This window comes from Oncorhynchus nerka, linkage group LG5 (genome assembly GCF_034236695.1).
Source record: "Oncorhynchus nerka isolate Pitt River linkage group LG5, Oner_Uvic_2.0, whole genome shotgun sequence".
Classification (NCBI taxonomy): Eukaryota; Metazoa; Chordata; class Actinopteri; order Salmoniformes; family Salmonidae; genus Oncorhynchus; species Oncorhynchus nerka.
This window is the reverse complement of record NC_088400.1, coordinates 31,344,166-31,460,367: the sequence shown is the minus strand read 5'-3', so window position 1 is coordinate 31,460,367 and position 116,202 is coordinate 31,344,166. Positions and strand designations below refer to the sequence as shown.

Genomic DNA, 116,202 nt, shown 5'->3' with positions numbered 1-116,202 from the left:
CCATCTCAGTAATACAGTAATAAGCTACCATCTCAGTAATACAGTAATGAACTACCATCTCAGTAATACAGTAATAGTAATGCAGTAATGAGTTACCATCTCAGTAATACAGTAATGAGCTACCATCTCAGTAATAAGCTACCATCTCAGTAATACAGTAATAAGCTACCATCTCAGTAATACAGTAATAAGCTACCATCTCAGTAATACAGTAATGAGCTACCATCTCAGTAATACAGTAATAAGCTACCATCTCAGTAATACAGTAATAGTAATGCAGTAATGAGTTACCATCTCAAACACACACATTACTGGCAGTCACTAGTGCAACGTATGATTGTTGTTGTTGATCGCTGTCGAACACTGAAACCTGAACTAAAGACTGACAGTGTTTTATATACTTTTATTTTATTTTGAATCCAGCAAGCTCTGTTGGGCTTAATTGCTGTGAGAACTGCTATCTGTCCCGGGATCCTGCCAGATTCCGCATAGGGGGAGAGACGTGAAAGCCCAGCTAGCCTAGCTGGCTCGGTGGTCTGAAATGGATGCTGCTATTGAACTTTTCCAGCGTTACAGGTGCTGTATTTGCTTTGCTTTGTTCCGGGACAATATGGACCACACTGACTTTCAATGTAGCATCTGCTTGTTTGCATATGACTACAGGAGTGAAGTAGCTACTCTTAGCAAGCAAGTAGCAAACCTAAATAAGCTACTGGGGAACCCAAACCCACCTACTTTTTATTTTTCTTCCACCCCAGCAGCCGGATGCTGCTCTGGTCTGGTGGAAGTTTCGCCTCGGTGTCGGCTCTCCACAGCCGACTGGCCGGTGCAAGCCGACTGGCCCCTTACCTGGAGAATGGAGCTGTTCTTGACCCAACCAACCAGCCATAGAGGAAGTTGAAGAAGGCATCCTCTGGCAACGGGGGTCTCCAATGGAGATGTTGAGCCTGGAACTGACACAGACCAGAAACAGCTTTGCCGCCCTGTATCCAGATGTTCCGGTGACTTCGTCCTTGGTGGCTTCCCAATCAAGATTGGATCCAGAGGTACCTGCACCTGCACCTTTATCCTTAGTTCTGTCTCCCTCTCCGGTGTCTTCTACCTCAGGTTCAGATCCTCTGAGCTCCCAGTAACCAGGCTGTGAGGCTGCCTGAGAGACCGGCCCATTCAACATCACCAGCTGTCATGATAGGCAGCACTATGGTGAGAAATATCTTGGTTCCCAAGGCAAAAACCATGTGCTACCCAGGAGCACGATTACAGGACATAACAAGGCTGTTTCCGACTGTTCTATCATAGATGCCGGGAGCTGACACTATCGTAGTCCATGTGGGGTCAAACGACATCAGGAGGGCTAGCTAGGAACATTTTAAAATGTATTTTAAAGAATTGATTTTAGCATTAAAAGACAAAAAAAACGCCAATAATTTCAGGTCCAGTACCATCGTTGGGCTGCGGGTGTGAAAGATTCAGCAGACTGCTGGTATTACACGTCTAGCTAAAAGACTACTGTAGCTCTGCTGGAGTCACATTTATTGATAACTTTGACACCTTCTGGAAACAGAAGATACTCTACAGGAATGACGGAGTCCATTCATATCTTGGCTCCTGGACTCTGTCCACGCATTTCAAGGCTGCGTTGAAACAATGACTGGTAAATTATCCAAGACCAGCTCAGATAATCTCTACCATTGTGACAATGAGTTGTCATAATGCTGCATTAAATGTACATGATCTTAGGGGCATTGGCAAACACAACGTAAGTAATTTCATTTATGTACCCCTAATTGCACTGAATACATCTGAGCAGTAATCATGAGCCTATAAACCAGAGTTACATTGTTAGCACTGAGGCGGTGTGCAATAGCAGGAAGACCACTTTATGCAGCTCACCCTGCACGATCACCTCCAATGTAAATAACATGAGTAAGTCTACCTCCGATAAGCTTCCTAGTAAAGCATTAAAAACAATCAAGCAACCCAGAAAAGTGCTAAAAATAGCCCATATTAACATATGTAGCCTAAGAAACAAGGTCCATGAAGTCAACAACTTACTTGTAACAGATGACATTCATATTCTGACTATCTCTGGAACTCACTTAGATGATACCTTTGATGATACAGTGGTAGCAATACATGGTTATAACATCTACCGAAAAGACAGAAATGCCAACGGAGGCGGTGTTGCGTTCCACATTCAGAACCACATTCCTGCAAAATTGAGAGATTATCTAATGTTAAATACTGTTGAAGTAATATGGCTACAGGTTCACCTAAAGCCCATTCTTGTGGGACGCTGTTATAGACCACCAAGTGCTAACAGTCAGAATCTGGATAATATGTGTGAAATGCTTGATAATGTATGTGATATCAACAGAGAAGTATAATTTCTGGGTGATGTAGATATTGACTGGTTATCATCAAGGATAAAACTTCAAACTGTAACCAGTGCCTGCAACAGGTTGTCAGTCAACCTACCAGAGTAGTTACAAACAGCACAGGAATTAAATCATCAACATGTATTGATCACATCTTTACTAAAGCTGCAGATATTTGCTTTAAAGCAGTGTCCAAATCTATAGGATGTAGTGATCACAATAAAATAGCCATATCTAGGAAAACCAAAGTTCCAAAGGATGGGCCTAATATAGTGTATAAAAGGTCATAGAATAAGTTTTGTAGTGATTCATATGTTATAAAGAATATTTACTGGTCTATGGTGTGTAATGAGGAGCAACCAGACTCTGCACATGACACATTTATGAAACTTCTTATTCCAGTAACTAATAAGCACGCACCCATTAAGAAAATGACTGTAAAAACTGTTAAATCCCCTTGGATTGATGAGGAATTTAAAAATTGTATGGTTGAGATGGATGAGGCAAAAGGTATGGCAATTAAGTCTGGCAGCCCAACTGATTGGTTAACGTACTGCATATTAAGAAAGGATGTGAATAAACAAAATACAAATAAACTACACTATGAACAAAATATAAATTATATAAAGAATGATAGTAAAAAGCTTTGGGGCACCTTAAATGAAGTTTTGGGACAAAATGCCAACTCGGCTACTTCATTCATTGAATCAGATGGCTCATTCATCACAAAGCCCACTGATATTGCAAACTACTTGAATTACTTTTTCATTGGCAAGATAAGCAAACTAAGGGATGACATGCCAGCAAACAAACACTGACACTACACATTTAAGTATATTGGGTCAAATTGTGAAAGACAAGAATTGTACTCAGTGTGGAAGAGGAGAAAAAATTATTGTTGTCTATCAACAGTGACAATCCACTGGGGTCTGACAATCTGGATGGAAAATTACTGAGGATAATAGCAGATGATATTGCCACTCCTATTTGCTACATCTTCATTTTAAGCCTACTAGAGAGCGTGTGCCCTCAGGCCTGGAGGGAAGCTAAAATCATTCCGCTACCCAAGAATAGTAAAGCCCCCTTTACTGGCTCAAAAAGCCGACCAATCAGCCTGTTACCAACCCTTAGTAACCTTCTGGAAAAAATAGTGTTTGACCAGATACAATGCTATTTCACAGTAAACAAATTGACAACAGAATTGCAGTATGCTTATAGGGAAAGGACACTGAACAAGCACAGCATTTACCCAAATTACTGATGATTGGCTGAGAGATATCGATGATAAAATGTTTGGGGGGCTGTCTTGTTAGACTTCAGTGCAGCTTTTGACATTATCGATCATAGTCTGCTGCTGGAAAAACTTGTGTTATGGTTTTACACCCCCTGCTATTACGTGGATAAAGAGTGACTTGTCCAACAGAACACAGAGGGTGTTCTTTAATGGAAGCCTCTCAAATATAATACAGATAGAATTAGGAATTCCCCAGGGTAGCTGTTTGGGCCCCTTGCTTTTTCATTTTTTTTTACTAACGACTATGAGTAAAGTCAGAGTGTCTATTTAACACTATACCTGTCAGCTACTAAAGTGACTGAAATGACTGCAACACTCAACAAAGAGCTGCAGTTAGTTTCAGAGTGGGTGGCAAGGAATAACGTATCCCTTAATATTTCTAAAACTTAAAGCATTGTATTTGGAACAAACACTCATTAAACCCTAAACCTCAACTTGTAATAAATAATGTACAAGTTGAGCAAGTTGAGATTACTTAACTCCTTGGAGTAACCCAAGATTGTAAACTGTCATGGTCAAAACATATTGATGCAGTAGCTAAGATGGGGAGAAGTCTGTCTAAAATAAAGAAGTGCTCTGCCTTAACACTATCAACAAGGCAGGTCCTACAGGCCCTAGTTTTGTTGCACCTTGACTACTGTTCAGTTGTGTGATCAGGTGCCACAAAAAAGGACTTAAAAAATTGCAATTGGCTCAGAACAGGGCAGCACGACTGGCCCTTGGATGTACACAGTGAGCTAATATTAATAATATGCATGTCAATCTCTCCTGGCTGAAAGTGGAAGAGAGATTGACTTCATCACTACTTCTGTTTATGAGAGGTATTGACATGTCTGTCTAAACTACTGGCACACAGCTCAGACACCAATGCATACCCCACAAGACATGCCACAAGAGGTCTCTTCACAGTCCCCATGTCCAGAACAGACTATGGGAGGCACACAGTACTACATAGAGCCATGACTACATGGAACTCTATTCCACATCAAGTAACTGACACAAGCAGTAAAATTTGATTTAAATAAACAGATTAAAAAAACACCTTATGGAACAGCAGGGACTGTGAAGCAACACAAACATTGGCACAGACACACACACACACACACACACACACACACACACACACACACACACACACACACACACACACACACACACACACACACACACACACACACACACACACACACACACAAAGGGACACCTGTATTTGGTGAGGTTCTCCCATTCTTCTCTGCAGATCCTCTCAAGCCCTGTCAGGTTGGATGGGGAGCATTGCTGCACAGCTATTTTCAGATCTCTCCAGAGATGTTCGATCAGTTTCAAGTCCGGGCTCTGGCTGGGCCACTCAAGGACATTCAGAGACTTGTCCCGAAGCCACTCCTTCATTGTCTTGGCAGTGTGCTTAGGGTTGTTATCCTGTTGAAAGGTGAACATTCGCCCCCGGTCTAAGGTCCTGAGAGCTCTGAAGCAGGTTTTCATCAAGAATCTCTCTCTACTTTGCTCTGTTCATCTTTGATCCATCCTGACTTGTCTCCCAGTTCCTGCCCCTGAATAACATCCCCACAGCATGATGCTGCCACCACCATGCTTCACCGTAAGAATTGTGCCAGGTTTCATCCAGACGTGAGGCTTAGCATTCCGGCCAAAGAGATCAGTCTTGGTTTAATCAGAACAGAGAATCTTGTTTCTCATGGTCTGAGAGTCTTTATGTGCCCTTTGGCAAACTCCAAGCGGGCTGTCATGTGAATTTTATTGAGGAGTAGCTTCCGTATGGTCACTCTACCATAACGGCCTGATTGGTAGAACGCTGCAGAGATGGTTGTCCTTCTGGAAGGTTCTCCAATCTCCACAAAGGAACTCTAGAGCTCAGTCAGTGACCATCCGGTCTTGGTCACCTCCCTGACCAAGGCACTTCTCCCCCGATTGCGCAGTTTCACCAGGGGGCCATCTCTGAGTTATTGGGGACCTTCAATGCTGCAGAAATGTTTTGGTACCCTTCAACACAATCCTGTCTCGGAGCTCAACAGACAATTCCCTTGAACTCTTTGCTTTTTCTCTGACATGCACTGTCAACTGTGGAACCTTACATAGACAGGTGTGTGCCTTTCCAAATCATGTCCAATCAATTGAATTTACCACAGGTGGTCTCCAATCAAGTTGTAGAAACATCTCAAGGATGATCAATGGAAACAGGATGCCCCTGAGCTCAATTTCAATTCTCATAGCAAAGGGTTTGAATTAGAGGTCGACCGATTAATCGGAATGGCCGATTAATTAGGGTCGATTTCAAGTTTTCATAACAATCAGAAAATCTGTATTTTTGGACACGGATTTGTTTTTCTTACACCTTTATTTAACTAGGAAAGTCAGTTACGAACACATTCTTACTTTCAATGAATGCCTAGGAACGGTGGGTTAACTGCCTTGTTCAGGGGCAGAACGACAGATTTTTACCTTGTCAGCTCGGGGATTCAATCTTGCAACCTTACGGTTAACTAGTCCAACGCTCTAATCACCTGATTACATTGCACTCCACGAGGAGCCTGTCTGTTACTCGAATGCAGTAAGAAGCCAAGGTAAGTTGCTAGCTAGCATTAAACTTATCTTATAAAAAACAATCAATCAATCAATCAATCATAATCACTAGTTAACTACACATGGGGCAACGTGTGTCCTGCGTTGCATATAATCGATGTGGTGGCATTCGCGAAAAAGCACTGTCGTTGCTCTTGCAACAGAGTCAACAGAGTCAGGGTATATGCAGCAGTTTGGGCCGCCTGGCTCATTGCTACCTGTGTGAAGACTATTTCTTCCTAACAAAGACAGCCAACTTCGCCAAACGGGGTAATTTAACAAAAGCTCATTTGCGAAAAAAGCACAATCGTTGCACGACTGTACCTGTTAGAGACGATTTGGACATATTTGTATAAAAGACAGAACACACAGAGCTCCATGTACATTTGTGTAAATATATTAGTGTATATGATGAAATATTAGGTACGTACCTTTATGATTTATATTTACCTGGTTGAGATATATTAATTTGTTGTTAGTGTAACTTCGTTTTTGCCCTCCCCTCTTGCCCATTCATTGTACTGTGGTAATTGTGTTAGGATAAAGGCAGGAAGTTGGGCCTTCGGGGGTAGGAGTCCTTGCTAGACACAGGAGCGGTCTAGTTTTTTGACCATACAGACATACAGACAGGCATACAAACAGGTCATATTATGTATTTTCCATATCAAGTAATCTATGCTTTAAGTTGATTGGAGAATTTTTTTTTGTTAGATATAAGAAGAATAAACATTTTTGTTGCACCACGTTTGGAAACGTTGAGTGTGGACTGTATGCGTACGAAACAAACCCGCTTCAGGCTTGGGCAGTGGCTATGGTAAAGAGGAAAGGAAGCCACTACGGTACCTAACCATAAACATCAATGCCTTTCTTAAAATCAATACACAGAAGTATATATTTTTAAATCTGCATATTTAGCTAAAAGAAATCCAGGTTAGCAGAATTTCTCTTGTCACTTCTCTTGCGTTCATTGCACGCAGAGTCAGGATATATGCAACAGTTTGGGCCGCCTGCCTCTTTGCAAACTAATTTGCCAGAATTTTGCATAATTATGACATAACATTGAAGGTTGTGCAATGTAACAGGAATATTTAGACTTATGGATGCCACCCGTTAGATAAAATATGGAACGGTTCCGTATTTCACTGAAAGAAAAGTTTTGTTTTCGAAAGGATAGTTTCCGGATTCTACCATATTAATGACCAAAGGCTCGGATTTCTGTGTGTTATTATGTTATAATTAAGTCTATGATTTGATATTTGATAGAGCAGTCTGACTGATCAGTGGTAGGCAGCAGCAGGCTCCTACGCATTCATTCAAACAGCACTTTACTGCGTTTTTCCAGCAGCACCTCGCAATGCTTCAAGCATTGAGCTGTTTATGACTTCAAGCCTATCAACTCCTGAGAAGAAGTTGGTGTAACCGATGTGAAATGGCTAGCTAGTTAGCGGGGTGCCCGCTAATAGCGTTTCAAACTTCACTCGCTCTGAGACTTGGAGTAGTTGTTCCCCTTGCTCTGCAAGGGCTGCTGCATTTGTGGAGCGATGGGTAACGCTGCTTTGAGGGTGGCTGTTGTCGATGTGTTTCTGTTTCAAGCCCAGGTAGGTGCGAGGAGAGGGATGGAAGCTAGACTGTTACACTGGCAATGCCAAAGTGCCTATAAGAACATCCAATAGTCAAAGGTATATGAAATATAAATCGTAAAGAGAGAAATAGTCCTATAATAACTACAACCTAAAACTTCTTACCTGGGAATATTGAAGACTCATGTTAAACGGAACCAGGAGCTTTCATATGTTATCATGTTCTGAGCAAGGAACGTTAGCTTTTTTACATGGCACATATTGCACTTTTACTATCTTCTCCATCACTTTGTTTTTGCATTATTTAAACATGTTTCATTATTTATTTGAGACTAAATTGATTTGATTGATGTATTATATTAAGTTAAAATAAAAGTGATCATTCAGTATTGTTGTAATTGTCATTATTACAAATAAATAAATCAATTTTTTTTTTTTAATTGGCCGATTAATCGGTATCTGCTTTTTTGGTCCTCCAATAATGGGTATCGGCATTGAAAAAATCATTTAAAAAATCATAAAAAATCAAAATCATTAAAACCTGTTTTCGATTGTGATTATGGGGTATTGTGTGTAGATTGCTGAGAATTTAGGCATGTTGATCTGGTCAGTAGCCATAGATTTCACGACCAAGCACCTTCCAGATGGCAGAGGAAAAACATTACGGCTACTCGGGCTCAGTAATATATAATTTCTATGCTGCACTAATGTGAAGTGGGGATAGCTGCAGGAACCGGACAACTCCTGCTTCATTCATTATTCAAGTCGTCACAACGCTAGCAGCATACTATTTTCAGGCTACTCTACATAAAGTACCCAATAGAAAACATCACGTAACCTACTTGCCTGGCTTCTATAAATGTAACTGCGGAGTATCATGTGTTGGCTACACGCAGCCTCTGGACACTTATGTTAGGCCCCATTATACACTGCTCAAAAAAATAACGGGAACACTAAAATAACATCCTAGATCTGAATTAATGAAACATTCTTATTAACACTTTTTTCTTTAGTTTAGTTGAATGTGCTGACAAAAAAAAATCACACAAAAATTATCAATGGAAATCAAATTTATCTACCCATGGAGGTCTGGATTTGGAGTCACACTCAAAATTAAAATGCAAAACCACACTACAGGCTGATCCAACTTTGATGTAATGTCCTTAAAACAAGTCAAAATGAGGCCCAGTAGTGTGTGTGGCCTCCACGTGCCTGTATGACCTCCCTACAATGCCTGGGCATGCTCCTGATGAGGTGGCGGATGGTCTCCTGAGGGATCTCCTCCCAGACCTGGACTAAAGCATCCGCCAACTCCTGGACAGTCTGTGGTGCAACGTGGCGTTGGTGGATGGAGCGAGACATGATGTCCCAGATGTGCTCAATTGGATTCAGGTCTGGGGAACCAGTCCATAGCATCAATGCCTTTCTCTTGCAGGAACTGCTGACACACTCCACCCACATGAGGTCTAGCATTGTCTTGCATTAGGAGGAACCCAGGGCCAACCGCACCAGTATATGGTCTCACAAGGGGTCTGAGGATCTCTTTTCGGTACCTAATGGCAGTCAGGCTACCTCTGGCAAGCACATGGAGGGCTGTGTGGCCCCCCAAAGAAATGCCACCCCACACCATGACTGATCCACCGCCAAACCGGTCATGCTGGAGGATGTTGCAGGCAGCAGAACGTTCTCCACGGCGTCTCCAGGCTGTCACGTCTGTCACATGTGCTCAGTGTGAACCTGCTTTCATCTGTGAAGAGCACAGGGCGCCAGTGGCGAATTTGCAAATCTTGGTGTTATCTGGCAAATGCCAAACGTCCTGCACGTGTTGGGCTGTAAGCACAACCCCCACCTGTGGACGTCGGGCCCTCATACCACCCTCATGGAGTCTGTTTCTGACGGTTTGAGCAGACACATGCACATTTGTGGCCTGCTGGAGGTCATTTTGCAGGGCTCTGGCAGTGCTCCTCCTGGTCCTCCTTGCACAAAGGCGGAGGTAGCGGTCCTGCTGCTGGGTTGTTGCCCTCCTACGGGTCTCCTGATGTACTGGCCTGTCTCCTGTCAGCGCCTCCATGCTCTGGACACTACGCTGACAGACACAGCAAACCTTGCCACAGCTCGCATTGATGTGCCATCCTGGATGAGCTGCACTACCTGAGCCGCTTGTGTGGGTTGTAGACTCCGTCTCATGCTACCACTAGAGTGAAAGCACCGCCAGCATTCAGAAGTGACCAAAACATCAGCCAGGAAGCATAGGAACTGAGAAGTGGTCTGTGGTCACCACCTGCAGAACCACTCCTTTATTGGGGGTGTCTTGCTAATTGCCTATAATTTCCACCTGTTGTCTATTCCATTTGCACAACAGCATGTGAAATTTGTCAATCAGTGTTGCTTCCTAAGTTGACAGTTTGATTTCACAGAAGTGTGATTGACTTGGAGTTACATTGTGTTGTTTAAGTGTTCCTTTATTTTTTTGAGCAGCGTATAAATACAAACACACACAAATGTTTATTAATAAATATCATGAATTTGGCATATTGTTTATTGGGACAAATCTCCAAACTTGCTGTGTGGCACTGCCAGAGGATCAACATATCTGTGGCTCTTCCATGTTAACAACACTGACTTTGAGATAAAATTGTGTTGATTAAATTGCAAATACAACAATAAAATTGTTAGCTACATATTTATCCATTTACAGTGTAATCATGTCAAATTTTTGCCATTTTCTCATGTAGGACATTTGGTGGAATTTGCAGAAAATGAAACACTACTATGTTGTAGTTCTCTGTAGGTTCTGAGCATTCTGCTGCCTCCTGTTCTTTGTCTTCGCTATAGAGAAAAAGAGAGCGAGAGAGAGAGTTTACATCACATGCAAAGTTACACATTTACTGTTTTATTTGTGGTTTCTCTTGTTGGGATCACTCACCAAATTCCATCTTCAGCATGATCTTCATGCCTATACCCATGGCCAGGATCAGCACCACAGCAGACACACCACAGATCACTATGACCAACATCGTCACGTCTGACACACATGGAGACAGCACAGAGGGTCAGACATGGGGACAGCACAGAGGGACAGACGTCCCCAGGAATTGGCTAATTTGCAGAGTAGTAAGACAAAGCAATATCTTGACAGATCCAAATCCAATCATAAATGTAAACATTGTAAATATTCAAGTCTCAAATATGATTGGCGAATATGTCTACCTTCAACTTCAATCTCCTTTGGTTCTGAGGTGAAGTTGCCACAGGGACTCTGGATGGTGCAGGCATATTTCTCCTTGCCAGAGGTATCTATACCAACCTTCTTCACGGTGAGCAGGCTACTGTTCTCGCCCTTCAGGTGGACGCCATTCATCAGCCAGACAAACACCAGTGGGCTTTTTGGTTCCACCGGCAGGTTATGGGAACACTCAATGTCCAGGTTATCACCCTCCTGCACTTTGAACCCAGAACTGGTGTTCAGTAACACTTTAAAATCTGTTGGGTTAAAGACAGGTTAAGAAATGGTTAAAAAGTCTTGTCATAATTAGGGTCAAGAGTTGTGATTCTTTTAGGTTGTCACACACACACACACACACACACACACACACATTACCTTTTGAGCAGTACTGTGGAACTGAAAGAGGCAAATAAGGAAAAAGATAATATTAGAGTCCCTGCCTCTGGTGTACAATATATCATCTTCATCTCCTCCTCAATGTTATCTCAGAGACATAATGTCAGAGAGCGCCATGTATACACTGCGTGTACAAAACATTTACATGACAGACTGACAAGGTGAAAGCAATGATGCCTTATTGATGTCACATTTTAAATCCACTTCAATCAGTGTAGATCAGGCGTGGGCAGCCCCAGCTAACACACCTGACTCCCATAATCACCTAATCAAACTGATCTTCAGTTTAGAATGCAATTTAATTCATCAGCTGTGTTTGCTACTGATGGAGAAAAAATGTGACACCAATCAAGCCCTCGTGGACAGGAGTTGCCCACCCCTGGTGTAGATGAAGGGGAGGAGACAGGTTAAAGAAGGATTTTTAAGCCTTGAGACAGATTGGGTGTGAGTGCCATTCAGAGGGTGAATGGACAAGACAAAAGATTTAAGTACCTTTCAACAGGGTATAGTAGTTGTCGATGCCAGGTAAAAATATTCTCAGTGTGAAATAGTTCCCAATCTTTCTGATTGTGACGTCATGTTGTATAATTCTTACAGCACGTGCTTGCATTTGTGTGGATGGCTGAGCTCGTGTAGATGTCTCTCTCACACACTCTCCCTCAACCTCAAGCTCTTCTTTGGGCATGTGCATTTCTACATCTGCAAATCCGGACTCGCGCGTCAAATTGCTGAGAGTTGGTTTGAGGAGATTGTTGCGATCGCAAAGACATGGCTCTGCTTTTTCTATTGACAGTGCATACAGTATAGTTGTTCAAGACGGCTCTCTCAAAACAGGACCTGGGAACATCTGCTGATCTATCTACTAGGTTAGTGCTTATGTTCTATCTTTCAAAGTTATCGATCACAAGCACAAAAATGCCTTCTCGAACATGAACTTTCATGCACCTTAATAATGTGTATGCCATCTGTAAATACAAATAAAATTGTTTAAATTACAAGCCTTGTAAAAAGCAGAGACACGGCGCTACAAAATGGTAGATCATACGCTGTATTTGACGAACAGTGGGAAAGTTATTCTGCTTTGAAAGTTGATAAACTTGTAACCTCACTTGAGAAAGTGGCCTTTTAATGTTTTAGTACCTAGTGGAGGGTTCTTCTTTGTCTACACCCGTACAGCATCGTTCACACCCGCTTTAGCCCCACCTATCTCTTTAAGGGATGATCCGAGCGTTCTGTACTAACAGCAGTAGTCAATCACCCAAGCTAACTGGTTAACTTGCTAGCTACTTCCAGACACAAAAGAGTGAACAGCTCACTGACCATTACTCACCCTAGCAAAGCTGGTTAGGCTGTTTTTATGTTATCCAGAGCATTGGTGACTGCAACTGTGCTGTCAGATTGTCCATTCATAAATTCAGAGCGTTTTGCTCTCAGAGTGTACACTGCACTGGACTCTCTGGCAGATGAGTGGGTTGATCCGAGTGTTCTGACCTCACAGCGGCAGCCGAGCACTCAAGCTAACATTGGCTATCTACTTCCAGACACAAATGAGAGAACACCCCACTCTGACCATTTTACTCGTCCTAGCAGAGCTGGTTATCCAGAGCGTTGGTGACTGTGCTGCTGGCAACAATTTAATTATGCTTTTTTGCTGACAGTTACTGACACAGGCCATATTTAACGTGCGTTGAGCGTTCATAAATTCATTAGTTATTCTGCGCTAAGGCACACACAGACAAGAGTTCTCTGAAATCGGAGAAGATGGCCAGATTGAATTTACGAACACACCCAAAATGGTTACTTGCATAGTTGAGTCTTTAAGACATCTAGCTAGCTAAACAACGAACCATAATCCCAACTCATGACGTTACTACCCTGCATGAATCTGCAGGTAGCTAACCAACCACCACCAACTAGCAAAGCAAATGGCTCTGTGATACGAATAATAAGATCATACACGTAACGTTAGCTAGCAAGCCAGCCAGCTAACGTTAGCTAGCTAGCTTACAGTACACTTTAACTTCAAATGAAAACGATTGTCAAAATTAGAAATGTAACATTTGAAAATGTAGCTAGCCAGACTACTTTACCAGTGCTCTGAAATCGGAGTAGATGGCCAGAGCAAGTTTACCAGCTGACAACAGCTGTTGCAGTGGCAAACATATGGAAGAAGGTACTCTGGTCATATGAGACTAAAATTGAGCTTTTTGGCCATCAAGGAAAGCGCTATGTCTGGCGCAAACCCAACACCTCATCACGCTGAGAACACCATCCCCACAATGAAGCATGGTGGTGGCAGCATCATGCTATGGGTATGTTTTTCAGTGGCAGGGACTGGGAAATTGGTCAGAATTGAAGAAATTATGGATGGTGCTAAATACAGGGAAATGCTTGAGGGAAACCTGTTTCAGTCTTCGAGATTTGAGACTGGGGGGGAGGTTCACCTTCCAGCAGGACAATGCCCCTAAGCATGCTGCTAAAGCAACACTTGAGTGGTTTAAGGGGAAACATTTAAATGTCATAGAATGGCCTAGTCAAAGCCCAGACATCAATCCAATTGAGAATCTGTGGTATGACTTAAAGATTGCTGTACAGCAGGGGAGCCCATCCAACTTGAAGGAGCTGGAGCAATTTAGCCTTGAAGAATGGGCAAAAATCCCAGTGGTTAGATGTGCCAAGCTTATAGAGACATACCCCAAGAGACTTGAAGCTGTAATTGCTGCAAAAGGTGGCTCTACAAAGTATTGTCTTTGGGACTTTGGTAAGTATTGTCTTTTATTTCTTGTTTTATTTTAATTCCAGGTTGTAAGGCAACAAAATAGGAAAAATGCCAAGGGTGGTGAATACTTTTGCAAGCCACTACGTGTGTATGATATGTGTAGTTGATGCCATGACACAATCACTCATATTCCACTAACATTTCAAACAACCGCCATATAAAAATTGATAACTCAACTATCCATTGACAGTAGGGCATATATGAAATGAATACTGACCAGTAGCATTGAAGCATTGGGTAGTGTCTGAGCACATGGTGTCACAGATGGCTGAGGGAGTTGGATGGAGAGGAAGAAAGCTTTGAATATAGATTTTGTCTGAGTTTCAAGAAAGATCAAGTTAACACAGAAATACAACAAGCTAGAATACTGTAATGGTCTAATGTAAAAGTCTGAAGGTCAGGGGAAGGAGTAGGTTTGCAAGCTACCGGTAATTTAACAGTTACCGGAACATTCAGTAATTTAGGTCATTAACATGTAATCTATGGCAATCTATTCAAATGTATGTAATTTATACTTGAATACGTTTAAAAAAAGTTTATTTATATATATATATATATATATATATATATATGATTTATTTTTATATCTGTGTCCATATTGTCCATGAGTTTCTAGTGGATAGAGCATATGGTTCAAGACAAAAGCCTAATTAAATGAAAATAATGCATTGTTGATAAGATGCTTTTTTCATTAACTCTTCGACCTATTGACTTTTCACAACTACCACCAATTTAGCACATACACATTTACTCCAAAGACATATTGACATAGAAAAATACATTAAAAAATGATATTCATGCTGAAACCCTTTTTCAAACACCAATGGTATTCACTAAGTTGATGGTTTATATTTAGGATACGGTTTTACAGTTTCGTCATTCTATTTCTTATTTTAAAAGTATCTTATTTGATTATCTTATATCACATGGAAAATCAGGCCACACAGAGGGTCAGAAATAATGACAGAAACGTGTGATAATCTGAAGTACCCCAAAAGGCCCTCCTCCAAGAAAAGTCTGTACAATTCTGTCAGTTTAATGGTAAACTTAAAGTTACCAGTAATATGCCCTCCCTTTGCAACCCTAGGATGGAGTAATAAAGTGGAATGGTTACCATTGTCTGGTAATCCCGCAGCAGATATTCCAGGTGAGTGTGTTAAGTTGCACTTTAGACACATCAAGGGAACACAGGTAGAACAGACACTACCTACGGAGAAATATATTGAGAAGGTTGAGGCGGAGAGAGGGAAAGGGAGGGAAGAATGACAGCAGGGATAAAGGGAAAGAGAGAGGTATGTGTGTGCGTATATAGAGGATTTGGGTCACAGGAGACAGAGAAGGGGGAAAAGTGAAGGCTTCAACAGTAACTAACATAAATCCAGAATATTCACGAGGTAATATCAAACTGGATTTTCTTTAAAAGGGAAATGGGATTGTTCCTTACTGATCATGAGAAGGCAAGCAAGTGAATACAAGCCTGTCCCTGTCCTCGCCTTCATTGGTACCATCTGACAAAGATGAGATGTCATTCAGTTTCTATTCATTCAAATAGTTAATCAAAATAGAAATGGGTTCAAATGTAAATTAAACCCACTAACAATATTTAATTCAGGACATTCTCAATGTCAAAAACCTAGAAATGTTCTAAAAACTTTAAAACCTGTTGATAGGATCATTAAATACATTAGCCTACATCATTACATTGAATAAAATATTTTACCTCTTGTGCTGGATCTCTGGTCATGCACGGAGTTCCCTGGACGAGGAGTGAGTGAGCATCTCTACAGAAAGTTATTGTACACTGTGGCTGATATAAACACTGATATGAATGCAAATCACCTCACCAGCCACAGCCCACGGCTACCAGACAGTAACACAAGCAATATACAGATAATACCGGAACATGTTTGTGCCCTGCTTGGCACCTGGAATTTGATGTTCATGAAAAGGAGTGATAAGACTGTCGGTGGTGCTATTGGACTGTTTTACATGATTCAGAACACATTTAGTAAGTCTCCTTGCCCGAGGAGCAGATCTTTAGTTTCTGTAGCATGAGGCAGTTTGATGGACCCGCTAGACAGGACTCTAGTCTATCGCATGGCCTTACCTTCAATCTAGCTCCTTGATGTGGAGTGCCAAGCAGAGACACATCGGGTTCCATTTTTACACCCTTTGGTATGATTCAGCAGGGGATTGAACTCCCAACCTTGTGGTTAGAGTGTCCACCCTAAGGCCACTGAGTTGGTTAGAACAAAATGCCAGCGGTCAAACCTGGACATGGCTATAATATTTCATATTTTGGCATCATGTCTGCCTCCCAACACATATTTGCACATGCACACACTATAACTCATGAAGACTGATGTCAATGCACCTCTTATCAGAATTAATTGCTGACTTTATAGTTGAACCATGCAAATTGTGTGTTGACTTCCAAAGGATCAGGAGCCCTTTTCACAGACAGCACATTTCAAACAAATTATGAGCAGTACAGTACAAAGGTACACTGCATCATGGGATATGAAGTTCAACTCTCCTCACTACCTGTCAGTCTGGCTCTGAAGCCATAAAGGTCTGTTCTCTGGACTTCAGATTCACTTCCTCTGTGGCCACCAGAGAGTGCTGTTGATCAAACAAATACAGTTACCCATCACATTTCTCCCCCTTTCGGTCTCTTTTACCATTTAAAACTTGCAGTGATTTGCCGTCATTTATTCAGGCCTGCCTAACTGAGGATAAACACATTTTTCTCCTCCCAGAGAGCTCAAATAAATCAATTCCTATTAGTCTGGACAGGAGAAGGAAAGATCCCCTGACCTATATATTCCTGTGACAGCCTCTCTGCTCTGCTCTCCTCTGCTGATGGAATGACATTCTATTGGCCTGAGACATTACAGCACTGTCCCCTAAAGCAGCAATGTGGATGTGCCATGTCCTACCTCATAAAAAAGAGAATCTGTTCTGTAAACGTTGGTTTGTTACACGAAAAGCCACACTACTACGAAAAGGTGAAGAATAAGAGAGATGAGCGGCTATTTCTTCATTTTGATCACGCGCCGGACATGCATTTAAGGTCCACTTGATTGGCTCCACTTGATTGGCTCCACTTGAATGGCTACATTTGATTGGCTCCACTTCATTGGCTCCACTTGATTGGCTCTACTTCATTGGCTTTTAGATTTGATCCATAGGTGTTTCTAGCACCATGCCCTGAACTTTGACTTGGAGAGAGGCAAGGTGAACTAAATTGGTGATCCAAACAGTTTTTGTAGGTAGGCTATGGGTCTATGTCTGAATTATAACATGTATTCTTATGTTTCTAAATAGTATATCTTCTTCAAATGCATCTTTCCTTTTCAATATTTGCAGACTCTTCAAGCGGTAGTTTATATTTTTAACTGCTTTCTTATCAAACACCTCTCTCACATAGTGCTATGCAAATACATTTTAATTCAGTCCCAAAAGCTTTTTCCCCGGAAGATGGTGGCCTTCAGTAGGCTCTGCCGAAGTCTCTCTCGGCTGGCGAAGAGAACTGCTCAGTACAAGTTTGGGAAACTGAACACCTACAACGATACCTGTCCACCAACTCAAATAAAGGTATGCCTAGTTGTAGAAAGACTCAAACAACTCGTTGGCATTTTTGGAAATAAATTAGACAATTTTCTTCCGGAAATATTTACTTTGAGTAGCCTATTGAATGTTTTAATCTTTGACTGGATGTGCCTTTATCCACTGGCAATTATAGGGCTGGCTGGTGACAACGCTATCTCTAATGGGGTGGGCAGCGCAGTCACAGCTCTTGTGGTTGGATCCACAACCTGTTCTCATAATGCACTGTTGGTGCTATATCAGGTAGCCATATTTGCTCTGGCGAGTTTTCACCTGAGTTAAGTCTCACAGGCTACACTGTCTAGTCTGAAATACAGTAGGACAGGAACACAAGCACACCACCCACATCAGAGAGTTTCTCAAGAGCCAAGATGAAAGCCGTTTGATCACTGTAACCCTGCTTCCCCTTTTGCGGCCCATTGCCACAGCAACCCTTCCTTTCAGACAGGAAATGACAGGGAGTCCTGAATGAGGAGGACCTAAGTGTGTCAGTGCAGGGTGGATCACTTTGCTGTGACACCCTCAATGGGTGCACATAATTTGGGATTCCCACCGGTACTTCAGCCATGTCTAAGAACATAAAGACTCTGGGTGTTCCTGGTGTTGGTCACATGGTAAGTTGTCCGTTTCTCTGTAGACTTGGGTTGAATTCAGTGAGGTGTAATGTTACATACTGTTCAGATAGACATATATCATGTGAACAGACATGCATCTCTGCCATGTAGAGTAGGAGTCAACTCAACAAAATTCTATCTGCGTTGTTCAAAACGTTGAGTCCTTCTGGATTGCTCTCCACTGCCCTATCTAGAGCTGGCCTCAAGTCAAGATTCCTTCTGGGTCACCTAAGGATCTATTGGCAATGCGCATGCCCCACCCACCTCAGGATCAGTTTTTTTTTCAGCCATCTATTTCCTGTGTTTGAGGGGTGCAAAATTCATTTGACACAAATCTCATAGGATTGATTCCTTATATTTTACTCCTGCAACTCTTCCATACTCTTTGCCATTTTTTTTTCTAAGGTTTTATTCCCTTTTAATTTTTGCTTAAAATGATATACCCAAATCTAACTGCCTGTAGCTCAGGCCCTGAAGCAAGGATATGCATATTATTGGTATCATTTGAAAGGAAACATTTTGAAGTTTATGGAAATGTGAATGGAATGTAGTAGAATATAACACAATAGATCTGGTGAAAGACAATACAAAGAAAAAAACAACTGTTCTTTTGTACAATCTTTGAAATGCAAGGGCGAGGCCATAATGTATTATTCCAGCCCAGGTGCGGTTAGATTTTTGCCACTAGATGGCAGCAGTGTATGTATAACGTTTTAGCCTGATCCAATGAACCACTGCATTTCTGTTCAAAATTTGGAATCGAGACTGCCTAATTTGTTTTAATTACTTCATGTTCAAAATTGTGCACTCCTCAAACAATAGCATGGTATGTCACTGTAATAGCTACTGTAAATTGGACATCGCAGTTAGATTTTCAAGAATTTAAGCTTTCTGCCAATATCAGATATGTCTATGTTCTTGTTACTTACAACCTCATGCTAATCGCGTTAGCTCAACAGTCCCGTGGAAGGGACACCGATCCCGACGTTACAACTGTGGAAGTGTTTGTAATGACCTGTCTGTGCGTAATGCCTGAAATGGGATACATTGTCTTTCCTTTGAATCTCTAAGAACGCTAAAGCTTTTGACAGGGATTTAATGCATCGTCTAGACACTTGCATCACAAAGAGCTCCTTTGATGGATGTTCATTTTTTTATGCAATTGAAGTAATTTTATACAGTTGCAATGTTTACGAATGCGTTGAAGTGAAAGCAACTTCTGAAAATGAACACTCAGATTAGTGATTTATGTCTGATCTCACAAATAATGTGAAGTATGTAATCTCGAGCTAAGTTTATTTATAAAAAATGTAATAGGGTATCCTGATATTAACACACTTGGTAAATTCTACAACAGAACGTGACAACTGTAATTAATGAGGAAGTATATACAGTGCAGGTAGGCCTAGGTGATGGGTGGTTGCAGCTCTGTTTCTCTTATGTTAATTTATATAGGTAAATACACCCAGTGTAGTTATGCAAATGACGCAACATATTAACAAAATACCTGATACAATGTATGAGTGCGTTCGCAAAAAAAAGACTGACATTTGACAAATTGAAACCTTAATTCCCCCCAAAATTACTGAACTCCATCGGTCTGTGCCAGAAATGTTTTATGTGCTATAATTCAGTCAACATCTGGATTATAAACATTCTAAAAGTTTGGAGTATCTTCATCCATTCTCCAACTGTTGACTTTTTATTAGAATTAGTTTTTAAAATGTTTTAATAATTGCTATTTCCATAAGAGGAGATTAGCACAAGCCTGTTGGTGATCAGGCTTTATCCTGTTTTAAAGGGTTTCCTGACATTTGTGCTCCGCTATCAATGGAGAAAAGGGCTATGCTTTAAACCGCTGTTTCTGTTTGAGCAATGCCTTTCAGGCGAAGACCATGTGATTTTTATTAATAACTATGAAGCTGCTGCCAAGTAGACTGGGGTGTGACACCAAAGCTGCTACAAGACAATGTTGGCTGTTAGTGAAACCGACTAGGCATCTAAGCCACTGTCAAAGTATACAGACATTGTTTACAGATTGCCCTCAGCGACATCACATCCAACCTCTATGGCATGTGGTGGTGTCCCCACCCATCCCGCTGCATCTGTGGCGCAATCACTGATGACTGAGTCACATAACACTGGGTGGTGATGTCAGGGAAATGACTCATATCCTCAGGAGGCTGTTGAGACATCTTAAGTGAGTCCGGGTGGATACGAGGAGTGGTGTGATTGGAGTGCCCACGCTCCAAGAAATGCATGCTTATGGTGGTCTCGTGGAAGGACTCCTCTTGTCGTCATTTGCAGCGTCACTATTGTACACAACACAGTGAGTTTTAAAGGATCTTGTCTTTCATCAGGGACCGTATTCATAAAGCGTCTCAGAGTACGAATGCTTATCTAGGACTAGTTAACTTCGGATCTTAAGACATGGACAGAGGGGACCTGATCCTAGATCAGCACTCCTACTCTAAGATGCTTTATGAACACCTCCCCAGAACCAGAACACTCCTAGTGGACTCATAAAGTTATGTTTCCTCATCTTAGCAGTTAGCATGCACCTTATGCATGAGGCTGTAGGGTTTGCTTAGGTCCATCTAGTGTGCTCTGAAATGTAGAATGTCTGCTTGTCTTTTGTTTGCATTCAGTACAGCATGCACTTTCCTGTCCCGAATTCACCTTTCCTTGGGAAAGAACATGACGTCTAAGCTTCACTGGAGCTGAAAAAAAAAACATTCTCTGTCCTGAAAGCTGAATGAGAGCAGTACAGTGACACCCACTCTTCCTGTGTGAGCTGGGGCCTTGCCTGCTTGAGTGCTCTAACGTAGAGGAGAGCTGTCAGATCAAAGACATGCAGCTGTTTGTCTTCACTATCACTTCCTGATGCTGCATTGGTGTGTTTTTGTCCTTAATTCACTGCCTGAGATTTCTCATTGTCAATACCTGGTTGAGTGATTGTTCCTGTTTTGAATGGTATTCTGGTCTATAACGTTGGTCTGTATTTCTATTCCACGAAGTTGGTCTCCACTTTTACATTACTGACTCTAGATTTTAATGTCTGTGGAACTGTTTTGTATTGATGGATCATGTGATATTGTATTTGACTGAGACTGACACACTTTCCCCTTGTCTCTGCAGAGCCAGGCAGTGTCAGATGGCGGTAAGCCTGTGTGTGTTTGTGCCTGTCTGTCTCAGAGCTGTTGCTCAAATATGAGCATGCCTGTGCGCGTAGTAGTGTCAGTCTGCTTCCCCGAGGCTTCAGGGTGTGGATGGTTTTATTAGTGTGTGTGATTTTTCTCAGAGCTGAACATGTCTGGTCGTGGCTGTGGGGGCAGTTGTACCAGTCTGCCAGAGGCCCAAGGGGGAGATGCCCAGGCCAGCAGTGTCGTCAGCTGGGCTGTGTCCTTCGAGACGCTATTGGAAGACCCCATGGGAGTATGCTACTTCAAGGTGAGCCGCACGCACTCAGCTTCAGAAATCACTGCTTTTAATTGAGAACAATGATTGCTTTGTCGCCACTCAGCAAATGCAAAACATGTTTTTCTCAGAGTAAAGCAACGGGAGGAGTCATACAGCAGGGATTTAATAAAAAATGACAACATTTATTAGCGCTAGAATCAGTCTTTGTTGATTGAGCTTATGTGAATTCTATCTTATTTTGAAGAGCATGTTGTGCCCTAAACCTAATGACCATTAAAATACGTTGTTTATTATAACATGTTAGACCGTTGCGTCACTCAAGAGGCCTAAGGCACTGAAGTGTTTAAGGGGTAACTGCAGACCCGATTTCGTTCCCAGGCTGTCACAACCGACCGGGAGTCCCATAGGGTGGCAGACAATTGGCCCAGTGTCGTTCGGGTTAAAGGAGAGTTTGGCTGAGGGGGCTTTACATGGCTCATCGCGCTCTAGCGACTCGTTGTGGTGGGCCGGGCACCTGCAGGCTGACTTCGATCATCAGTTAAATGGTGTTTCCTCCTACACATTGGTGCAGCTGGCTTCCGGGTAAAGCGGGCGGGTGTTACGAAGTGTGGTTTAGCGGGTCATTGTTTTGGGGAACGCATGACTCAACTTTCACCTCCTGAGCCCATTGGGGGAGTTGCAGCGATGAAACAAGTTCATAATTGGGGAGAGAAAGGGGTAAAAAAGTTAAAATACCTGCTAGCTGAGATCTACTGCTCAGATAAATAAAAAAACGCAAGCCTATTTAACAATAACTTATTTAAAACAGTTGTGTACTGAGGTTTGTGCAGTAGGCTATAGGCCCAATGCATTATCCCTGCGTCTTGGCAGGGCAATTCAAGCATAGCCAATGTTATTCTCAGACAAGTAACCATTTCTAAACTTGAGGTTTATGATCACACTGGTAACAGATCACTTATATTATTTGCGCCACAGCTGAGTAAGCATACATTGAAATAATTGTTATTTTACCGAACTGATGCCTGTATCTGATTGGCTAGCCGTGACCTATAGGTGCATTTGATTTACTCTGGGCCTGCGGGATATGGCAGCGGTACAGCGACATCTGATCATAACTCACAAATACTATTCCAGGTTGTACAGCTAAATATTTTGGAGCATATGGTCATCTTTTACATTTTATTTAGTGAATAGGTCATCTGTTGATCAGATCTGATGGGAGCTGTATGGTAGGTCATCTGTTCATTAGGTCTATGTTGTCACGCAGGCCTTCCTGAGGTCAGAGGTGAGTGCGGAGAATATCCTGTTCTATCAGGCCTGCGAGAAGTTCCGGGAGATTCCACCCACCCGGGTGAAAGAGGTATGGGCTTATTCCTCTGTCTTCTCTTAACCTCTAGTGATTCCCCATCCCGCATGCGGGAGTGTAATCATCGCCTGACACTAATTAGCATAACGCAACGGACATAAATATTCATGAAAATCACAAATGAAATATATTGAGACACAGCTTAGCCTTTTGTTAATCACCCTGTCATCTCAGATTTTCAATATGTGCTTTACAGCCAAAGCTAGACAAGCATTTGTGTAAGTTTATCGATAGCCTAGCATAGCATTTTGTCCAGCTAGCAGCAGGCAACTTGGTCACGGAAATCAGAAAAGCAATCGAATTAAATTGTTTACCTTTGAGCTTCGGATGTTTTCACTCACGAGACTCCCAGTTAGATAGCAAATGTTCCTTTTTTTTCCAAAAATATTGTTTTTGTAGGCGACGGAAATTGCAATCATGAAAATGGCGAAACATATTCCAAATTAGCTCCATAATATCGACGGGAACATGGCAAACGCTGTTTATAATCAACCCTCAAGGTGTTTTTCAAATATCTATTCGATAATATATCCCAGGGGACAATTCGTTTTTCAGTAGGACTGATTGGAGTTATGGCTACCTCTGTATTTTATGCGAGAATCTCTCTGGGAGCATCAGGTGACCACTAGCGCAATGTAGCTGCTTACGGCTATTCTTCAACATAAATGCTTAAAACTACGTCACAATGCTGTAGACACCTTCGGGAATACGGAGAAAGGGTAATCTGGTTGATAGCCCATTCACTGCTCAATAGGGACACATTGGAACGCAGCGCTTTCAAAACATGAGGCACTTCCGGATTGGATTTTCCCAGGCTTTTGCCTGCAACATCAGTTCTGTCATACTCACAGACAATATTTTTACAGTTTTGGAAACTTTAGAGTTTTCTATCCTTAGCTGTCAATTATATGCATATTCTAGCATCTTGTCCTGACAAAATATCCTGTTTACTACGGGAATGTTTTTTCCCAAAAATGAAAATACTGCCCCCTAGTCACAACAGGTAACTGAATGTCAACAGTTGAATAGATGTGTTACAGTAGGGACTGAGGAAGGAGAGTTGTGTGTGTCTGTTTGAACCAGATTGTGGAGCTGGACTGATGTATCACTGGTAATGGCCCTTTCCCTATATGGTGCACTACTTCTGACCAGGGCCCTAAATGGGGTATAGGGTGTCACTTGGGACTTGTCTTATTCCCATAGTTAAGTGAGGAGGCTCATGCCATCTTCCAGACATACCTGTCTGACCACGCTCCCTACGCTGTGAACATCGACGACACGGCTCGCGTGGAGGAGAAGGACCTCCTGAAGCCTACAGCTGAAATGTTTGACAAGGCCCAGAAACAGGTCAGCTCTGCTGCCATCTGCCTGCCGCATACACAGCTCACACAGACCAGCTAGCTAGCGCATGTTATACGCTTGGAATTCAGTTTTGTTTGAAGGCGATCGATGTAGAACACCTCAAACTCATGGCCAACTCTAGTGTAATAGTGAGGAAAGTCCAGTGCCATTCCAGTAACTGGTGTCTGTTTGTCCCTCCCTCCCTGGATCAGATTTTAAAGTTGATGAAGATGGACAGCTACAGGCGCTTTGTCCGCTCCCCTCTTTACCAGAAGTGTACCCTGGCCAGTGTGGAGGGCAGGCCACTACCCAACATCCCCGCTGAACCTACCAGCACAGGATCATGGGAGAACATGGCCACCTTTAGCCGCTCCCTCAATGACAACAAGAAGGTGGGATGGATGGACTTCAACAATGACTATGAAAGCAACGGTTTGACTGTTAATGAGGACCATTTCAATGATTTAATTTGGATGTGTGGTTGTGTAATAGCTTGTAACCTGTGTTCAGCAGAGGGATAAGCAGCGGGAGAAGAGGGGATCGTGGGGAGGTAGGCTTCCCCTCAGCCATAAACCTACAAATCTCTTGTCCAACTCTCTGTGATATTCTCTAGTTTGTTTACCCTCTGTCTGTTTCTCTCTCCTCCCCCGTCACACTCTCCCCTCTCAGTAGACTTGTCATACACTAAGGTGAATGTGTCTCGTAAGGATTATCGGATGTCCAACAGCAGTGTAGAGGTAAATTCATCATACTTGGTCATCTGGGATGTGGGAGGAGATTAGTTTAAAAAAATATATATATATATATATATATGTGTGTGTGTAAGATTAAGCATAACCATTCATTCTCAACCCTCCCTTCTCTCCTTTTACTCCCCTCTCCCTCACTCCTCACCCACTCTCCTCCTACTACACCCCTCCACCCTTATCTCTTCCTGTTCCCCTCTCTCCATCACTACCTCTACTGCTCCCCTTTCTCCCGCTCTACCTGCTCCCCTTTCCCCCTCACTTCCTTTCCTATCCATCTTCCCCCTCTTTTTTCCTGACTTCTCTTGTCTAGAATGGTCGCTCTGGTCCCTCAGACCAGGGGCAGGGTGATGGTTGCGGTAGTGTGGAGGGAGGTTACTGCTGTGTCTACCTGCCTGATGGCAGTGCATCCCTGGCCCCCATACGGCCCGGCCTCCCCCTCAGAGAAATGCTGTCTGGCCTCTGTGAGAAGAGAGGCTTCCCCCTCAAAGACATCATTATCTACCTCCATGGAAAGGACAGGGTGAGCCAAAATGGGAATTGTCTTCCAGCCAGAGGTTTAAATGGTGTCAACAATGCTCACTTCACCTCTCAACATCCTAAATGACAGTTACCCATATGTCCTCCTATAGAAGCCCTTATCTCTGGAGCAGGACTGTTCAATACTGAGGCACCAGCAAGTCTCCCTGGAGCTGAGGGTGACGTTTGCGTGAGTCATCTGTCAATTCCTCTTTCTGTCTTACTGACCCTCAGTGCTTGTGTGCTGTGTTGATGTGTGTTGATGTGTGTGTTTCAGGTTGGAGGTGGTGTTCACTGGTAAGACAGTGGGCATCATGGTGAAGTCCAGTAAGACTCTGCAGGATGCCCTGTCTGCGGTACTACAGAAACACCAACTTGCATCACACCAGGCCCGGGTCACCATGGTGGGTGTGTATGGACTTGTTTACCTGTACTTGAAGGGGCGAGAAGTCCCCATGAATAGTAAACAAACACATTTGACCAACATGGTACATTTTGTTCATCCCCTTAAGGTCCAATGCTATTTCTAGGGGGTTTAGTGTTAAGGTATGGGTTAGGGAAAATAAGATTTTGAGTGAGAGGTTTGTGTAAACATATCCTGTTTTGCAGAGTGGGAGTGATGTGCCACTGAGCACTAGTGTGTTCAAACTGGCCAATAAGAAGCTGCAGCTGGACAAAGGTGAATACATACAGATTAGCACACATGTTAACTAGTGCTTTGTCCCGCTGGTGGCCAGGACCGGGCATTGTTCTGGTGTTGTGTATCCTAACTGGTGTTCCAGACCTTTTAAAACTCCGTAACCACAACTGCCTTCACTTTGGATAAGTGGTCACTCCCTGAGGACTACTCATTACTGGGAGATACTTGGTTGTGTGTCTTCATGTTTTATTCTTCTATGTGACACTTGGGATTTTCCCAGGTATCAAACCCCATAATTTGTACAGTAGCCTATCTAGAACTTACTACTGTCTTGTCATTCCAGTTGGCAGTCCCAGGATCAGTGGCCAAACTCCAGTCGCACAGGTGAGTCTGACAGGTGCACTGTTGACAACCAGTTTGTTTGGGAGTCCAAAGCTTAAAGTAAAATGTGTGTGGTGTTCTAAACACTTTTCAGGAGAGCGGTAGATCTCCAGCAGGCCCAGAGGTCCATGTGTCTCCTCAGGCAGACGGACCCGGAGCCAAGCCCAGGGTCAGGAAAAACCATGAGATGGAGGGTACGAGTCAGAACCATGGGGTCATGGCTTATTTACTGCACCTGTCACTGGACTAAACCCTATAGAATACCTAGTAGCTGTAATGGGACTAAACCCTATAGACTACCTTGTAGCTGTAATGGGACTAAACCCTATAGACTACCTTGTAGCTGTAATGGGACTAAACCCTATAGACTACCTTGTAGCTGTAATGGGACTAAACCCTATAGATGACCTAGTAGCTGTAATGGGACTAAACCCTATAGACTACCTAGTAGCTGTTAGCCCTAGTCTGAGAAACTTCATGTATTTCTCTTTCTCCATGCCTCCTCCCTCCTGTCTCTCAGTGATGATGGAGCTGTTGTCCAGGGCCCAGGCCTGTAGGGTGGATGACCAGAGAGGCCTGCTGACCAAGGAACACCTGGAGCTGCCCCAGTTCCTCCTGAAACCACCTGTCCACGCCAAGGAGACTCAACAGGGGGAGGCTGGAGAGGTGACAGGGGGATGGAGCACCCACAGACACTGAGGAGTCAGAGAACCATCCCAACTCTACTCCCACCCCTGTTGGAGTCTGTCACTCATCAGGTTCCAAACGCACAGGCTCACAGGAAACGTGTGTGTGTGTGGGTTAACATTTTAATAAACTGTATACATGAAGACCCCAACTATTAAGAGGGCAATAGTCTAGCACTGTTGCCTATGATTGTCTAAGCTCTGAGGCATGTCTTATCATACTTTTGTACAAAATGTAATGAAATGCAGAGTCTGTTATAGGTTCCAATTCATGAGGGTCTTGCATCTCTAAGTTGAACTTTATATTTAACTAAGCACTTTGAGTACATGTGATTTGAGATTTAACTGGTTTTATTTGAGCACTTTTCTCTTGTGAGTTTATTTAATTGACTATCTGGCATTTAATACTTTTGAGCACATTGTTTGCTGTGTTTGCACTTTGAATGCCAGGTCCTCTGTGATGGTCAATCCTTTGAATGCCAGGTCCTCTGAGATGGTCAATCCTTTGAATGCCAGGTCCTCTGAGATGGTCAATCCTTTGAATGCCAGGTCCTCTGTGATGGTCAATCCTTTGAATGCCAGGTCCTCTGTGATGGTCAATCCTTTGAATGCCAGGTCCTCTGTGATGGTCAATCCTTTGAATGCCAGGTCCTCTGAGATGGTCAATCCTTTGAATGCCAGGTCCTCTGAGATGGTCAATCCTTTGAATGCCAGGTCCTCTGTGATGGTCAATCCTTTGAATGCCAGGTCCTCTGAGATGGGCAATCCTTTGAATGCCAGGTCCTCTGAGATGGTCAATCCTTCTGTCTGTTATCAGAGTGCCATTCAGGGTCTAACTTCAGTATTAACTTACCTTTCCATTCATTGCACATGATTAAATCAGGTATCATTGATCTATGTACCTCTAGCTGACTGGTTACACTCATGTCCGTCAGTGTAATGTCTCAAGGACAGACTACGCGCATCCAACGTAATTACACACTATTTTAGTTCTCTGATCTGAGTGACGTCATCTGAATTCAACATGCCACTTGAACTGCACTGTGATTGGTTCGTCACCTGTCTAGGAGCCAATCGCAGCTTGGCTTCATCTCCATAAACTTGTTGCTTGACGGTGCCCCTCTGAAGCCACTTCCCTTTTATGGGGTGTGTGTCTCTGGATGGGAATAGTGTGAAATAGTTTTGAAAGCATTACTTATTACACTTTTTGTTCAGTCAAAGAAAGACAATCCTTCAGAGAAATGTAAAAGTTGATGTAGTAGTGACTTCACCTTTTTATATTAAACACCGGACTGATCAGAGGATGCACATCTAGTGGTTTGCAAGCTGTCATTTTCCTCTGGCGATTTCTGGATGTGTTCAGTCATCGGTGCTCTACGTGTACTCTCATCCTGTCTGTTTTATCTCGCTCTCGGATGATGCTTAGCTGTAATTGATGCTGTCAGCTATCTAGACCAAATTGCCTTATCTCATGCAGACCCACATGTAATATCCAGGTAGTGCCGTAAGACCAGGCAGGGGACAAGGTAAGCGTGGTGGGTGTGAGCACTTTGTCATTTGGAAATGGTACTCACTGTAGTTAAAATGTGTTCCATATTTGCGGTAATGTACATTATCCCGGTCTATGTATGTGTAGAATATAAATCTGGTTGTGGCATATTTGTCCTACCTCTTCTTAACTCGATCCTTTTAATTTAACGGGTGCTGAGACACTCCGGCAGGCATTAGGCTATGCATTGGAATGCATGGCTTGTGTAAAACTAGACCCATCCATTAGACTGTAAGTGCTTGTAGAAACAGTTGGTGAGTTAATGGCTATAGGCTCAACACAGCGGCAGGCTGTGTGCTTGGCCAGTGGGGGGTGGAGACTGTTCTATGGCAACACTGAAATGGTGGCAACTGTAAGGAACTGATATCAGGATCGGGTGAGCAGTTTATGGCTGAGCTGTGACTAAATGCCCAGGAGCGTGAGGCAGCATTGATAACTCTTTCAGGATCTGTAGAAAGGCTGGATATAACGGTGTAGTAAAGCTGCTGGCCAGTGATCATGTACTGTGTAGGACACGTCCTTGGAATCAGTGGGGTGGTTATGTGATTCTCATGACTTCGTATGTGTTCGTAGGCTGTAATAGTGAATTTCCAATTCCCACATCTCTGATAGAATTGTCACCAGCACCGATGCTAGCTAGGTGGTGACACTCGGCCCTCCACGCTTTTATTAGGTATGAATTGACTATGACATTGGGGAACTGCCTAATAGGTGTTTGGAACCACCTGAGTGACAGACCGAACTATGGGGTTTTCTACCCACTAATACTCTGCTGCTGTAGCTAAATGACACCCAATAGGTTGTCTCAAGTGATAATGTGCCTCTGACAGTTACTACTTTGTGGAGGAGGGGTGTTAAATGTCCTTTTTTGGGCGGGGGGTTCGAATGAGTTTGAAAAGACCATGTGGTTGTGGGAATAAGTTCACTCAATACTGAGGTAAATATCAGGTCATATCTGTGTAAGAGTGGATGGCAGGCTGTCTTCACTCAGAACTGCAGATTAATGATGTCTTCACTCAGAACTGCAGATTAATGATGTCTTCACTCAGAACTGCAGATTAATGATGTCTTTACTCAGAACAGCAGGTGGTAAATGCGTACTGTAGATTTGACCATGCAGCGTCTAACTGTTAAATGTACCTACTCTGGCCTTGGCACACAGACTTGAGCCAACAGATGCTGTGCGGGTAGGCGCTGCATGGTCAATCCAAAATCTGCAGTTACGGTGATACAGCCTCAGGGCAACTTGCAGAAGTCAGGGCAACTTGTGCTTCGCTGAGCAGCACCGAGCTTTTGAGCAGAGCTGTTGTCAAGGAAGTTTGTTTATACAGGACCCCACCTACCGTTAACCAATCATTGTCAATACGAAGCCCTCAGCATTGTTACAACATTTCGGAGGCACACGACGGTGCTCAATTTGACCTCTGCATTCCTCCAGAGGCTCTACAATTGTCACACCGTCCATACGAAGGCCCAGGCCACATTTTTGGATCAAACACAAATTGTCTTTTTGTTGTCACCACTATCGGTAGAGTGAAATATAATGGAAACACATTGAACTTTTGATTTTTATTCGGTACGTGAACACCTACGTGGCAGAAGTAAATGTTGTGTGCACTACATCACGTACTGGTAGAAACACACCATCGGTCAGCCTGGTCTCAGACTAAACTTAACGTGGTAAATGTAAATCCAAGATGCTCAAATTAGTATGTGATATATTTGGTGTGGTTACAAAAAACAGACGGTTACTTGAGGTAAAAACATAATTAGGATCGGGCTTATAACGCGTGTTCAAATTTCATGGAGATCTTTAGGATTTTAGTTAGTTAGCTAACCCTGACCTTAACCCCCTAACATCTAGCATAGCTAATGTTATCCCTGGGAAAATGCAGCAGAATTTAGAATATTTGCATGAAAATCTGTCGCCAATTGGATGGAAACCTAGCTACCCTTTCCTGTCTCTCATGGTGGGGGGAAGAAACTTGAGTTGCGGCCAGGGTGAATTATTATTTTATTTTTTTGCCAACCTAGCTGAAGTCTGTAAGGGGACATTCCTCATGTTGTGTTTGTGTTCCTATGATGCTGTGTGTGGATAGTACACACACCTAAGTGTCCAATTTGGATCTGTCACCTTTGCTGTTACGGAGTCAGTCATGTGGACTAATTGATAGGCAGTGTTTTCTGAGTTGGTGTTCCACTGGGGCAACTTTATTCTACAGGTCCTCATTTTAAATAGCACTTCTATAACACAAGGGATTCTGGGATGAGGAGGATAGAGTCCAGTCAGGCCTGAAATCAACATCTAGATCAATTGCCTCAGACTGACAGACTACCGCAGAACACTCCATCCACCTTTGAGGGAGATATGCTCATGCCAGGAACTCTTTGTTGCAATACAACGTTACAGTATGATGCATTATACATTTCAATACAATGTTACAGTATGATGCATTATACATTTCAATACAACGTTACAGTATGATGCATTATACATTTCAATACAACGTTACAGTATGATGCATTATACATTTCAATACAATGTTACAGTATGATGTACTATACATTGCCCCTTTTAAGAGTAATGAGGCATCAACTGTAGTGTGGCTCAGTGTATTGTGGCCCATGTATTTGTAAGGGTATACTAACTGTTCAAGCTGACGCAGGTGTTGGGGTGCAGCTCTTTGAAAAAAAGTGTTAATCTATTGCTGGGCCAGGGATATGTTTTTTTTTAAACATTTTTTGTTTTTTGACCAGATTAATGGTTAGATGCTGCATGGAAATGGAACGGTACATGTGGTGATTGTGGCTAATGTTTGACGTCATGGTAATAAGTAGTCAATTTATACCACCTCTCATCCATAGTTAATGAGATGGGGCTGAATCCTGCAGGAAGTTGGGGATTATAAACCCTCATCCACGGGGTGCCTTCACCTACACAGGCCTCAATCGCTTGTCACTCTACCACAGCATGATTTGAAAAACACTATTCACAGGATTAGACTCTGGTCTCCTATAGGGAAGAGGTCAGAGACCTGGCTGTGTGGATCCAGGATAACAACCTCTCCCTCAACGTGATCGAAACAAAGATGATTGTGGACTACAGGAAAAGGAGGACCGAGCACGCCCCCATTCTCATCGACAGGGCTGTAGTGGAGCAGGTTGTGGACACCAAGGAACTTGAATATCTCATCACCAATAAACAATCATGGCCCAAACACACCAAGACAGCTGTGAAGACGGCATGACAAAGGCTATGCCCCCTCAGGAGACTGAAAAGATTTGGAATGGGTCCTCCAGATCCTCAAAGCTGTACCATCGAGAGCATCCTGACCGGTTGCATCACTGCCTGGCAGCTGCTCGGAGTCCAACCGCAAGGCACTACAGCGGGTAGTGCATACTACCTGTACATCACCGGGGTCATGCTTCCTGGCATCCAGGACCTATATACCTGTCAGAGGAAGGCCCTAAAACTGGTCAAAGACTCCAGCCGTAGTCTCTGTTCTCTCTGCTACCACATGGCAAGCACTACCGTTGCGCCAAGTCTAGGACCAAGAGGCTTCTAAACAGCTTAAAGCCACACGTGAACATCTAATCAAATGGCTACCCAGACTATTTCCATTGCCCCCCCCCTTCTCTGCTGCTGCTACTCCCTGTTTATTGTCTATGCATTGTCAGGGTAACTCTACCTACATGTACATACTACCTTGACTAACCTGTGCCCCAGCACATTGACTATGTACTGGTACCCCTTGTACATAGACTTGCTACTGTTATTTTACTGCTGCTCTTCTTTTTCTTCCCATGAAGTGAGTGCCAGCTTTTATTTGTATATCTTAATTGCCTTGTTGATTTAAGGTTTGTGAGTAGGCATTTCACTGTAAGTTCTATTCGGTGCCTGTGACCAAATAAAATATGATTTGAATACTCTCCCTTGGTGAGTGTCGCCACTTGGTGGACTTAGTTCATTGACATATATGCACTAATGAGCTAATCCTCTTATCCTCCAATTGGCCACAGGAGTTAAATAATTTGTGTACAGCCAACCCTAGATTTGATATAATAGTGGACCTAACGGAGGATTGCGCAGCCATGGAGCACAAGATCAAAGATTGTTCCAGCCGTCTCATCGTAACTCCTGGCTGGCATTTGAGCAGGCCACATAAATCCGTTTTCATTCAGCACTTGGCTGTGTTGCTGCCTCCAGGCATTATTCACTGGTGTGATTCTGATTGAGCCACTCTCCCTGTATTTTATGTTCTGTCTATCCAGTGTGTGTGTCTCCGCCCCCCAGAAACAGTTGAAGAACAGGTCCAAATCCAGCCTACTGGGGGGGGGCAGCCTCCCCTTGCCTCATCCCTCTCCTTCTCTGTGACACATCTCTAACCTATTATCTATTTTGCCTCACAGGAATCCCTTCCAGGTGGGCTGGACCTGGACAAAGTCTAGGTGTGTGGTTTGGAATCCTTATTTACTAACAGCATTACCCGAATCAATAGTCACTAATGCAAGATTTAATTGTTATTTTATACCGTGACGTCCCAAACTGTGTGCGCCTTTTTAGGAGGGCTCAGAAGGTTCTGAGACGCACTTGTCCTCCACAGAGGAGCTGAAGTGACGACGGCTTGGCTCTGCAGGAATATCGGGCCATGAGCCTTCCATCTGCTCATTATTTATGCATACAGTCAATTGCCTTTCCACATTTACTTTAAAGCAAACACTGAGTTGGTGAGTAATTAGAGAAACACACAGGGTGATGGTTCTGTACTTACCAAACTGAATGTGTATTCTTCACAATAAAGCTATTCTGTTGAGTGGACCAGTCTCTTCCCTTAGAACTGATCAAAATACTGAAGATAAAACATTATTGTTGGTGTGGTTATCAGTAAGAATTATGACATTTTCTAAGTTAACCAATAAAGTTTGTCAACATGGTTCACAGGAGAGGGACAAAGTTGGTCTGGGGAGAAGTGTGATTTTTATTAGTCTCAGCGCTGTGTGTACGTACAGTGGGGTCTAAAATTGACGCCCTTGATAAAGATAAGCAATAATGACTACATTTGCCCTCAGAACAGCCGAGGTATGGACTCTTCAAGGTCTCGAAAGAATTCCACACGGATGCTGGCCATGTTGACTCCAATGCTTCCCACAGTTGTGATGTGTTGGCAAATTCAGTGTGGCGAAACCCAGCAGCGTTGCAATTCCTAATGCGCCTGACACCTACTACCACACCACCAACACCTACTAGTTCAAAGACACAGACATGTTTTGTCTTGCCCATTCACTCTTTGAATGGAACACACACACAAACCATGTTGCAATTGTCTCAACGCTAAAAAATAAATAAATCTTTAACCGGTTTCCTCGCCTTCATCTAAATGAATTTGAAGTGGATTTAACAAGTGACTTCAGTAAGGGATCATAGCTTTCACCTGGATTCAAATCCAAAATTAGTTGTTACATGCGTCCAATGCAACAGGTACAGTGAAACGCTTACTTTCAAGCCCTTAACCAACAATTGCAGATTTATTTTTAAAGAAAATATTTAAACTGCAGTAAGTAAAGTAACAAAAAATGAGTAGCCCCTGTACATAGCCTCATTTTGTTGTTACTTTTCTTACTGCAGTTATTTAAAAATATGTTCTTTATAAAAAATAAAACATTGGTTAATGTAAGTAAGCATTTCACTGTAAGGTCTGCACCTGTGGTATTCGACGCATGTGACGAAATTGGATTTGAATCCAGGTGAAAGCTATGATTCCTTATGTACAGGGGCTACTGGTATGTATGTACAGGTTAGTCAAGGTAATCTGTAGGTAGGGGTAAAGTGACTGCATAGATCATTAACAGCAAGTAGCAGCAGTGTTAAGGGGGCCAATGGAAATAGTCTGGTCAGCCATTTGATGAACTGTTTAGCAGTCAAATGGCTTGGGGGTAGAAGCTGTTAAGGAGCCTTTTGGACATAGGGTTGGCGATCCGGTACCGCTGGCCGTGCAGTAGAAGAGAACGTCTTTGACTAAGGTGGCTGGAGTCTTTGACAATTTTTAGGGCATTCCTCTGACATCGCCTGGTATAGAAGTCCTGGATGGCAGGAAGTTTGGCCCCAGTAATGTACTGGGCTGTAAGCACTACCCACTGTCACGCCTTGCGGTCAGATGCCGAGCAGTTGCCATACCAAGCGGTGATGCAATCAATGGTGCATCAGCGTGGCAGATGTGTTGTTGCCCACCCTCACCACCTGTGGTTGGCCCATCAGGAAGTCCAGGATCCAGTTGCAGAGGGAGATGTTTAGTCCCAGGGTCCTTAGCTTAGTGCTGCACCTTGAGGGCACTATGGTGTTGAAAGCTGCACTGTAGTCAACATCATTCTCACAATAGGTGTTCTTCTTGTCCAAGTGGGAAAGGGCAGTGTGAGTGTAATGCAGATTGGGTCATCTGTGGATCTGTTTGGGAGGTATAGAAATTGTAGTGGGTCTAGGGTTTCTGGGAGGATGGTGTTGATGTGAGCCATGACCAGCCTTTTCAAAGCACTTCATGGCTACATACGTGAGTGCTGCGGGGGTGGTAGTCATTTAGGCAGGTTACTTTGGAGATCTTGGGCACAGGGACTGTGGTGGTCTGCTTGAGACATGTAGGTATTATAGACTTGGTCAGGAAGCGGTTGAAAATGTCAGTCAAGACACTCGCCAGTTGGTCAGCACATGCTCTGAGTACACTTCTTGGTAATCTATCTGACCCTCTGGCCTTGTGAATGTTGACCTGTTTAAAGGTCTTATGCACATCTGACATAGAGAGCATGATCACACAGTTGTCCAGAACAGCTAGTGCTCTCATGCATGGTTCAGTGTTGCTTGCCTCGAAGCAAGCATAGAAGGCATTTACCTCTTCTGGTAGGCTTGCATAGGGTCACTGGGGAGCTCGCGTCTGGGTTTCCCTTTTAATGCTGCTTCTGGGTGAGCATTCTCTTGTTTGCTTATGGCCTTTACAGCTTGTTGAGTGTGGTCTTAGTACCTGAATTGGTTTGTGGTGGTAAATGGAGAGCTACAGAAAATATAGTAAAACTCTCTTGGTAAATAGTATGGTCTGCAGCTTATCATTAGGTATTCTACCTCAGGTGAGCAAAACCTTGAGACTTCCTTAATATTAGAGTTCACACACCAGCTGTTGTTGACAAATAGACATAGACCACCATCGCTTGTCTTACCGGATGTAGCTGTTCTGTGTTGCCGACGCACAGAAGACCCAGCCAACTGTGTATATTATCCATGTCCTCGTTCAGCCACAACTCAGTGAAACACAAGATATTACAGTTTTTAATGTCCCATTGGTAGGATAGTCACGAACGGAGCTCATGCAGTTTATTCTCCAGTGGTCACCAGTATGACAGATTATCCACTTTCAGATTAATTTCACCAGGTCAGTCTGTCATGGAAAGAGCTTGTTCTGTACCAATACAATTACTCAGAGAAAAGGATTTTATCAAAGGTAGGTGTCAAAATTGAAACCCCTAAACATTCTTATAAAAAAGTAGTCCAACGTTTAGTATTTGTTCCCATATTCCTTGCATGCAATGACAACATCAAGTTTGTGACTTGACAAACTTGTTGGATGCATTTGCAGTTTATTTCAGATTTTTTCCCCACATATAAATGAATGGTAAATAATGTCATTTTGGAGTACCTTTTACTGTAAATGCTCTCACCACTACCAATAACAGGGGAGGTTAGCATGTCTTGGGTATGATCTTTGACCCTCTAACTTGCTTACACATTATTATTCATGGTTAATTCAGGATGATCCATAATCATGGTAGCATGCACATTAATGTAGAAGTGTTTAGAAACATTCTTATTTACAATAAAAAGGGACTCCAAAATGACACATTATTTACCATTCATTTATATCAAGCACAAGATTTGAAACGCAATGAAAACGAACTGCAAATGCATCCAACAAGTTTGTAGAGTCACAAGCTTGATGTAGTCATTGCGTGCAAGGAGTACGGGACCAAACACTGAACTTTTGACTAATTGTAAGAATCTTTAGAGGTGTTAATCATTTTGACCCCCCTTATTCTTTGGGAAAAAAGTGTTCTTAAACAAAACCTCTTTCTCTCTGCAACTGTATTAGTAAAACATTTACAAATACAGTACAGCTCAGTATGTTAATTATTTTATACAGTTATTATTGATCTTTATTTAAGGGTGTCAATCATTGCGGACTCCAATGTACTTCCACACTAGGTGTACAGTTGTCATGTTTTCATTTACCTTAAATTGTTGCTATGTCAATTGGCATGTTTCACTGTTCTCTTGGTACTGTTTTCAGTGTTACACTGGCATGTTTGAAGGTAGCAGTAGTTTGGCTGGCATGTGTTATGGCTGGCATGTGTTATGGCTGGCCCACTAGTGCTCTGTGTTGTTTCTCCCCGTGCCACGCTGGGCAGCAGAGACAATGCCCTGGCACTGGCACAGTTTGCCTGAATTAGCAACATTACTCAGGATTTACCTGGTGATCCTGGACCTGCCTCTATCACAGGTTTGTGTATGTGATGGTAAACTCCAGGATTTCTCTCCCACCTGCTAACCTCCATGTTAATCTCTTTTCAATACCAGCTGAAGACCTACAAATATCATGATCCTGTATCTTCCATGGGGGACCTTCCCATCTCCCCTGAGGAGGAATGGAGACACTGTGTCAGTTTCTCTCTTGTTTGTCAGGGGTTATTACTGGCCTGGGTTCAGAAGATGTGGGTGAAAATACTGCTGATATGAAAGTTCTGTGAACAGAGTAATAATTAACATCCGACAACTCCCACTCTCTGGAGGCCTTTACCCTGGGGAACTTACGGGAGGCCCTGAATGTTCTCTGTTTCTCTCTCGCTCGCTTGCTGTGTGTTCAGAAGGTCTTCAGTAAGCCATCTTATTCCATTAAAGCATTCATTCTACAGAGTCTTCTCAGGTCACCAGTGCTGTTTGATGAGAAATACATAATAAGCACTCTAGATTCATAATGTGGAGAGAACCTCACCTTGAATTACCAGACAGATTACAGATTACCAGTCTGTAATGGAGAATTTTTAGAATATTCCACTCTCACCAGTAGGTGTCAGATTTACCCTGCTTTTAGAAGCACATCATTTGAGTTATTAATTAAATATAAAAAATCCTCCTCCCATGCAGTTTCTAATCTACACTCAGAGGGTCTATATTAAATGATGCCCTATTGAACAACCACCTCAGCTCAACCATGACATAAACTAGCATGGTACAACATAACAGCCACTATCCTGAATACCTCGGTTTATGTGATATTAATGTTCTCAATTGTTGTTATTGATTAATGGTGTGAGGCCCAATGATGTGACCAGTTAATCAGTAAGACAAGTGGTGTCCCTTTTTAAACGTTAAACTCAGTCAGCTGGTATATAATACGACTGGTTTTTCATTTTCCTCATGAAGAGTCTTTTCTTTGAGAGTGACTTTAGGTGATACACTTCATCAAAGGAACATTACGCTAAGGGACAAACCAAGGTGAGATCTACTGTAAGATCTATGTAGTGATGCGAGATCTACTTTATAAGATCTATGTAGTGATGCGAGATCTACTTTATAAGATCTATGTAGTGTTGTGAGATCTACTGTAAGATCTATGTAGTGATGCGAGATCTACTTTATAAGATCTATGTAGTGATGTGAGATCTACTTTATAAGATCTATGTAGTGTTGTGAGATCTACTGTAAGATCTATGTAGTGATGCGAGATCTACTTTATAAGATCTATGTAGTGTTGTGAGATCTACTTTATAAGATCTATGTAGTGATGCGAGATCTACTTTATAAGATCTATGTAGTGATGCGAGATCTACTTTATACGGTCTATGTAGTGATGTGAGATCTACTTTATACGGTCTATGTAGTGATGCGAGATCTACTTTATACGGTCTATGTAGTGATGTGAGATCTACTTTATACGGTCTATGTAGTGATGTGAGATCTACTTTATACGGTCTATGTAGTGATGTGAGATCTACCTTATAAGGTCTATGTAGTGATGTGATAGTATGATTTTATGATAAGCCCAAAGGTAAGTCTACAAACTAAGGATAATGATCATCACATTACTTTACCATGGATGCAACCCCTGTGTTTCGAAGCTGTTCAACCTTTATACATAAGACATTACATGAGTTGCATAAACGATTCCATGAGTTGCATAAACGATTCCATTTTGAATGACTAAAATGTAAATGCATAACTCCATTCCAATGAATACATATTGCTTTGTCTTTGGAGAGCTCCCATCCATCAGGATGCTTGCTTAATTATATCCTATTAATAATTGATTCAAGGGATTTGCTGTGCTTCAAGAAACCCTCACAATATTACTCATCTTGAAGAGGTACACCATGTAGATAGGATTAGAAGGCAATCGCACATACTCACACGCACTTACACACGTGCACACACGCGCACGCATACACACACCCAAATTCCTAGCTTGTGACTTTGCAAAAATGTTGGATGCATTTGCAGTTCATTTTGGTTGTGTTTCGGAAGATTCTTTGCCCAATAGAAATGGATGATAAATAATGTATTGTCCTTTTGGAGTAACTTTTAACGTAAAAAATAATATAATATGTTTTGAAACACCTCTACAATAATGTGCATGCCAAGACATGCCAATCTCTCACCTTTACCAATAACAGGAGAGGTTAGCATGTCTTGGGGCTATTATCTTTGACCGTCTGTAACTTTCTCACTCATCATTATTTACAATGAATACAAACCACAAAATAATTCTCATCTTGGAGAGGTACATCATGTAGGTAGAATTAGAAGACACACACACACACACGGACACACACACACCCGCAGTCGCGCAAACACTCGCACACGATCACACACACACACACACACACACACACACACACACACACACACACACACACACACACACACACACACACTCACATAAAGGAATTCAGAGTTGCACTCACTTCTTTCTGTAGATTTATATATTAGCCTGCTGTAACTCTGTTGGTGCCTAGATTCCTCACACACTCAGAAAACAGCTCAACCAGCAAGATGGCACAGAAGTGCTACCGTCACTCTAAAATAAGTACTCAACTCACAGTCACAGAAAAGGTTCTAGGCTTTTAAGAACACATTACCTGTAACAACTCCGCAGGTGTCCCCAATCTGAAAACCTCTAAGCGACAGCTTAGACGTGAAAAAAGCTTTCCCCTACAGAGAGAACAAGACAACTTTGAAGGAAGGGAGTCTGATTTCTGTAGAAAGTGTCGGCCGGCAGTCTGACGACCATAAGCACCGGAAATTTAGAGGGGAAAATTGGGAAAGAGATGTTTCTGAGGACAGTGATGTTACATTTATGTTTCTGAGGAGTGATGTTTCTGAGAACAGAGATGTTTCTGAGAACAGAGATGTTTCTGAGGACAGTGATTTTTCTGAGGACATTTATGTTACATTTATGTTTCTGAGGACAATGATGTTTCTGAGGACAGAGGTGTTCTCTTCATCTGACAAGGCCTTTACTGGTAGGGATGATGTCTACAAGACAAGTTTATCTGAGTACTGCCAGAGAGCAGAGGACTGTTGACCCCTTACATCAAGGACTGCTGTCAGTTAATACAATGTAGTCTTCCTTTGTTCACATTTAATTGGCTGCTATCGCACCTTCTCTTTAGCTAGCTGGTGAAAGGATGAGCACAGTGAAAGCAGAGAGGGTTACGAAAGGTAAGGGCAGTGTTTGTCCCTGTTCCATGTCTCTCTGATATGTAGGTATTGCAGTCTGTCTCAACCTTGGAATTAAAGCTAGTGTTGACTTTTTTCCTCTTATAGCCAGTGACTAAAATTGGCATATTTGCAATAAATGAAGGACTCATCTGGAATTACAGAGGGTTGGCCTTATGGTTTCATTATTTAACTGCTCCCATCTTGAGTTCGAATTGAATGTATGGCAAATAGCGACCATGTCAATAATTTTTTCCCTGCTACCCTTGTCCACAAAAGAGGACCACAATGGCTATAGACAGTTGTTGGTATACAGTACCAGTCAAAAGTTTAGACACACCTACTCATTCCAGGGATTTTCTTAATTTTTTACTATTTTCTACATTGTAGAATAATAGTGAAGACATCAAAACTATGAAATATCACGTATGGAATCATTTAATAACCAAAAAAGTGTTAAATAAATAAAAATGTATTTTAAATGTTAGATTCTCCAAAGTAGCCACCCTTTGCCTTGATGACAGCTTTGCACACTCTTAGCATTCTCTCAACCAGCTTCATGAGGTAGTCACCTGGAATGCAAGTGTGCCTTGTTAAAAGTTCATTTGTGGAATTTCTTTCCTTCTTAATGTGTTTGAGCCAATTAGTTGTGTTGTGACAAGGTAGGGGTGGTATACAGAAGAAAGCCCGATTTGGCAAAAGCCAAGTCCATATTATGGCAAGAAGAGCACAAATAAGCAAAGAGAAACGACAATCCATCATTACTTTAAGACTTGAAAGGACTTGAAAAGACCACCCAGAGTTACCTCTGCTGCAGAGTATATGTTCATGAGAATTACACGCCTCCAGAAATTGCAACACAAATAAATGCTTCACAGAGTTTAAGTAACAGACACATCTCAACCTCAACTGTTCAGAGGAGACTGTGTGAATCAGGCCTTCATGGTCGAATTGCTGCAAAGAAACCACTACTAAAGGACCCAAATAATAAAAAGAGACTTGCTTGGGCCAAGAAACACGAGCAATGGACATTAGACTGGTGGAAATACGTCTTTGGTCTGATGAGTCCAAATTTGAGGTTTTTGGTTCCAACCAAAGTGTCTTTATGATATTCAGAGTAGATGAACGGATGATCTCTGCATGTGTGGTTCCCAACGTGAAGCATGGAGGAAGAGGTGTGATGGTGTGGGGGTGCTTTTCTGGTGACACTGCCAGTGATTTATTTAGAATTCAAGGCACACTTAACCAGCATGGCTACCACAGCATTCTGCAGCGATATGCCATCCCATCTGGTTTGCGCTGAGTGGGACTATCATTTATTTTTCAACAGGACAATGACCCAATACACCTCCAGGCTGTGTAAGGGCTATTTGACCAAGAAGGAGAGTGATGGAGTGCTCCATCAGATGTCCTGGCCTTCACAATCCCCCGTTTACACCCAATTGAGATGATTTGAGATGAGTTTGACCACAGAGTGAAGGAAAAGCAGCCAACATGTGCTCAGCATATGTGGAAACTCCTTCAATACTGTTGGTAAAGCCTTCCAGGTGAAGCTGGTTGAGAGAATGCCAAGAGTGTGCAAAGCTGTCATCAATGCAATGCAAAGGGTTGCTACTTTGAAGAATCTCAAATATAAAATATATTTTGATTTGTTTAACACTTTTTTTGGTTACTACATGATTCCATATGTGTTTTTTCATATGTCTTCACTATTGTTCAACAAAACAGTAAAAATAAAGAAAAACCCTTGAATGAGTAGGTGTCTCCAAACTTTTCACTGGTACTGTGTATATTTGCTGCTGGGTGTAGCATTTTTTTTTTTTTTTTTTTTTAAATGGCCAAATAAAATAAGATACTCTTTCTCTACAGCCCTATACAGTGAAGTCATCATGTCCTCTCGTCTAATCACAATACTTTCATCCAGCGTGGAACCTATGATCAACTACAACGGTAAATTCCAAGAGTGATATTTTATCATATCAAAAAGTGTGCCCAGAGAATTCAAGGCACTTTGTCAATAAATACTTTGTCTTCAACCTCAAATTCAGAATTAATTGTTTGAATCCAGTAAAATGTAAACTGTGGTTTTAGGGGGACGGACCCATGGCGCTCCCGCTTCCCTGCGTCCCAAACATCTCCTGGAGGAGGACAGGGAGTCAGGCCTTGGGTCCACTCTGGACCTCATCAGCAGCTTGGAGGGGTACAGCCAGGAGGATGAACCAACCTCCCCCACCTCCTCCCCCAAACCAAGGGAAGGGAACAGTCCCCCCAAAGAGCAAGGTACAGCACTCTGAAGTTCCAGACACATTTTCCCCCTGCATGCAATTATACTACATTTACATGTGGAAGAGAGTCATTGTGATAACCTATTAGTCAGTCATTTTATTTTATTTTATTAGGCTCCCAATGGGCCCACACCAAAGCTGACAGCTAGTTTTCCTGGGATCTGACACAGTGAATAATACATTACAGACAAAAATACTTTACAATTTACATGCATTAAACATGAAAGGAAAATGTTCCTTTTTTTACAAACACATTTATGTAAATAGTATATTATAGAAGGGTCAAGACACCTTTTTTGTGATTTCATGTTTTTGAGAAACTTATCCAAAACAGCAAATCACTTCCTCATCCTCCTTGTGTACTATGGGCCCCCCGAAAATACATGAATAAAGGCTCCAAAAACACCATCATTCGTCTTTTTAGAAACGGCCAAGCTCTCAGTGAAGTGATCATCCAAATTTTATCCGCAATATTTTATTCCATTTTCTACGACTCAAGCCGTTTCCCCTTTCCAGCTGTTCCATTCTCTGTGTAGCCTGCTGCTACAGGTAACTGCCACAATTGTAATGAATACTCAGGGAGAAAAAGGTGTAGATTCACTCACAGAGCGTGGCAGGTGTTTACTTCGCCTTCACAGAAGGCAGGAATCGTGGTCACAGGCAGGCAATGGTCATACACAGGTGGGCAAACAGGCAGGTGAATCAAAACTAGGACTGAAGACTATAACTGGTTCTCACAAACGAGCTAGGAAAAGGCTTAGTAGAGTCAAAACAAACAATACCTCACAAAGGCACAAACAGAATGAACTGAACTAAATAAGGAGCTGAAGAGACCAGGTGAGTAACTCACACAGGTGAAATCAATGAACAAAAATGAAAGACAGTGCTATGTTCAAGATCACAACAAAACAGAACACAAGATTGACTAAGACAATAAATACAGAACCTTACAAAAATAAAATAAACACCAACATAAAGTGTCTTAATAGGGCGTTGGCCACCATGACTTGCCAGAACGGCTTCAGTGAGTTTTTTCTCTCCTCAATTGTCTAGTGTTGGTGATCGCGTGCCCACTGGAGCCGCTTTCTTCTTGTTTCCAGTTGATACGAGTGGAACCTGGTGTTGTTGTCTGCTGCAATAGCCCATCCGTGACAACGAGTTGTGCGTTCCTAGATGCCATTCTGCACACTACTGTTGTACTGCGCTGTTATTTGTCTGTTTGTGGCCTGCCTGTTAGCTTGCACAATTCCTGCCATTCTCCTTCAACTTCTGAAAAGCCCAGCAGGGCAGCTGTTTCTGAGATACTGGATCCGGCGTGTCTGGCACCAACGATTATACCAAGTCGTTTAGGTCACTCGTTTGGCCATTCTAACGTTCAATCGAACAGTAACTGAATGCCCCGAAGCCGGTCTGCCTGCTTTATATAGCAAGCCCCGGCCATGTGACTCACTTTTGGTACAAGCAATCCATTTTTGTGATAAACTGGCCACTGAGTGTATATACTGTGTATATATGTAAAACTACAACTAAAGTCACAAATGTACACAATTAATTATAAAGAAACGATACAACTAAAGATTACTAATGAGTGTGTGTTAAGAGTGTGTGCGCATCTATCTCTTATATGTACAGTACATGTCAGTACATACACACAAAAATTAGGTCACAATGGGAGAGGCTTTGCTTATTTTGTCATTACGTTGTTGCCTTGTCTTGTCAAAGCGATACTGTTTCTTAACTAGGACAAATGTTGGTTTGATCTTCAGGAAGAAACATTGTAATAATGCATTTGTTCTTTCTATCTTTTTCTTTCTTGTTCTTTCGTTCTCTGGTTGTTTCTCTTGTTTTGATCAGCAGCCACCGCAGAACCTGACATGGAGCTCAGTCCCAACAGAGTCAGAGAACTCTTCATCAACTGCTCCAAGATCCCTCTCCTCCTCCTCCTCCTCTTCTTCTTTGTCTGTTCATTAGACACACTGAGTTCAGCGTTCCAGCTGGCTGGGGGTGAGTAGATTACACTCAACTGTCCCTCCGAGATGAATTAGGTAATGAGGGATTTTATGTCTCACTGTAATTAGGATGTTTTGCACTCTGTCCTGTCCTCTCTGGGTGTGCTTTGTGAGATTAACTGACTCGTGCATTTTGATGACTATGATGAGAAAACCTGTGGAAACCTGTTGAGTCGATGACAATTACTATTGTATAACTAAACATAACTAATAGGATACTATTGGTACAAACTGATTCATGATATGGTACTGTAAACTGTGTGTTTACTCTAACTCTGAACTAGGTGGAAACCCTGTCTATTGTCATGGTGTAGGGGATGTGTTAAGAGCTGTACATCCTGTATGTGTGTGACTGAAGGTAAGGTAGCAGGGGACATCTTCAAAGACAATGCGGTGCTGTCTAACCCAGTAGCAGGGCTGGTGGTGGGGATACTGGTCACTGTATTGGTCCAGAGCTCCTCCACATCCACCTCCATCATCGTCAGCCTCGTCTCCTCAGGATGTGAGTACTTGGAGAGAGAGATTCTGTGTCTGCGTGTGTGTTCGTGCAGGCGTGTGTGTGTGTGTGTGTGTGTGTGTGTGTGTGTGTGTGTGTGTGTGTGTGTGTGTGTGTGTGCCTGCAGTCTTGTGGGTGTGTGCATACATGTTTTTGGGCTTGTGTTGGTCTGCATGAGGGTGAAAACATGGCTTGTAAATCTGAACTGAGTGAATAGGATTAAAGGGACCAGTGAAACAAGATTCTTATGAATTTGAAACAAAGTGGTGGAGCTCTGTCATCATTGTCAGTGCTTAGTTATGTATAACAGTCTCTTGGGGTGGGCTGTCTGCTGCCAATAGGGGTTATCCACAGAGACCTCTCATTCACTGTGTGTATGTGACCAGTGGCTATGGTACATCAGTATGCCAGGACTGTCTCTGTCTCAGCAGCCAATCTCAGACAGGACACCAGGGGAATTATGGGCAATTACAACCGCCCAGCTTCTCTGTGCCTCCTGTCTGTCTGTGAGCTGTATGTATGTGTGAATGCGCAAAGGGTCATCATCTGCATAATAGGCCCCAGCAAAAATAAAACCAGTTCTTCAGTTAAAAACTGAGATGCCTCCACTCACCTGCAAATTACCTTCAGTTTTCCCTCCATTAAAAGCATTTTGAAATAGGAAGGGTCAGGTTTGATAATATTTAAGCCCAAGCATTACCATAATCATGGCACTTTATGCAGTCTTTGAGAAGAAGCCAAAGTCGTTACATAAATAAGGGAGGTTGTGTAACTATGTGTGTCTGTCTGTGTGTCTGTCTGTCTGTTTGTTTGTTTGTTTGTTTCCTTCCTTCCTTCCTTCCTTCCTTCCTTCCTTCCTTCCTTCCTTCCTTCCTTCCTTCCTTCCTTCCTTCCTTCCTTCCTTCCTTCCTTCCTTCCTTCCTTCCTTCCTTCCTTCCTTCCTTCCTTCCTTCCTTCCGACAGTGCTGGAGGTCCGGTCTGCCGTTCCTATCATCATGGGGACCAACATTGGGACATCGGTTACCAACACCATCGTAGCCATGATGCAGGCAGGGGAGAGAAATGACTTCAAACGGTACAAGGGGATGGGAGGAGAGGAGATGGAAGAGGAGAGGAGAGGAGAGAAGCAGTGCAGTGAACTCTATAACTGTACTTCTCTCCAGTACATGTGCTGTAATGTTAACAGTATAACATAATCTAACCATATATAAGCCTATCAACAGCAGCAATGACATGTCTCAAGCCTGTTGACCCCATATCACTAACCTTATTAACCTCTCTGGGATATGTGGGATGCTATCGTCCCACCTAGCCAAACTCCAGGGAAAATGCAGAGCTCCAAATTCAAATAAATTACTATAAAAATCTAACTTTCATGAAATCACACATGCAAGATACCAAATTAAAGCTACATTTGTTTTGAATCCAGCCAACATGTCAGATTTCAAAAAGGCTTTTCGGCGAAAGCAAACAATGTTATTATCTGAGGATAGCACCATAGTAAATAAAGAGAGAAGCATATTTCAACCCTGCAGGCGCGACACAAAAATCAGAAATAAAAATATAATTCATGCATTACCTTTGACGAGCTTCTTTTGTTGGCACTCCAATATGTCCCATAAACATCACAAATGGTCCTTTTGTTCGATTAATTCCGTCGATATATATCCAAAATGTCAATTTATTTGTCGCGTTTGATCCAGAAAAACACCGGTTCCAACTTGCGCAACGTGACTACAAAATATCTCAAAAGTTACCTGTAAACTTTGCCAAAACATTTCAAAGTACTTTTGTAATACAACTTTATGTATTTTTTAACGTAAATAATCGATAAAATTGAAGCCGGGATGATCTGTGTTCAATACAGGAGGAAAACAAACTGTAGCTAGCTTTCTGGTCACACGCTTCTATCTAACAGTACACTTCAAGTTACCCTCGTTCAAGATGGCCGTACTTCTTCATTACACAAAGGAAAAACCCCAACCAATTTCTAAAGACTGTTGACATCCAGTGAAAGCGATAGGAAAGGCAAGAAGGTCCCTTAGAAATCTGGATTTCCAATGAAAAACCATTTAAAAGAGTGACCTCAAAAAAATAAATCTGAATGGTTCGTCCTCTGGGTTTTGCCTGCTAAATAAGTTCAGTTATACTCATAGACATGATTCAAACAGCTTTAGAAACGTCAGAGTGTTTTCTATCCAAATCTACTAATAATATGCATATCTTATCTTCTGGGGATGAGTATCACAATGACCTTTCTGCTCCGAGTTTAAAACACTTTATTGTCCATTTAAAGTGAAATGGACACTTTCACTAAACTAACTTAAATAACTCAGCCACATAACTCAGTCACATAAGTACATGATGAAACAAGTAATGCGTAAGGGCATATTATTAAAAATCATCAGTACAATTACCCATAACACCGCTAAGGTAAATTATTGGAGGAGATCAAACACACAATTAACCAACCCACAACTGGGTTCTGTCTCTGTGTTCAGTGCGTTTGCTGGGGCTACCATCCATGACTGTTTCAACTGGCTGTCTGTGCTGGTGCTGCTGCCGATGGAGGTGGCTACAGGGCTGATGACCCACCTGGCCCACATCGTAGTCACCAGCTTCAACATCCAGACTGGAGAGGACGCCCCTGAGCTACTGAAGGTCATCACTGAACCAGTCACTAAACTCATCATACAGGTATTAACCAGTCATTAAACGTATCATACAGGTGTTAACCAGTCATTAAACTCATCACACAGGTATTAACCAGTCATTAAACTCATCATATAGGTGTTAACCAGTCATTAAACGTATCATACAGGTGTTAACCAGTCATTAAACTCATCACACAGGTATTAACCAGTCATTAAACTCATCATATAGGTGTTAACCAGTCATTAAACGTATCATACAGGTGTTAACCAGTCATTAAACTCATCATACAGGTGCTAACCAGTCATTATAACCAGTCATTAAACTCATCATACAGGTGTTAACCAGTCATTAAACTCATCATACAGGTGTTAACCAGTCATTAAACTCATCATACAGGTATTAACCGGTCATTAAATGTATCATACAGGTGCTAACCAGTCATTAAACTCATCATACAGGTGCTAACCAGTCACTAAACTCATCATACAGGTGTTAACCAGTCATTAAACATATCATACAGGTGTTAACCAGTCATTAAACTCATCATACAGGTGCTAACCAGTCATTAAACTCATCATACAGGTGTTAACCAGTCATTAAACGTATCATACAGGTGTTAACCAGTCATTAAACATGTCATACGTCATACAGGTGCTGACCAGTCATTTAACTCATCATACAGGTGTTAACCAGTCATTAAACTCATCATACAGGTGTTAACCAGTCATTAAACTCATCATACAGGTGTTAACCAGTCATTAAACTCATCATACAGGTATTAACCGGTCATTAAATGTATCATACAGGTGCTAACCAGTCATTAAACTCATCATACAGGTGCTAACCAGTCACTAAACTCATCATACAGGTGTTAACCAGTCATTAAACTCGTCATACAGGTGCTCACCAGTCATTAAACTCATCATACAGGTGTTAACAAGTCATTAAACGTATCATACAGGTGTTAACCAGTCATTAAACTCACCATACAGGTGTTAACCAGTCATTAAACTCATCATACAGGTGTTAACCAGTCATTAAACTCATCATACAGGTATTAACCGGTCATTAAATGTATCATACAGGTGCTAACCAGTCATTAAACTCATCATACAGGTGCTAACCAGTCACTAAACTCATCATACAGGTATTAACCGGTCATTAAATGTATCATACAGGTGCTAACCAGTCATTAAACTCATCATACAGGTGCTGACCAGTCATTAAACTCATCATACAGGTGTTAACCAGTCATTAAACGTATCATACAGGTGTTAACCAGTCATTAAACTCATCATACAGGTGCTAACCAGTCATTAAACTCATCATACATGTGTTAACCAGTCATTAAACGTATCATACAGGTGTTAACCAGTCATTAAACATGTCATACGTTATACAGGTGCTGACCAGTCATTAAACTCATCATACAGGTGTTAACAAGTCATTAAACGTATCATACAGGTGTTAACCAGTCATTAAACTCATCATACAGGTGTTAACCAGTCATTAAACTCATCATACAGGTGTTAACCAGTCATTAAACTCATCATACAGGTATTAACCGGTCATTAAATGTATCATACAGGTGCTAACCAGTCATTAAACTCATCATACAGGTGCTAACCAGTCACTAAACTCATCATACAGGTGTTAACCAGTCATTAAACATATCATACAGGTGTTAACCAGTCATTAAACTCATCATACAGGTGCTAACCAGTCATTAAACTCATCATACAGGTGTTAACCAGTCATTAAACGTATCATACAGGTGTTAACCAGTCATTAAACATGTCATACGTCATACAGGTGCTGACCAGTCATTTAACTCATCATACAGGTGTTAACCAGTCATTAAACTCATCATACAGGTGTTAACCAGTCATTAAACTCATCATACAGGTGTTAACCAGTCATTAAACTCATCATACAGGTATTAACCGGTCATTAAATGTATCATACAGGTGCTAACCAGTCATTAAACTCATCATACAGGTGCTAACCAGTCACTAAACTCATCATACAGGTGTTAACCAGTCATTAAACATATCATACAGGTGCTCACCAGTCATTAAACTCATCATACAGGTGCTAACCAGTCATTAAACTCATCATACAGGTGTTAACCAGTCACTAAACTCATCATACAGGTGTTAACCAGTCATTAAACATATCATACAGGTGTTAACCAGTCATTAAACATATCATACAGGTGTTAACCAGTCATTAAACTCATCATACAGGTGCTCACCAGTCATTAAACTCATCATACAGGTGCTAACCAGTCATTCATTAAACATGTCATACAGGTGCTGACCAGTCATTAAACTCATCATACAGGTGTTAACCAGTCATTCATTAAACATGTCATACAGGTGCTGACCAGTCAATAAACATATCATACAGGTGTTAACCAGTCATTAAACTCATCATACAGGTGTTAACCAGTCATTCATTAAACATGTCATACAGGTGTTAACCAGTCATTAAACTCATCATACAGGTGTTAACCAGTCATTAAACTCATCATACAGGTGTTAACCAGTCATTAAACGTATCATACAGGTGTTAACCAGTCATTAAACTCATCATACAGGTGGTAACCAGTCATTAAACTCATCATACAGGTGTTAACCAGTCATTAAACTCATCTTACAGGTATTAACCAGTCATTAAACTCATCATACAGGTGCTAACCAGTCATTAAACTCATCATACATGTGTTAACCAGTCATTAAACGTATCATACAGGTGTTAACCAGTCATTAAACGTATCATACAGGTGCTAACCAGTCATTAAACGTATCATATAGGTATTAACCAGTCATTAAACTCATCATACAGGTGTTAACCAGTCATTAAACGTATCATACAGGTGTTAACCAGTCATTAAACTCATCACACAGGTATTAACCAGTCATTAAACTCATCATATAGGTGTTAACCAGTCATTAAACGTATCATACAGGTGTTAACCAGTCATTAAACTCATCACACAGGTATTAACCAGTCATTAAACTCATCATATAGGTGTTAACCAGTCATTAAACGTATCATACAGGTGTTAACCAGTCATTAAACTCATCATACAGGTGTTAACCAGTCATTAAACGTATCATACAGGTGTTAACCAGTCATTAAACATGTCATACAGGTGCTGACCAGTCATTAAACTCATCATACAGGTGTTAACCAGTCATTAAACTCATCATACAGGTGTTAACCAGTCATTAAACTCATCATACAGGTGTTAACCAGTCAATAAATGTATCATACAGGTGTTAACCAGTCATTAAACTCATCATACAGGTGTTAACCAGTCATTCATTAAACATGTCATACAGGTGCTGACCAGTCATTAAACTCATCATACAGGTGTTAACCAGTCATTAAACTCATCATACAGGTGTTAACCAGTCATTAAACTCATCATACAGGTGTTAACCAGTCATTAAACGTATCATACAGGTGTTAACCAGTCATTAAACTCATCATACAGGTGGTAACCAGTCATTAAACTCATCATACAGGTGCTAACCAGTCACTAAACTCATCATACAGGTGTTAACCAGTCATTAAACTCGTCATACAGGTGCTCACCAGTCATTAAACCCATCATACAGGTGTTAACAAGTCATTAAACGTATCATACAGGTGTTAACCAGTCATTAAACTCACCATACAGGTGTTAACCAGTCATTAAACTCATCATACAGGTGTTAACCAGTCATTAAACTCATCATACAGGTATTAACCGGTCATTAAATGTATCATACAGGTGCTAACCAGTCATTAAACTCATCATACAGGTGCTGACCAGTCATTAAACTCATCATACAGGTGTTAACCAGTCATTAAACGTATCATACAGGTGTTAACCAGTCATTAAACTCATCATACAGGTGCTGACCAGTCATTAAACTCATCATACAGGTGTTAACCAGTCATTAAACGTATCATACAGGTGTTAACCAGTCATTAAACTCATCATACAGGTGGTAACCAGTCATTAAACTCATCATACAGGTGCTAACCAGTCATTAAACTCATCATACATGTGTTAACCAGTCATTAAACGTATCATACAGGTGTTAACCAGTCATTAAACATGTCATACGTTATACAGGTGCTGACCAGTCATTAAACTCATCATACAGGTGTTAACAAGTCATTAAACGTATCATACAGGTGTTAACCAGTCATTAAACTCATCATACAGGTGTTAACCAGTCATTAAACTCATCATACAGGTGTTAACCAGTCATTAAACTCATCATACAGGTATTAACCGGTCATTAAATGTATCATACAGGTGCTAACCAGTCATTAAACTCATCATACAGGTGCTAACCAGTCACTAAACTCATCATACAGGTGTTAACCAGTCATTAAACATATCATACAGGTGTTAACCAGTCATTAAACTCATCATACAGGTGCTAACCAGTCATTAAACTCATCATACAGGTGTTAACCAGTCATTAAACGTATCATACAGGTGTTAACCAGTCATTAAACATGTCATACGTCATACAGGTGCTGACCAGTCATTTAACTCATCATACAGGTGTTAACCAGTCATTAAACTCATCATACAGGTGTTAACCAGTCATTAAACTCATCATACAGGTGTTAACCAGTCATTAAACTCATCATACAGGTATTAACCGGTCATTAAATGTATCATACAGGTGCTAACCAGTCATTAAACTCATCATACAGGTGCTAACCAGTCACTAAACTCATCATACAGGTGTTAACCAGTCATTAAACTCGTCATACAGGTGCTCACCAGTCATTAAACTCATCATACAGGTGTTAACAAGTCATTAAACGTATCATACAGGTGTTAACCAGTCATTAAACTCACCATACAGGTGTTAACCAGTCATTAAACTCATCATACAGGTGTTAACCAGTCATTAAACTCATCATACAGGTGCTAACCAGTCACTAAACTCATCATACAGGTATTAACCGGTCATTAAATGTATCATACAGGTGCTAACCAGTCATTAAACTCATCATACAGGTGGTAACCAGTCATTAAACTCATCATACAGGTGTTAACCAGTCATTAAACTCATCTTACAGGTATTAACCAGTCATTAAACTCATCATACAGGTGCTAACCAGTCATTAAACTCATCATACATGTGTTAACCAGTCATTAAACGTATCATACAGGTGTTAACCAGTCATTAAACGTATCATACAGGTGCTAACCAGTCATTAAACGTATCATATAGGTATTAACCAGTCATTAAACTCATCATACAGGTGTTAACCAGTCATTAAACGTATCATACAGGTGTTAACCAGTCATTAAACTCATCACACAGGTATTAACCAGTCATTAAACTCATCATACAGGTGTTAACCAGTCATTAAACGTATCAGGTGTTAAAGTCATTAAACTCATCACACAGGTATTAACCAGTCATTAAACTCATCATATAGGTGTTAACCAGTCATTAAACGTATCATACAGGTGTTAACCAGTCATTAAACTCATCATACAGGTGTTAACCAGTCATTAAACGTATCATACAGGTGTTAACCAGTCATTAAACATGTCATACAGGTGCTGACCAGTCATTAAACTCATCATACAGGTGTTAACCAGTCATTAAACTCATCATACAGGTGTTAACCAGTCATTAAACTCATCATACAGGTGTTAACCAGTCAATAAATGTATCATACAGGTGTTAACCAGTCATTAAACTCATCATACAGGTGTTAACCAGTCATTCATTAAACATGTCATACAGGTGCTGACCAGTCATTAAACTCATCATACAGGTGTTAACCAGTCATTAAACTCATCATACAGGTGTTAACCAGTCATTAAACTCATCATACAGGTATTAACCGGTCATTAAATGTATCATACAGGTGCTAACCAGTCATTAAACTCATCATACAAGTGCTGACCAGTCATTAAACTCATCATACAGGTGTTAACCAGTCATTAAACGTATCATACAGGTGTTAACCAGTCATTAAACTCATCATACAGGTGCTGACAAGTCATTAAACTCATCATACAGGTGTTAACCAGTCATTAAACGTATCATACAGGTGTTAACCAGTCATTAAACTCATCATACAGGTGGTAACCAGTCATTAAACTCATCATACAGGTGCTAACCAGTCATTAAACTCATCATACATGTGTTAACCAGTCATTAAACGTATCATACAGGTGTTAACCAGTCATTAAACATGTCATACGTTATACAGGTGCTGACCAGTCATTAAACTCATCATACAGGTGTTAACAAGTCATTAAACGTATCATACAGGTGTTAACCAGTCATTAAACTCATCATACAGGTGTTAACCAGTCATTAAACTCATCATACAGGTGTTAACCAGTCATTAAACTCATCATACAGGTATTAACCGGTCATTAAATGTATCATACAGGTGCTAACCAGTCATTAAACTCATCATACAGGTGCTAACCAGTCACTAAACTCATCATACAGGTGTTAACCAGTCATTAAACATATCATACAGGTGTTAACCAGTCATTAAACTCATCATACAGGTGCTAACCAGTCATTAAACTCATCATACAGGTGTTAACCAGTCATTAAACGTATCATACAGGTGTTAACCAGTCATTAAACATGTCATACGTCATACAGGTGCTGACCAGTCATTTAACTCATCATACAGGTGTTAACCAGTCATTAAACTCATCATACAGGTGTTAACCAGTCATTAAACTCATCATACAGGTGTTAACCAGTCATTAAACTCATCATACAGGTATTAACCGGTCATTAAATGTATCATACAGGTGCTAACCAGTCATTAAACTCATCATACAGGTGCTAACCAGTCACTAAACTCATCATACAGGTGTTAACCAGTCATTAAACTCGTCATACAGGTGCTCACCAGTCATTAAACTCATCATACAGGTGTTAACAAGTCATTAAACGTATCATACAGGTGTTAACCAGTCATTAAACTCACCATACAGGTGTTAACCAGTCATTAAACTCATCATACAGGTGTTAACCAGTCATTAAACTCATCATACAGGTGCTAACCAGTCACTAAACTCATCATACAGGTATTAACCGGTCATTAAATGTATCATACAGGTGCTAACCAGTCATTAAACTCATCATACAGGTGCTAACCAGTCACTAAACTCATCATACAGGTATTAACCGGTCATTAAATGTATCATACAGGTGCTAACCAGTCATTAAACTCATCATACAGGTGCTGACCAGTCATTAAACTCATCATACAGGTGTTAACCAGTCATTAAACGTATCATACAGGTGTTAACCAGTCATTAAACTCATCATACAGGTGTTAACCAGTCATTAAACGTATCATACAGGTGTTAACCAGTCATTAAACTCATCATACAGGTGTTAACCAGTCATTAAACTCATCATACAGGTATTAACCGGTCATTAAATGTATCATACAGGTGCTAACCAGTCATTAAACTCATCATACAGGTGCTGACCAGTCATTTAACTCATCATACAGGTGTTAACCAGTCATTAAACATGTCATACGTCATACAGGTGCTGACCAGTCATTTAACTCATCATACAGGTGTTAACCAGTCATTAAACTCATCATACAGGTGTTAACCAGTCATTAAACTCATCATACAGGTGTTAACCAGTCATTAAACTCATCATACAGGTATTAACCGGTCATTAAATGTATCATACAGGTGCTAACCAGTCATTAAACTCATCATACAGGTGCTGACCAGTCATTTAACTCATCATACAGGTGTTAACCAGTCATTAAACTCATCATACAGGTGTTAACCAGTCATTAAACTCATCATACAGGGGTTAACCAGTCATTAAACTCATCATACAGGTATTAACCGGTCATTAAATGGATCATACAGGTGCTAACCAGTCATTAAACTCATCATACAGGTGCTGACCAGTCATTAAACTGATCATACAGGTGTTAACCAGTCATTAAACGTATCATACAGGTGTTAACCAGTCATTAAACTCATCATACAGGTGGTAACCAGTCACTAAACTCATCATACAGGTGCTAACCAGTCATTAAACTCATCATACATGTGTTAACCAGTCATTAAACGTATCATACAGGTGTTAACCAGTCATTAAACATGTCATACGTCATACAGGTGCTGACCAGTCATTAAACTCATCATACAGGTGTTAACAAGTCATTAAACGTATCATACAGGTGTTAACCAGTCATTAAACTCATCATACAAGTGTTAACCAGTCATTAAACGTATCATACAGGTGCTAACCAGTCATTAAACGTATCATATAGGTATTAACCAGTCATTAAACTCATCATACAGGTGTTAACCAGTCATTAAACGTATCATATTGGTATTAACCAGTCATTAAACTCATCATACAGGTGCTAACCAGTCATTAAACGTATCATATAGGTATTAACCAGTCATTAAACTCATCATACAGGTGTTAACCAGTCATTAAACTCATCATACAGGTATTAACCGGTCATTAAATGTATCATACAGGTGCTAACCAGTCATTAAACTCATCATACAGGTGCTAACCAGTCACTAAACTCATCATACAGGTATTAACCGGTCATTAAATGTATCATACAGGTGCTAACCAGTCATTAAACTCATCATACAGGTGCTGACCAGTCATTAAACTCATCATACAGGTGTTAACCAGTCATTAAACGTATCATACAGGTGTTAACCAGTCATTAAACTCATCATACAGGTGTTAACCAGTCATTAAACGTATCATACAGGTGTTAACCAGTCATTAAACATGTCATACGTCATACAGGTGCTGACCAGTCATTAAACGTATCATACAGGTGTTAACCAGTCATTAAACTCATCATACAGGTGTTAACCAGTCATTAAACTCATCATACAGGTATTAACCGGTCATTAACTGTATCATACAGGTGCTAACCAGTCATTAAACTCATCATACAGGTGCTAACCAGTCACTAAACTCATCATACTGGTGTTAACCAGTCATTAATCTCATCATACAGGTGTTAACCAGTCATTAAACTCATCATACATGTGTTAACCAGTCATTAAACTCATCATACAGGTGCTGACCAGTCATTTAACTCATCATACAGGTGTTAACCAGTCATTAAACTCATCATACAGGTGTTAACCAGTCATTAAACTCATCATACAGGTGTTAACCAGTCATTAAACTCATCATACAGGTATTAACCGGTCATTAAATGGATCATACAGGTGCTAACCAGTCATTAAACTCATCATACAGGTGCTGACCAGTCATTAAACTCATCATACAGGTGTTAACCAGTCATTAAACTCATCATACAGGTGTTAACCAGTCATTAAACGTATCATACAGGTGTTAACCAGTCATTAAACTCATCATACAGGTATTAACCAGTCATTAAACGTATCATACAGGTGCTAACCAGTCATTAAACATGTCAAACGTCATACAGGTGCTGACCAGTCATTTAACGTATCATACAGGTGTTAACCAGTCATTAAACTCATCATACAGGTGTTAACCAGTCATTAAACTCATCATACATGTGTTAACCAGTCATTAAACTCATCATACAGGTGCTAACCAGTCATTAAACTCATCATACAGGTGTTAACCAGTCATTAAACTCATCATACAGGTATTAACCGGTCATTAAATGGATCATACAGGTGCTAACCAGTCATTAAACTCATCATACAGGTGCTGACCAGTCATTAAACTCATCATACAGGTGTTAACCAGTCATTAAACTCATCATACAGGTGTTAACCAGTCATTAAACGTATCATACAGGTGTTAACCAGTCATTAAACTCATCATACAGGTATTAACCAGTCATTAAACGTATCATACAGGTGCTAACCAGTCATTAACCTCATCATACAGGTGCTAACCAGTCACTAAACTCATCATACAGTTGTTAACCAGTCATTAAACTCATCATACAGGTGTTAACTTCTCTGGGATATATTCTTCTAAATCCAGCCACAGTGTCCGATTTAAAAAATGCTTTACGGCGAAAGCACACCACACGATTATGTTAGGTCAGCACCTAGTCACAGAAAAATATACAGCCATTTTCCAGCCAAGGAGAGGGCTCTCAAAAATCAGAAATAGCGATTACATTTATTAATAACCTTTGATGATCTTCATCAGATGGCACTCACAGGACTTCATGTTACACAATAAATGTGTGTTCTGTTCAACAAAGTTAATCTTTATGTCCAAAAACCTCATTTTAAATTGGTGTGTTATATTTTTATTTATTTTTATTTCACCTTTATTTAACCAGATAGGCTAGTTGAGAACAAGTTCTCATTTGCAACTGCGACCTGGCCAAGATAAAGCGTAGCAATTCGACACATACAACAACACAGAGTTACACATGGAATAAACAAAACATACAGTCAATAATACAGTAGAACAAAATAAAACAAAAAGACTATATACAAATATAGGCCATGGTGAGGAATATAGGCTATAGGCCATGGTGAGGAAATAATGACAATATATTAATTACAATTACAATATATTACAATATAATTACAATATAGCAATTAAACACTGGAATGGTAGATCGGCAGAAGATGAATGTGCAGGTAGAGATACTGGGGTGCAAAGGAGCAAAATAAATAAATAAATACCAGTATGGGGATGAGGTAGGTAGATAGATGGGGGGTTTACAGATAGGCTAAGTACAGGTGCAGTGATCTGTAAACTGCTCTGACAGCTGGTGCTTAAAGCTAATGAGGGAGATGTGAGTCTCCAGCTTCAGAGATTTTTGCAATTCGTTCCATTCATAGGCAGCAGAGAACTGAAAGGAAAGACGACCAAAGGAGGAATTGGCTTTGGGGGTGACCAGTGAGTTATACCTGCTGGAGCCCGTGCTACGAGTGGGTGCTGCTATGGTGACCAGTGAGCTGAGATAAGGTGGGGCTTTACCTAGCAGAGACTTGTAGATAACCTGTAGCCAGTGGGTTTGGCGACGAGTATGAAGCGAGGGCCAACCAACGAGAGCGTACAGGTTGCAATGGTGGGTAGTGTATGGGGCTTTAGTGACAAAACGGATGGCACTGTGATAGACTGCATCCAGTTTGTTGAGTAGAGTGTTGGAGGCTATTTTATAGATGACATCACCGAAGTCGAGGATTGGTAGGATGGTCAGTTTTACGAGGGTATGTTTGGCAGCATGAGTGAAGGATGCTTTGTTACGATATAGGAAGCCGATTCTAGATTTAATTTTCGATTGGAGATGCTTAATGTGCGTCTGGAAGGAGAGTTTACAGTCTAACCAGACACCCAGGTATTTGTAGTTGTCCACGTATTCTAAGTCAGAGACGTCCAGAGTAGTGATGCTGGACGGGCGAGCAGGTGCGGGCAGCGATCAATTGAAAAGCATGCATTTAGTTTTACTTGCGTTTAAGAGCAGTTGGAGGCCACGGAAGGAGAGTTGTATGGCATTGACGCCTGTCTGGAGGTTAGTTAACACAGTGTCCAAGGAGGGGCCAGAAGTATACAGAATGGTGTCGTCTGCGTAGAGGTGGATCAGAGAATCACCAGCAGAAAGAGCAACATCATTGATGTATACAGAAAAGAGAGTCGGCCCGAGAATTGAACCCTGTGCAGAGTGCAGTGAGCCACATTAAAATACAGAAATACTCATAATAAACCTTGATAAAAGATACAAGTGTTATGAATGGAAATATAGATAAACTTCTCCTTCATGCAACCGCTGTGTCAGATTTCAAAATAGCTTTAAGGCGAAAGCACACCTTGCGATTATGTTAGGTCAGCGTTAGTCACAGAAAAACATCCAGCCATTTTCCAAAGAAGGAGAGGTGTCAGAAAAGTCAGAAATAGCGTTATAAATATTCACTTACCTTTGATGATCTTGATCGGAATGCACTCCCAAGAATCCCAGTTCCACAATAAATGATTGTTTTGTTCGATAAATCCATCATTTATGTCCAAATACCTCCTTTTTGTTCACGCATTTAGCCCAGTAATCCAAATGCATAATGCATGATCACTTGTTCAGACGAAATGTCAAAAAAGTTATATTACAGTACGCAGAAACATATCAAACGATTTATAGAATCAATCTTTAGGATGTTTTTAACATAAATCTTCAATAATGTTCCAACCAGAGAATTCCTTTGTCTTTAGAAATGCAATGGAATGCAGCTACCTCTCACGGGCGCACGCGTGATCAGCTCATGGCACTCTGCCAGACCTCTGGCTCAAACAGCTCTCATTCTCTCCTCCTTCACAGTAGAAGCCTCAAACAAGGTTCTAAAGACTGTTGACATCCAGTGGAAGCCTTAGAAAGTGCAATGTAACACCATAGACACTGTATATTCAATAGGCAATGACTTGAAAAACTACAAACCTCAGATTTCCCACTTCCTGGTTAGATTTTTTCTAAGGTGCCTGCCATATGAGTTCTGTTATACACAGACATCATTCAAACAGTTTTAGAAACTTAAGAGTGTTTTCTATCCAAATATACGAATTATGTGCATATTCTAGCTTTTGGGCCTGAGTAGCAGGCAGTTTACTCTGGGCACCTTTTTATCCAAGCTACTCAATACTGCCCCCCAGCCCCAAAGAAGTTAACTTATCATACATGTATTAACCAGTCATTAAACTCATAATACAATATAAAAAACTGTCAATATAACACCTAATGAATACCTGTCATGAACATGTTGGCTGGGCTCCCCCTGTTGGCTGGGCTCCCCCTGTTGGCTGGGCTCCCCCTGTTGGCTGGGCTCCCCCTGTTGGCTGGGCTCCCCCTGTTGGCTGTGCTCCCTGCTTATGCCATCAAACTCCTGCAACTTATCCCGAATGTTGCTTCCGGCCTGGTGTTCAACCTTCCCAAGTTCTCCCATGTCACCCCGCTCCTCCGCACACTCCAATGGCTTTCACTCGAAGCTCGCATCCACTACAAAAATATATTTACTATGACTGTGATATATGGTTGTCCCACCTAGCTATCTTAAGATGGATGCACTAACTGTAAGTCTATCTGGATAAGAACATCTGCTAAATGACTCAAATCAAATAAAAGTAAACAACCAATCTGTCTTGTCTCCATCAGTTGGATAAGCAGGTGATCACCGGCATCGCCATGGGAGATGAGAGGATGAGGAACAGGAGCCTAGTGAAGAAGTGGTGCCACACCGGGCTAGTTACGGTACAGACCCTCAACACCATCAATGTCTCAACACTGTCATCATTGTCATCACTGTCACTCCCAGACCCTCTGCCTCACCACATCACGGTCTCAACACTGTCACGGCCAACACCGTCATTATCATGACTGTCACCACCGTCACTCTTGAGCCTGTCACCCCCACCAGCTGTTAAGGCTTTGGTGCGATAAGCACTGTCGCTGATGAGACTTTCTCTGTCACTATCACAGTGATTTATGAATATACTGTCTGTGAATGACAAGACATAAGGCATACTGTTTACTATGTTTATCTTCTCTCTACCTCGCACTCTCTCTCCTATCTATCTTATATGCTTCTAAACTCTCTCCCATTCTCTTTTCTATCAGTCCTCTATGAATATCAGCATCCCTGGTTCTGACAACTGTAGCTCCGCCCACCTCTGCTTGCAGGAAGGTGACATCACCTGGACCACTCAGAATCTCCCCTCCGAGGTTAACATCCAGAAATGTAAATCTAACATAAATTACTTACATTAAACTGACATACGTATAGTTTTATATACTATTTTTGACATCACACTTATTTTACTTATTATTTCTTTAGAGGTTATTAGATTATTTTTAGATTTGGGTTATTTATAGTTAATTTTCCTTGTTTTAGCAGAGTAAGAACTTTATACATATGTAGAATCTCAATTTCAGCTAGTTTACTACAGCAGGACAAGAATCCTGCAGCAACAAGAAATGTGAATTATTATGTGAATTATATTTAATGGATATTTTTTTGTAGCGCATTTTTTTGTTGGGGCAAATCAAATCTGACATTTTTTAAACGGAAATGACAAACTTTAGAAGAATTGTAAAACCTTGAATACACTACACGTTTGCATTTCCTGCTGAGCAGGAACATTTTCAGCAAAAAAGAGTGCTCAAGTTAAGATCCTACATCTTAAAGAAAATAATGCCATTTAGCAGACACTTATCCCCAAAGAGACTCACAGTCATGCGTGCATACATTTTTTACATATGGGTGGTCCCGGGAGTCGAACCCACTATCCTAGTGTTGCAAATGCCATGCTCTACCAATCGAACTACAGACAAGAACATTTTTGTGTTATTTGTCGGGTGCTCCTGGTTTTCTCCAGGTAGGCATCTGTTTGCTGATGCCCATCTGTCAGACCTGACGGTGGGGCTGATCCTCCTGGCCGGCTCCCTGGCCCTGCTCTGCACCTGCCTGGTGCTCCTGGTCAAGCTGCTCAACTCGCTTCTCCAAGGTCAAGTGGCAAAGGTCATCCAAAAGGTCATCAACACAGGTGGGCTTCGGTCGGAGATAGATTGCAAGATTTTTTACATACAATATATGAGAATGCCAAGTCTGAACATACTAAATATAACCTCCACTAGCAATACATTTTAGATGGACAAGACAGACAGACAGACGGACGGACGGACGGACGGACGGACGGACGGACGGACGGACCTAATCAGGGTCGTCACTAGTTACCACAGCAACAAAGTCTTAATTATGTCTAAATCCAGCCTACTTCTGAAATCCACTAGCAAGATTTACAGACAGACAAGAAAGACAGACAGGTAGACCTAATCAGGATCTTGCTCTAACCATTTCAATGTAGACTTGCCGTATCCGTTTGGCTGGCTGGCGGGCTACCTGGCCATGTTTGTGGGAGCAGGGATGACCTTTGTAGTGCAGAGCAGCTCTGTGTTCACCTCTGCCCTGACACCACTTATAGGTGAGTGACCTCTGGCTAGGGGAACATCTACCGACCCCATTCTTGCATGAATAATTAAAACAACATTTGTAGGTTTTCTATAATGATTGATTGTGATTGTTATAGATAGAATAATCATAGATAAAGGACATTTATCAATTTGGTTTATTCAAATCAGTTGTTCAGGGGGAGAAGAGAAGGTCAATAGTTTGGACAAGACAAACATATTCACATGGGTTATGAAATCTATTCTTAGAAAAAGCATTGATGTATACCTGAAATACCTAGCCTACAAACACAATCTATGAACTCACACAGAGACATACATTCTAGTTTTATCTCATTGCTGACATGCTGGTCCAGACTAAAACCCCTGTGGTTTGTGAGATAGCATGTTAATATACCTTAGAAAGACAGCAGGCAGGTAAACAAGTACAATCAGATAAACATTGACCCACTTCACATCACATAGTTCATATATTGGCATATATTCTATATGAACATACAAAGAGACAGGGTTTCATCCAGATAAACCACAGTTCATGGACCCATACAAGCAGGGTGATGAGGTAAAGTAGATCAGAAACAGTCAGCATCTGGCTCAAACTGGCTATATCTTGGTTTTAGCGAAGGACAACCAATCACTAGGATATTCTTGGGAATGCTGATTAGGCAGCAGAGAGACATGGCCGCGCTAGGCTGTCATATAAAGTACTGTTCTCATCTGACAGGAGGTACAGTACTCTGAAGAGCTGTTTTTCTGTCCAGTGAATTTGCTATCCAAATATAGTCTTAGTGAGTTGGTAGTTATGGAAAGGCCCTGGTTAGATGTTGTGTGTCAGTGGGACTTTGCATGGGCCCTCTGAATATCCTGAACTTCTTATGTGAAACCACAGATGACGATGTGTTTATTTTAATTTACCTGGAGAATGTTGGATAACCAAACCACCAATGAACTATCAGAGTTGTTTCTGCTCTAACACATGGAAAGTAAAATCAACCCCTCATATCGATTTCATATCTGATCTCTGGAGAATTTTAGGAAATGGAAATGTTCTTTCATTTATAATGTAAACAATGTATGTTATCCCAATATCACAGAAGGTTGGTGGCACCTTAATTGTGGAGGGTGGGCTCGTGGTAATGGCTGGAGCGGAATTGGTGGAACGGTATCAAATACTTCAAACACACGCTTTCTATCTATTCAATGCCATTCCATTTGCTCCGTTCCAGCTATTATTATGAGCCGTCCTCCCCTCAGCAGCCTCCACTGCCCAATATTTCATACTTATATTTGCATCTAAGACTCAGTCTAAGACACATTATTCCTCATTTTGACAGTGTGCAGATCTCTCTATTCTTATATTTCAGTTACCTTCAAATACATTCTTAAATAAGTATTTAGCCAAAGTTTGTTTGAAAATAGTTGAATATTGGAATGTATTTGCTAATACGTTTGGAAAGTATTGGCATGTATTTAAACCTACTTCTAATTTAAGTAGTTGTAGTGGGCTGTGTTTTTGAAAATACTCAAATACACAGCAAATAAGTATATCAAATACAAATACTTAAGTAATCGTACATTCATATATTACACTGTTGAAATAACCAATGAGTGTCTGGAAATTCTACAAGATTGTGGCTTTCGGATGACTGGTCAGTGGTGGAAAAAGTATACAACTGTCATACTTGAGTAAAAGTAGAGATACCTTAGTAGAAAATGTCACACAGTAAAATACTACTTCAGTAAAAATCTAAAAGTATTTGGTTTTAAATATACTTAAGTATCAAAAGTAAATGTAATTGTCACGACTTGTTCGGGCGGCGTTCGGCAGTTGACGTCACCGGCCTTCTAGCCATCGCCGATCCACTTTTCATTTTCCATTTGTTTTGTCTTTGTCTTACACACCTGATTTCAATCCCGCACTTGTTCATTATTTACCCTCTGTTCCCCCATGTTTGTTTGTGAGTAATTGTTCGTTGTAAATTGGTCAGTTTTTGTGGGCTCGCTATATTGCTTTGTATTTATGTATTTTTGAGTAAAAGACGTTGATTACTCATATCTGCTGTCCTGCGCCTGACTCTCACAGGACTCACTACACACAGGACCTTTACAGTAATTGCTAAAATGTGACTGACCGGATCGATTCGGTCTTACGTAGCAAATCAAATCAAATTGTATTAGTCACATGCGCCGAATACAACAGGTATTTCACCTTACAGTGAAATGCTTACTTACGAGCCCCTAACCAACAGTGCAGTTTTAAAAAATACGGATAAGAATAAGAGATAAAAGTAACAAGTAATTAAAGAGCAGCAGTAAAAAATAACAATATATACAGGGGGGTGCCGGTACAAAGTCAATGTGCTGGGGGCACCGGTTAGTTGAGGTAGTATGTACATGTAGGTAGAGTTACCCTGACAATGCATATATAATAAACAGGGAGTAGCAGCAGCAGAGAAGGGGGGGGGGCAATGCAAATAGTCTGGGTAGCCATTTGATTAGATGTTCACGTGTGGCTTTAAGCTGTTTAGAAGCCTCTTGGTCCTAGACTTGGCGCAACGGTAGTTAAAGTGATTATGCATAGATGACAACAGAGAGTGGCAGTGGTGAGGAGCAATGCAAATAGTCTGGGTAGCCATTTGACTAGCAACATTTGAAATGGTGTTTTTTACATTGGATATACAGTAAGTAGAGACTCAGAGCCAGAAAATTGTATATCATACACTATAGTTGAGGAACAATGGGAAAGTCATTCTGCTTTGAAAGTTGATAAACTCAGTCTCCGGCTCAAACTGGAACGATTGTTGTTTTAACGAAGGTTGAACATCACTGCGATGTTCCCTGGAACTCCGATCAGGAAGTAGAGAGACAGGACCACGCTAGAGGCTAGATGTCCACAGTTCCAGGAGAAGGCTGAAGGACTGAGGAAGGAAGTAGAGAGACAGGACCACGCTAGAGGCTAGATGTCCACAGTTCCAGGAGAAGGCTGAAGGACTGAGGAAGGAAGTAGAGAGACAGGACCACGCTAGAGGCTAGATGTCCACAGTTCCAGGAGAAGGCTGAAGGACTGAGGAAGGAAGTAGAGCGACAGGACCACGCTAGAGGCTAGATGTCCACAGTTCCAGGAGAAGGCTGAAGGACTGAGGAAGGAAGTAGAGAGACAGGACCACGCTAGAGGCTAGATGTCCACAGTTCCAGGAGAAGGCTGAAGGACTGAGGAAGGAAGTGTTGGAGGTGGAATAGTTTAAGGTGGACAAGTTGCTCCATTTCTAACAGAGAGATAAACGGACTGGTTGACTGGGACGAAGTCAGCTCCATGTTTAGACCTCTGCTCTACCAGAGGTGGTACTGAGTTAATGACATCAGACAGTTTTTAGAACAGCTGGTTTTCTGTCATGTGAATATTTCCTATTCAAATACAGTCTCAGTGAAGTGGTGGTTTGGGAAAAGCTCTGGTTGGATGTTGTTTGTCAATATGTATTTTCATGGGACATCTGAATATACTGAACCCATGACACCACCGATTATCTTGTTTGTCAGTTCATCTTGAATTTTCTAGTTAGAATCTTGGACAACCTTTGGACAGGAATGTGGGTTCCCATTCTAACTTGAAACATATTGGGTGGATGAGTGTTGTTATACTTGTTCAGATGATGGGCTACACGTTGGTGGTGTAAGCCAGTGGTTCTCAAACTGTACCAGTATCACCAATATGTACCTTTTTATGTGCATTTTACCTGTAAGCCTATGGTCTCGTGAATCTTCTCAATTACACCTGGTTTAGAACCACTTGTGCTCTAGGTCTGGTGTGTGATTGGAGGTTAACTTAAGAGTAATGCTATTGGTCAAAAACTCAGATTTTGAATCCAAACAGTCAGATGTTAAAAAGGGATACCAGATTCATTGTCTCTTTCTACTTGTTCCTGACCTATGCTGATGGAATACACTCTCTCTTTCTTTCTCTCTCCACCCCAGGGGCTCTTGCAGCATGGCTTTTCAGGCTGACTTCTCTCTCTCTTTCTCTCTCTCTCTCTCTCTCTCTCTCTCTCTCTCTCTCTCTTTCTCTCTCTCTCTCTCTCTCTCTCTCTCTCACTCTCTCACTCTCTCACTCTCTCTCTCTCTGATGATGAAGATGATGCCTAGAATAATGCCTTGTAATGCTTCTGAATGCTTTGTAAATTAAGCTTATGCCTTGTATGTGATTTCACTCATTTTACAATGATATTACATCTCTGACTTTGATGTAGACAATTCTTATTCATTACTTGATAGTCTATTCCTGTAGCTCTTTAATGCTGCAATATGTCACTTTTTGGGTGACCCGACCATATTCAAATTTAAATGTGAGTTAATAGATCTGTCATTCTCATTGAAAGCAAGTAAAAGAAGTGGTATGTAATGTATGTAATATGTCCCCTATTTCTATGCTTCCCATGCAATATGTTTGGTTATATTTCACAGTGGTTTAGATGGTATAATGATTCTGTACACTATAATTGCTTGTTTTGTCACATACACTGAAATTAGGCAAAAAATTAGGCAATTTTAGCAACCAGGAAATGGCGAAGCAACTTCTGTATAGTGCACCTTTAAGAGTATTGGTTGCATATTCCTATTCATCCTTTATCTTTATGGAGTCAGATATACCTCTTAATAGACTTTGTCCATTCATTTCATAGTCTTATTATAGGTCGCATGTAAGAAGTATATAATATACACATACTGTATCAAATATTACCCCACTACAATGTAAGGGGTGAGTTAGCCCCACTACAAATATTACCCCACTACAATGTAAGGGGTGAGTTAGCCCCACTACAAATATTACCCCACTACAATGTAAGGGGTGAGTTAGCCCCTCTACAAATATTACACCACTAGAATGTAAGGGGTGAATAAGCCCCTCTACAAATATTACACACTACAATGTAAGGGGTGAGTTAGCCCCTCTACAAATATTACCCCACTACAATGTAAGGGGTGAGTTAGCCCCTCTACAAATATTACACCACTACAATGTAAGGGGTGAATAAGCCCCTCTACAAATATTACACACTACAATGTAAGGGGTGAGTTAGCCCCTCTACAAATATTACACCACTATAATGTAAGGGGTGAATAAGCCCCTCTACAAATATTACACACTACAATGTAAGGGGTGAGTTAGCCCCTCTACAAATATTACCCACTACAATGTAAGGGGTGAGTTAGCCCCTCTACAAATATTACCCACTACAATGTAAGGGGTGAGTTAGCCCCTCTACAAATATTACCCACTACAATGTAAGGGGTGAGTTAGCCCCTCTACAAAGTAATTAGCATAATCTCTATCATCTTACAGCAGACACGCTTTTCTGTGTGCCACATGAACAATGATGAACCCTGCTCCTGGTTCGCAGGTATTGGTGTGATCAGTCTGGAGAGGGCCTATCCACTGACTCTGGGCTCTAACATCGGCACCACAACCACAGCCCTGCTGGCAGCCCTAGCCAGCCCTGGGGACAAACTGGCTGCTGCCATACAGGTATGGACCGTTTGGGAATCACTTATTTCGTAAAAGGCTTTATTCAGAGTAACTTATATTCAAATAAAAGTGCTGAGAAACAGCAAAAGATACCTTTCCCCCAATGTCCACCTAATACCGTCCATCTTGTCTTTCCTCTCAAATGTCCATCTAATACCGTCCATCTTGTCTTTCCTCTCAAATGTCCATCTAATACCGTCCATCTTGTCTTTCCTCTCAAATGTCCACCTAATACTGACCATCTTGTCTTTCCTCTCAAATGTCCACCTAATACCGTCCATCTTGTCTTTCCTCTCAAATGTCCATCTAATACCGTCCATCTTGTCTTTCCTCTCAAATGCCCATCTAAAACTGACCATCTTGTCTTTCCTCTCAAATGTCCATCTAAAACTGACCATCTTGTCTTTCCTCTCAAATGTCCACCTAATACCGTCCATCTTGTCTTTCCTCTCACATGTCCACCTAATACTGACCATCTTGTCTTTCCTCTCAAATGTCCATCTAATACCGTCCATCTTGTCTTTCCTCTCAAATGTCCATCTAATACCGTCCATCTTGTCTTTCCTCTCAAAAGTCCATCTAATCTTGTCCATCTTGTCTTTCCTCTCAAATGTCCACCTAATACCGTCCATCTTGTCTTTCCTCTCAAATGTCCACCTAATACTGTCCATCTTGTCTTTCCTCTCAAATGTCCACCTAATACTGTCCATCTTGTCTTTCCTCTCAAATGTCCACCTAATACTGTCCATCTTGTCTTTCCTCTCAAATGCCCATTTAATACTGTCCATCTTGTCTTTCCTCTCAAATGTCCACCTAATACCGTCCATCTTGTCTTTCCTCTCAAATGTCTATCTAATACCGTCCATCTTGTCTTTCTCTCAAATGTCCATCTAATACCGTCCATCTTGTCTTTCCTCTCAAATGTCCACCTAATACCGTCCATCTTGTCTTTCCTCTTAAATGTCCACCTAATACTGACCATCTTGTCTTTCTCTCAAATGTCCATCTAATACTGTCCATCTTGTCTTTCCTCTCAAATGTCCACCTAATACTGACCATCTTGTCTCCAGATTGCTCTGTGTCACTTCTTCTTTAACATCCTGGGAATCCTGCTGTGGTACCCCATCCCTGTGACACGTGTCCCTATCCGCATGGCTCGTGCCCTGGGTGAACGCACCGCCAAGTACCGCTGGTTCGCTGTCCTCTACCTCCTCGTCTGTTTCCTGCTCCTCCCGTCCCTGGTCCTAGGCCTCTCATTGGCTGGCTGGAGAGTGATGGTGGGAGTGGGCGCACCATTTGTGGGTGTGACTGTTTTCATTGCCTTGGTGAACCTGATGCAGGTGGGTTAGACATACTGTAATCAGCCATTCTTGGAGAACATTGGAAGTCGAATTGATAATGGAGACTGTACATTTTTACGAAGATTTTCTATGCAACTTTCATTGTCATCCAAGAGTGGTTGAATAATTCAGATGTATCAAATTTGATTGGTCTATGGTTGGCTGGTAACAACATTTCTCTGTGCTGCAGGCTCACAGCCCCGGCCACCTGCCCGCCCGTCTCCAGAGCTGGGACTTCCTGCCTCGCTGGATGCGCTCCCTCAAACCCCTTGACAGGGTCATCACCAAGGCAACTGGCTGCTGCAGCACTGGCCAAGCAACCGGAGACGACCAGGCGGCGCCCATTAATGCGGTAATGACCCATGTTGACCCCAAGATTGCATCCGCCCAGAGGAAGGCTGACCTGGCGTATGATCACCCCGTCTTTGAGTTCCTGGATGAGACGAAGCCAGGTGTACCTGTGTTTAAACTGAAGGGTCTGGAGAGGTGTAACAGCACACCCCTCTAAAGGAGATGGATCTTGGTCTGACATGGGAAGGGTTGGTTTAATATTTTCTATTTAATCTCAGGAGTGCACTGCTCTGGGCCTCAAAGGCCATAGAGTGTTCTGGTCCTTGGTTTATAATCTATGATTGATTTCTGCCAGCTGTGCAGTCTCTCTATAGCCAATCAATGACACAAATTGATAAATGAAGTGCCTGGGAGATTACTGTACAGTATAAAGCCCAGAAGGAGATCTTATAGTCCTTGAGGACTGGAGTTGTTCACCCTCTTCTGTGAATATGTTTTATTATCATAGTGAACCAGACTGGATCCAGTAGTCTAGATTGAAGATAACAGAGGTTAAGACAACATATTCTAATATCCCATAACTCTTTGCAAAAATGGGACCAGCTATGCTAGTTAACATCGGTGCTGGTCCAATGAATTTGTTCATTTTCGAACGCTGTCACATGGAATTATTCTATTGTCCTAACCAGTATATTTTCGACCTAGCCAGTATCTAGTTCCCTAAGTGGGGTTGGGATGGATAAGCACTCCAAGACATCCCAGTGGAATCAACGAGGGCTCACTTCACAGATAATCTAAACCAGATGGGCGTACATGAAATGAATGTGTACTGTGTGGGTTAGAATATTCATCGTAGGTGTGTTCTTTATAAGTCTGTGTAAATGTGTCTGTTTGTGGGTTTGCTTATGTGTTCGTCACACACGCGTGCACCTACTCTAGCAAATGTAGCTTCACAGAAGTCAGTTGATTATGCAGAAGAAGATCATGCTTCAAGCCCCTTGATGATGCTGTTCCCTGTAGGGAAGAAATACTTTACTTGCACTTAGGAAACAGAATGAAATGTTCAGATTAACAGGGTCTCTCTTTACTCCATGAACAAAACAGAGTGCAGAGTGTGCAATGATATGAAACACTAAAAGGAACGTGTTTGTCAGACAAGGGTGGAAAAAATATTTAGAAGAAATTCAAAGATACTAATAAAGTGCTTGCTACTGTATAATACAGCTCTCTGTATATGCCATTGATCGTTTCCTTGACAGGTGTCTATCTAATGATATAGCCACATTTATATAAAACAATGATATCTTGTCAAACATTGTGTACATACATTTGATTGATGTATCGGTAGCCAGTCCCTTCAAATAAAAAAAGCAATCATAAGCAACAAAAATCAAGAGAAAAACACTGTCTTTGTCGTGTCATGTCTGAAGTCATAGCTAAGTCAGTATCGCATCATATAGCTACAAACCTGTGTTGTATTTAGTGGGCAAAACAGTAGAACAGTTTCTAAAAGGTTATGCTACTTAAACTTCCCAATAATAACACAGAAGATCATTTTCCATCTACTTTATTTCTGGCTACTCAACATGACCCTAGACTCCTCCACATAATCCATCCCCCCTCAGGATCCCTCCACCCTGTCACCCCATCGGTCATTCAATCAGCAGCCCTCCACCCTTTCACCCCATCGGTCATTCAATCAGCAGCCCTCCACCCTGTCACCCCATCGGTCATTCAATCAGCAGCCCTCCACCCTGCCACCCCATCGGTCATTCAATCAGCAGCCCTCCACCCTTTCACCCCATCGGTCATTCAATCAGCAGCCCTCCACCCTGTCACCCCATCGGTCATTCAATCAGCAGCCCTCCACCCTGTCACCCCATCGGTCATTCAATCAGCAGCCCTCCACCCTGTCAACGCATCGGTCATTCAATCAGCAGCCCTCCACCCTGTCACCCCATCGGTCATTCAATCAGCAGCCCTCCACCCTTTCACCCCATCGGTCATTGAATCAGCAGCCCTCCACCCTTTCACCCCATCGGTCATTCAATCAGCAGCCCTCCACCCTGTCACCCCATCGGTCATTCAATCAGCAGCCCTCCACCCTGTCACCCCATCGGTCATTCAATCAGCAGCCCTCCACCCTTTCACCCCATCGGTCATTCAATCAGCAGCCCTCCACCCTTTCACCACACCGGTCATTCAATCAGCAGCCAACCACCCTGCAACCCTGTCAATCATTCAATCAGCAGCCCTCCACCCTGTCACCCCATCGGTCATTCAATCAGCAGCCCTCCACCCTGTCACCCCATCGGTCATTCAATCAGCAGCCCTCCACCCTGTCACCCCATCGGTCATTCAATCAGCAGCCCTCCACCCTGTCACCCCATCGGTCATTCAATCAGCATACCTCCACCCTTTCACCCCATCGGTCATTCAATCAGCAGCCCTCCACCCTGTCACCCCATCGGTCATTCAATCAGCAGCCCTCCACCCTGTCACCCCATCGGTCATTCAATCAGCAGACCTCCACCCTGTCACCCCATCGGTCATTCAATCAGCAGCCCTCCACCCTGTCACCCCATCGGTCATTCAATCAGCAGCCCTCCACCCTGTCACCCCATCGGTCATTCAATCAACAGCCCTCCACCCTTTCACCCCATCGGTCATTCAATCAGCAGCCCTCCACCCTGTCACCCCATCAGTCATTCAATCAGCAGCCCTCCACCCTGCCACCCCGTTGGTCATTCAATCAGCAGCCCCCCACCCTGCCACCCCGTTGGTCATTTAATCAGCAGCCAACCACCCTGTCACCCTGTCAATCATTCAATCAGTAGCCCTCCACCCTGTCACCCTGTCGATCATTCAATCAGTAGCCCTCCACTCCACGCCGGCAGTGAGTTACTTTCCACCCTGTCCCCTACCCTCTAACCTCCACCCTGTCAGTCCCCTACCCCCACCCTGTCAGTCCCCTACCCTCTAACCTCCACCCTGTCAGTCCCCTACCCTCACCCTGTCAGTCCCCTACCCTCTAACCTCCACCCTGTCAGTCCCCTACCCTCACCCTGTCAGTCCCCTACCCTCCAGCCTCCACCCTGTCAGTCCCCTACCCTCCAACCTCCACCCTGTCAGTCCCCTACCCTCCAACCTCCACCTTGTCAGTCCCCTACACTCCAACCTCCACCCTGTCAGTCCCCTACCCTCCAACTTCCACCCTGTCAGTCCCCTACCCTCCAACCTCCACCCTGTCAGTCCCCTACCCTCCAACCTCCACCCTGTCAGTCCCCTACTCTCCACCCTGTCATTCCCCTACCCTCCACCCGTCAGTCCCTTACCCTCCAACCTCCACCATGTCAGTCCCTACCCTTCAACCTCCACCCTGTCGGTCACCTACCCTCCAACCTCCACCCTGTCGGTCCCCTGCCCTCCACCCTGTCAGTCCCTCACACTCCACCTGTCATTCCCCTACCCTCCATCCCATCAGTCCCCTACCTACCAACCTCCACCCTGTCAGTCCCCTACCCTCCAACCTCCACCCTGTCAGTCCCCTACCCTCCAACCTCCACCCTGTCTGTCCCCTAGCCTCCAACCTCCACCCTGCCAGTCCCCTACCCTCCAACCTCCACCCTGTCGGTCCCCTACCCTCTAACCTCCACCCTGTCAGTCCCCTACCCCCACCCTGTCAGTCCCCTACCCTCTAACCTCCACCCTGTCAGTCCCCTACCCTCACCCTGTCAGTCCCCTACCCTCCAACCTCCACCCTGTCAGTCCCCTACCCTCCAACCTCCACCCTGTCTGTCCCCTAGCCTCCAACCTCCACCCTGCCAGTCCCCTACCCTCCAACCTCCACCCTGTCGGTCCCCTACCCTCTAACCTCCACCCTGTCTGTCCCCTAGCCTCCAACCTCCACCCTGTCAGTCCCCTACCCTCCAACCTCCATCCTGTCGGTCCCCTACCCTCCAACCTCCACCCTGTCAGTCCCCTACCCTCCAACCTCCACTCTGTCTGTCCCCTAGCCTCCAACCTCCACCCTGTCAGTTCCCTACCCTCCAACCTCCACCCTGTCAGTCCCCTACACTCCACCCTCCACCCTGTCAGTCTCCTACACTCCACCCTCCACCCTGTCAGTCCCCTACCTTCATGATACTGTCTGGGTCAGACAGGAGGGGCCATAGACCTGCTGGTCTCCCTCCTCATTTTTTAATTTAAAATTTTTTTTTTAGCTTTATTTTACTAGGCAAGTCAGTTAAGAACAAATTCTTATTTTCAATGACGGCCTAGGAACAGTGGGTTAACTGCCTGTTCAGGGGCAGAACGACAGATTTTGGGGGGGACCACAGACCTGCTGGTCTCTCTCCTCATGATATTGTCTGGGTCAGCCTGGAGGGGCCATAGACCTGCTGGTTTCTCTCCTCATGATACTGTCTGGGTCAGACTGGAGGAACCATAGACTTACTGGTTTCCCTCCTCATGATGATGTCTGGGTCAGCCTGGAAGCTGTTATGGAGCCTTTTGGTTCTAGACTTGGTGCTCTGGTACCGCTCGCCGTGCAGTAGCAGAGAAAACAGTCTATGACTTGGGTGACTGAAGTCTCTGACAATTTTATGGGCTTTCCTCTGACGCTGCCCATTATATAGGTCCTGGATGGCAGGAAGCTTGGCCCCAGTGATGTACTGGACCGTACGCACTACCCTCTGTAGCGCCTTACGGTCAGATGCTGAGCAGTTGCCATACCAGGGGGTGATGAAACCGGTCAGGATGCTCTCGATGGTGCAGCTCTAGAACCTTTTGAGCTTTCTGGGGACCCATGCCAAATCTTTTCAATGTCATGAGGGGGAAAAGTTTTGTTGTGCCCTCTTTACGACTGTCTTGATGTGTTTGGACCATGATAGTTTGTTAGTGATGTGGACACCAAGGAACTTGAAACTCTCAACCCTCTCCATTACAGCCCCTTCGATGTTAATGTGGGCCTGTTCGGCCCGCCTTTTCCTGTAGTCCACAATCATCTCCTTCGTCTTGCTCACATTGAGGGAGATGACACTATACAGATGTATTTAGGAGGACTATTTGCACACTCGCGCACACACACACGAAGCGTCCACCTGTACGAGGAACCTCTTCTGAAAATCAGGCTCTGGAGAACAAGGGATGAGCAAAAGCATTTTATCAGTGTCAGCATGAACGCTTCCTCACACTGAAACTCCTTGGAGTGGTTGCTGCAAGGTCGTGGTGGGCTCCCTTTACGTGAGTTAAGGTCCTGCAGCGCCAACATGGTCGCCATAAGCCCATCCTTGGGCTCGTGCTCTCGAACCCAGGTCCAAGTGTCGTTTGGGAAAACTTGTAGAAGTTGCTCGAGGATGACGACTTCACCAATCTCATCCTGTTTTCCCCTCCGGTCAAACCCATCGTCTCCGTTGGTGACTCACCCGATGGCATCGATGCAGTTCTGATGCTTTGACGGTAGGTTCTCTGGGGAGATGTCAAACTTCTCCAGCACCGCTTCCTTCAGGTCCTTGTAGACGTTGGAAAACCCCTCATCCTTTGCTGTGTAAGCCTCTAAGGCCTTGCCCATGAGAAATGGGACAAGCCTGCAGGCCCACTCCACCTCTGGCTAACGCCACATCTTGGCCATTTGCTCAAACCTCAGTAGGAGGTTATCAATGCCCTCTCCCTGCTGGTATGAAGGCATCTTCGGCTCCTTCTTCAGGAATGCTAGAGGGTGGACATTAGCGTGACTGGACTGGTCTCCTGGTGCTGGGGACCATGCTGTGGAGTTGAAGTCCCTGCTGTGTCAATCCTCCGTTGTCCTGGTGTTGGCAGACCCAATCTTGGGCTCTCACTGAGTTCTGCATCATGAGGAGATGTGAGGATAGATTGTCGTAGGCCCCGGAACTCCTGCTTGAGGTCTTCGTCCCTCCTCTCAAGGCAGGTGAGAAGCTGCTGGAAAAGGGCTACCATGGTTGGGTGTCATTCTGATTGATCCCCCTCCTTCAGTTGGCTGCTCTCGCTGCCCTTCTATGGCTGTATATATGGTGGTTCTATCGGCAGCTCAAGCAGTTCTGTTTGTCTCCTTGGTCGGGTTCGTAGTTTCTCATAATTGACCTCTTCTTCACCGGATGATTCTATGGTATTATAGGGACAGCTAAACAGTGTTGCACAATCAACAGTTCAATGAAAAAGGTCCCCCTTGAGGCTCCTTTTGTAGGGGAAGCCCCTCACATCAGAACATAATAAACGCATTAATTTATTAATTAAGCCATTACAAATATCAAAACATATATTTTCCACTCAGCTAAATGTATCATGAATTATCTTCATTGAACCTTTGCAATTGGTTTATCATAATACAATATAGCACAATATAACACATTTACAGAAACCCATCGCTACTGTCATGGTGTCTTCCAATACGCCAATCACATGAACGCGCGATTTGGGACAGGCACTACAAACCCAGCCCGATTATTTTAGCTGGGGTCCTTATTCCGGCATATCCGGAAGCTACAGATATGGAAAGAGAGGAACAGAAACAAATACAGAGCGCTCATCCAAAACATTGATAAGTACAATAAACGTCACTTAAGTTAAACATGAAGGCTTGTCTGCGTATTCCTTATATCATACCAAACTGTTACTGACGGGAGGTAAGAAGTATGTGTGTAATGTATGAACTGAGATCGCTAAGTTAACTTGTATGTCGACCCACATTGGCAACGTAACTAAAAACGGAGCAGGGTAGGGGAGAGGAGTGTGGGTGTGTTAGCTTACCAAATGATGCCTGCGCCAGTGATGGACTTCTCCTCCACAGTCAGCTTGTAGGGGCCACAGAACTGCTGGTCTCCCTCCTCCATCACGGACTTAACCAACAGCCTGGAGTTTGTCAGCATTGCAGCCAGGAAGAACAGGAGATGAGCCTAATGAATGAATCGATACAGACTGATGTCTTCACTAACGTCTGACTCACATACAGATGTATACAGGAGGACTATACAAATACACACACAGGCTGTGATGACAGGCTCTTTATGTACTTTGTGAGTGGGAGGACATGAGAAGATGTTGGTACTATACAGAGGAGGTTAATTGTGGAGGTGGACCATACAGTATAAAGAGGTTTATGGTAGAGGTGGACCATACAGTATAAAGAGGTTTATGGTAGAGGTGGACCATACAGTATAAAGAGGTTTATGGTAGAGATGGACCATACAGTATAAAGATGTTTATGGTAGAGATGGACCATACAGTATAAAGAGGTTTATGGTGGAGGTGGACCATATAAAGAGGTTTATGGTAGAGGTGGACCATACAGTATAAAGGTTTAGAGGTTTATAAAGAGGTTTAGAGATGGACCATACAGTATAAAGATGTTTATGGTAGAGGTGGACCATACAGTATAAAGAGGTGGACCATACACTATAAAGAGGTTTATGGTAGAGGTGGACCATACAGTATAAAGAGGTTTATGGTAGAGGTGGACCATACAGTATAAAGAGGTTTATGGTTTATGGTAAAGAGGTTTATGGTGGAGGTGGACCATACAGTATAAAGAGGTTTGTTTATGGTATAAAGATGAGGTGGACCATACAGTATAAAGATGTTTATGGTAGAGGTGGACCATACAGTATAAAGAGGTTTATGGTAGAGGTGGACCATACAGTATAAAGAGGTTTATGGTGGAGGTGGACCATACAGTATAAAGATGTTTAAGAGGTGGTTTATAAAGGTTTATGGTAGAGGTGGACCATACAGTATAAAGATGTTTATGGTAGAGGTGGACCCAGTATAAAGATGTTTATGGTAGAGGTACAGTATAAAGATGTTTATGGTAGAGGTGGACCATACAGTATAAATAAAGATGTTTATAAAGATGTTTAGAGGTGGACAGTATAAAGATGTTTATGGTAGAGGTGGACCATACCAGTATAAAGATGTTTATGGTAGAGGTGGATACAGTATAAAGATGTTTATGGTGGAGGTGGACCATACAGTATAAAGATGTTTAAGAGGTGGACCATACAGTTAAAGATGGTTTATGGTAGAGGTGGACCATAAAGATGTTTAGTATAAAGTATAAAGATGTTTATGGTAGAGGTGGACCATACAGTATAAAGATGTTTATGGTAGAGGTGGACCATACAGTATAAAGATGTTTATGGTAGAGGTGGACCATACAGTATAAAGATGTTTATGGTAGAGGTGGACCATACAGTATAAAGAGGTTTATGGTAGAGGTGGACCATACAGTATAAAGATGTTTATGGTAGAGGTGGACCATACAGTATAAAGAGTTTATGGTGGACCATACAGTATAAAGAGGTTTATGGTAGAGGTGGACCATACAGTATAAAGAGGTTTTTACAGTATGGTGGACCATACAGTATAAAGAGGTTTATGGTGGACCATACAGTATAAAGAGGTTTATGGTAGAGGTGGACCATACAGTATAAAGAGGTTTATGGTAGAGGTGGACCATACAGTATAAAGAGGTTTATGGTAGAGGTGGACCATACAGTATAAAGAGGTTTATGGTGGAGGTGGACCATACAGTATAAAGAGGTTTAAAGAGGTTTATGGTGGAGGTGGACCATACAGTATAAAGAGGTTTATGGTGTGGACCATACAGTATAGGTGGACCATACAGTATAAAGAGGTTTATGGTAGAGGTATAAAGAGGTTTATGGTAGAGGTGGACCATACAGTATAAAAATGGAGAGGTGTTTATGGTGGAGGTGGACCATACAGTATAAAGAGGTTTATGGTGGAGGTGGACCATACAGTATAAAGAGGTTTATGGTAGAGGTGGGTTTATGGTGGAGGTGGACCATACAGTATAAAGAGGTTTATGGTAGAGGTGGACCATACAGTATAAAGAGGTTTATGGGTTTAGTTTGGTGGACCATACAGTATAAAGAGTTTATGGTGGAGGTGGACCATACAGTATAAAGAGGTTTATGGTAGAGGTGGACCATACAGTATAAAGAGGTTTATGGTAGAGGTGGACCATACAGTATAAAGAGTTTATGGTAGAGGTGGTACAGTATAAAGATGTTTATGGTAGAGGTGGACCATACAGTATAAAGAGGTTTATGGTAGAGGTGGACCATACAGTATAAAGAGGTGGGTTTATGGTAGAGGTGGACCATACAGTATAAAGAGGTTTATGGTAGATGGTGGTGGACCATACAGTATAAAGAGGTTTTTATGGTAAAGAGGAGGTGGACCATACAGTATAAAGAGGTTTATGGTAGAGGTGGACCATACAGTATAAAGAGGTTTATGGTATAAAGAGGAGGTGGACCATACAGTATAAAGAGGTTTATGGTAGAGGTGGACCATACAGTATAAAGAGGTTTATGGTAGAGGTGGACCATACAGTATAAAGAGGTTTATGGTAGAGGTGGACCATACAGTATAAAGAGGTTTATGGTAGAGGTGGACCATACAGTATAAAGAGGTTTATGGTGGAGGTGGACCATACAGTATAAAGAGGTTTATGGTAGAGGTGGACCATACAGTATAAAGAGGTTTTTATGGTAGAGGTGGACCATACAGTATAAAGAGGTTTATGGTAGAGGTGACCATACAGTATAAAGAGGTTTATGGTAGAGGTGGACCATACAGTATAAAGAGGTTTATGGTAGAGGTGGACCATACAGTATAAAGAGGTTTATGGTGGAGGTGGACCATACAGTATAAAGAGGTTTATGGTAGAGGTGGACCATACAGTATAAAGAGGTTTATGGTGGAGGTGGACCATACAGTATAAAGAGGTTTATGGTAGAGGTGGACCATACAGTATAAAGAGGTTTATGGTAGAGGTGGACCATACAGTATAAAGAGGTTTATGGTAGAGGTGGACCATACAGTATAAAGAGGTTTATGGTAGAGGTGGACCATACAGTATAAAGAGGTTTATGGTTTATGGTAGAGGTGGACCATACAGTATAAAGAGGTTTATGGTAGAGGTGGACCATACAGTATAAAGAGGTTTATGGTAGAGGTGGACCATACAGTATAAAGAGGTTTATGGTAGAGGTGGACCATACAGTATAAAGATGGTGTTTATGGTGGAGGTGGACCATACAGTATAAAGAGGTTTATGGTAGAGGTGGACCATACAGTATAAAGAGGTTTATGGTGGAGGTGGACCATACAGTATAAAGAGGTTTATGGTAGAGGTGGACCATACAGTATAAAGAGGTTTATGGTAGAGGTGGACCATACAGTATAAAGAGGTTTATGGTAGAGGTGGACCATACAGTATAAAGAGGTTTATGGTGGAGGTGGACCATACAGTATAAAGAGGTTTATGGTAGAGGTGGACCATACAGTATAAAGATGTTTATGGTTTATGGAGGTGGACCAGTATAAAGAGGTTTATACAGTATAAAGAGGTTTAGAGGTGGACCATACAGTATAAAGAGGTTTATGGTGGAGGTGGACCATACAGTATAAAGATGTTTATGGTAGAGGTGGACCATACAGTATAAAGAGGTTTTTATGGTAAAGATGTTTATGGACCATACAGTATAAAGATGTTTATGGTAGAGGTGGACCATACAGTATAAAGATGTTTATGGTAGAGGTGGACCATACAGTATAAAAGATGTTTATGGTAAAGAGGAGGTGGACCATACAGTATAAAGAGGTTTATGGTAGAGGTGGACCATACAGTATAAAGAGTTTTTATGGTATAAAGAGGTTTATGGTGGTGGACCATACAGTATAAAGAGGTTTATGGTAGAGGTGGACCATACAGTATAAAGAGGTTTATGGTAGAGGTGGACCATACAGTATAAAGAGGTTTATGGTAGAGGTGGACCATACAGTATAAAGATGTTTATGGTGGAGGTGGACCATACAGTATAAAGATGTTTATGGTAGAGGTGGACCATACAGTATAAAGATGTTTATGGTAGAGGTGGACCATACAGTATGGTAGAGTTTATGGTGGACCATACAGTATAAAGATGTTTATGGTAGAGGTGGACCATACAGTATAAAGATGTTTATGGTGGAGGTGGACCATGTTTACAGTATAAAGAGGTTTATGGTAGAGGTGGACCATACAGTATAAAGAGGTTTATGGTATAAAGAGGTGGACCATACAGTATAAAGAGGTTTATGGTAGAGGTGGACCATACAGTATAAAAAGAGGTTTATGGTGGAGGTGGACCATACAGTATAAAGAAAGAGGTGGACCATTATAGTTTATGGTGGAGGTGGACCATACAGTATAAAGAGGTTTATGGTGGAGGTGGACCATACAGTATAAAGATGTTTATGGTGGAGGTGGACCATACAGTATAAAGATGTTTATGGTAGAGGTGGACCATACAGTATAAAGAGGTTTATGGTAGAGGTGGACCATACAGTATAAAGAGGTTTATGGTAGAGATGGACCATACAGTATAAAGATGTTTATGGTGGAGGTGGACCATACAGTATAAAGATGTTTATGGTAGAGGTGGACCATACAGTATAAAGATGTTTATGGTAGAGGTGGACCATACAGTATACAGAGGTGTATTGTACAAGTGGATGATACAGTATAAAGAGGTTTATTGTACAAGTGGACAATACAGTATGAAGTTAGAACATTCGGCTTGAGTACAAATTGCCTACTTGTAAATCCCCTGTGTGTCTCAGGGTCATGCCACATGCCTCAGTAACTAATTCCACAAACGTACAAACCTTAGCCCCAAATGCTTTTGAACCTGTTAATTTCTGCTTCCATGGCATTTCTTCTCACAAATAACTGATCTCTACAGTACATCAATAATCTACTAGGAGAGAAACCTTTGGTCATTATTAAGACACTTTTAACTGCTGATCTAAAAGGCAGAATAAAATTAACTATCAAAGACAAGAAATATAGCTGAATATAGATTTTGGACTCCCGAGTGGTGCAGTGGTCATAGGCACTGCATCTCAGTTCTAGATGCGTCAGTACAGACCCTGGTTTGATTCCAGGCTGTATCACAACCGGCCGTGATTGGGAAACCCAAAGGGCGGAGCACAATTGGCCCAGCGTTGTTTTATTTATTTTTTATTTCAACTTTATTTAACCAGGTAGACCAGTTGAGAACAAGTTCTCATTTACAACTGCGACCTGGCCAAGATAAAGCAAAGTGGTGTGACACAAACAACACAGAGTTACACATGGAGTAAACAAACATACAGTCAATAACACAATAGAAAAATCTAATATATATATTGTTAGGGTTTGGCCGGGGTAGGCCGTCATTGTAAAGAAGAAATTGTTAAATAAAAATAGATGATGCGACACTCTCTTCTCATAAGATTCAGCCAGGAAACTATAAACCTGATGACCTGCGTTGACTGCTATTCATTAACAGAGTAGTACTGGGTGACCCTGTTAACCCTGTGGGAGTCTAATAAACATATTATGTCGTCTAAATGCTATACTCCTGGCCAAGGTCATTGGGTTGCAGCGTCAATGATTCTTATTAGAAATCAACATAACTTGTCAAAATGAGTGAGAGTTGTGTTTGTATTGTACATTGTAATCATCCTTGTTAAATGTGCTCACATTCCATCACTAATGTGTTTGGTTGGAGGTGAGGCTAGTCCTAGTGAGAGGGTAGGCCATGCTAGTGTGAACCTCTGATGGCTGGGCTGTTTCTCTCACTGTGAAGGATCAGCATGCTAGCACATGTCAATAGAGTACCACCGGATGAGTCATAATACCCATAAAACCTAGTGGTGAAACAGGGAAATGGTTCCAACCGTTTTCCACCATACATTTTTCCCATGGGGGATTTTATGTAGGCTTACCCTGGTGCGACATTTTGATAACCATGTAAATCTCTCTAGGACAAGGTGACTTTTATCATTATGTTTGCCCGGATTAACCCCCCCAAAATGAATGGTTAATTTGCTGCTAATGTGGCTATCATAACGAACTACAAATGCCATTATGATCTGGACGAGACTGCCGAATTGAGGCAAAGGTAAGATTCTCTGGATTAACTATCTAATGTTAGTTAAACGTAGTAATGAATAAATTGATAAATTTAATTAAATTGACTTTTCTGTGATCTGTCTTGTAAAAGTTTTAAATTGACACAATACCTGTTAGCAAAGGTGTCAGCTGCAGATAACGTGCAGGAGCTTGCAGGGATTTGTAGTTTTGCATGATGTCTACTTTAACGTCTACTTTAGCATTTTTGAATCTGAGAGTAAATAGAGCCGAATATATTGATAAAAGTCACCTTGTCCTAGATAGATTTACACGGGTTATCAAAACACCAGGGTAAGCCTACACAAAACACAGACCTTATTTTAAGTATTTCTAAAATGAATGGTGGAAAAATTATTGAAACTATTGCCCTGTTTGATCTCTAGGTTTTATGGGTATTATAACACCCCCACTGTGGAGCTCTATACAGGATAAATCCGATGTCTGTTTGAAGATGCCAATCAAAGGAGTTGGGGATTTGGTGTGATGTATCAAATCAAATCAAATTGTATTGGTCACATACACATGGTTAGCAGATGTTAATGCGAGTGTAGCGAAATGCTTATGCTTCCGACAGTGCAGTAATATCTAACAAGTAATCTAAAAATTCCACAACAATGAACTAATACACACAAATCTAAAGGGATGGAATAAGAATATGTACATGTAAATATATGGATGAGCGATGACCGAGCGGCATAGGCAAGATACAATAGATGGTATAAAATACAGTATATACATATGAGTATGGAAGATATGTAAACATTATTAAAGTGGCATTATTAAAGTGACTAGTGATCCATTTATTAAAATGGACAATGATTTTGAGTATATGTAGTGTATGTATGTAGGCAGCAGCCTCTCTGTGTTAGTGATGGCTGTTTAACAGTCTGATGGCCTTGAGCTAGAAGTAGTTTTTCAGGCTCTCGGTCCCAACTTTGATGCACCTGTAATCACCTCGCCTTCTGGATGATAGCGGGGTGAACAGGCTGTTGCGCCTCCTTCACCACACTGTCTGTGTGGGTGGACCATTTCTGTTTGTCCATGATGTGTATGCCAAGGAACTTAACACTCTCCACATTTTTCACTGCTGTCCCATTTATGTGGATACATGGGGGGGTTGCTCCCTCTGCTGTTTCCTGAAGTACACCATCATCTCCTTTGTTATTTTCCTGACACCACACTCCGAGTGCCTTCACCTCCTTCCTGTAGGCTGTCTTGTTGTTGGTAATCAAGCCCACCCCTGTTGTGTCGTCTGCAAACATGATGATTGAGTTGGAGGCGTGCATGGCCATGCAGTCATGGGTGAAGAGGGAGTACAGGAAGGGGCTGAGCACGCATCCTTGTGGGGCCCCAGTGTTGAGGATCAGCGAAGTGGAGATGTTGTTTCCTTCCTTCACCACCTGGGGGCGGCCCGTCAGGAAGTCCAGGACCCAATTGCACAGGGCCTCGAGCTTAATGATGAGCTTGGAGGTTACTATGGAGTTGAATGCTGAGTTTTAGTCAATGAACAGCATTCTTACATAGGTATTCTTCTTGTCCAGATGGGATAGGGTAGTGTGCAGTGTGGTGGTGATTGCATCGTCTGTGGACCTATTGGGGAGGTATGCAAATTGAAGTGGGTCTAGGGTGGCCGGTAAGGTGGAGGTGATATGATCTTTGACTTGTCTCTCAAAGCACTTCATGATGACAGAAGTGAGTGCTACGGGGCGATAGTCATTTAGTTCAGTTATCTTTGCCTTCTTGGGTACAGGGACAATGGTGGCGCCATCTTGAAGCATGTGGGGACAGCAGACTGGGATAGGGAGAGATTGAATATGTCCGTTAACACAAGAGCCAGCTGGTCTTTCCATGGTTAAATGCGGTGGTTCGCGTTTTCAATTTTGCGCAAATGCCACCATCTATCCACGGTTTCTGGTTAGGGTAGGTTTTAATAGTCACAGTGGGTACAACATCTCCAATGCACTTCCTTATAAACTCACTCACCAAATCAGCATATATATATCGATGTTATTCTTTGAGGCTATCAGGAACATTTCTCAGTACGTGTGATCAAAACAATTTTGAAGCCTGGATTTCGATTGGTCAGACCAACGATGAATAGTTCTTGTCATGAGTATATCCTGTTTGAGTTTCTGCCTATAGGACGGTAGTAGCTAAATGGAGTCGTGGTCGGATTTGCCGAAGGCAGGGCGGGGTAGGGCCTTGTATGCATCGCAGAAGTTAGAGTAGTAGTGATCCAGTGTATTACTGCACGAGTGCTACAATCAATATGCTGGTAGAATTTAGGTAGTCTTGTTCTCAAATTTGCTTTGCTAAAATCCCAAGCTACAATAAATGTTTCCTCAGGATACATGATTTCCAGTTTGCATAGAGTCCAATGAAGTTTCTTGAGGGCCGTCGTGGTATCGGCTTGAGGGGGGATATACAATCACCGTCGAGAATTCTCCTGGGAGATAATATGATCTGCATTTGATTGTAAGGAATTCTAGGTCATGTGAACAACAGGACTTGAGTTCCTGTATGTTGTGACGATTACACAATGAGTTGTGAAGCATAAATCCCCGCCCTTCTTCTTCCCAGAGAGAAGTTTATTTCTGTCGGCGCGACACATGAAGAATCCCGGTGGCTGTACCGACTCCATATCCCGAGAGAGACATGTTTCTGTGAAACAGATAATCTCTCTGGACAGCAACCTTTTCCCTAATTCCGTCTACCTTCTTGTCTGGAGACTTGACGTTGGCGAGTAATATACTTGGAAGCGGTGGGTGGTGTGCACGCTTTCGAAGTCTGACCATGAGGCCACTCCATCTACCTCATCTGTGGCGACATTGTTTTGGGTCGGCCTCTGGGATTAGATCCGATGTCCTGGGTAGTGGTGCGAACAAAGGATCCGCTTCGGGAAAGTCGCATTCCTGGTAAATTGACGTCGCTCTGATATCCAATAGTTATCCCGGCTGTATGTAATAACATACAGCCGGGGCTAACAATGTAAGAAATAATACATAAAAAAAATAAACACTGCGTAGTTTCCTAAGCACTAAAAGCGAGGTTACCATCTCTGTCGGCGCCATCTTGCTTATGGAGGAAGTGGTGATGGTAATGTGAAACCCCTCTCTGCGAGAGTTGGACAGCGCAAAAGCAAGTGAAGGTGCTTTGACAACCAGGGTATGTGGTGGTGAGAAGAGGTGGCTATTTTCAGCAAATATGTCAACCACTGCTGGAAGGTCGTTTTAATTGGTCATGCAGTGAACAAGAGGGATAGGCTTTCATTCAAAAGACAATGTAGTACAGTACAATGAGAGCACACACAACACAATTCACAGCCTATTTTGAACGTCTCCCTGTCTGCCTCTCCACCTCTCCCTCTTGTTCACTTCCCTGGGCCTTCACTGGCTCTGATAAGGTGCCTCAAAGTTAATGTTTGTCTCTGCTGTCTGGTGTTTCTCTCTTAAGCTGTTGATTACCCCTTCCCCCCCCAGCAGCACAAACACACTGCTACTGAATGTCTCACATCAGCCCAGGAGCAGGGCTGGTAGAGAGAGGGAACACATAGAGAAATAACAGATAAAGGGAAAGAGGGAATACCAGATTATGTAATAGAGGAGAGAGGAGGCTATTTATGACTTGTAATGACTCTAACTCGCATTGATCTAACTCTACGACTTCTAGGAAACAAAGAGAGTGCGTGACTCCAGGTTCACATGTAATAACACACCATCCTAACTTCCATAAGCAGCATCCCCTACACAGAGAGACACAGTTAGCTGCTTGCTCAGATAGATTCCAGTATCTTCATCCTCATCAGGCTGTAATTCATTAAAGTGCTGTATTGAACCAGAGATTGATCCAGGGAGATGAGGCTGAGATTCATCAAACTAGACTAAGACCTAAACCTAACTAAAATCTTTGTGAACGATGGGAAGCAACACCAACCGACAGAGGGTTCATTCACTTACAGCTGTTAATGCTGATAGCAACTATTATCCTACTGTTATCCTATTATAACCGGTATTTCCCAGCACATAGAAAATCTTTTACAATATGAGATATAACAAAAGATGGCTGGGTGGATGGATGGCTAGGTGGGTGGATAGATGGTTTTGTGGGTAGATGGCTATCTGGTTGGGTGGATGGCTGGGGGGACGGGTGGATGGCGAGGTGGAAGTGGGGCTAAGTGAGTGGGTGGATGGCTAGGTGGGGAGTGGATGGATGGCTAGGTGGGTGGGTGGGTGGCTAGGTGGATGTGTGGCTAAGTGGGTGGGTGGCTAGGTGGATGTGTGGCTAAGTGGGTGGGTGGGTGCGTGGATGGATTGATAAATGGGTGGATGGATGGCTAGGTGGGTGGATAGATGGTTTTGTGGCTAGATGGCTATCTGGTTGGGTGGATGGCTGGGGGATGGGTGGATGGCGAGGTGGAAGTGGGGCTAAGTGAGTGGTTGGATGGCTAGGTGGGGAATGGATGGATGGCTAGGTGGGTGGGTGGGTGGCTAGGTGGATGTGTGGCTAAGTGGGTGGGTGGCTAGGTGGATGTGTGGCTAAGTGGGTGGGTGGGTGGGTGGATGGATTGATAAATGGGTGGATAGATGGCTAGGTGGGTGGCTAGGTGGGTGGCTAGGTAGGTGGGTGAATGTCAAGGTGGGTGGGTGGGTACCTAGGTGGGTGGGTGGGTGGATGAATGGCAAGGTGGGTGGGTACCTAGGTGGGTGGATGGATAGGTACATGGCTAGGTAGATGTGGGTGGGTGGGTGATATGGGTGGGCGTCTAGGTGGGTGGGTGGGAGTATAGGTGGGTAAGTGGGAGTCTGGGTGGGCGTCTAGGTGGGTGGGTGGGAGTATAGGTGGGTAAGTGGGAGTCTAGGTGTGTTGGTGGGTGTCTAGGTGGGTGGGTATGCATGCACACACACACTCAGTCACAATTGCATGAGCTAGTGTGAGCAGGCTTACACTCCCGCACACACATACACATATACACACTCACTAAATGATCCATCAAATTGCTGAAGGAGAAGTTGGACACCATGTTTGTTTATCTCTAGGATCTGATAATAGAAATAAGTGGCCACTCTATCACAATCCTCCCTGGCTCTCTCTCTCACACACACACACACGCACGCACGCACGCACGCACGCACGCACGCGATAATTACTTCCAGATAGAGGATGGAAGAGAGACAGAGGCTGAGCAATGTGTAGCAGGAGATGGATAACCATTAAAGTCCAATACAGTACATTGATTTGGTTGCATTGCTCAGTAAGTGAAGGGATTCTAGTGTGCGGTGAACATTTGTCAAATCTCCTGTGTTTGTATGCTCTCTGTCAAGAAATGTCAAGAAAGTCAAGAAAGTAATGGAAATATTATCCAAAGTAGAACTATTGATTGGCTCTTGATTATTCTGTCATTGGGTTGAATCAGTGTGTGTGTTTAAAGTGGTGTTACATCATCTCACTTCATCCCTTTCATCAGCTGCTATTTGTCACTCAGAAAGAAGACAGAAGTGAAGAGATTGAGGTCGGGTTTCAATCCAAGGCGACTTTTCGAAAATGTTCCCGACGTTTGCAGAAATCACATCAACGGTAAATACTGTGGATGTCAGCGCTGCAGATTTTGGCACAGAGGATGTCTGTGTGTCGACTTTTAAATGACCTTTTAAAAGTCAAGTGCAATGCGCTTCCCTACAACAGACATTGGCTTGAATCCTGGCCAGAGAGGCCTTGGTGGAGGCCTGTCCAAGTTTGTCTGGGATTCCATATCTAATGTTCATACAGGTTGAACGCAGTGGGAGTTTGATTCAGCATAAAGCTGTTCCTGTTTTGTTCTGGTCTCCCTCTCCCCTTTGTTATCAAAGACTGTGGAAGTTTGTTAACTTGTCTTACTGATCAGGCAATTTAATCAATTACTCCTATAAACAGTGGCCCGGATAACATTAATGTCAGCTTTCCTTTGGTACTCACCTTAGCGTGATGCGCTGGGCCTGAAATGAATAGTCTCCTGCTGTAAATATATCCTTTTGATATGAATGAACAATCACCCAATGAATGACACCTTACCCCAGCAAGTTTCAAATGTATAAACAATCCAGACCTATTGTCTGGTTGTGTAGCTACATCATTGAAAGTTGAAACATATATTTTTGGGGTTAATAATGTTCAATTTGAGCGTTTTTCAAAACGTTTGTAAGAGATACGATAAGAAAGCTTTGTTTGCCTATTTGTTCCCTGACTAAGATGAAACTCCCAGAGCTCCGAGGCACTTTCCGCAGAGATGACAGATAACGTATGCAGAGTCCAATAGCTGTTTGTTGTTCGACATCACATTTTCCACCAGACCACTTTGCATGCAAATAGACCAGTGGACGTGTGTCTCATGTGGCAGTATGCGTGTTATGGACCAAAGAAGAAGATTAGAAGAAGTGCAAGTGTACAGAACCAGTGTGGGAGGCATAGAACCATGAGGAAGTATCTAAAGTGGTTGTGTTCATAAAGATAAGGCCAACGTTTTCAGCATGCCTTAACCCTTCTGTGTATTGCATCATAACATATCCAAACACAGCACACAACAACTGAAACCCTATCTACTCACATTAGTATAGAGGAAGATAGAGACCGATGATGTTTCTTGTACAGGAGAATTGCATTGGTAGAAATCCCCGACTCACAACCCCCAACCCCCGACCCAGTCACTTGTTTAACCGTAAGTACACAGGTTTTCCATGTAGGAAAAGATCCTGCCATACATTCCCCCTTGCAACCACTACCATTTCCCCTACTGACATAACAATGCAATGAAAGTTGATGCCCCCCCCCCCCACACACATACCATTGACTGTTACTTTCTGTTACCCTCCCTTCTCGCACTTGTTTCCGATGGAGATGATTTGATGCTGCAGACCCGAGGAGGGGTCAGTAGGTTACCATGACGACCCCTGAGAGAGCCATCCACAGTGACAACATTGCATGTAGAGGAGTTGAAAGGTTGTGAGATCACGGATGTCGCGGTGTGTCTGTGTTGAACTCTAGAGAGTACAGTAACACTACAATAGGCAGACTCACAATGTTTCCATTATATAGTCAAATGTGGCAGTGTGCTGATAGATGGTTAGCCAATACTAGAGGTAGGCCTATATTACTTGTAACATTGGAAGTCATGTTGTGATAACAGCACACTGATATGTAAACCCATTGTAACATTAGTAGTAATTTCCCTCATTTTCTCAGCTCTCCAAACCTTTTCAGTCCTCCTCTCCTCTCCTCTCCTCTCCTCTCCTCTCCTCTCCTCTCCTCTCCTCTCCTCTCCTCTCCTCTCCTCTCCTCTCCTCTCCTCTCCTCTCCTCTCCTCTCCTCCCCTCTCCTCTCCTCTCCTCACAGTACATTCTGTGCAGCCATGCTGTTACTGATATGTTTTTTATTTATGATGATAGGTGCTCATTTATTCTCCTTTTCTCTTCATTCTTGTCTTGTCTTCGTTATTCCTCGTATTCTATATATTGACCTAGTCTACTTAGTAGTCCTCTTCTATCTTTTCACCTAGTCTACTTATTAGTCCTCTTCTATCTTTTCGCTTAGTCTACTTATTAGTCCTCTTCTATCTTTTCACCTAGTCTATTGATCCAAGATGGCGTAGCAGTCGGACGTGTGTTTTGTCTTGTCCCGTCCTGTATAGTGTAAATATAGTTTTTTTCCTCTTTTTTTCCGTATATATTTCGTACATATTTTAATCTCACTTCCCAACCACAGGCTGAATATACTCTCCTGCAACCCGCATCACCCAATGTGGTACGGATCTGCTTTTTCTATGCTTTAGAATCGGAACCCTCATCAGAAGCTAGCCGCTAACTAGCTACTAGCTAGCCACTGCTAGCGGTCTTCAACGCTAACTAGGACACCAGCGCGACATCTACCCAAAGCATATCAGACTGCTTTTTCTCTACCCCATCTCCGGATTCCTACCGCAAGCTCTGAAGCTTTATACCGGATCATCGTAAATAGCTAGCTGCAATCCGAGTGGCTACTCCTGGCTAACGTCTCTGTCCCAGAGCAAGCACCAGTTAGCCTGGAGCTAGCCTCGAGCTAAACCCATCTCCCGACTACCCGAAGAGGTCCAAAAATACCTAATTTGCCAATTGGCCTGGACCCTCGACTGACCCTCTACTGCCGACACGGAGCCCCGCCGATCCATCACGACTGGTCCGCCGACATAATCGTCCGAGGGGTTTCAACAGGCTTCTCCGCTGCGACATCGCCAAAGATCCATCTGCTGGCCAAGGCCCGCGAGCTTTCTGAATCGCTGTATCTCCAGCTCACCGCATGAAGAGGAATAAATAAACAGACTCACCCCATCGCGACGTCCCCCAAAGGTTAACTCTCTAGCCCTCGCTATCTCCCTGCTTGCTAATTCGGCCTGCTAACGGCTAGCTTGTCAAGCTCCGGTCCGCTAACTGCTACCTTGTCTAGCTCGGGCCTACGAACTGTTAGCTTGTTAGCACAGGCCTGCTAACCGTCTGTACCACCGCGTCCCAATCACTCTCTGACCCCATTTACTTTCTATCTCTTTTTGATTTTTAATTTGTTTATACCTTCCGGAAACCTGCCTCACCCAATGTGATACGGAATCGCTATTACTTTTACTCTTATTTTTATTTTTATGACACTCAAGAACCTCCAGACGCTAACCAGCTAACTAGCTACAAGCTAGTTAGTCATTGTTAGTTAAAAAAAAAAAAAAAAAAAAAAAAAAAAAAAACCTGAATCACTCGCCAGCCCCCCTGCCCATCCACCGCTGCCCCTGGACACTGATCTCTTGGCTACATAGCTGACGACGCTGGACTGTCCATTAATCACGGTACTCCTTTCTGCTTGTTTGTCTTACCTGTCGGCCCCGTTGCCTAGTCAACGCCATTTTACCTGCTGTTTGTTGTGCTAGCGGATTAGCCTCGCCTACTGTTTTTAGCCAGCTTTCCAAATTCAACACCTGTGATTACTGTATGCCTCGCTGTATGTCTCTCTCAGATGTCAATATGCCTTGTATACTGTTGTTCAGGTTAGTTATAATTGTTTTAGTTCACAATGGAGCCCCTAGACCCACTCTGCATACCCCTGTTACCTCCTTTGTCCCACCTCCCACACATGCGGTGACCTCACCCATTACAACCAGCATGTCCAGAGATACAACCTGTCTCATCATCACCCAGTGCCTGGGCTTACCTCCGCTGTACCCGCACCCCACCATACCCCTGTCTGTGCATTATGCCCTGAATATATTCTACCATGCCCAGAAACCTGCTCCTCTTATCCTCTGCCCCCAACGCTCTAGGCGACCAGTTTTGATAGCCTTTAGCCGCACCCTCATACTACTCCTTCTCTGTTCCGCGGGTGATGTGGAGGTAAACCCAGGCCCTGCATGTCCCCAGGTACCCTCATTTGTTGACTTCTGTGATCGAAAAAGCCTTGGTTTTATGCATGTCAACATCAGAAGCCTCCTCCCTAAGTTTGTTTTACTCACTGCTTTAGCACACTCTGCTAACCCTGATGTCCTTGCCGTGTCTGAATCCTGGCTCAGGAAGGCCACCAAAATTCAGAGATTTCCATACCCAACTATAACATCTTCCGTCAAGATAGAACTACCAAAGGGGGCGGAGTTGCAGTCTACTGCAGAGATAGCCTGCAAAGTAATGTCATACTTTCCAGGTCCATACCCAAACAGTTCGAACTACTAATTTTGAAAATTACCCTCTCCAGAAATAAGTCTCTCACTGTTGCCGCCTGCTACCGGCCACCCTCAGCTCCCAGCTGTGCCCTGGACACCATTTGTGAATTGATCGCCCCCATCTAGCTTCAGAGTTTGTTCTGTTAGGTGACCTAAACTGGGATATGCTTAACACCCCGGCAGTCCTACAATGTAAGCTAGATGCCCTCAATCTCACTCAAATCATCAAGGAACCCACCAGGTACAACCCTAACTCTGTAAACAAGGGCACCCTCATAGACGTCATCCTGACCAACTGGCCCTCCAAATACACCTCCGCTGTCTTCAACCAGGATCTCAGCGATCATTGCCTCATTGCCTGTATCCGCCACGGAGCCGCAGTCAAACGACCACCCTCATCACTGTCAAACGCTCCCTAAAACACTTCTGTGAGCAGGCCTTTCTAATCGACCTGGCCCGGGTATCCTGGAAGGACATTGACCTCATCCCGTCAGTTGAGGATGCCTGGTCATTCTTTAAAAGTAACCTCCTCACCATTTTAGATAAGCATGCTCCGTTCAAAAATGCAGAACCAAGAACAGATACAGCCCTTGGTTCACTCCAGACCTGACTGCCCTCGACCAGCACAAAAACATCCTGTGGCGGACTGCAATAGCATCGAATAGCCCCCGTGATATGCAACTGTTCAGGGAAGTCAGGAACCAATACACGCAGTCAGTCAGGAAAGCTAAGGCCAGCTTCTTCAGGCAGAAGTTTGCATCCTGTAGCTCCAACTCCAAAAAGTTCTGGGACACTGTGAAGTCCATGGAGAACAAGAGTACCTCCTCCCAGCTGCCCACTGCACTGAGGCTAGGTAACACGGTCTCCACCGATAAATCCACGATTATCGAAAGCTTCAATAAGCACTTCTCAACGGCTGGCCATGCCTTCCGCCTGGCTACTCCAACCTCGGCCAACAGCTCCGCCCCCGCAGCTCCTCGCCCAAGCCTCTCCAGGTTCTCCTTTACCCAAATCCAGATAGCAGATGTTCTGAAAGAGCTGCAAAACCTAGACCCGTACAAATCAGCTGGGCTTGACAATCTGGACCCTCTATTTCTGAAACTATCTGCCGCCATTGTCGCAACCCCTATTACCAGCCTGTTCAACCTCTCTTTCATATCGTCTGAGATCCCCAAGGATTGAAAGCTGCCGCAGTCATCCCCCTCTTCAAAGGGGAGACACCCTGGACCCAAACTGCTATAGACCTATATCCATCCTGCCCTGCCTATCTAAGGTCTTCGAAAGCCAAGTCAACAAACAGGTCACTGACCATCTCGAATCCCACCGTACCTTCTCCGCTGTGCAATCTGGTTTCCGAGCCGGTCACGGGTGCACCTCAGCCACGCTCAAGGTACTAAACGATATCATAACCGCCATCGATAAAAGACAGTACTGTGCAGCCGTCTTCATCGACCTCGCCAAGGCTTTCGACTCTGTCAATCACCATATTCTTATCGGCAGACTCAATAGCCTCGGTTTCTCGGATGACTGCCTTGCCTGGTTCACCAATTACTTTGCAGACAGAGTTCAGTGTGTCAAATCGGAGGGCATGCTGTCCGGTCCTCTGGCAGTCTCTATGGGGGTGCCACAGGGTTCAATTCTCGGGCCGACTCTTTTCTCTGTATATATCAATGATGTTGCTCTTGCTGCGGGCGATTCCCTGATCCACCTCTACGCAGACGACACCATTCTATATACTTTCGGCCCGTCATTGGACACTGTGCTATCTAACCTCCAAACGAGCTTCAATGCCATACAGCACTCCTTCCGTGGCCTCCAACTGCTCTTAAACGCGAGTAAAACCAAATGCATGCTTTTCAACCGATCGCTGCCTGCACCCGCATGCCCGACTAGCATCACCACCCTGGATGGTTCCGACCTTGAATATGTGGACATCTATAAGTACCTAGGTGTCTGGCTAGACTGCAAACTCTCCTTCCAGACTCACATCAAACATCTCCAATCGAAAATCAAATCAAGAGTCGGCTTTCTATTCCGCAACAAAGCCTCCTTCACTCACGCCGCCAAGCTTACCCTAGTAAAACTGACTATCCTACCGATCCTCGATTTCGGCGATGTCATCTACAAAATGGCTTCCAACACTCTACTCAGCAAACTGGATGCAGTCTATCATAGTGCCATCCGTTTTGTCACCAAAGCACCTTATACCACCCACCACTGCGACTTGTATGCTCTAGTCGGCTGGCCCTCACTACATATTCGTCGCCAGACCCACTGGCTCCAGGTCATCTACAAGTCCATGCTAGGTAAAGCTCCGCCTTATCTCAGTTCACTGGTCACGATGGCAACACCCATCCGTAGCACACGCTCCAGCAGGTGTATCTCACTGATCATCCCTAAAGCCAACACCTCATTTGGCCGCCTCTCGTTCCAGTACTCTGCTGCCTGTGACTGGAATGAACTGCAAAAATCGCTGAAGTTGGAGACTTTTATCTCCCTCACCAACTTCAAACATCAGCTATCCGAGCAGCTAACCGATCGCTGCAGCTGTACATAGTCTATTGGTAAATAGCCCACCCATTTTCACCTACCTCATCCCCATACTGTTTTTATACTGTTTTTTATTTTATTTATTTATTTACCTTTCTGCTCTTTTGCACACCAATATCTCTACCTGTACATGACCATCTGATCATTTATCACCCCAGTGTTAATCTGCAAAATTGTATTATTCGCCTACCTCATGCCTTTTGCACACATTGTATATAGACTGCCCATTTTTTTTTCTACTGTGTTATTGACTTGTTAATTGCTTACTCCATGTGTAACTCTGTGTTGTCTGTTCACACTGCTATGCTTTATCTTGGCCAGGTCGCAGTTGCAAATGAGAACTTGTTCTCAACTAGCCTACCTGGTTAAATAAAGGTGAAATAAAATAAATAAAAATACTTAATAGTCCTCTTCTATCTATTCACCTAGTCTACTTATTAGTCCTCTTCTATCTTTTCACCTAGTCTACTTATTAGTCCTCTTCTATCTTTTCACCTAGTCTACTTATTAGTCCTCTTCTATCTTTTCACCTAGTCTACTTATTAGTCCTCTTCTATCTATTCACATAGTCTACTTATTAGTCCTCTTCTATCTTTTCACCTAGTCTACTTATTCGTCCTCTTCTATCTTTTCACCTAGTCTACTTATTCGTCCTCTTCTATCTTTTCACCTAGTCTACTTATTAGTCCTCTTCTATCTATTCACCTAGTCTACTTATTAGTCCTCTTCTATATTTTCACCTAGTCTACTTATTAGTCCTATCTATTCAACTATTCTATGTATTAGTCTTCTATCTATTCACTTATTCTACTTATTAGTCCCCTTCTATCTGTTGACCTATTCTATTTATTCCCAGCCTCTCTTTTCACCTCCTCCCCTCATGCATCTCTTCTCCTCTGCTATTACCACCTCTAATCTTCTTGCCAGTCCTCTCTCCTCCTCTCTCAGATAGAGGGATAGAATGAGCAGAATGAATCGCTTTTAATTGACAGCTCCTTGTTGCACTGTGTGTCCTGCTGGTGGTGGAATGGGCACAACAGTGCATGAGGGATCTACCTGCTGTGATTTCCAATGAAGCAGAGGACCTAGCTAGCCGTACAACCTTAATGTGTGTGTGTGTGTGTGTGTGTGTGTGTGTGTGTGTGTGTGTGTGTGTGTGTGTGTGTGTGTGTGTGTGCGTGTGCGTGTGCATGTGTGAGGATTGTACCCCTGCAATGTTTCCAATATGATAGTTGGTACAGTCAAACTCACTTTCCTGAGCAGCTTTTGTGTCAGGTCTTGATTAATTAATTAGGGGTTTTGTGTGCAGGATGCAATGTTGGGATAGCTGCTCTGAAAATATAGTTCCCTGTCACATGTGCTCCTTCTCCGGCCTCTAGGTCATCAGGCTGCTCATTATCCCGCACACCTGTCACCATTGTCACGCACACCAGCGCCTCATGACACTCACCTGGACTCCATCACTGCCTTGATTACCTTCCCTACGAATGTCACACCCTTTGGTTCCCCAGGCATTATTATTTCTGTTCCAGCTTCATGTCTATGCTTTGTTTGCGTTTATTGTTTTGTATTAAGTTCCGTACCTTTATTAAATGTACTCACTCCCTGAACTTGCTTCCCGACTCTCAGCGCACATCGTTACATTCACCAAGCTACCACTTCCTTCACACTGGAAGAAGTTAAACTACACTAAATCTACTTAAAGCTTAAGAAAAATATAGTTAACTAAACTAAATGTTCTTTTAAAAAGTAGTTCACTACATCCAAACTACTTTGTTAAAAATGATCATATGTAAATCTGAAATGTCATAGACTTTAAAGTACAAGAACAGACCACTTTGGGAATTTATGGAATTTATGGAATTGTTTTAAGATAGGCATACCATGAATCATTTAGCTCTTTGATTTTTAATTTTAGGACCACTATTTGATAAAATATTGAATATTGAATTGGCCTTTTCTACTATAGCCCATAGAAATGCATTGAATAACACATTCATGAATGTCAACAAATAAATAATAAGGAATACATTTCTGAAGTGTCTTTTCTATATGTAGAAGATATGAGAAAGCTCAAATATTTAGTTTTTTTGGACCAGGGCCGGCACCAGGCATAGGAGGTCCCGTGTAAAAAAACTTGCTCCCCTATGGAAATCAAATGCCCATCCAAAAGATTCCTTATGGTGCCGGCCCTGGACAAGAAAACTAAAGTATATATACAGTGCATTTGGAAAGTATTCAGACCCCTTGACTTTTTCCATATTTTGTTACGTTACAGCCTGATTCTAAAATGGATTAAATAAAACAAATTCCTCATCAATCTACACACAATACCACATAATGACACAGCAAAAACAGGCTTTATAAATTTTGCAAATGTATTACAAATAAAAACAGAAAAAACATATTTACAGAAGTATTCAGATCCTTTGCTATGAGAATCGAAATTGAGCTCCGGTGCATCCTGTTTCCATTGATCATCCTTGAGATGTTTCCACATCTTGACTGGAGCCCACCTGTGGTAATTTGAATTGATTGGACATGATTTGGAAAGTCACACCCCTGTCTATATAAGGTCCCACAGTTGACAGTGCATGTCAGAGCAAAAACCTAGACATGAAGTCGAAGTAATTGTCCGTAGAGCTCAGAGACAGGATTGTGTCGAGGCACAGATCTGGGGAAGGGCACCAAACAATTTATGCAGCATTGAAGGTCCCCAAGATCACAGTGGCCTCCATCATTCTTACATGGAAGAATCCCACACCTTTCCCCCTCAGGACACTGAAAAGATTTGGCATGGGTCCCAGATCCTCCAAAAGTTCTACAGTTGCACCATCGAGAGTATCCTGACCGGTTGTATCACTGCCTGGTATGGCAACTGCTCGGTATCTGACCGTAAGGCGGTACAGAGGGTATTGCGTACGGCCCAGTACATCCCTGGGGACAACCTTCCTGCCATCCAGGACCTACAGTATATAATCGGCGATGTGGGCGGTGTCAGAGGGAAGCCCAACAGTCACCCAAGACTGTTCTCTCTGCCACCACACGGCAACAGATACCGGAGTGCCAAGTCTAGGACCAAAAGGCTCCTTAGCAGCTTCTACCCCCGAATCCATAAGACTGCTGAACAATTCATCAAATGGCCACCCTCCATTTTATTTTTACACTGCTGCTAAACTGAACCAAACTGAGATTTTTAATCTCAGGGTATCCTGCTATTGATACACTTGTTAAATTATGCAACAGAACATAACAACAACAGTAATTAATGAGGGGGTCTAGACAGAGCAGTTGAGTGTAGGTAGGCTCAGAGCAAGTTGTTGGTGGTTGGAGCCCTGTTCCACCTCTTTATGTTAATGTATTCGTATATGCAAATACCTTTTTTTATTTAACCTTTATTTAACTAGGCAAGTCAGATAAAAACAAATTCTTATTTACAATAACGGCCCAGCCCTAACCTGGACGACGCTGGGCCAATTGTGCGCCACCCTATGGGACTTCCAATCATGCCTGGTTGTGATACAGGTTGAAATCAAACCAGGTCTGTAGTGACACCTCTAGCTCTGAGATGCAGTGCCGTAGACTGCTGTGCCACTCAGGAGCTCTTATTAAGCTCATATAATTTTCTTTATTATAGAAAAAAATACCTGATAGCATTAGATAGCATTGTATATACTGTATAAGCTGTAGTGGTGTGTGGGTAAAATCATTGGGGAAGCCTTAATATGCCTTGCGACCATGATATACAGTATAGGCCTAAAGGTCGAGCCAATAAGAAGACCTAGTGGCAGAATAAATTCAACCACACCTTGTTCTTTTTAGTTTTTATTTAACATTTTTTGTATTTTCCCCTCTTTTTTTCCCCCAATTCTGTGATATCCAATTGCGATCCAAATACGATCATGTCTCATGTTAAATTATAACGATGTGCGCTGAGAGTCGGGAAACAAGTACAGGGAGTGAGTGTCTTAATAAATAAACTCAACATAAAACAAAACAAGAAACACGAACAACGCACAGACATGACACTGGAACAGAAACAATGACACCTGGGAACCAAAGGGAGTGACATATAAAGGGAAGGTAATCACGGAGGTGATGTAGGCCAGGTCCATGTAACGATGGTGACAGGTGTGCACCATAACGAGCAGCCTGGTGACCTAGAGGCCAGAGAGGGAGCACACGTGACAGTACCCTGGCTCCAGCCGCAGAACGCCAACCAAAATGACGATCCCGGGGATCAGGAGCGGATGGGTCATCTATGCTGATGCGCGGGAACCTGTCGCTGGCTGGGGCGCGGGAACCTGTCGCTGGCTGGGGCGCGGGAACCTGTCGCTGGCTGGGGCGCGGGAACCTGTCGCTGGCTGGGGCGCGGGAACCTGACGCTGGCTGGGGCGCGGGAACCTGTCGCTGGCTGGGGCGCGGGAACCTGTCGCTGGCTGGGGCGCGGGAAACTGTCGCTGGCTGGGGCGCGGGAACCTGTCGCTGGCTGGGGCGCGGGAACCTGACGCTGGCTGGGGTGCGGGAACCTGTTGCTTGCTGGGGGCGGGAACCTGACAGACCGGCTTAGGCAATCTGCCTGAGGCAGGAGAGCCTGTAGCAGCTCCCGGACCAGACATCATTCCACCTGACACAAAAAAAATAAAAAATACACTTCCTGATGCTTCCCTTAGGTGAGGCGTTATTCTGTAACGATGTGCGTTGAGAGTCAGGAAGCAAGTTCAGGGAGTGAGTACATTAAAATAAATTTAAAAACAAGTAACACAATCAACGCACAGACATGACACTGGAACAGAAACAATAACGCCTGGGGGAGGAACAAAGGGAGTGACAGATATAGGGAAGGTAATTAGGGAAGTGATGGAGGCCAAGTGAGTCGGATGAAGCGCAAGTGCTCGTAACAATGGGGACAGGTGTGCGCCATAATGAGCATCCTGGTGACCTAGAGGCCGGAGAGGGAGCACACGTGATATATCACAAAACCGGATAGCAAGTCCACAAAGCATATTGCATGTACAGTAAAAAAAACAGTAACATGACCTACAGCATGGCCAAGCAAGATCATGTGTCCAACATTTTCAGACCACAAGACAACTATTGATTTAGAACCATGGAGAGTTACTGCAAGTCACGAAGAAGACAGGAACTGCCTCCACTATTCCAGCACCATTTCAACTTCAACATCATCAAATCACCTCTGCTTCGTCTAATACAGTGACAACTAAAAGATACCAAAAACAATTTAGTCCAATCATCGTGAGTTAAATATTATGTGGCTGTCCATAGTTCTGATTTCTCTGTGTGTGTGTATATTCGTGTGTGTGGGTGGGGGGGGTTCGGATCTCTGTGTGTGTGTGTGAGTGTGTGAGTGTGTGTGTGAGTGTGTGAGTGTGTGTGTGTGTGTGTGTGTGTCTGTGGGGGGGTTCTTATTTCTGATTTCTGTGTGTGTGTGTGTGTGTGTGTGTGTGTGTGTGTGTGTGTGTGTGTGTGTGTGTGTGTGTGTGTGTGTGTGTGTGTGCGTGCGTGCGTGTGTGTGTGCGCACGCGCGCATATTCTTGCAAGTAGAAAAACATGTTGACTCACCCTATTTGTAGAGAAACGCAAATGCCCCCCTCCTCTTTCATGTTGCCTAAACGGTCTATCAGTCTGTAATACAGTACACACTTTTGTTTTTGTTGTCCTAATGTAGGCTGCCTAGCTAAAATGCTTGCTCGCTAGCCTAACTTCCTTTTCATGGGTTAGCTAGTTCAATCAAATTTCAATCAATCAAATGTATTTATGAATCCCTTTTTACATCAGCCGATGTCACAAAGTGCTGTTCAGAAACCCAGCCTAAAACCCCAAACAGCAAGCAATGCAGATATAGAAGCACGGTGGATAGGAAAAACTCCCTAGAAAGGCCAGAATCTAGGAAGAAACCTAGAGAGGAACCAGGCTGTGAGGGGTGGCCAGCACTCTTCTGGGTGTGCCGGGTAGAGATTATAACAGAACATGGCCAAGATGTTCAAATGTTCATAAATGACCAGCATGGTCAAATAATAATAATCACAGTGGTTATAGAGGGTGCAACAGGTCAGCACCTCAAGAGTAAATGTCAGTTGGCTTTTCACAGCCAATCATTCAGAGTTAGAGACAGCAGGTGTGGTAGAGAGAGAGAGAGAGTCAAAAACAGCAGGCCCGGGACAAGGTAACACGTCCGGTGAACAGGTCAGGGTTCCTTAGCCGCAGGCAGAACAGTTGAAAATGGAGCAGCAGCATGACCAGGTGAACTGGGGACAGCAAGGAGTCAGGCCAGGAGGTCCTGAGGCATGGTCCTAGGGCTCAGGTTCTCAGAGAGAAAAGAGAAAGAGAGAAAGAGAGAAAGAAAGAAAGAAAGAATGAATGAATGAAAGAAAGAAAGAAAGAAAGAAAGAAAGAGAGAGAGAGAGAGAGAGAGAGAGAGAGAGAGAGAGAGAGAGAGAGACAGAGACAGAGACAGAGACAGAGAGACAGAATTAGAGGGAGCATAATTAAATTCACACAGGACACCGGATAAGAGAGGAGAAATACTCAAGATATAACAAACTGACCGTAGACCCCCAACACATAAACTATTGCAGCATAATTACTGGAGGCTGAGACTGGAGGGGTTGGGAGACACTGTTTCCCCGCCTGATGATACCCCCCAGACAGGACCAACCAGACAGGATATAACCCACCCACGTTGCCAAAACACAGCCCCCACACCACTAGCAGGATATATTCAAGCCACCAACTTACTACCCTGAGACAAGGCCGAGTATAGCCCACAAAGATCTCACCCACGGCATGAACCCGAGGTGGGGCGCCAACCCGGACAGGGAGATCACATCAATGACTCAACCCACTGAAGAGATGCGCCCCTCCTAGGGACGGCATGGAAGAGCACCAATAAGCCAGTGACATCAGCCCCCGTAATAGGGTTTGAGGCAGAGAATCCCAGTGGAGAGAGGGGAACCGGCCAGACAGAGACAGCAAGGGCGGTTCTTTGCTCCAGTGCCTTCCCGTTCACCTTCACACCCCTGGGCCAGACTACACTCAATCATAAGACCTACTGAAGAGATGAGTCTTCAATAAAGACTTAAAGGTTGAGACCGGGTCTGCATCTCTCACATGGATAGGCAGAATATTCCATAAAAATTTAGCTCTGTAGGACAAAGCCCTGCCTCCAGCTGTTTTCTTGGAAATTCTAGGGACAATAAGGAGGCCTGAGTCTTGTGATCGTAGCGTACATGTAGGTTTGTACGGCAGGACCAAATCAGAAAGATAGGTAGGAGCAAGCCCATGTAATGCCTGTAGATTAGTAGTAAAACCTTGAAATCAGCCCTAGCCTTAACAGGAAGCCAGTGTAGAGAGAGAGAGAGGGGAGATATAAAGAGAGAGAGGAGGGAAAGAGAACAGGGTAGAAGATAACAAGTGTCTGAAGGCTGAGGAGCCTGTGGCAATATACAGTACACTCACAATGAGACATATTTGAGGTGATTTGTCTTTGGTTTATGTCTAGTGTGTTTGTGTTTGTGTGAGAAAGAAAATCCATGTCATAATCATGTCATGTTCTGAGACTCAGGGAAAGTGTGTCTACGCTCAGTGTCTATATTTGTCTGTCAGGGAAAGTGTGTCAGTGTGTGTATTTGTATTTGTCTGTCAGGGAAAGTGTGTCTATGGTCAGTGTTTGTATTTGTCTGTCAGGGAAAGTGTGTCTACAGTCAGTGTGTGTATTTGTCTGTCAGGGAAAGTGTGTCTACAGTCAGTGTGTGTATTTGTCTGTCAGGGAAAGTGTGTCTACGGTCAGTGTGTGTATTTGTTTGAGGGTTTGTAGGGATCATCATGAGAGTGTAGCATGGCCTTGTTTTTCTGCTTTCCCACGACAATGGTCTCACAGCGTCTCACAGTGTTCGTGTCATCAGGTCACAGCAGATGATGGAACAGACCTTTTCTGAATTAGCCCACTTTTCTTCCTACTTGCCATTCTCCAACCACTGTAACAACCAGTACGGGTCAAAGGTTATAATGTGTTATCATTGATGGATGAGCCTGAGATGTTTTCTCAACAAGACTCTGGGCCTGGCCTATAATCGTTAAAGCCGGGGGCCTGGGTTTCTGTAAAAAGACAGATAAAAGCAAGAAAACAGTCAAATACATAAAGGTCCTTTGTAGCTGAGCTGTTCCATCCTGCCAGAAGGAGAGGGGGAAGAGAAGGGGAGAGAGATGGGGGAGAGAGATGGGGGAGATAGATGGTGGTGAGAGAGAGGGGGAGATAGAGACAGACACAAACAGAAAGAGAACCAAATCATGAGAAAACAAAAATATAATTACTTGACAAATTAGAAAGAATTAACAAAAACTGAGCAAACTAGAATGCTGTTCAATTCAAATCGAATGTTATTTTCCACATGTGCCAAACACAATAGTTGTAGACCTTACAATGAAATGCTTGCTTTCAAGCCCTTAAAACCAACCATGCAGTTCTAAGGAAGAAAAAAAGGAAGAAATAAAAGGAAGAAATAATAAAATAAATAATAAATATAATTAGAAATCATTAAATTAAAGCGCAGCAGTAAAATAACAATAGCGAAGTTATATACAGGGGGTACCGGTACAGAGTCAATGTGCGGGGGCACCGGATAGTCGAGGTAATTGAGGTAATATGTACATGTAGGTAGAGCTATTAAAGTGACTATGCATAGATAGCAGAGAGTAGCAGCAGCATAAAAGAGTGTGGGGGGAAATGCAAATTGGGGTAGACAATTTATTAGAATCTCTTATGGCTTGGGGGTAGAAGCTATTTAGAAGCCTCTTGGACCAAGACTTGGCGCTCCGGTATCGCTTGCCGTGCGGTAGCAGAGAGAACAGTCTATGACTAGGGTGGTGGAGACTGACCATTTTTAGGGACTTCCTATGACACCGCCTGGTAAAGAGGTCCTGGATGGCAGGAAGCTTGGCCCTGGTGATGTACTGAGCCGTACGCACTACCCTCTGTAGTGCCTTGCGGTTGGCAGCCAAGCAGATGCCATTTCATGGAGTAATGCAAACAGTCAGGATGCTCTCGATGGTGCAGCTGTAGAACCATTTGAGGATCTGAGGACCCATGCCAAATCTTTTCAGTCTCCTGATGGGGAATAGGTTTTGTCGTGCCCTCTTCACGACTGTCTTGGTGTGCTTGGAAGGTGTTAGTTTGCTGGTGATGTAAACTCCAAGGAACTTGAAGCTCTCAACCTGCTCCACTACAGCCTCGTCGATGAGAATGGGGGCATGCTCGGTCCTCCTTTTCCTGTAGTCCACAATCATCTCCTTTGTCTTGATTACGTTGAGGGAGAGGTTGGTGTCCTTGCACCACACAGTCAGGTCTCTGACCTCCTCCCTATAGGCTGTCTCGTCATTGTCTGTGATCAGGCCTACCACTGTTGTGTCATCGGCAAACTAAATGATAGTGTTGGAGTCATGCTTGGCCGTGCAGTCATTAGTGAACAGGGAGCACAGGAGGGGACTGAGCACGCACCCCTGAGGGGCCCTTGTGTTGAGGATCAGCGTGGATGTGTTGTTACCTACCGTTATCACCTGGGGGCGACCCATCAGGAAGTCCAGGATCCAGTCGCAGAGGGAGGTGTTTAGTCCCAAGGTCCTTAGCTTAGTGATGAGCTTTGCGGGCACTATAGTGCTAAACACTGAGCTGTAGTCAATGATCAGCATTCTCACATAGGTCTTCCTTTTGTCCAGGTGTGAAAGGGCAGTGTGGAGTGCAATAGAGATCATCTATGGATCTGTTGGAGTGGTATGCAACTTGCAGTGGGTTTAGGGTTTCTGGGATAATGGTGTTGATGTGAGCCATGACCAGCCTTTCAAAGCACTTCCTGGCTACAGATGTGAGTGCTACATGTTGGTAGTCATTTAGACAGGTTACCTTAGTGTTCATGGGCACAGAGACTATGGTGGTCTGCTTCAAACATGTTGGTATTACAGACTCAGACAGGGAGAGGTTGAAAATGTCAGTGAAGACACCTGCCAGTTGGTCAGCGCATGCTCAGAGTACACGTCCTGGTAATCCGTCTGGCCCTGCGGCCTTGTGAATGTTGACCTGTTTAAAGGTCTTACTCACATTGGCTTTGGAGAGCGTGATCACACAGTCATCTGGAACAGCTGATGCTCTCATCCATGTTTCAGTGTTACTTGCTTCAAAGCGAGCATAGAAGTAATTTAGCTCGTCTGTTGGGCTCATTTCACTGGTCAGCTTGTGGCTGTGCTTCCCTTTGTAGTCTGTAATATCCTGCCACATCCGACCAGTGTCAGAGCTAGTGTAGTACGATTTGATCTTTGTCCTCTATTGATGCTTTGCCAGTTTGATGGTTCATTGGCGGGCATAGCGGGATTTCTTATAAGCTTCCAGGTCAGAGTCCCGCTCCTTGAAAGCTGCAGCTCTACCCTTTAGCTCAGTGTGAATGTTGCCTGTAATCCATGGCTTCTTTTTGGGGTATGTACGTACAGTCACTGTGGGGACAACGTCATCGATGCACTTATTGATAAAGTCAGTGACTGATGTGGTGTACTCCTCAATGCCATCGGAAGAATTCTGGAACATATTTCAGTTTGTACCCACAAAAAAGTCCAGTAGCTTAGCATCTGCTTCATCTGACCACTTTTTTATTGTGGGAGTCACTGGTGCTTCCCGCTTAAATATCTGTTTGTAAGCAGGAATCAGGAGGATAGAGGGGTCAGATTTGCCAAATGCAGGGCAGAGGAGAGCTTGTACGCGTCTCTGTGTGCGGAGATAAGGTGGTCTAGTGTTTTTTTTCCCTCTGGTTGCACATTTAACATGCTGATAAAACGGTTTTAACTTTCCCTGCATTTAAGTCCCTGGATGATTTGTCCCTAAACAGAGAGACACAGTGACAGAATACCTGACCACTGTTACTGACCCAAAATTAAGAAAAGCTTTGAATGTGTACATACTCAGTGAGAATAGCCTTGCTATTGAGTAAGGTAGGCAGACCTGGCTCTCCAGAGAAGACAGGCTATGAGCACACTGGCCACAAAAGGAGGTAGAACCTGCACTTCCTATCCTCCTGCCAAATGTGTGACCATATTAGAGACACATATTTCCCTCAAATTACACAGACCCACGAAGAATTTTAAAAACAAATGCAATTTTGATCAACTCTCATATCTATTCGGTGAAATACCACAGTGTGCAAACACAGCAGCAAGATTTGTGACCTATTGCCACAATAAAAAAGCAACCAGTCAAGAGCAAATGCCATTGTAAATACAACCTAAATGTGTGTTTATTTATTTTATTATTTATTGTACTTTAACTATTTGCAAATCGTTGCAACACTGTATATAGACATAATACGACATTTGAAATGTCTGTATTCTTTTGGAACTTGTGTGAGTGTAATATGTACTGTTCATTTTTTATTGTTTTTTTTTCACCTTTGTTTATCCATTTCCCTTGTTTTGGCAATGTACACATAAGCCCCTTGAATTTGTTTTTCATAATAATAATTGAGAGAGAGAGCATCTCATTTGTGCCACTTCATACAGAGACAAATCAAAGCAAAGTAGCAGTTCAGGGAAGAAAGTCACAGTAATACATCCCCACTCAGTTCAGAGACGAAAGTCACAGTAATACATCCCCAATCAGTTCAGGGAGGAAAGTCACAGTAATACATCCCCACTCAGTTCAGAGAGGAAAGTCACAGTAATACATCCCCACTCAGTTCAGGGAGGAAAGTCACAGTAATACATCCCCACTCAGCTCAGGGAGGAAAGTCAATGTAATACATCCCCACTCAGTTCAGGTAGGAACGTCACATTAATACATCCCCACTCAGTTCAGGGAGGAAAGTCACAGTAATACATCCCCACTCAGTTCAGGGAGGAAAGTCAATGTAATACATCCCCACTCAGCTCAGGGAGGAAAGTCAAATTAATACATCCCAACTCAGCTCAGGGAGGAAAGTCACAGTAATACATCCCCACTCAGTTCAGGGGGGAAAGTCACAGTAATACATCCCCACTCAGTTCACAGAAAAAAAGTCACAGAAATACATCCCCACTCAGTTCAGAGAGGAAAGTCACAGTAATACATCCCCACTCAGTTCAGGGAGGAAAGTCATAGTAATACATCCCCACTCAGTTCAGGGAGGAAAATCACAGTAATACATCCCCACTCAGTTCAGGGAGGAAAGTCACAGTAATACATCCCCACTCAGTTCAGGGAGGAAAGTCAAATTAATACATCCCAACTCAGCTCAGGGAGGAAAGTCACAGTAATACATCCCCACTCAGTTCAGGGAGGAAAGTCACAGTAATACATCCCCACTCAGTTCAGAGAGGAAAGTCACAGTAATACATCCCCACTCAGTTCAGAGAGGAAAGTCACAGTAATACATCCCCACTCAGTTCAGAGAGGAAAGTCACAGTAATACATCCCCACTCAGTTCAGGGAGGAAAGTCACAGTAATACATCCCCACTCAGCTCAGAGAGGAAAGTCACAGTAAAACATCCCCACTCAGTTCAGAGAGGAAAGTCACAGTAATACATCCCCACTCAGCTCAGAGAGGAAAGTCACAGTAATACATCCCCACTCAGTGCAGAGAGGAAAGTCACAGTAATACATCCCCACTCAGCTCAGAGAGGAAAGTCACAGTAATACATCCCCACTCAGTTCAGGGAGGAAAGTCACAGTAATACATCCCCACTCAGTTCAGAGAGGAAAGTCACAGTAATACATCCCCACTCAGTTCAGAGAGGAAAGTCACAGTAATACATCCCCACTCAGCTCAGAGAGGAAAGGAAAGTCACAGTAATACATCCCCACTCAGTTCAGGAGGAAGAAGTCACAGTAATACATCCCCACTCAGTTCAGGAGGAAAGTCACAGTAATACATCCCCACTCAGTTCAGGAGGAAAGTCACAGTAATACATCCCCACTCAGCTCAGGGAGGAAAGTCACAGTAATACATCCCCACTCAGTTCAGGGAGGAAAGTCACAGTAATACATCCCCACTCAGTTCAGGGAGGAAAGTCACAGTAATACATCCCCACTCAGTTCAGGAAAGTCACAGTAATACATCCCCACTCAGTTCAAGGAAAGTCACAGTAATACATCCCCAGTTCTCAGTACATCAGGGAGGAAAGTCACAGTAATACATCCCCACTCAGTTCAGGAGGAAAGTCACAGTAATACATCCCCACTCAGCTCAGGAGGAAAGTCACAGTAATACATCCCCACTCAGTTCAGGAGAGGAAAGTCACAGTAATACATCCCCACTCAGTTCAGGCAGGAAAGTCACAGTAATACATCCCCACTCAGTTCAGGGAGGAAAGTCACATACATCCCCACTCAGTTCAGGGAGGAAAGTCACAGTAATACATCCCCACTCAGTTCAGGGAGGAAAGTCACAGTAATACATCCCCACTCAGTTCAGGAGGAAAGTCACAGTAATACATCCCCACTCAGTTCAGGGAGGAACGTCACAGTAATACATCCCCACTCATTTCAGGGAGGAAAGTCACAGTAATACATCCCCACTCAGTTCAGGGAGGAAAGTCACAGAAATACATCCCCACTCAGTTCAGAGAGGAAAGTCACAGTAATACATCCCCACTCAGTTCAGGGAGGAAAGTCACAGTAATACATCACCACTCAGCTCAGAGAGGAAAGTCACAGTAATACATCCCCACTCAGTTCAGTAATAGGAAAGTTCACAGGAAAAATACATCCCCACTCAGTTCAGAGGAAAGTCACAGTAATACATCCCCACTCAGTTCAGAGAGGAAAGTCACAGTAATCCCCACTCAGTTCAGGAGGAAATCACAGTAATACATCCCCACTCAGTTCAGGGAGGAAAGTCACAGTAATACATCCCCACTCAGTTCAGGGAGGAAAGTCACAGTAAGTCACAGTAAAATCCCCACTCAGTTCAGGGAGGAAAGTCACAGTAATACCCCACTCAGTTCAGGGAGGAAAGTCACAGTAATACATCCCCACTCAGTTCAGGGAGGAAAGTCACAGTAATACATCCCCACTCAGTTCAGGAGGAAAGTCACAGTAATACATCCCCACTCAGTTCAGAGAGGAAAGTCACAGTAATACATCCCCACTCAGTTCAGGAGGAAAGTCACAGTAATACATCCCCCCACTCAGTTCAGGGAGGAAAGTCACAGTAATACATCCCCACTCAGTTCAGAGAGGAAAGTCACAGTAATACATCCCCACTCAGTTCAGGAGGAAAGTCACAGTAATACATCCCCACTCAGTTCAGGGAGGAAAGTCACAGTAATACATCCCCACTCAGTTCAGGAGGAAAGTCACAGTAATACATCCCCACTCAGTTCAGAGAGGAAAGTCACAGTAATACATCCCCACTCAGTTCAGGGAGGAAAGTCACAGTAATACATCCCCACTCAGTTCAGGGAGGAAAGTCACAGTAATACATCCCCACTCAGTTCAGGAGGAAAGTCACAGTAATACATCCCCACTCAGTTCAGGAGGAAAGTCACAGTAATACATCCCCACTCAGTTCAGGGAGGAAAGTCACAGTAATACATCCCCACTCAGTTCAGGAGGAAAGTCACAGTAATACATCCCCACTCAGTTCAGGGAGGAAAGTCACAGTAATACATCCCCACTCAGTTCAGGAGGAAAGTCACAGTAATACATCCCTCAGTTCAGGAGGAAAGTCAGTTCAGAGAGGAAAGTCACAGTAATACATCCCCACTCAGTTCAGAGAGGAAAGTCACAGTAATACATCCCCACTCAGTTCAGAGAGGAAAGTCACAGTAATACATCCCCACTCAGGTAGGAAAGTCACAGTAATACATCCCCACTCAGTTCAGGGAGGAAAGTCACAGTAATACATCCCCACTCAGTTCAGGAGGAAAGTCACAGTAATACATCCCCACTCAGTTCAGGAGGAAAGTCACAGTAATACATCCCCACTCAGTTCAGGGAGGAAAGTCACAGTAATACATCCCCACTCAGTTCAGGGAGGAAAGTCACAGTAATACATCCCCACTCAGCTCAGGAGGAAAGTCACAGTAATACATCCCCACTCAGCTCAGGAGGAAAGTCACAGTAATACATCCCCACTCAGTTCAGGGAGGAAAGTCACAGTAATACATCCCCACTCAGTTCAGGGAGGAAAGTCACAGTAATACATCCCCACTCAGTTCAGGGAGGAAAGTCACAGTAATACATCCCCACTCAGTTCAGGGAGGAAAGTCACAGTAATACATCCCCACTCAGTTCAGGAGGAAAGGAAAGTCACAGTAATACATCCCCACTCAGTTCAGGGAGGAAAGTCACAGTAATACATCCCCACTCAGTTCAGTTCAGGGAGAAAGTCACAGTAATACATCCCCACTCAGTTCAGGAGGAAAGTCACAGTAATACATCCCCACTCAGTTCAGGAGGAAAGTCACAGTAATACATCCCCACTCAGTAATACATCAGCTCAGAGGAAAGTCACAGTAATACATCCCCACTCAGCTCAGAGGAGGAAAGTCACAGTAATACATCCCCACTCAGTTCAGGGAGGAAAGTCACAGTAATACATCCCCACTCAGTTCAGGGAGGAAAGTCACAGTAATACATCAGGAGGAAAGTCACAGTAATACATCCCCACTCAGTTCAGGGAGGAAAGTCACAGTAATACATCCCCACTCAGTTCAGGGAGGAAAGTCACAGAAATACATCCCCACTCAGTTCAGAGAGTCAGGGAGGAAAGTCACAGTAATACATCCCCACTCAGTTCAGGGAGGAAAGTCACAGAAATACATCCCCACTCAGTTCAGAGAGGAAAGTCACAGTAATACATCCCCACTCAGCTCAGAGAGGAAAGTCACAGTAATACATCCCCACTCAGTTCAGGCAGGAAAGTCACAGTAATACATCCCCACTCAGTTCAGGGAGGAAAGTCACAGTAATACATCCCCACTCAGTTCAGGGAGGAAAGTCACAGTAATACATCCCCACTCAGTTCAGGGAGGAAAGTCACAGTAATACATCCCCACTCAGCTCAGAGAGGAAAGTCACAGTAATACATCCCCACTCAGTTCAGGGAGGAACGTCACAGTAATACATCCCCACTCATTTCAGGGAGGAAAGTCACAGTAATACATCCCCACTCGGTTCAGGGAGGAAAGTCACAGTAATACATCCCCACTCAGTTCAGGGAGGAAAGTCACAGTAATACATCCCCACTCAGTTCAGGGAGGAAAGTCACAGAAATACATCCCCACTCAGTTCAGAGAGGAAAGTCACAGTAATACATCCCCACTCAGTTCAGGGAGGAAAGTCACAGTAATACATCCCCACTCAGTTCAGGGAGGAAAATCACAGTAATACATCCCCACTCAGTTCAGGGAGGAAAGTCAAATTAATACATCTCAACTCAGCTCAGGGAGGAAAGTCACAGTAATACATCCCCACTCAGCTCAGGGAGGAAAGTCAAATTAATACATCCCAACTCAGCTCAGGGAGGAAAGTCACAGTAATACATCCCCACTCAGTTCAGGGAGGAAAGTCACAGTAATACATCCCCACTCAGTTCAGGGAGGAAAGTCACAGTAATACATCCCCACTCAGCTCAGAGAGGAAAGTCACAGTAATACATCCCCACTCAGTTCAGGGAGGAAAGTCACAGTAAAACATCCCCACTCAGTTCAGAGAGGAAAGTCACAGTAATACATCCCCACTCAGTTCAGGGAGGAAAGTCACAGTAATACATCCCCACTCAGCTCAGAGAGGAAAGGAAAGTCACAGTAATACATCCCCACTCAGTTCAGGTAGGAAAGTCACAGTAATACATCCCCACTCAGCTCAGGGAGGAAAGTCACAGTAATACATCCCCACTCGGTTCAGGGAGGAAAGTCACAGTAATACATCCCCACTCAGTTCAGGGAGGAAAGTCACAGTAATACATCCCCACTCAGTTCAGGCAGGAAAGTCACAGTAATACATCCCCACTCAGTTCAGGGAGGAAAGTCACAGTAATACATCCCCACTCAGTTCAGGGAGGAAAGTCATAGTAATACATCCCCACTCAGCTCAGAGAGGAAAGTCACAGTAATACATCCCCACTCAGCTCAGAGAGGAAAGTCACAGTAATACATCCCCACTCAGCTCAGAGAGGAAAGTCACAGTAATACATCCCCACTCAGCTCAGAGAGGAAAGTCACAGTAATACATCCCCACTCAGTTCAGGCAGGAAAGTCACAGTAATACATCCCCACTCAGTTCAGGGAGGAAAGTCACAGTAATACATCCCCACTCAGTTCAGGGAGGAAAGTCACAGTAATACATCCCCACTCAGTTCAGGGAGGAAAGTCACAGTAATACATCCCCACTCAGCTCAGAGAGGAAAGTCACAGTAATACATCCCCACTCAGTTCAGGGAGGAACGTCACAGTAATACATCCCCACTCATTTCAGGGAGGAAAGTCACAGTAATACATCCCCACTCGGTTCAGGGAGGAAAGTCACAGTAATACATCCCCACTCAGTTCAGGGAGGAAAGTCACAGTAATACATCCACACTCAGTTCAGGGAGGAAAGTCACAGAAATACATCCCCACTCAGTTCAGAGAGGAAAGTCACAGTAATACATCCCCACTCAGTTCAGGGAGGAAAGTCACAGTAATACATCCCCACTCAGTTCAGGGAGGAAAATCACAGTAATACATCCCCACTCAGTTCAGGGAGGAAAGTCAAATTAATACATCCCAACTCAGCTCAGGGAGGAAAGTCACAGTAATACATCCCCACTCAGCTCAGAGAGGAAAGTAACAGTAATACATCCCCACTCAGCTCAGGGGGGAAAGTCACAGTAATACATCCCCACTCAGTTCACAGAAAAAAGTCACAGAAATACATCCCCCCTCAGTTCATTCTAATCAAGGAATTTTGCAATTAAATGGAGCATGTGATTTATTAATTTTCTTGTCATTGTGGGAATCTCTCAATTAGCTATTGTATATCTAACAGAGATGAGGTGGAACTAATGTCACCTCAATGAATCAAAAATGATGAGCATTCACAATTAGGCTAGTGGATGTGTGATTTGATGAGATATTTAGTGGACCAAGCGTTAAGGAGTTGAAATGGAAACCCCTGTTGGCATGTTGAGCAGCAGAGTCACAGTTGTTCTGGTCATTATAGCATTGTCTGCCAGAAGACCTCTTAAAATATCAGAACGTTGCCATGTCATGTAAAAGTAAACCTTCCATACTCCGAAGGCAGAGGACGGTACAGAAAGGCTATGAAATTGAATGAGTTGTAATGAAAATGAATAAGATGAGAGAATTTAAATTGAAGACTTCAATTTACATTCCAGTAAACTAAAATGATAAATATTTGTGCCGGGCTCATGGTTATAACAACGTCTCCTAACTAATCTGAAGCTCCAGCTCCCATGTCCTCAGGCTTACTGTAATGGTTCTATTGATCACTGCCATCTTAGAAACGGTGGCTTACCGTGATGAATGTGTTTAAATATCCACATCATCTCCCTTATAGTGCTTTATTCACATGAAAGAGAGAAAGTGAAAGATTTACTAAGTACTGGAATTAAGAAGGCATTCCATTGCCTTATGCTGCAGAAACCACTGTTATTATTCTATTGGATGTGCAAGGCGGAGGCTATTGAATGATAAACCTGCTTGCGTGTGTGTGTGTGTGTGTGTGTGTGTGTGTCTGCTTCACTTTTCAGTACTTAGTGATTTAGTATTAAGACAGGATTTATGTTTCAACCAAGGGTTAAATTGAAGAGGTAAGGAGTGGACCAGACAGAAGAGGAAATGAATTTCAGTCACAAATTGGGGACAGCTCCACCACTGAAACCAATTTACAGTGTACCAATTTAACCCCACAAGAACGAGTTATCTAGTTCAACAACATTGCTGTCATCATCCTAAATTAATTACCTTCCAAGACTTCAAAGAAGTAAACCCAAACCAACAACTCAGTTTTAACAAAACATTTCCGAGCTGGCCATCCAAATCTAAATTGAACAAGTTATTGCCATAGCAGAGCTGTTTTTATTAGGGAAACAATTCCAGCTTACAACAGAGTGTGTACTTTGTCTCTCCTTCAACAAAACAGACACATTAGTTGGGAGGAGCTGAATGGAATAGTTCTCCTTTCTATCAACACTGTCATTGGGGAATGGGGAGTTGTTGGACTGGACTGTGGCCTACGCTCGCAATGCGTCATACACATACTTACACGCTTTTTAATTTGAGTCAGGCCTATCAAATCACCAGGGAAGGAGAGGGTAATGACTGTCCTATACAGTAGACGAACGTTTTAATCTCACTCCGTCCAAATGAGTCTGCGGTGCAATCAAACATTTGTTATGTAGGGAAAGGCATCTCAGGATGATGACTGGGTAGCCTCACAGCAATATGGCAGCACAGTGGCATTGAGCTGTGGAGAGAGATTGCAGTTGCCATGGCTTCTCCATCTCTGAGAATGAATGTTGATCGGCTTGGCTAAGATAATGGAAAATGGATGAAAGCCCAGAAACCAAAACTGGTTCTGAAGATTTACAGTGTTTATGTTTGGGTTTATTGTTCTGGTCTAAATGGAATGCATGGAACAAGTAATGTAAGATGGAGCTGACAGACATGGCAGCTCTGCTTCTAGCTGCTAAGCAACTTTGCAGTATAATTTTGTGTGTGTGTTATTTCTTTCATTATTAGCCCAGAACATTGTTTGTGTTATTACATACAGCCGGAAATAACTTTTGGATATCAGAAAGGTGGTAACTCACCAGCATTACGACCAGGAATACGACCTTCCCAAATAGGATCCTTTCTTCGTACCCCCCAGGGCAATTTAACTTATCCCAGAGGCTGCTCCAAGACGACGCCGGCGGAGAAGAGTTATTCGGAGTGGACATCTAGTCTGTACACACCATCCACCGCTTCAGAGTATATTACTCACTAATGTTCAGTCTATGGACAATAAATTAGACAAGCTCAGGGCGAGGATCTACTTCCCGAGAGGCATCAGGGACTATAACACGGAATCATAGCTCTCTCGGGAAATACTGTCCCCGTCCATACAGCCAGCTGGGTTCTCAGTTCATAAAGAACTCTTCGGGAAGAAGAAAGGCGGTGGTGTATGTTTCATGATTATCTACTCGTGGTGTGATTGTGAAAACATACAGAAACTCAAGTCCTTTTGTTCACCCGACCTAGAATATCTCCCAATCAAATGTATTACCTCCCCAAATAATTATTTTGGGATATAGTACCACGGTGCCCCTCAAAGAACTACACCAGACTTTATGCAAACGGGAAACCACAAATCCTGAGGATGCATTTATTGTAGCTGGGTATTTTATCTAGCTACTTCCAGACACATATTGAGAGAACGCCCTCTGACCATTTTACACGACCTAGCAGTGTACGGATTGACGCTGGAGACAAGAAGCAGGTACAGGGAGTAAACATTTAATAACCACGGACAGGAACAGAATATGGACAGCGTCTGGAGAGGGGAAAAGGAAACAACAATAATGCTGACACAGGGATGAAACAGGATGCAGACA

The 116,202-nt window shown here is 43.0% G+C and overlaps 2 protein-coding genes, 1 long non-coding RNA gene and 1 pseudogene across 5 annotated transcripts; 3 read left to right on the top strand and 1 right to left on the bottom strand.

Moving 5' to 3' along the window:
• Nucleotides 1–10,313: 10,313 nt before the first annotated feature.
• Nucleotides 10,314–16,049, bottom strand: LOC115117742 (uncharacterized). Its single transcript, XM_029646234.2, has 8 exons — nucleotides 15,951–16,049; nucleotides 15,675–15,738; nucleotides 15,345–15,437; nucleotides 14,448–14,498; nucleotides 11,431–11,451; nucleotides 11,040–11,312; nucleotides 10,756–10,854; nucleotides 10,314–10,658 (listed from the first exon to the last, which is right to left on the bottom strand). Exons 1-8 carry the CDS (start codon nucleotides 15,972–15,974, stop codon nucleotides 10,600–10,602), a joined length of 684 nt encoding a protein of 227 aa, XP_029502094.1. The 5' UTR covers nucleotides 15,975–16,049; the 3' UTR covers nucleotides 10,314–10,599.
• A 1,371-nt stretch (nucleotides 16,050–17,420) lies between these two features.
• On the top strand, nucleotides 17,421–33,031 carry LOC115117744 (regulator of G-protein signaling 14-like; annotated as a pseudogene).
• A 359-nt stretch (nucleotides 33,032–33,390) lies between these two features.
• Nucleotides 33,391–33,918, top strand: LOC115117741 (uncharacterized). The gene is made up of 2 exons (XR_003861730.2): nucleotides 33,391–33,550; nucleotides 33,666–33,918. It is a non-coding gene; the product is annotated as an uncharacterized LOC115117741 (long non-coding RNA).
• A 4,627-nt stretch (nucleotides 33,919–38,545) lies between these two features.
• LOC115117739 (sodium-dependent phosphate transport protein 2A-like) lies at nucleotides 38,546–71,791 on the top strand. Of its 3 annotated transcripts, none has more exons than XM_029646232.2 (15): nucleotides 38,599–38,633; nucleotides 40,808–40,856; nucleotides 42,723–42,803; nucleotides 42,945–43,133; nucleotides 44,996–45,142; nucleotides 45,506–45,649; nucleotides 46,607–46,718; nucleotides 48,145–48,340; nucleotides 61,424–61,519; nucleotides 61,886–62,006; nucleotides 62,644–62,811; nucleotides 63,133–63,249; nucleotides 68,632–68,756; nucleotides 69,827–70,096; nucleotides 70,287–71,791. In XM_029646232.2, exons 2-15 carry the CDS (start codon nucleotides 40,823–40,825, stop codon nucleotides 70,602–70,604), a joined length of 2,118 nt encoding a protein of 705 aa, XP_029502092.1. In that variant the 5' UTR covers nucleotides 38,599–38,633; nucleotides 40,808–40,822; the 3' UTR covers nucleotides 70,605–71,791. The 3 variants fall into 3 exon arrangements, with proteins under 3 accessions (XP_029502093.1, XP_029502092.1, XP_029502091.1); XM_029646231.2 differs by having other exon boundaries at nucleotides 44,993–45,142; XM_029646233.2 differs by lacking the exon at nucleotides 40,808–40,856 and having other exon boundaries at nucleotides 38,546–38,633; nucleotides 44,993–45,142.
• The last annotated feature ends 44,411 nt before the right edge of the window (nucleotides 71,792–116,202 follow it).

Excerpts from the sequence above, each read along its gene's own strand:
- LOC115117742 (XM_029646234.2), bottom strand. The coding sequence starts at position 15,974 with ATGACCAGAGATCCAGCACAAGAG. Across the intron at positions 15,438-15,674 it reads TGCTTGCCTTCTCATGATCA|GTAGTGTCTGTTCTACCTGT; the intron begins GTAAGGAACAAT and ends ATTTCTCCGTAG. Across the intron at positions 11,313-11,430 it reads TCCACAGTACTGCTCAAAAG|ATTTTAAAGTGTTACTGAAC; the intron begins GTAATGTGTGTG and ends TTAACCCAACAG.
- LOC115117739 (XM_029646231.2), top strand. The coding sequence starts at position 40,823 with ATGAGCACAGTGAAAGCAGAGAGGGTTACGAAAG. Across the intron at positions 62,812-63,132 it reads CCAAAAGGTCATCAACACAG|ACTTGCCGTATCCGTTTGGC; the intron begins GTGGGCTTCGGT and ends ATTTCAATGTAG. Across the intron at positions 68,757-69,826 it reads AACTGGCTGCTGCCATACAG|ATTGCTCTGTGTCACTTCTT; the intron begins GTATGGACCGTT and ends TCTTGTCTCCAG.